Below are 144,179 nucleotides of genomic sequence, written 5' to 3'. Positions count from 1 at the left end.
TCGTCCAGTGGTTTAATTTTTTTTATTTGCCCTGGCAAACTTTTCAGAGGACTTGCCACAATCAATCAATCAATAAATAAGACTTATTGTTTTCATTGTTGACTGTAACATTGTATTGTAATAAATAATAACCATTTTGCACAAATAGGTACAATAGTTCAAAGATAAAACTGAAATAACCCATGCTTTTTCAGGTCTTTCAGGTAGGCCTAACTATTCCAGTTAAGGATGCACTGATCAGGATATTATTTATTTTACAATCAAATGAGCCAATTCCCATTCTCGTTGCCAATTTATTTAGTTCTTTTATTTAGTTTTTTTTCTTTTTTACATTTATTAAATGTTTATTTTGCTTTGTTACTGGCCAAACTAACCTTGAGCAAACAAACAAAAAATATATGCAACATGAAGCAAGGGCACAAAACAAAAACATCAGATTGGCTGAATGAATATTTTATTATTACTATTTATTATTATTAGTTTTATTTCCTTAATTATATCTGTGTCTGCACTATGTTTGTACTTTCTGTACTGGAAGCTCCTGACGAAATTTCTTCTGTGCGTAAACACTTGGCAATAAAGCTCTTTCTGATTCTGATGAAAATGCTAATTTAATCTCTGACAGCAGGTGGCGCTTATAGAACACTAATCTAGCACTGAGTTATTGCTGCACGCAGAGCTGCGATTGAAAAATAAGTAAATGAAAATCTAAAAATAAATAAACCGCAATGAGTCTTGAGTTATTTAAATAATATGAAGATATCGCTGTCCCTAACTTGCAACCTCCCACTTAAAGGTGCCATGTGCAAAAATTGAGGTAAAAATATCCAAAAAATGACCTACACGCATCAAAAGAATGAGAAGAAATAAGGGCGATGATGTCATTAAAAAAATGTCAAGTTATAGTGCTGCAGAGATATCAACCTTAATTAGCATTAGCATTTCTAGCCCCGGCCCGACAGGTGTCGTAATACCAGTTTCGGCCATGGGAGGCGGTATGCGGGCAACATAACCACCAGCCAACCTGCAATACACGAATAACTCGCACGGCTTGTGGGCGTACCTGAACCTGATGTCAATCGTGTGGAAAATACAGCCCAGTACTTCATTTCAGTTCAGGGAAGAGAGCGGAAGGATGACTGAAGCCCTTGGCAAGAGACCACCACCCGCTACAGGGAAACAACCGCGCTCCGAATCACAAATCAAATCCGATAAGAAAAGGAGCCGAACCAGAGTAAACATCGGCACTGCTTTCAATCGCTGGAGACAACTGATGGACCTGAAAGAAATGAGGTTCGACACCGAACTTGCAACATTTCTTTTGGATTGGTAAGTTAGATGCTGTTAGTATTTCGCTAGAAGTTTGTTTTATATGTTTGTGTATTTTTTTTCGGGAAGTTATAACATAGAAATGTATCGAAGGCTGTTCGATAAACGTGCGAATGTTAGCAATGGCTAACCGTAGCTGCGTTTGATAATTAGCTAGCTATAACTTACCCATTTTTTTATATCATAATTAACCTGCTCTGACTAGTCTGTTGGTCTCTGTGTCCTCTTTGCTTCGTGGTTTTTCTGTACGTGAGAAAATTGATGTGTGGCGTGAAAGCGTGTGAAAAGAGTCAATTGCGTGTGTCTCACGGTGAATGCTTGAGAGTTGGCAGCTCTGGTTACGTTGGTTGGCGCTAGCTTGGTCAACATCAGCTGTCTGATGTTGACCAATGATGTTGACAGAATGGTGTGTGTCAAATTAATTTAATTCAAATAATGTGTATATACAACTCAAAATGTAATATGAACAAAACGAATATGAACATATTCACTGGTAAAGGTGAAGGGGAGTAGCTTGAAGATGTCATGTTTCAAAATCACTTGACATCACCCAACGTTCCTCTGGAGGCAAAACGTCCTCTTAGGCTTCGGCTATGGCTGTAGGGTTGTTGTGAAGGTAGGGGCAGAGCATAGAGACTATGTCGTTTCTCGTTTGTTACTCTAGAGTAGACCAATTCACTTTATTGAGGCAAACTGCCCCCATCTGGTATGGAATGTGGAGTATGACTTGATTTTTTGCCCGACATGACAGATGAAATTAAATGAAAAAAAAAAAACCTTGGACGCTTATAATACATCTACCTGGTAACACGACTGAGGCTGAACGTTCCCGGATACTTAACTGTAACCTTGTTCCCTGAGAAAGCGGCTCAGCGCATTGGGAAACTTCTTATTCGTGACCAGCTGTGAATAATGTGTGTAACACGTCAATAGAATTGACCCGGTGGTAATATAGCCTCGGTTGATGACGTCATCGGGGCGCGCGCCCGCAACACGGGGCTATAAATAGATACGCCGCAGGTGCATCCACAGGACATTTTGTCTGAAGAGCAGTCCTGGGACATATTCAGTACGGCAATGCAGCGCAGCATCTCGTTCCGCTTTCTCAGGGAACAAGGTTACAGTTAAGTAACCGGGAACGTTCCCTTTCGAAAGCTTCAGTCGATGCTGCGCTGCTCAGCGCATTGGGAACAAGAATACCCACACCGCCGTGCTTGAAAATGTCTGGACCCCTAAGGTTGTGCAGTTGTGCTATCCAACCACAAGAAGGCCTCAGACATTAGCTTGTGATGTTGACTCAAGGACATGAGAGCCCGGAGTAGCATGGACATCCAAACTCAAAATCTTATGAATGTGTGCGGAGATGACCAACCTGCCACATCACAAACCTGTTGTAAGGGGCATCCCTTGCTAAAGCACTTAAGGAAGCGACCCCCCTTATTGAGTGAGCTCTAAGACCTATAGGCGAAGCTTGACCATGCGCTTCATAAGCCAAAGCAATAGCCTCCCTGACCCAGTGAGAAATGGTCTGCCTGGTGGCAGCTGCTCCTCTGTTACCACCACCATAACAGACGAACAGCTGCTCCGACTTACGTCACTGGCTAGTGCGGTGGACGTAAGCCTGAAGAGCATGGACTGGACACAGTCTATAAGATTTCTCCTGCTATGACGTTGTGAACGGCGGAGGGCAGAAGGCCTCTAGAATGACCGGGTGTACAGCCGAAGACGGAACCTTAGGCAGGTAATCAGGATGAGGATGCAAAATCCCTTTTACCCTCCCTGGGGAAAAGTCTTAGCATGATGGTGAGATAGACAGAGCCTGCACATCCCCAATTCTCTTCAAAGAAGTTATTGCCATGAGAAAAAAAAAACATTTTTAAAGTCAGAAGTCTATCAGACGCTGACTCTAAAGGTTCAAAGGGGGGTTTTAACCAGACCCTCGAGAACTATAGCTAAGTCACAAGAAGGCATCTCGGTTTTCACTGCAGGAAAGCCGAAATAGCGGCCACATAAACCTTAAGAGTAGCAGGGCATGTGCCTGTTGACCATTTCTCTTGGATGAAGTCCAGAACTGAAGCAATGCGGCAGTTGACTGGATCAACATTGTGTACCACACACCACCTGTCAAATACACCAAATTTACTGGCATAACTCTGTCTGGTGGAGGAAGCCCTAGCACTAAGAATGGTATCAATAACCTCTGGCGAAAGCCCTGTGTTCCTCAGTTAGTACCCTTCAGGGGCCAAACATGAAGATTCCACAGGTCGGGCCTGGGATGGAATATCGTGCCCCCTGCCTGAGGCAGAAGGTCCCTCCTCTCTGAAATCGCCCATGGCGAGCCGTCGAGGAGAGATATAATCTCCCTTGAGCGCTTTGACCGTACAGTTTAAGCCTCAAAGATCCAAGATTGGGCACACTCCCCCACCCTTCTTGAGAACCAGGAAGTATCTGCTGTAATAGCCCGACTCTTTCCTTGGACAAGGAACATGTTCTATGGCCTCTTTGCCCAGAAGAGTCTGTAGCTCTCGAGACAGTACCTGCATCAGCTCCGGTTTCACGGAAGTGGTGACCATGCCATTGAAACGTGGAGGATGACGAATAAATTGGATCCTGTATCCTATCCGTACTGTGCTCAATATCCACGCAGAAAAGCCCGGCAGAAGTTCCACGCTGCCAGACTCTCTGAGAGTGGTACCAATTTTAACACTTTCTTTTAAGAGGATGTTAGATGTTCCCTGTCCTGAACGATGGCTGGAAACACTGGAACATCTAACATCTTGCTGGAAACCACCGCCCTCCGAAGCACAAGAAGTGGCGGGGATGGAGGGGTTTTGTGAGGGTAATTGGAAGGGGCGAACGCTCATAGAGCCACTAGCTCGGTGCCCTGAATTGGCAGACCGGCCGGGGACGACCATACTAGTTGCTCTAGAGACCTCCATAGAGGTAGCGAGCCTCTTAGCACCGCTAGTTTCCAGGCGGTAACCGAGAGAAGCGCTCGCTGGAGATTCCTGCGCCCTGAAACACCGGCAGGGTTGGCAGAACGGTCTCCTGAGGGCACTGAGGAGAGACGGGCACCATGTAATACGGTGCCAATGGCCCCTCCCCTTGAGACAAATCCATGTCTCGACGCAGCTCAGTGACCGCTTCCTCGTGTGCCCATAGCCACTAGCTCAGTGCCCTGAAGCAGCGGACCGGCAGGGGACAACTGTACTAGCTGCTCTAGAGACCTCTGTAGAGGTAGCGAGCCTCTCAGCACCACTAGTTTCCAAGCGGTAACTGAGAGAATCACTCGCCGGAGATTGGTGCGCCCTGAAACATTGACAGGGTTGGCAGAACAATCTCCTGAAGGCACTGAAAGAGACTGGCACTGTGCAATGCGGTGCCGATGGTCCCTCCCCTTGACTGCGGCAAGGGAGTAACTGATGAATGCCTCTTCAATGCCTGTCAAATTAAGCCTGTAACCAGGGCTGGCGCAAGCTCAAATGCTGCTCTAGGCTAAAATAAAAACGTGCAAGCATGTTTTCAGAGGTTTTTTTTTTATTCTGCAAAAAGGTGAAAAAGGTACACAATGCAACAGCTAATAGATAGTGTACAGAATAAAACTAAACATATGCTCACAACTTTTTACCTCACAAAACTGGAGGTTTCGATTTTTTCTTGATTGATACACACATTTACACACCTACATTTCAGAAGCGTGCGCATCGGGCTTTCGCAGCGATAAACGCTTTGATTGCGTCCTCGAGTTTAACTTGTACTTCGGAGATCATTTTTATCAGTTTAAGCTTTCTCTCGCACATACATACATTCTTCTCTTACATTCTATATATGTATGTGTGTATATGTATGTGAAAGGAGAGTGTATGTGATTGAGAGTAGAAATATATGTATGTGTAAGGAGAATGTATGAGTGTGAAAGCAAAAATATATGCATATGAAAGGAGAATGTATGTGTGTGTAAGAGTAGAAATGTATGCATGTGTAAGAAGAATGAAAGTGTGTGAAAGCAAGAATTTATGTATGTGAAAGGAGAATGCAAGTGTGTGAAAGCAAGAATATACGTATCTGAAAGAAGAATGCAAGTGAAAGCAAGAATATATGTATGTGAAAGGAGAATGTAAGTGTGTGAGAGTGCCAGAATGAATTAAGTCTTGCAAGGCCCCTCATACCCAGGTGATGATCTTAATTAACCAAAAAAAGCAAACTGTTGAATATTGTACACTTCATGCACTCAACTTTCACATCTTTAATTACATAACGAAGGGGGAGGGGCTATCAGACTCCGCTTATGAATGACAAACTAACCTTAAGTAATTCATACACTACATGGTGAGTGTATAGTGCATAAGTACATAGAGTGTCATGTGGGACACAGTTAGTAATGGTTAAGTACTGTGATAACAAAATGTGATATAATGTTATAACAAGTAATTATTATTATCATTTTTTTTATCTGATTACGTAATCCAGATTACATGTAATCAGTTATAACCCAGTGAATAAAACAAAGATTATTATACATAATATTTTTTTCTATTTGAATATACTTCAAAATGTAATTTATTCCTGTGATGCAAAGGGAGGTTTTTTTAAGTATTATTAGATAAACAGAAAGTTCAGAAGCACAACATTTATTTGAAATACTTTTTTCTTTTTGCAACAATGTAAAAGTCTTTATTTTCATTTTTAATTAATACACAGATTTAATGCATCACTGATAAAGGCATTCAGGTCTTTCTTACATACATAATTACTTAGAACTAACCAGCTGACATTTAATTGTCTCTCCAATTAATATAAACATTGTAATACTTTCAACACAAACATACTAGGCTAATTATTGTATATTAAGCTATTAACATATGTTAAAACACTGTTAATGATTAATGACCTGGCTAAAACCAAATGATTATTTTGGTCTAAATGAGTCTACTCCACCAAACTACTGTTATAAGCATGAGCCCCGTCAGACTGGTCGTGGCGGAGGTTTTGCAACAATATATAGTGATATTCTCAATGTTACCCAGAAAACAGGATACAGGTTTAACTCTTTTGAAATACTTCTGCTAAATGTTACACTGTCAGACATGCAAAAGAAATCTAATGTATCTCTTGCTCTGGCTACTGTGTATAGACCACCAGGGCCGTATACAGAATTCCTAAAAGAATTTGCAGATTTCCTCTCAGACCTTCTAGTTACAGTTGATAAGGCGCTAATCATGGGAGATTTTAACATTCACGTTGATAATGCAAATGATACATTAGGACTTGCGTTTACTGACCTAATAAACTTCTTTTGGAGTCAAGCAAAATGTCACCGGGCCCACTCATCGTTTTAATCATACACTAGATCTAATTATATCGCATGGAATCGATCTTACTGCTATAGATATTGTACCCCAAAGTAATGATATTACAGACCATTTCCTTGTATCGTGCATGCTGCGTATAACTGATATTAACTATATGTCTCAGTGTTACCGTCTGGGCAGAACTATTGTTCCAGCCACCAAAGACAGATTCGCAAATAACCTGCCTGATCTATCTCAACTGCTATTTGTACCCAAAAATACACATGAATTAGACGAAATTACTGACAGCATGGGCACTATTTTCTCTAATACATTAGAAGCTGTTGCCCCCATCAAATTGAAAAAGGTTAGAGAAAAACGTACTGTGCCATGGTATAACAGTAATACTCACTCTCTCAAGAAAGTAACTCGTAGTCTTGAACGCAAATGGAGAAAAACTAACTTGGAAGTTTTTAAAATTGCATGGAAAAACAGTATGTCCAGCTATAGACAGGCTCTAAAAACTGCTAAGGCAGAGCATATCCACAAACTCATTGAAAATAACCAAAACAATCCAAGGTTTTTATTTAGCACAGTGGCTAAATTAACAAATTACCAGACGCCACCTGATTCAAATATTCCACCAACGTTAAATAGTAATGACTTTATGAATTTCTTCACTGATAAAATAGATAACATTAGAAATACAATAGCGAATGTAGATTCTACAGCGTCTAACACTTCAGTTTCATCCATCGCACCCAAAGATAAACTGCAGTGCTTTACAAATATAGGACAGGAAGAGCTAAATAAACTTATCACTGTATCTAAACCAACAACATGTTTATTAGATCCTGTACCCACTAAATTACTAAAAGAGCTGTTACCTGTAGCCGAAGAACCGCTTCTCAATATCATTAACTCGTCGTTATCTTTAGGTCATGTCCCAAAACCATTCAAGCTGGCGGTTATCAAGCCTCTTATTAAGAAACCAAAACTAGATCCTAGTGTACTGGCAAATTATATGCCTATTTCAAATCTTCCATTTATGTCTAAAATTTTAGAAAAAGTTGTGTCTGCTCAATTGAGCACCTTCCTGCATAAAAATGATCTGTATGAAGAATTTCTGTCAGGTTTTAGACCCCACCATAGCACAGAAACTGCACTTGTTAAAATTACAAATGACCTGCTTCTTGCGTCAGATCAAGGCTGCATCTCATTTCTAGTCTTACTTGATCTTAGTGCTGCGTTCGACACCATAGATCATGACATACTCATAGATCGATTACAAAACTATACAGGTATTCAAGGGCAGGCTCTAAGATGGTTTAGATCCTACCTGTCTGATCGCTACCATTTTGTTTACTTAAATGGGGTGTCATCTCATTTATCATCAGTAAAATATGGAGTGCCACAAGGATCCGTCCTAGGTCCCCTTCTATTTTCAATATACATGTTGCCCCTTGGTAATATTATTAGAAAATACGGAATTAGCTTCCACTGTTATGCTGATGATACTCAGCTATATATCTCAACGAGACCAGATGAAACTTCCCAATTATCTAAGCTAACAGAGTGTGTTAAAAATGTAAAAGATTGGATGACAAATAATTTTCTCCAATTAAATTCGGATAAGACAGAGATATTAATTATTGGACCAAAAAACACCACACAGAATCTTGTAGATTACAATCTGCAACTAGACGGATGTACTGTTACTTCCTCTACAGTCAGAAATCTGGGTGTTATATTGGACAGCAATTTGTCTTTTGAAAATCATATTTCCAATGTTACAAAAACTGCATTCTTCCATCTTAGAAACATTGCCAAGCTACGAAACATGTTATCTGTTTCTGATGCAGAAAAGCTAGTTCATGCTTTCATGACCTCTAGACTGGACTATTGTAATGCACTTCTAGGTGGTTGTCCTGCTTCGTCAATAAACAAGCTACAGGTAGTCCAAAATGCAGCAGCTAGAGTCCTTACCAGGTCAAGAAAATATGTTCATATTACCCCAATTTTACAGTCTCTGCACTGGCTACCTATTAAGTTCCGTATCAGTTACAAATTATCATTACTTACCTATAAGGCCCTAAATGGTTTAGCTCCTGCGTACCTAACTAGCCTTCTACCACGCTACAATCCATCACGCTCCCTAAGGTCACAAAATGCTGGACTTTTGGTAGTTCCTAGGATAGCAAAGTCCACTAAAGGAGGTAGAGCTTTTTCACATTTGGCTCCCAAACTCTGGAATAGCCTTCCTGATAATGTTCGGGGTTCAGACACACTCTCTCTGTTTAAATCTAGTTTAAAAACGCATCTCATTCGCTAAGCATTCGAATAATGTATCTCTTAAATTGTGAGTGTAGTTGCATCTGCATTTTTATTCTTTAGCTTGGGTTAAACTAATTTTACTTTGTTGGATCAGCAGCTATGCTAATGATGTCTCTATTTTGTTTCTATGTTTTGCCACGGGATTTACATCCCGTGGTAACTAGGATTTACACAAGCTCCAGTCTGGATCCAGAACACCGGAGAAGAGATGATGCTGACCCTCAGAGGACCCCAGATGATCCTAACCTTGAATCAACAAACAGAACTAACAATTATTACTACATGTGTGACTGCATCATATAATTACTATTAATTAATAATATTGATAGTTCATCATCTAGCTGACTACGTCTTGTATTATTATTTTTATTTTTCTAAAATCCTGTCAAACGTGCACAAACTACTAGCTACTACTAAATATTGTAGAAACATAATTTTCTGTAAAGTTGCTTTGTAACGATTTGTATTGTAAAAAGCGCTATACAAATAAACTTGAATTGAATTGAATTGAATTGTTAAGGTTTGTGTGTTCACATTACTAGTGATTAGATTAAACACACTCGGGCAGCTACAAATACTAAGATGTAGAGATGTATTAGTACCGAGAGCAGCTAATCCTTTTGTAGTTGTCTGTTTGAAATTCTATTTCTGGGGTTGACTGCAAGAAGACGCTTGACAGCTGTAAGAACATACCAGCAGGATACATTTTCAACCTTTGATACGCATGTCAGAGCTCCCCGAGTGACTCACCGTCAGTAATAACTCAATTCAGGCCTAAATACAGCTAAAATCAAAACTGAATTGTTCATGCATTGATCAAAAACACAGTGTAGTGAGTATGGCTGTTACAATTGAATACTTAAAAGTTTACTTCAAGTTTTTTAAATATGCTTAAAGACAAACCATGAGCTAATTAATTTACTCCTTAAAACTAACTGCAGTGTACAAAGACAGTCTCAATAAATTATTATCATATGCATATATCTGCGTATACTAAATAAGGTACTGTAACATTCAAGCCATTTCAAAACACAATGAAGTTATTTTTATGGGGGGAAAACATTTAAATATATGTAATTTCGATCATTAAAGATTAGTTTTAAGTAATAAATAATAGCAAAGAAATTAATTCTTAAAATGATGTAGAATATTGTATTATATTTGCTGTCAGTGTTGGGGAAAGTCACTTTTACCAGTGATGCATTACATTATTCCGTTAATCCATAAAAAATAAAAAGTAATTAATTGCATTACTTAGTTACTTTTTATAGAATGCATAAGGCTACCTTACTTTTGCATTACTTTTTCTGATTAGGTCCGGGCTTGCTTGTATTTGTATATAAATTAAAAATATATATATATTTGGCAAATGTAAAAGCCCTTTCACATCAAAAGTAAAAATTAATAGATGGGATTATGATTGGGACTAAATACATGATGTGTATTTGTTTATTTTGCATTATATCCTGAGTTTGCATTTCACTGTTTTTATTCATTTAGAGAAATACTGAATCAGTTTTTGTGCAGTGAGATACAGTAGCATCATTTTCATTTACATGTGCACTTACGCCTGTTTTCTCCCAACATGCAGTCAGTCAATAAATGGGAAAATAAAATAACTGCTTTTACTTATTTGAAAAAGTAACTCAAATATTACTTCACTAGTTACTTGAAAAAGTAATCTGATTACATAACTAGCGTTACTTGTAATTCATTACCCCCAACACTGCTTACTCTTTACTCTTTTCCAGAACTAGCGATGGATTTGGGAAGGAAAGTTAGCGCACCGAAGGAGATCATGTTGGAGGAGCTTTCCTTGGCATCAAAAAGGGGCTCTCGTCTGTTCAAGATGCGTCAGAAGCGCTCAGAGAAATACACCTTTGAAGGTATTCAGAATGAAGCCAACACACAGCACAATGTGAGTGTCATTTATTACACAGAAGGCCTGCGTGTTTATATACAATCTAAATAACCACTAATTGTCAATAGAGTCACGTTTCCATTTTTCTTTTCTCAGACTGACGCAGTTGCTCCAGGTCCAAGTGCTGAAACGACACACATTTTAAGCAATGAAAACTGTCTTGGAGTTGACCAGATAGCCAATACACTCAACCCTGAGACTATTGCCCCAGGTTAGTCCACAGCATTTTATCTGCTCAATGCAATGTCCAAACTTAAAAAAGTGATGCGATAGGACATTTTGAAGATCCACAGCAAATTGAGTCAAGATCTGCACATAGGTCACTACAACTGAAAAACTGTCATAATTCTATGTTAACAGTTTGCTCAAGGAATTCTTTTGCACTTGACCTAAAAAAGGTCTTTTATTATTTTATTTTATTTTATTTTGCTGTAGTTAATTTAAATTATTATTTTTAAAAAGTATTATTATTATTATTATTTAAAGGCAAATTTAAAATAAAATATTTACTAACAATAAAGGGTTTTTAATAAACCATAAATATTAATATTCAATAGTAATAATGTTTTACTAAAATGTTAAACATATTATGTCAACTGACATTTTATTTTATTTTATTTTATTTTATTTTTATTTATTTATTTATTTTTATTTATTTTATTATTATTTTTATTTTTTTTACAATTAAATTTTTAGTTTTTAGGAGATACATTTTTTTGTTAAGCACTAAAAACCAAAACCAGCAAAATGATACACTGATTTTGCCTCTTTACAATCGAGATCGACCAAGTCTCAAAACGTTTTTTAGTTAATTAGACAAAGCTTTGTACTAATGTGGTGTTACTGATGATGTTTGATGGTCCAATATGAGATATTTTTTTGCACCTCAAACAGAAGACATGATATAGTTTCTCATGGACTTCAATTTAAAACATCTCTAAATCACAATCTTTATTTTTAACCAAGAAATAAAACTATATGACTGAGGTAGATCAGTGACATGAATCCAGATTTTGAAATACTGTTTGTTTTTATTTTTATTTCAGTCAAGTTATATATTAATATACACTACAGAATTTAGAAGTGTTGGTTTGTGGTACATGCTGATGTACATCTTGAGCATGTCATTCCTGTGAGAACGGTGGCCATAGTGCCCCAACAGGAAGCTAGCTAAGTGTTTCCTGTGTCGTTTAAGTGGTGGCACAGAGCATCAGGATCTTAAACAGATCCTATCCTTATAACTGCCATGGCCTCATCTTGCCTTGGGGCTCAGCCACCCTTCCTAGATCAGTGGATGAGCACATATTTACAGTGCGTCCTGCTATTTTAACTTATTAACTTTTGATGATAAATAAACAAGATTAAAATCAGATTAAGTCTAACATTGTGAGAGACAAAAGCCACTGGTATCACGCTATGCTGTTTTATTTTATTTTATTTTATTAGTGTCTATTTACACTAAGAGGTTTTTTTTACACTAACTCTGCCCACCAATGATGACTGGGATAGTCAACTCTACAAAAGATGACCATCAAACATCAGCTCCACTGTCATAGATGGTAAAGTGCATGCTTTTTGCGATCTGAGTTTGAACCTGCCTTTTGCCAAACTTTTTTCTCACTTTTCAAATCTCATTTCACATCAGAAAGGCATTTATTTTCAAAAATGAAGAAAATAATCAAAAAGTTGAAATTAAAGTATGAAATTAAAGAAATATAAGAATATAAGAGAGATTCCACCTGTCTCCTCAAATATCAATCAATCCATATCTACATCTACCGCCAAGCTAAGTGGACCAATGCAAGTGGAACCAATGCAAGTGGATTTTTCCAAACTTTCTGCCCAAATCCCCGCACTGGTAAATATGGAGCACTTCCCTCTACCAAATAACCAGTCTTTCAAACTCCCTCTTACCCTAAGAACTGAAGACATGTCCGTTTCAATAACAACAATGAACCTCATTCACAAGGATCTCGTCAAGAAATATCATATACCTATTCAACCATGCAACCCACCCATCAAGATTAAAGCCATCAACGATACTTCCATTGGGGATGGAATATTTCACCAGACCAAGTCATTAACCCTTCAAGTTGGTTTATTTAACCAGGAATCCATATGACATCGACTCTCCCAAGCACGAACTAATCCTAGGATTTCCATGGCTGTCTGGTCACGACCCTGTCATTTCCTGGCATCAGGGCATCAGGGCACCAAGTGGTCTGTCTGCTTTCTGTTAGAGTCATTGTTTTTGCCCAGTTCCTCAACCATGTTACACCACCAGCATTGAAAGTCCCATAAATAACAAGGCAGTTAATATTCCCCACTGTTATGACGATCTGGCATAAGTATTTAGTAAAACCAAAGCTATGCAATTACCACCTCACCGCCACTGGGACTGTACTATCGATTTACTCCCCAATGCCATGCCACCCAAGAGTAAAATTTACCCTTTATCCAGAACTGAGACCCAAGACATGGAGGAATATATTGAGGAGGCCCTAAGTTCAGGATTTATTCATCCCTCTACGTCACCAGCTGCAGCAGGGTTCTTCTTTGTAGAGAAAAAAGATGGAGGACTGAGGCCATGTATTGATTATTGAGGACTAAATAATGTCACCGTAAAATTCCGATAACCCCTGCCACTGGTTCCTTCAGCGCTAGAACAGCTCCTTGAAGCTACAATATACACCAAACTCGACCTACTGAGTGCATATAACCTGATTCGAATTAAAGAGGGCGATGAATGGAAAACTGCCTTCCTCACCAGCAGAGGGCACTATGAATATCAGGTCATGCCATATGGATCTGCCAACGCTCCGGCTGTCTTCCAATCATTCATCAATGAGATTTTCCGAGACCTCCTAAACCAGTACGCAATAGCCTACATTGATGACATCTTGATCTACTAGAATTCAGAAGAGGAACATATCAACCATGTCAGGACAATTAGACTCCTAAAGAATCAACTCTATGTCAAGGACGAGAAGTGTGAGTTTCATGTTAGAGAGACATCATTTCAAGGAAGTTCTCAAGGAAGTTATCTGAAGATGAAAGAAACTATGATGTTGGAAATAAGGAACTATTGTCCATGAAAGCAGCCATTGAACGATGGAGACACTGGTTAGAGGGAGCAGTCCATCCTTTCCAGGTGATTACTTAACACAACGTGGAATACATCAAAGGTGCTGAGACTCAATCCACGCCAAGCTTGCTGGTCCCTCTTCTTCAACCGATTCCAGTTCACTGTGACCTATTGTCCTGGCAGCAAGAACAGGAAGGCAGATGCTCTCTTCAGACAGTATGATCTTCCTCTCAACAGCCATACCCCAGAATGCATACTTCCCCTGTCTGTAGTCATCGCCCCAATTACCTGGGATATCATGGAATAAACGTGAACAGCTCCAAGAAGCAGCCCCTGCCAACTACCGACCTAATAACCACTATGTTCCACAAAGTCTACATCACCGGGTGATGCAATGGGTCCACACCTCTGTCAGCTCTGGCCACCCTGGAATATCTTGCACACTGCATCTACTTTGCAACTCATTCTGGTGCCCCTCAATGTCCAACAATGTCACTGCTTATGTTAAAGCCTGCCAAGTCTGTGCACAATCCAAGACCCCCAAGGAGTTACCATCAGGACTCCTTCAACCACTGCCCATTCCACAACGTCCCTGGTCTCATCTCTCCATTGACTTTGTCACTGACCTACCTTTGTCCAATGGTTTCACTGCCACCCAAGTTATCAAAGACCGATTCTCTAAGTCATGTCATTTGGTCCCCTTAAAAGGAATCCCCACAGCCATGGAAACCGCACAGGCAATGTTTCATCATGTGTTCTGGAATTATGGCATCGCAGAAGATATCGTCAGTGACAGAGGTACTCAGTTCACATACCAAGTTTGGAGGGTGTTCTGCAAGCACCTTGACATTAACGTAAGTCTAACGTCAAATCATCCACAATCAAATGGACAGGTTGTACGGCTAAACCAAGAACTGGGCCGATAGCTCCGATACTGCAGCCGAGAACAGTATCGATGGTCGAATTCCTTCCATGGGCAGAATTTCCTTCCATGGGCAGAATTGCGCAAAATTTACTGACTCACTCTTCAACAGGCCTGACTCCTTTCCAGTGTGTCCTTGGCTATCAACCCCCTATGTTCCCGTGGTCTAAGTGAGTGAGTGAAGTGACATACAGCCAAGCCACACAGCAGTGAACACACACAAACCGTGAACACACACCTAGAGCAGTGGGCAGCCATTTATGCTACAGTGCCCGGGGAGCAGTTGGGGGTTCTGTGCCTTGCTCAAGGGCACCTACATCGTGTTATTGCCGGCCCGAGACTTGAACCCACAACCCTAGGGTTAGGAGTCATACTCTCTAACCACTAGGCCATGACTTCCCCTGGTGAACCCTCATCGGTCCCTGCCGTGGATGACTGGATTAGGCGTAGTGAGGGGTGGTGGGTACCTTCAACAAGCTGTGCGAGTACAGGAACTCCAGGCCAGCAAGCGACAACAGCCACACCCTCCCTACCAACCAGGGCAGTGGGTCTGGCTCTCCACGAGGGACCTCAATTTGCGGCTACCAAGCAGGAAGCTCAGCCAAAGGTATGTTGGTCCTTTCAAGATTCTCAGAAGAATTAATGAGGTCATATACCAATTAGAGCTTCCTGCTAATTATCGTATCTCTCCATCCTTTCATGTTTCGCAACTTAAACTGGTCCACCCGGATGCTGACCCTAAATGTGAGACTCTGGAACCGCCACCACCACTGGAAGTTGATGGATCTCCAGCTTAAAATGTCAATGAGTTACTGGACTCTAGAAGGAGAGGGGGTCAGCTGCAATACTTGGTGGACTGGGAGGGCTATGGACCTGAGGAGAGGTCATGGGTAGCTGCCAGCGACATTCCGGATCCCTCTCTCACAGAGGAATTTCATAGAGCCAGACCCTATTGACCAGCTCCAGGACCACGGGGACGTCCGCGACGATTGCCAGGAGGCACTCATAGGGGAGGGGATTGTTTAACGCCGCACCAGCAGAGGGAGCCCTCGCCTGAGTACTGACTGTTTACTGCTCCCTCTGCTTCTACAGTTATTTCCTGTTTGTCTGTATTAAACAAGAGTCAGCGTGTTTGCTGATTGCGAAGCCTTACCGAGCGTTTTCCATAGTAATTCTGCCTAGCTGTTTGTGTATGATTTTGCCTGTCTGCTCGTTCTCAATTGTAGCCTGATTGGACTGATGTTTGTGTTTGACCCATTCGCCTGCCTGCTCGTCTCTGCCTTGTGGATTCCTCTTGGGCTGCCATTACGGTCATGATGTCTCTACTGACTCTCTGCCTGGTTTAACGATTCTATCTTCAAGATCTTTCCTTAATAAACTTCTGCAAATGGATTCTAATACCGCCTCAGCCTCCTTATTATAGTATTATTTTTTATAATTTATTTCATTTTATTTGTAAAAATTTCATAAAATAAAATAAATGTTAAATTTAATTTAATTTAATTTAATTTAATTTAATTTAATTTAATTTAATTTAATTTAATTTAATTTAATTTAATTTAATTTAATTTAATTTAATTTAATTTAATTTAATTTTTGACATGTCATATGTGTACAGCTAAATGCATTAAGAAAAACAACCTAACATCATCTTTAGACATTTTTTAACCTCCTTCTTAAGGCCAATTACTTTTTCTGTGTCACTAGTCAGCAAGCCTAAGCTGCCTTCTTATGAGAATTATTTTATAGCTCATCAGCGTCTTGATGTGTCAGCTCACTGCCCCATGAAAAAAGTATGTAAAAACAAATTCCGCCTGCTGTTATTAAAGTTTCTCTGAGGTTCGTTGAACTGCCCAGACCCTCAGCGCTGAAACTCATGTGTTTTGTGCTACTCCCTTGAGGCCGATAAACTCGAGAAGGAGACTGTCCTCAGCATGAGGCTGATGTGTGACAGAACACCCTCATTATGTAACTCTTGTTCTGGGTTGCTGGCCCTGCCAGTGAACTGAGGTTTGAGGGATACTAATTTTGAAGGGTCACCCTGTATTCCTCCACAGCATGTTTTAGGACATTGTGAAGACTTTCACTTCTTTTACTTGGTTTCTAGTTTCTTTTATGCTTCACTGGCAATGCAAGAAAAAAAGGGATCAATGCAAAGCTGCACTGGAACAGTAATGCTGCTCTCTGTCTAACATTATGAAGGAATACATGTGGTCAAGTCATTTTTATTTAAGCGATAGCTGAGCTCACAAAACAATGAAAATAATCCATTAACAGAATAATAGTGAGAACTGGTACCTAAACTAAAGTATTACCAAAAAATTAAAATAATAATAATAACAACAAATTGTACAAGTTTAATCTAATTTAAAGCTTTACCTTATAGTACCTTATAGTTTAAATCATGCGTTAAAGAAGTACACTTATTTTTATAATACACTAAAGAACATGTAAAGCACTGGATTGTATGTTGTTGTTTTAGTCTATTTTACGTATTTTATTATTTCTTTTTAATTCTATTGATGTTACATCAGTAGAAATTACATTGAAGTGTGTTTTAGTTTTAGTAATTCCATTTAATAGACATTCAAACTATAATACATGTTCATTTATCAAGCGTATGAAAACATTGCATTTTGTATATTCTTTTAAAATATACTTATTTTCACAAGGGGTTTGAGTTCATGTACCACATCATATAATCAAGCTTTTTTCATGTGTTCAATAGGTTACGGTGGTCCCTTGAAGGATGTTCCAGCAGAGAAGTTCAACTGTACAGCAATGCCCAGATCCTACCAGTCGCCCTGGGAACAGGCCCTCATTAGTGACCCCTCTCTGGCCGAAACGCTGGTCACCTGCATGCCTGAGCCCCAAACCAGACAAGGGATTCCTCAATACAAGAGCTTCAACAGGTCAGAAAAAAAAAAAATATATATATATATATATATATATCTGCTTCTTTTACTAACTGTGTTTGAATCATCTAATGAATTTTTTTCTTTAAAAATCCAGTACACAACTGGTGTTGTTTTAGTATTATTTATAGTGTATTTATTCATATTTTTTAATTATTTTCATTATAATTTTAGTTTCTGTTTTAATATTTTTTTATATATATTTTAAAATATCTTTACATTAGCCAAAGTGTATTTATATTTCAATTTTAGGCATACTCAATAGTCAACTTTTTGTATTTTTTCTTTCTTTCTTTTTTTTGGTTAGTTGAAAATGTCACTTTTTTTAAAAGTTCTGTAAGTTTCATTATTTCATCTAATATTTATATTTTAAACCATTTTTAATAGTTTTAGTTAACAATAATGACACTGGCGGTGATGTTTACAGTACATTTATTATTTTACTGGACCATTCTGTTATTTAAATATTTTCAGTTTTCATTTGGTTTTATTATTTTTGTTATTTTGTCTTTTTATTCATTTTTAAAAATAATTTTAAATAAGACAAAAATTTATTTCTATTTCAACTTTAGTTTTTTTTTCTTAATTTTAAGTAGTTTTAGTTAACAATAATAACACTGGTGCTGATTATGTTTACAGTAGATTATTACACTGGACCATTCTGTTTTGTAAAGCCCACTTTTCATTCATTTCTCATTTCCAATATAAAATAATAATAGGCCTTTTTTTCTCTTCGATTATCCTGTTGCATATGCAAATATGTTTACAAATGCATGTTGACTTTTTAAGAATATTTGCCAAATGTTGGAAAACTTCCTCGTTTTCTAGCAATATTTGATTTAGAGTCAATCAATAAGATACCTTTACCTAAAATGTTGCTGGGTTTGTATTATATTCCACACCTTTTGCTGTAAGATTGTCTTTGTTGCATCATCTGGCAAACCCATAAGCGTTCATATACTCCTCTCCTCTAATTGAAGGGTGGCTATTCCATTCGGTGGTTTCGGGAAGGCACCCAAAGCCCCTGTTAAATCTTTTGATGTGAACCCCAGCCTCCCCAGTCCAAGCCCCAAGCCTTCAGCACCTGCTCCGGTCAACCGGCCCACCTTCAACAGAACGGCCTCGGGCTGGGTGACTGACAGCGCCCCTCTCATGCTTCCCAGCATCCCCCTTGAGCCCATTTTATCCATGTCTTCCACATTTATCCCCGAGTCAGATGAACTCTGAGTGTTATCCTTGTTGTTGTGAGCTTCACTGTCACTGACAAATACACTGGTCAAATGGAATTGGTTTGGAATAATTAAGAAAGAAAGAAATCTCTGGCTGCGTTTTTTTTTTACAGTAAAAAGAGTAATATTTTGAAATAGTATTACAATTTAAAAGAACCGTTTTCTACTTGAATATCTGTTAAACTGTCATTTATTCCTGTAATGTTAAGCTGAATTTTTAGCATCATTACTCCAGTCTTCAGTGTCACATGATCCTTCAGAAATCATTCTGATATTGCTTGCAAAAGAAAGATTTCTTATTATTTTCTATGTTGAAAACAGCTATGTTTGTGAACTGTGATACACTACCCTTAAAATATTGAGCAAGGTGAAATTGAAAGAAATGTATAATTTAGTATTTTTTATCAAATAAATACAGCCCTTCTGAGCATAAGAAACATCTTTAAAAAATCTGGAATATATTTTGACTAATACAAAAGGGGTACAAAAGCTGTCACTAGGGTGGTATCCTTTCAAAAGGTGCACCTGTGTACCTTATTTACCCCTAAAAATGCATATTAGTACCACAAAGGTGCGTATTATTACTTTTTAAAAAGGCACTGCCACAGAGACATCTTTTATTTCTGAGAGTAGCACACTGAAAACATAAGACGCTCAAGTGTGGCTATTGGTATAGTGGATTTCTGTTCTTTGTATTATTGAGCTGATGCCACCCAAAGCCTAGAAGTGCTTGACATTATGCTCATATAAACCTGTAAATATGTATTTATAAAGGGCTGACATTTTTTGGCATTAACACAATTTATTAAAAAAATGCACTAGTAAATATAAATCCAGCAGTGCATGGCATGCCTATTGCATGCTTGTGTCAGTTTTTTTACACTATCAAGGTTAGAGTCTCCAGGGCCGACAAATTGAATCTGTTTTCCTGACGCAGCTGAGATGAGTGATGAGTCTTGTGCGTTTGATCAGACAGTCGCTGATGGGCACAGCTCATGTCCGTCAACGCTCAACTTCAGCCTCAGCTATGTCTGTACTCAACATAAAACACATGCAATGCCAGAAAAGTGAAAATGAGCTGATAAAGAAGCAGCTTGCTCTCTGGGATATTAGACCACGATTTCTGAGATCAATCATTTTTGAATAATTGAAACCTATTTCTTATGTGTGATGCTAGTTTAATCTAACATCACTGTTTGTTCTCTATCATCTCACATAATAAAATCATTCAAATTTAAATCAACATTTTGTGGCATTATTGTTTTTGTATTTGTTAGCTGTGTAATAAGCGAGATGATGTAAATACAGTACTCAGCCTGTTATTATGACAAAATAACCCCCTTTGAGTGATACCTCTTTGGACATCAAGGTATTAAAGAAACAGTTCACCCAAAAAATTTAAGAAATTTGGTATTGCATCATTTGATCACCAATGGATCCGCTGCAGTTGATGGGTGCCGTCAGAATGAGAGTCAATCAGTGGACAAAAACATCACAATAATCCACAATTACCCCACTCTCAAATCTCCAATGCATAATAAAATCTTGGGAAGTGAAAAGCTGCATGTTTGTAAGAATTAAAACCATCACAATGTTTTTTAACTAGTCAAAATACCATAACCCATAATAATGCTTCCTACCATGAAAACGAGAAAACCTTTTGTTATTTTTTTTTATATATATATTTAATGAGACAATAAATAACTAGGTCATGGGAATTTCAAATCCAATTTAATTGCTTGAATAATGGCATTTGTTTCAATGACAATTATGAATTGCTCAAATTTTTATTCCATTTATTTTTTTAAATAACAAAAAATCGTAATAATATATATATATATATAAAAATGAATTATTAAAAAAATAATAATAATAATTCTCAAAGGTCCTGCCTTTTTTCGTTCATTTTTATTATTATTATTATTATTTTTAAAAAGTGCTAATTTTTAACCCACAGCAAGCTTCAGCATTCATGTAGGCTGTGTAAAGGTGTGTCAACCATACAGTGCATCATTTATTATCCAGTTAGATCATCTGAATCTGCAGCAGCAAACACACAAAGGCAAGCAACTGAACATCAGCAGGTTTTTTTCAGACTCAGGCTGAGGTTGATTGGTTGGCTTTTCTCCAGCAGCTTCTGTTTGCCTACACACTCTTAGCCATAAGGACTAAACTCAGTGTTATACTGCAGTCAAGAATTTCAACTGCTCAGATCTCAGATTTTAATGGAAAGAAATAATTTAATTAAGCAGATATGTCAAGGCATAGATCTGTGCATCATGCATGCTTTATACAATAAAGACTATTTTTAAAATGTATTGTAAAATAATGCATTATTTTCACTTTTCCAGGGTTCATAGAAGTAAAAAGTCATCATAGTGGTGAATGGAAACTACATCAAACATTGTTTTGCATTCCCATATATATATATATATATATATATATATATATATATATATATATATATAAAGAATAAAAAGAAAAACATTGCTAGATTAACAATGGACATGCATCTTTTGTTTGGTTTGTAGAAAAGGACCATTGGTTAATGTATTAAAAATCTTGTGAAAAAAAACCTTCACTTGAGATAGTAGACAGCAGATAACCTGTTACGTTTGAGCTATTAAATGAATAAATCACCCATAAATGTACAGTAAATTGGATGAAAATTGTCTTTTGTTTTAACTAAAATGAGGGAACAAATTGATCAATTTGAGGGAACAAATTCTTACTTTTGTCCACGTCTCGTGCAGGGCTCAATGAGAAATTGTAATTATCCTAAAAGTAAGCTCGCTCTCTCTCTCTCTCTCTCTCTCTCTCTATATATATATATATATATAAGGGGTGTCTATGTTGTTATATTTTAATATAATATTTCTGTTTTTTTTTTAAGAGTGGGCTTCAAAAAAAAAGTTGTCTTTAAATTATGCAGCAGACTCTTGCCAAAATAAATGCTGAAATAGGAAATGCCCAGTGTCTCGCTGGCAGAGGACATGGCTGTATTCCTGAACACGGTCTGTTTGATTGCTGTCGGAAAGCCTTGAGTCGAGTCCCTCAAACTTCTCTAAATTCCTGCACTGGCCCTCAAGAAGCTCGCTGTAACCCTGAGTTACCTTTGAAACCGTTTATCAAAGGTTGGCCCGGACTCTCTTGTATCTTTGTAGCATATGTTAGTGCATTAGAAACGCACCTGTTTGCCCCATGGGTGTGTTTTTTGGCAAACAGCTAGCTTTAATAATCAGTGAACTCAGTATGGTTTAAGTATGACTGACTTCTAACTTCTTCACTTCTTCCTCTTCTCTCCCCTGTTGTGATGTCACTTTTGATCTCATAGTGACTTTAAAGCAGTACAGTTTATTGTGTGGAATAAGGAGTATACTGAGCATATCTGAGCACAAATAACACCTGAGGGAAGAACTACACTCCATAACTATAGCAAATATTTGACCATGTTCTCTTCAAAATCTCTTTAACTTTAATATACTTTAATTAATTGAATATATTTAATAAAATGTATGATAAATATTATTATAAATATTTAGCTTTAATTTATTTTTTATTTTATGAATTTCTTTAATTTAGTCCTTCATATTTCATATTTTTACAGAGCTTATTGCAATGCATTCTGTGATTGTCTAATTCACAAAGGATATGTCTGATGTGACATTAAAAACTTATATTACATGTTTTACTTAATATATTTAACATGTATTAATATAGTATTCAATATAATTTAGGATAACATTTATTATAAATATTAAGCTTTAATTTATTTGTATTTTATTGACAACTTTTTTAATGCTTATAGAGAATGACACTTCTCCGTGCCACTCTGCACAGAGGACTGAACATCCTCTTTAGTGGTTGATATTTAATTCACATTAACAAACGAACAGCACATGCTGCCAGTTCTGCTGCTGATAACAGACAGTTAACCTCGTGAACTAATGCTGCTAATAACAGGCCTGCAGTCTGGACATCAGGTGGTCAAATAACATACGAAGGTGGCATGATCTGCAGTGCATTGTTTATCTAAAATTAGATTGGGGGTAACAAAATAATACCTAAAGGTCAAGAGCAGGTTGTTTAGGACGTGGTAGAAAGGTGTGAAGGTCTCTGCTGAGCATTAATGGAAACGATGCATGCAAGTCATCGAAGTCAGCATTGATCTCTGGCACGCTGCCTTTAAACTTAAACTGACAGAATGTGATTATGACCAACATGCAGCAGCCATTCAAGATTGAGTGTAACGTAATTAGCGGTGCTCGCTAAGGCAAGCATTATAAAATAAATATTCAACTTTGTGTGTAACTCCACAAGTTTGATGCACGTACTGTTCACTTGAAGTGTCCTTAAAATATAAAAAGTATATTTTATATAAAATTATAGTTTAAAAATCTGTGACTGAATCCATTTCGTAGAGACCTATTTATGTGGCAAATTATAAATGTCATGAGTGAGACCAAACAAACAAACAAAATAGCGATGTAATTGATTAAGACTTGTGCCTATTGAGACTTAGAAGTGGGCTCTTTTGACTTGGGCCGCCCACCTAGCACCCAAAATACCTTAGCAACACTTTACCAATTGTATTACAACACCCTAATATTGCTGCAAAGGAAACACAGCTCATATTTCTTTGTGTATGTTTGTGGGTTAATAAGGAATTTTAATATTATTCCTATTTCAGTGAGGCATAAGTGTGAAAACGGTTTTGTCTTATGTATATAGGGAACGTACGGGATGCAGATGCAGAATAAGGTTCTTCATTGTGTTGTGTCTATGTGTAACTGACATGCTCAAGAGTCCAATTAAATCACGTGTAACCATACGTTACTAGAGTGTGACAGATACACCTGGGGTTGGTGTGGTCGATGTAAGTGGAAAGGAGTTGCAATAAAGCTCTGCATGTTGCAGTCGTGCAAAAAAAGAAGCAAATGTTCCATACATTTCCCCAAAATATCATGAGAAATACTACCAAATGTTTTGGGGAAAGAAGGCTTTAGCTGAAGGTTTCAACAAACACTGAAAACATGGCCTCAGTGTTGTGTAAATGGCAAATATATTCTCTTATCCTAATTGTCAGAGCCAGTTTGTCTGCTCTAACTGCCAATAGCAAGACAGCCAGAGATATCTACAGCATGTGCTAGAGCAACCATGACTACAGTAAACACACAAGCAAATACATCACAGTCAGCTCCTGGTAAACAGTCAGGGTGGATTTACTAAATAGTTGCAGGCTAAACAGGCACTAAAAACCTGCATCTTATTCACCTGCAGTCCAGTTTTACCAGGTGCTAAATGCACTGAAACAGCAATGCACCATGGAAGCTTGTTTCCGCCAATTGATTAAAAAAAAAAAGAAAAAAAAGGTAATTGTGACTTTTTTCTCACAGTTTTCTCAGAATTGCAAGGAAAAAAATATCAAATTCTTGAGTTTATCTCACAATTTGATTATATATCTCGCACTTCGGTCATTTTTCTCTGAATTGTTATATTAAACGTCACAATTACCTTTTTGGTTATTTTTTATCATTATTATTATTATTCTTTATTATTATTAAAAGAGCACTAAAACCAGGGATATATTATATCAAGACATGCAGTGAAGATTATTAAAATCAAAATATTTTTTGAGAATTTACATATTTTAATATAAACTAATTATCAAATATATAAATATAAATTATATAAATATATAATATAGTAAATGTAAGAAAAATATAAAATAAAAAAATGTAAAAATATATTATTATTTTAAAAAAATATATTCATATTTGTTTTTTGTGATTTTTCATTCAAATATAAAAACATGCCCCAGCTTTCCTTTTTCACAATCACAGATGGATAAAATCATGTGCACCTTTTCCGTTTCTTAAAATGTCCAACACATTTTCATTCCCAATTTGTCATATATGGTCCCCTTGGCATCACTTTACCTACCATCACGACCCCTACCCCTAAACCTAAGCATTTCTCAATATAAAGCAATATAAAACACAGGATATAACAGGCAGATACAACTAAAGTCACAGATTATTAAAACATTACAAAAATCCCAAGTATTCTAGAGACCAAACGCAGATTTATGAGAGGAACAGACCCAAAAGCAATCACCATCTCCAGCTGTAACGCATAAATCACAAACATATTCAAAAATTACCGCCTGAAGATGCATCATGTATCTTCAGGACTTTTTTGGGGGCACTTTTTTTTATCAGCCAGCATACAGACATTAGACACTACTACCAAAGGCACTACCAAACCAAGGTCATAAACAAATCAAAGCTTTCTGTTTGAACTAGTATGAACTGATTTTGCCTCAGCACACATCGATAGCAGCAGGGTAAGAGATGGCACACATCCACCAGCCCAATTATTTAATGACCTGCTGCCTTTAGGATCTCACCCAGTTTTAAAGCAACGGCCCAAATGAACTACACAGTTAACGCAAACGTGAAATATAATCAAGCCATAATTCTAACATGAGAACTGAGTAATGAAACTAACATAATTAATGCTCCTATATGGCTTAAACTCCTGCTGTAAAACTGCAAATGTACAGTACGCTCCATTTACCAACTAATGATCTTCTGTAATCTTCTCTATGCCCTTATTACCATTCTACACTTGGTCCTGCAAACTGGGGGAACTGCAAGTCTCTGAATCCAGGCGTTTTAAGTCATTTTTATCCCCCTCACCCTCACATTTACCCTAATAAAGGACATTGCACCACATTGACTGCAAGTCATTTCAAGACCTTGAATATCAGAGAAGGAAACATTATATGTTCCTATGGGAAAAGACTTATAGAAGGAAAATGCATTGTCTCTTAAATGGCCTTTCCAAGTACTTCCTTGGGAAAGGAGTGTCCCGTTCGGATACACCATGACCTCTCTAAGAGCACTCAAATAATGTGCTTGATTTCCTTTTGCATTCTATTCCATTGGCCCATTCAAGCACAGCACAATGGTCACTGATCACTGAATACATGCGCACTGTACCTCCTGAAAATGAGATATTGGGACAGTGGTGATTACATATGACTCAGACAAGTAGTAGCATTGCACACTGCTTTGGACTAAATGGTTCAAAGACAGTTAAATATTTTCCCTCATGGTTTTATGTAACAGGATTGGACAGATGGTGTCCAGATAACAGCAGTCTTACATCACACCGCACCAGACTACTGCTTTCATCACCAGATACAACAGTGTAAATAAATAATACAAAGCTATTAAAGGTCCAATGCTGACAATCCATGAGCACAAATCAAACTGTATGAGGGAAACCCTTTGGGTATGTTTACAATAGAAATTATTATAGGCTACTGCATACTGCCCAGTGTATATGCAATAGTCCAGTTAGTCTAAATCAAAAGGGCAAGTTTTCAAAAGTTTTACAAAATATGAGTCAAAATGTCCTATTTATCTTGTGAATTCTCTTCGCCAAATGAAAATCTCGATGTCATTATATTTTTTTTATCTTAATTGAAAGGTTGAACTGTATTCTGGGAGCACAGTTTTTACTTTTTTTAAATGTCAGTTCAGAGTTATGTTTCACATGTGTCTGAAATATTGTCTTTTTTTTTTTTTTTACTGGTTATTGAGTATCTGGTCTACGGTTTAATTGATTGAATACATTTGTGTTGTGAGGATTTGTATATAAAAATGAAATGGATCACTGAGGAAGGTCCTGTACAACTAAAATGTTTGTGGTGGATTTGAAATACATTAAGCACTTCAATTGAATACATTTATATATATATATATATATATATATATATATATATATATATATATATTGTAATGCACAATAAACTAGCTATATAAGTTACATTTATAAAATATTATATTATTGTAGGTTATAATTACCATAGAATAGTTCAATATGAAGAGTTCAGATGCAAAAGCTGTCTGATTTTTTTTTTTTTTTAAATGAGCATCTTTATCAGGCGCCTATATTTATGTTCGGCTATATTATATTTAAGGGTCAAAATGACAGATTATTCTTTTTTTATGCCAAACATCATTAGGATATTAAGTAAAGATCATGTTCCATTAAGATATTTTGCGAACTTCCTACCATAAATATATCAAAAGTTAATTTTTGATCAGTAATATTGCTAAGAATTTCATTTGAACAACTTTAAAGGCGATTTTCTCAGTATTTAGATTTTTTTGCACCCTCAGATTCCAGATTTTTTAAATAGTTGTATCTCAGCCAATTGTTGTTCTATACATCAATGGAAGGCATATTCATTTCATCCTTCAGATGATGTAATAAAATAAAAAAGACACTAATGATGGTTTCGTGGTCTAGGGTGAAATAGGCTAATGATTCAGTTTGCATCACCTTCAAAAAACCGAAAGAAAAAAAGCAAAAACACAACGATGCACATTCTTTAGTCATTATTTTGTAGATGCATAAAGAACATTTAAATCGCTCCAACCAGAATGACTCGAGGTCACAATTACGACTTGTCATGTTGACAATTTCAGCTGAAGACGCGGAGATATGCCCTAAAATCCTACAGTCAATATCTGAAACACAGCCACCGAGACGAGTGAACACAGCAGAGGAAAGTGTGAGAGAGCAGGAGAAACTCCTCCCTCCCTCCCTCGGCCGTGCTGCACTGGGACAGATCCACTGCAGTTTGACTTCGGAAATTCAGGTGTCTGCAGTCACTCACTCAGTACTGCACTCCGGACCACTGTGAGGACCGTTCACTTCACATCACAGGACTGGAACTAACTGAAGAAACAGTGAAAACCACATTGAGTCATAAGAGCGAAGGTGCTTATGGTGTTGTGTTTGAAGTGCACATCTTTACACCGGTGTGTTTTCGTGAGTCGTCTGTCGCTTCCGCTTTTCCGTCCAGCAGTTTGACGCCAGATTCACCAGGAGTCAGTAGTGATTTACCAAAAAAGCCTACTTTGTTTGACTGGACACTGAAAGGAACAAGGGGATATCAATTGTTTATTGTTAACGTGGTGAGTAGACGTGTCTCTTGTCATGTCTGTACATTTTGTTTTGGTCAAACTTTACTTCGCCATGTTTCACTCGTCAGTGCGCGTGCGTCGGAAACGCACCTGATCCAGGTGAACGCGCCTCAGCCTTTCAACACTAAACTAGCATAGCAGCTCACTGTTTACGTGTAGACTAGAGCATTCAAGCGAATAAAAAAAAACATTGCGGTGTGTTTTGTTTTTTAAGTGTTACTTTTGAAAGCTAGTCTAGAGAGTACGTGTAATGTTGTGACGTATGTGTATGTATGTTAGTTAATAATTACATTGTCAATATTAAAGTTCAGTATATGCAGCACTCGATGTCACTACTCGGGTCGGAATCCGCGTTTATGCGTAATTAATGCTTTAAAATATTATATAAAATAATAAAAAGGTAAATTTATTAAACTTCATTTGCTGTATTCTCATGATATTTAACATATTTACACCAATGAGAAACTATATATATATATATATATATATATATATATATATATATGATAAACCTACACTGGCTTAAGCTGCAAAAATATTGTTAATCAGTTTGTTTGAATTTCTTTTTTCACTGAGAATATCCAAACATTATTAAAACAAGAAAAAAAACAAGATATTGCACTTGTAGAGAATTTATCTAGATTTTTTTTTACCCGTTTACAGTTGTTCTTTTAAAATATAGCCTAGTGAGTTTCTTCCTGAAAATCAAGACAAAAAAACTAAAATCTTACTTTAAAAATATTTTTTAAAAGCTTTCTAGGGTATTTATTGCAAATAAATAGACACATACTGTTTAAAAACCAGTTCTCGCAGTGTACATTAAAATTAAAGATTAGTTCAACGTCATGTCTTTGTATTAAATAAGTTGTTTTGTATTATTGCTATGTCTTTGGGGAGTAAAATAGCTTAATGAAAAGGGATAAATTATCATCACACTTTGTGTTTTGTTTTGTTTTTCTTTTGTAGCTTACAGAAGAGTTTTTTTTTTTAGTGGTGGAGTAGCTGTAGCAGAGGTATTGCATCTGGGGATGCAAATGTTATACGTTTCTTTGCAACAAACATTACAGCTGATTAAATTGGCTCCACGCACCTGCCAAAGCACTCTTCTCATTAAAGTTTGCTGCCCATGCATTTCATTTAAACACCATGCGATTGCAGAAGTTTGGCACTTATGCACGAGGCTACTTATTTCAGCTTTTCTTTGACTCATTTAGTTATACAAGAAAATTGACACACACAGTTGCTTTCCCTCTGATTCCTATGTGCCATTAATATCTATACTTGAAAAATCTTCATTGGTGTTAGTGTGGTGACTCCTTATGCCAAGTAAACAGATTATAGATAATTGTATAGTGACCAAAGAATGTGAGACTTATATATTTCTGAGATTGGGCAACAGTCATTTAGTTCTCAGCATGCTTGTATTTGCTCTGCTGGTGCCTACGTTTCTCCCCACACCTGTGAAATCGAGATGGCATGCGGCAGAACCGGCTGCGTCTTCCACTGTGGCCCTTCTCTCATCTGGGATCAGTTCAGTATCCTAACCGCCCGCAGATCTGTAGAAAACACTGACTTCAGATCAGTTAACAGCTGTTCTCTGCCGAGGTGTTTCCTGGTGGAAATGAATGGAATTGTTCAGGGAGGAGTTTCGTGGAAAGGCCAGTTTTGCAGATCGAGTTTGTGGAAACTAGGATGAATATGTCCTGTAACACGTACATGTTTGTGCGTGATCGTGCATGTGTCTGCGCCTGCGGGCGTGTTTCAGACAGAAAGATAGGCCTGTTTGTGTGAGCTTAATGATGTTAGGACAACATTGCCAAAGGAAGATAACACTTGTCTTTTTTGACACATGCAAGTCTTATGGTGCGTTCAAGTCATCTCGTATAGATCGTATTTCCGAGTTGAATGCACATGAACGCCACCACAACTTGTAACAATAAAGTTGGCAACGGCTTCATAAAATAATTTAAAACATGAAAAAACAAAGCATACCTAATGCACATTTCTTTGTTCTTCCTTTTTTTGAACAAGAGTTTAAGTACATTGCTGTATTTTTTTTGAGTTATTAATTAAGAGAAAGTTACTTGAACACACATGCCGTCATAAGCACGACTTCCCAGCTCGTGCGCAACAACTTCTCCGGAGGACTTGAATGCAGCATCCATACCTTAAAGGAATAGTTTACCACAAAATTGAAATTTGCTGAAAATTTAATCACCTTTAGGCCATCCAAGCTGTAGTTTTTAGATGATGTTTTTTTGGATCCTCTGCAGTGAATGGGTGCCGTCAGAATGAGAGTCCAAACAGCTGATAAAATGTCTCAATGTCTCAAGAAAGAAATCCATCAAGGCATTTTTAACTTTATCAGATTGTTGCTTTGAGCTAAAACACATTATTATAATCCATAATAACACTTCCTCCAGTGAGAAAGTCCATCTGCTGTTGTCCTCTCACATTAAAATCCACCCACATGTTTGTTTAGATCTGTTTTGGCTTGTAAACAGTGCTTTATTTGTGCATATTTCTCTCCTGATTCAGACCAGATGATTTTTTCGGTAGAAAAAGCAATATTACGAATAGAGGACTCATATTTTAGTTTGAATTCACTGTAACTGATGGACTGGAGTGGTGTGGATTATTGTGATGTTTTTATCAGCTGTTTTGGACTCTCATTCTGACGGCACCCATTCACTGCAGAGGATCCATTTGCAAGCAGGCCATTCTTTCATTATTATGAGAGTTTCTCTTCTCTCCATCCTTTTTTTTAATGCTTTTCACGATGCTACTCCTAAAGGAACTGACAGGTGCTTATGGGTAAATCGTCCCAAAGCAGAAGAGGTTTTTGCTGATCTCTCCAAATCCAAATAGTCTTCTTCTCAGCACAGCAGCCATCTGCTTCATTTGTTATTGTTTACAAGGAGTCCTCCTCTGAGTATCTGGAAGTGTCTGACTAAGCACCGCATTAATAATGCATGAAGCCACTGACGCTGAAATAAATGGTTTAAACCCTGACGACTCTGAGGAAACCAATTTTTTTTTTCAGTTAGAAAATGAAAGGAAAGCGAGATGGTGGGCGCATTGTGAATTTGACATTTATTTTCAAGCCGTAAAGGAAGCGAGGAAACGTTTAGGAAGTCGAGTACGTTTCAGAGAGGATATTGTACTTCAGTCATTGATAAATGTTGATGTCTCGATAAATCTGTTTCTGTTTGTTCAGGAGTTGTTTTGTCACCTGAGAATTAATGTATTGTGTGTTTAATGGCCGTGACCTGCCTGGTGTCTCTGAACTCAAAGTGCTGACCGCGTGCTGGAACGCAATGCATGACCAACAGGAAGCCCACACAGGAAACGGCCAAAGCATTGTTGCTTGAAGCCAAAACCGCCTTCTCTGATCCTTCGGGAATTCTGCCGCTCCCTCGGTGTTGTTTCAGGAGCGTGTCGGGTTTCGCCGACCGTGCGGCCCACCAGGGCAAAACTCTCCTTTTTGTGTAGCAATAATTGTGGGTTTGCTGTCAGAGAAGAGTCATTTGGTAATTTCCAGTATGACATGTTCACAGTCTGGCATCTGGTTGCTTTATAAGACTCCTGGCTTTTTTTAGGCATGCATTATCATTTATAGATGTAAAAAAAATCATTGTTCGTCTCATTGCATAACTACCCATCTGTCATCTTCTGCAGCTGCTTCTCATATTCTCATTATTTTCAGACTCCTACCTTGTTTAGATATTTTTCACCGTGCATTGCAACATTATGATACATTTGAATCAAATGCATCATTGCATTGCTGTTTTTGGAGTCTGCTGACCAGATTTCTGTTGTTGTAAGTTTGCGCAAAGTATCAGTGAACTGTGACTCAGACATTTTGTGGTGGTTTAAACACAAGAATGTAACATCTGTTTTGCAGCTTCTACTTTAATTTGTCATACATATCCTCTTTTCTTAAGGAGAAGAGATCATCCATAAATAGTGTTGTTGTTGTGTTGCCTCAGATAAGTAACCAGAATGTGATGCAATTTGGCCACATTTCTTTTTCCAGGCAAATCACCATGAGTTATGTTGCGTGGAAAATTTGAGTAGGAGTTGAAGAATGAGTCGATAAATAAAAAAAAGCAGAAGAGCTCAATAAACTTTTGAACTTGGTAGACGGCGATGTGGCAAAAATCAGTTTTCTTATTTGAATTGAGCTTTAAGAATTTATCAGTGTAAATATTCAGTTGCACATTACAAATCGAAATGATCTTTTGTGTGATTTATTTCCTCTCTGTCGATCTGCAGAGGGATCTTTAGATCAGCTTAGAGGAGATATTAAACCATTTGCGATCAGACAGTTGATCGTAGCTTTAAATTTTGAACATTACAGCATCTCGAGCTCCATATTCAGAGAAATGTTCATCTTAGAGCAGCAGTAGGTAATTAATAGGCAGATAATATAAAACTTATATATAAGGATAAGCAGCTATTTATTATTTTTATTTCAAGTCTTGAATATTCAGTTACCAGTAAATCAGTTTAATGCAAGTATGAGGATGTTGTGTGGGAGATTTATAAATAAAGAAAAGTCTTGATCAAGCCATTTGGTCTTGTAACACACTTAAATAGTTCACCCAAAAATATAAATTGTCATCATTTACGTGTTATTTTAAAACTTCTGTGGAACATGAAATAAGATATTTTGAGAAGTGTGTTTTTTCCCCCTCCAAATTAGAAGTCAAACCAAACTAAATCTAGAAATAAACTCATGCAGGTTTGGAACGGCGTGAGGGCGAGTGAATGACAGAATTACATTGTTGGGTGAACTGTCCCTTTAATTCCATTGCATGTTTTGTTTTCAGGATTTTGAACAAAAAAATGTCACTGTTTCAGTGAGTCATTGTAAATTAGGAAGCTGGTCAAAGGGCGTAATGAGAGCACAGGAAATGATGTTATGTGCAGTTAGTTTCAGCTCTTTATAGAAAGGGTGGGGGATATCCTCACTTACATTACACGACAGTCAGATGGCATGACTGAAACCTGACTGTCATCATTACATTGTAGCTATGTTGTTCCGGTGCCTAGATATGGCTAGATATGCCTTCTAGTGCTCGGATTCCACCCTTGTGAAAAAGTTCACTTAAAAAAAAAAATGAAAAAAAAAATGATATAAAATATGCTTTAAAAATGTTTCAAACTGAATGCACTGTTTTCAATTGCTTAAAGTCAAGTAAATGGCAAATAAATAGAAATGTATTACATTTTAAATGTATATTAAATGCAGTTAGCTGAACTTACCTGGACTTAAGTACCTCTTCCATATTTAATGATCTAGTTGCAATTTAATACATTTATAATGTACTGTAAGCTAAAATAACACAGTTTAAATTATAAAAAAAAGTTTTTCAATTTTTCATTTTCAAAACTTTGTATTTCCAGGCCCCCAAAACCTCTTTGTCAAAGAAAGGAACTAGGGCTGGGATAAACGATTATTTTTTAAACGATTAATCTAGCGATTATTTTTTTCGATGCATCGATTAATCTAACGATTAATTTTTCAGACCGATTCGATTTCGATTATCTCCCCATTAATTGACTACTAACAATTTATACATGTTGATTTACATATCTGAATGAAAAAAACATCAATTCCTTAACATTGCAATATATGTTTATTGCTCTTAAAATTACAAAATAAAAGACTGACTAAGAATGCATTACTTTGCACTTGTATAGAGATAGCATTCAATAAAACCTTGAAACCTTGAAAACACATAGCTTACTGAAACAAGCTTACTGAACACATAGGGCCTAGCTTACTGAAAAAAGTTCTTCTTTCAGATGAAAATAACAACAACTTGATGTCTAGTATTCAATAAAAAAGGTCACCCAAAATACTTGTTTAGAGCAATTGAAAGAATACAGTATGTAAATGTAAACTTGAGGGCTTTAAGCTAATACAGAGAGTGCTTTTACAAAAAAAAAAAATTAACAGTGGGAGCCAGCAGCCTGTCATGGAGAAAAAAAATCTCCGAATGCTCCACGTGAAACTTTGGCGTTCCGCCCTTTTTCTATCGTGTTTAATGATTTTGATTAATATGCACAAGGGAGGGAGAGAGCAAGAAGCGCTCGTGTTGTTTGAAGACTGTGAGTGCGCGCGCAGCCGGGGCTCTCTCTCGTACGCGCCCTGTCACTGTCACTCACCGATCAAATAAGGCTTTGACAGCCGCCAAAAAAAAAGATCAATGCAGAAAAACCCCTGGATTGGTTATATAACGTTGGACAGAATGTTGATACGGCAATCGCGTATATTCAGCGCACATAAGGTAAACGTTTTGCAAACGTTTTTTTAGAGAAATAAAAACAGGTCGACGAATCGATGCGCATATTCATCGATGACATCGACGCGTTGTCCCAGCCCTAAAAGGAACAGATAAAAAAAGGAGAAAAGTTATCCTTTTTAAAGAGTTTTGTAAACACCCAGTTAGTTTATTTATTTACAGCACAAAACCATTATAATTTTTTTTAAATACTTTATAGTGAAACTGTTAATTCAGCTGTAGAACATAGTTGTGAAAGTATACTTTAAGTACACTTCAAGTACAGTTTTTTTTAATATATATATACTTTTATCATTTGAAGTAGACTAGTTAAATGCACTTATTTTTTTGCAAAGACACATTTGTTAAATGATAGGCCTGATCATTTTGCACAACTCTCCTTAATAAACCATGCATTTGGAGGTTATGCTTAGGTTTGCACAAACGGAGCAGGATGAGGTTTGTATCAAAGTGTAATTCTTTGGGTTCAGATAGTGAGGCTTAACATATAGCACTGATCAAGTGATCATCAGCTAGATCTGATCTTGCACAGGTGTAGCTCACTCTTTATAATGCAGTGGCCATGTACAGTAGGCTGTGTGGATGCGGTACTGTATTTTTGTCATTCGCCTCTTTTTTTTTGTGCTACCTCACACTCGCTCTTGCTGGCCAAGTTTGTGTCATGCAGAGATGAATGACCATGACCGGTGGCTCATGAGCTCAGGATAAAAGCATCACCCATAACGTAAGCTTTTTCCACTCTCCAGCTACATCATCACCTGATTGTGAGAGCTATGATTCGCGCTGGGACAAACTGCTTTCTGTTATCAAGAAATCAAGAGTTAAAAACAGAACTCTAACAAAGAAATGGGATGTTGGAGAGTGGGTGACATCTTTCAGATACCCCCAGTAACACTATCCAGTGGCTTTTTTTTAATAATACTTCCTCTAAATAATGCTTAAATAGCAGTTAGATCTTGGGCTAAAAAAAATATCTGTTTTTCTGTTATGTGTAATGTATGCATAATTCAAAGAAGAATGAGTGATGGAAGTAGGGAGGTTTTTAGTTCCCATGCAATAGAAAAAAAGGAATTTTCCATATTGATTTTTCACAGGATTTTTGCCTATATTTTTAATTACACATTGTGTTGTATTGTGTAGTTTTATTACAATTTATAATCTAATTTATTATTAACTTTATCATGGATGCATCTCATGGAAAAAGAGCACACTTTACTCACTTATTTGTCAGTTTAGTATTTGATATATTGTCATGACAGGCATCACATTTTCTTACAAAATTACCATTGCTATAATGTGAAAAGCATCTTTCTTACCGAAGTACGTTATTAAAAATCAACCTGCCTGACTTTAATTCAAATCTGCATCAGTATTACATTTACAGTCTTAAATTTACAATAAAAACTATAGGCTACCAAAAAAATAATAATCATCCTTATCCAGTAGCCATTATGAAAATTAGGGCTTCAACTAACGATTATTTTGATAATCGATTAATCTGTCGATTATTTTTACGATTAATCGATTAATCGGTTTATGTACTTATATTTTAGTTTTTTCCATTTTTTCCCCAAGTAAATTATTAATAAATGGTCTTTATCATTCAGCATAGATTTAAGAGATTTTAACCATTTTGCACTGTCATATCCTCATCAAAAATATACCTGGAGTTGTTTTATTGTGTTAGTAATCCTTTGTCGAACTCTTCTGCAATCAGAACACTGACCCATACTCTAGCAAATTTCACAAGGAGATTTCAAATAATGTTTTCACCATGGCAGTCCTTAGAGCTCCTAAAGTAGTTTAACATCCTGAACAAAGCTTAAGGAATCTTTCAGAACATATTTTCACGAAGAATAAGGATAAAACAGAATAAAATTGCAGTGCATTGTATTTTATTATATACTGGGGAAAAGCTTTATAGCTTTTGCTGTGAAATTGTAAACAATCCTTCAAAAAAAGTGCCAATGGCATGAAACCTGAATGGAACTCACAATTTAAAGTAAAATCCATCAGAAGGTTGTCCAGAAAAAAAAATAGGACACACACAAAAAACCTGCTGTGTGAAAAAGAGCAGTGAATAATACTTAGAAAAAAAAGTGCATTTCAAATATCTACATTTACCTCTCTCATTCAGTCATAATTAGGCTGCACGACTGAATTTTGAACTGGTAAACGACAAACTGATCACAGAACATGCTTTTACGACTAAACATTTGCAAACAACATTGTACTGGAGAATCTGCACAAATGAAAGTCTTAGGGGCCGTTCACAAATCGCGCCTAAAAACGCGTGGAAAACGCTAGGCGCACCGCTTTCTCCTTCTTTCCAAAGCGCTCGCGCAGAAGCGCCCCTGAGGCGTTTGCCTTTGCTAAGCAACCATGACGTGCTCTCTCCTTGAAGACGCGGAAATTTCAGCAAAGGATAAATGGATTTGCAGCTCAAAAAATCGCTTGCAGTAGCTCTGCTACTAAATTTATTTCAAAATGGAAATCCATATACAACTATGATCAGCTGTTCCTTTCATCTTGACTGAGCTTTTAACGTTGTTACGGGAAAGGATGAAGCTGATTGGTTAGTTCTTGTCACATGACCCGCGGTGCGGTTGCTGCATTCTGAAAAGTTGAAATGTTTTTAACTCGATGCGGTGCGGTGTTGGAAATAACGAACTTGAGCGCGCAAAAGACGCGATATGTGAACGTCCCCTTAAACAGTTCAGTAGTGCAGAGTTTACAGGTTACTCTTCTTTTTTTAAAGGCTCAATGTAAAGTACTCCCACATCACGCTGAATGCTGCAGACATAGACATCAGAGACGCTGTTCAGGAAGCACGTGACATAAAACGAGGCCAGCTATTGGCTATTCGCTACTTCTCCTGCTGTACTGGCTGAGTAAAACCTCCGGTGGCTCATTACTGCCACACTTTGGTCACCGCAGATTTGAAATATGCACGAAATGAGCCGCTTACGGCAAATAAAAGTTATTTAGCAACGAATCGATGACTAAATTAGTTGACAACTATTTTAATAATCGATTTTAATCGATTAAATCGATTCGTTGTTTCAGCTCTAATGAAAATGCATTCATTCATTGAAAATGAGTCTTTTTTTTCACATTATATGGTTAATTATCATGAAAATAATGCTACAATGCAAAAAAAAAATGTGGTCATAAAGTAGTCTTCGTTGTGAAATATGACCAAGACCCATTGAGAAGCTTAAGAGTTTGAAGTGTCTTCAAATCAGAAGTAATCAGACTGATTACTAGACTTTTCAAAAAAGAAAAAAAAAACACCTGAACATCATGTTCTACCAAACTAGTTGTGGTTGGTCAAAACTGGAATATGTGTGAGATGTGTTTGTGGAGGTGTGTCTTCGGGGCCAAACACGGAGCCTAATCCTAAAAACGAGCTCTTTAGCAACACTGTGGCTTTAGTGATCACACTGGAATGCTGTTGCTATGGCAGACTGTGAGCACACTGCAAATGAGAAAGGCACCCCATAGACTCAAAGTAGCTGTTTTTGTTTTGTTAAATATAACCAGAAATACTGTTAATAGATCAGTGGTCAAACTATGCTCTATTGGTCACCTCAACTACTGAATTGTTTGAATACCCGTGTGGATGAAATGTTGTTTAACAGGTTTCCATTGCTGTCAGTGCACTGATAGACTCAGTCAGTACAAAAATTAACTTACATCATTCTGACATAATGCTTTCTCAAGTTTGAACACTTCTTTTTCATCTGATGATGCTTATCTAATGTTAGGAAACCTCAGTGAGTGGCACGAGCTGGAGACAAATACGTAGTTTCTATTCCTTCTTAACCCTTTGGTGCTCTTTGGTAGTTTTTGACCGAAACATTTTTTTTTTCCCGTTTTTTTACTTCATCGGAATGGTGCAGAACTTGTTTTTGGCACTTTCTATGTAAACACACACACCAATTTCATCTAGTGGAAATCTTTGGTACTGCACACAAACAAAATCTTACTGAAAGCTTTTTTTTAAAATATGTATTTTTTGGCATTTTGCCTTATCAGGATAGGACAGATCAGAACAAACAGGAAGTGAAGTAGGAGATGGATAAGGAGCGGGATCGGGAAATGTCCTTTGTTACATTTGAGTACATTCGTAACCCATAGCCCACAATGCTATTTTTTGGGGGGGTTATTTTTTTAGATAACTTCAAATTTGAAACACAACTTGTTTAGATTTATGGCTTTTATTTTGTCACAGTTGTAGAGTAAAACATATATATTTCTTATAAAGTTTCAAATAATATTTTTGTGCATTTTTGATAATAATAAACTTAAGATTTTACAACTTTTTTCAAACTTCCAGCAATAATCTTCCTGTTGAAGTGTCTCCTTGAAAAATGGACTAAACTGAAGTCTGTGGTTTAAAAAAAAAAAAAAAAGGAGTTAACTATTGCATAAATAGAATTCAGTATCATACAATCCACCAAAACATACCAGTTTTTTTTTTTTTTTGGTTCCATGAAGGATTTTAAAATCCAATGAACCTTTCAGTCGCACAAAAGAAAATGAAAAGGGGTTCTTTTAAGAGCTGTTTTCTGAATTTCTTTGGCGAATAAAAAATGGTTCTTTGGCATCAGTGTGGAAAACACTTTTTTTGAATCTTTATTTTTAAAGAGTCTTGAGAAAACCGGATGATCAGAAACTGAAATTCGAACCAAAAGTAACAAACAATCGCCCACATGTGCTTATTTTTGGCTCTATTTTCACCAGATCATACAGTTCCACCCTTGATCTTCTCCAGACCTCCACACCACAATCTCCAAGCCAAGAACCAAACTGTGTGTGGAACATTTTTGGAAACTTAATATCCTGTTCCCTTTTTATCATTGGAATCAGAGGAATGCATTATTCCAGCGTGATCTCATAGAAAACCTTGCAAATAAACAAATTTAATTGACAAGGTGAGCACTGCTGGAAGTGATACAGTCCTACTAGAAATGGTAGAGTTGTGAGATTAAAGTAATGCAACTGTAAATATTAGGCTATATGATGAAGAATAGACTTTGCATTCAGTCGCTAAGCAGTAGTCATCAACCAAAAATGTGAAATTACTGAGATTTAATGTATTTTTTTTGTGAGTAGTTCTGAGTAAAACTCCTCTAATGCGTCAGTTAGGGTGTATAGCATGCTTTCAGATCCATTGGTGTGTTTCAGAATGCTCCCTAGTTTAGTTATAAGTACACTGCCCAAGGGAGTCAGCCATTTCTAATGCTGACGCATTGTCAGAATCATTCCTGGGCACTGAAAAAATATGCTACCTGGGACTTTCCAGAATCCTTGTGGATTTTGCTCTGTCTGTTAAGATGAATTGGATTGCTAACAGGTAGCTTTATCCAGCTGTTTATCCAGCAATTTTATTGATTTGACTGCACTGACATTATCGGAGGACAACTGAATTGAGCTGCTACTGTCTTATATCCAGTTCATATGAAACAACTTAAATTAACTTCAATTAACATTAAGCTAAACAATGACTATGTTGTCTTCTGTGGAGATATTCTTATAGCTAAATCCTATTTTGTTTTATAATTGATGAACTTTGCAACATTGACTGTAATTGAACTCAACTGAATCAACAACAACTAAACTGAACTGAATTATAGCTTTCGTATTGTCTTCTATGAAGCTGCTTTATATCTGAATCCATTTTTTTTTTTAATTGATTAGCTTTGGAACATTGACAGTTATTGAGTTGAACAAGAAAATTTTTGTCTTCTGTGGAACTACCTTGCAGCGGAAATTGTAGTTTCAGAGTTGGTTGTTCTTGGTATATTTACATTGATATTTCCTGTTTATTACTGTAAAGCTGCTCTGAAACAAGTGCAATTTACGGAGCTATTTATTTGAAAATGACTTAGTGCAGCATTATTGGGTCGAGACTGACTAAACAGACGTATTAGTCTGTTAGCTAGTGGCTCAATTTTTATTATAGTACACATCATACTGATTTTCAAGTGTAAGCAACAAAGTAGCTGCATTTGCATATTTGCATTTGCCAAGACATTGACATGATGTCAGTTTGTTCCTCATGGATAACATCAGCTTGCTTGTTTGCTTGCATAGAAACAGGTTGGTGCAAAGTTGTAAAAAAAGTTAAACAATAACATTATTCAGTGCAGCATTACCAGTTGGATGAGCTGACCTTCTGACTTATGTTTAGCCACTCCTCTCGTCCGTGATTTGTAAGGAAGTGTTCAACAAAGGCATGTAGTTCTGTGTAGTTCTCAGTGTCTCAATTCGCAGAAATGTTACTATTTTAAGGCGGGTATGTTAAAATGCTGTTCAAGAATTCATGCATTGCTTTGCTTCTCTCTACAGAGTGAATCCTACTCATCCTAAGGCTGATGTCCTCCAAGAGCAGCGTCTGAAACATGGACGACCCTTTAAAGGTTGACTGATTCCAGCTGACACCTTCATAACTATGCTGCGAGTCACTCGAGGCCTGATGGCCACAGTAGCCACCAACAACCCACCGAAATCCCCAACCCAATTCAGGGAATGATCAAACCATCCTGTCTAGGACATACGCATCAAGAGACCTCTTACATACAGGTCAGCAGCAGAAGTAAAGGCTTTTACTCAATCATTGGTACAGTAGGAGACAGAGATTCAGATCGTCAAGTCAATCTGTCATAACCCTTTTCAATCTTTGATTAGTAAAATTACTTGAAATGAACTCAAACCTCAACAAATACTTATTAATCCACAGAACAGCAGATACCCCAAATCCAATGGCATGGGCCAAGTTCTTCAGGAGACCAGGAGGCAATCTTGGCAGGTCTTACCAGCCAGGATCTATGCTGTCCTTGGCCCCAACCAAGGGACTACTAAATGAGCCGGGACAGAACAGCTGCTTCCTCAACAGTGCAGTGCAGGTACGTGTTTAACCCAAAGCTAAGAAAACCAGTGCATCAGCAGGTTTGTGCCTATATATATATGCCTATATTTTTAACAGTTTGCACAGAATAAATAGGAATGCAAGTTTAAAATAATTTGTATATACTTATATATTTTCCTATTTAAATAAATTACATTTTGATTTCTTTAATGTTTTTGTTAAAATGTATCAAATTGTTGATATACGTATACAAACATGCACAACCGTTCAAAACGTTGGTGTCTGTATGACATTTTAATGTATTTGAAAGATTTATCTTATGCTCAAAAAGGAGTGCATTTATCTGGTTAAAATACAGTAAAAATATTAATATTGTGATTTATTATTACTATTAATTTTTTTTATCATTCTAATATGTTGATTTGAAGCTTAAGAAACATTTCATATTACTATCAGTGTTGAAAACTGCAGTGCTAATTCATATTTTTGTAGAAACCCTGATATTATTTTTCAGAATTATTTAATGAATAAAAAGTTACAAGTAGCTGCGTTTATTTGAAATGGATATCTTGTATAACATTGTAAAACGTCTTTATTGTAACTTATAATCAATTTAATGCATCCTTGCTCAATACAGGTTTTAATTGTATAATGTATCTTTTATATCTAGTAGCCTACTCTTTTTCACTTAGTAATATGTTAAATGTTTTTACAAGTTGTACTTTGAGCAACTTGAATATGGTAATCAGTTTACCACAATTTATTAATTTAAGGGCAGATGTGAGCATAATGACTTTTAAAATGGCTTTATTAACCTTTAAAGGCTAAAGTCTAAATATGGTTGCCATCACACCTACATATAAAAATGTCAGACAGATTGGACTTGCCACAATAACATAAAAATATCACACCACCCACCCCCTTAAACATATTTAACTTTCTTATGACTCACATTTGAAGTCTGACCTTCACAGCAAACAGTCATCTCCTCCTCACTGCCTACTGAGAGAGTATTTACGGCATACCAGCTCCACCCGTCAGCCCCCAAATTTGTGACTTGCCCTCAGGCCGCTTGTTACTGGAAGTCAGTTTTCCCTCTTGGATGGGATTGTGGACTCTATGATTGAATGGACCTCTGCCTGTCTCTCTGTTATCTGGTTCCTGTACTCATCACCACGGAGTGAGGTCATGCTCAGACTAAGTTGTCTGGGGCCTAAGGGAAAGACACTGAGTGAAGAGTAACCTTACACTGGCCGTCCAAACTCCAAACACACACACTGATGAACAGCTCATACCCCCCATCATGTCACAGTCAAATCTCCCTTGAGCTCTTCCACCAAGCATGGACAATGAGTCATATTTCTCGGCCAATAAGAAGAGGCTAAGACATAATGCATGGCCTTTGGAGATTGTGTTGACTTTAAGATTGGCACGTTGAAGTCGTCATGCAAAACCAGAATAAAGTTGCAGGAGTTTAAAAAGATGCATTAGAGGAGAAGCACACTATCGCCAAATTTACATTGCAGAGGTGGCGCAGAGCTGCTTCTGAAGTGGCATTTAAGTGTCTTTACGTAAATTATACTAGAGGCTGAGGAGGCTCAAAGCAGGTTTAATTTAGTCTGGCTTTTGTGCAGTGTTGCATATTTACACAGAATTTACATAGCCCCTAGTATCAAAGTACTGTATAAGCTGCAATTACTGTGTAAATGCATTTATGCCATCTCTGAACTGTGTGAGACACATATGCTAGATTTACTACACAAAGGTAGCACAGAATTGCTTCTGAAGAGGCATTTATGTGTCTTTACACAGACTGTTTAATGCAGCTCAGAGGTGGCATAAATGCATTTGCCCAGCGATTACAACTGTATGTTTTGAGAGTAAGGTGCTGAGGTGGATCTAAGAAGTCAAAATTTAGTCTAGATTTAATGTGGCATTATATCTTTACACTGCATTTTAAGCAGGCACACAGCTGCCTCAAATCAGTTGTGTAAAGACGCCTAAATGTATAAAGGTGCAATTGCTGTGTAAATGGATTTATGGCTTCTCTGAGCAGCATTATAAAGACTGTGCAAAGACTAAAGCGCTTTTGTACCTCCTTTGCTTTGTAAATTTGGTGAGAGCCTTATTTTAGTAAAATTTACGACAACACTGGTGTTTTTATTCTTAACTTAAAATCTAAATTTTAAAATTCGTGCCGAATAAAAAAATTTGTGCTTGTAGTAATTTAATGTGTGTATATTTTGAAAGCATTGAATCGCTATAGAAATCGTGATTCATTCGATTCTTAGCGTTTTGAATGACTACTGTCCGAGATCGGCGATTCGCGATTCATAAATCATGTTTCAAGATCGATGCATATGAATCGTCAGGGTTTGTAATCGATACATCGAGAAAACGAGTGAATCGTTACACCCCTAGTTAGTTGCCATGGACATATTTATAATTTACATTTAAAGTACTAATTCACTTAAACTGGAATAAAATAATTTAAAACCATAAAAACATTCTAAAACCTTATCAAATATTTACGCGAAAGCAGAAAATATAAAAATACAATTCTAAATATAAAAAAATACTGCAAAAGTTTATAAGGGCAGTGCCCTGCAGGTCCTTTAAACGTCTTAAAATGTATCATTTTATTTATTTAGAAATTATTATTATATTCAAATTTAAGGTAATAAAAGTGTATATAAAATAAATGTAATAAAGCATAACGAATTCTTAATTATCGTTGTAAGTTGTCGTACATTTTGGGATCGGACAGGAATTGTGACCTAATGTGATTGTTAAACCTCCAAAGCTTGGTATTTAATTAAATAAATGTGATCGCTGCACATTTCAAAGTAAAACAACCAATATTGGTCCACCTCTCATTAATATTTATATATTGCTACAAAAACAATTTCAAAACATGTATTTACTGAATAAAACACTAACTTTCAGCCTGTTTTACCGATTAGCAGTAATAAGTCATTGAATGTGTGCTGCAACCTGCTTAATTAAGTGAAACAATCTACACGATTTATTTACAGATTGTTTCGAGTTTACTGAGGTGAGTTAATTATAAGCATGAGTTTCCTTTAACTCCATGCAGGTTCTTTGGCATCTCGATATCTTCAGACGGAGTCTTCGTCAGCTTCCAAACCACTACTGCTTGGGAGACTCCTGCATCTTTTGCGCTTTGAAGGTATTCTCACGGCCAGACATATCATGACGCAGTATTTTAATGCTTCCTTTAAAAAGGTGTTTTGAAGTCAAAAGTTTGAAAGCACTTACTTTGTTTTGCAGGGAATATTCTGTCAGTTCCAGCACAGCCGAGAGCGAGCGTTACCCTCAGATAACCTGCGTAATGCCCTCGCCGAAACCTTTAAGGATGAGCAGCGCTTTCAGTTAGGCTTCATGGATGATGCTGCTGAGTGCTTCGTAAGTGTCTTTATGTATTTTAGTGCATTTTAGATTGTAACCATGTGTGTGTCCATGTGTATGTATGTACACTATCGATCAAAAGTTTGGGATCAAAAGAATTTAATGTTTTTGTTTTATTGTGAAATATTATTATGATGTAAAATAATGTATTTATATTTTAATATGCATTAAAATATAATTTATTCCTGTGATCAAAGCTGAATTTTCAGCATCATTACTCCGATGTCACATGATCCTTCAGAAATCACTCTAATATGCTGAGTGTTGGAAACTCTTGTGCTGCTTAATATTTGTTTGGAACCTGTGATATTTTTTTTCAGGATTATTTGATGAATAAAAATGTATTATCAAATTAAAAATATAAATCTTTTTCTAACAATATACACTACAGTTCAAAGGTTTAGGGTCAGTACATTTTTATTCTTTTTTTTATAGAAATTAAAACTTTTATTCAGCAAGGATGTGTTAAACTGTTAAGTGATAGCAAAGATTTATATTTTGAATAAATGCTGTTCTTTTTAACTTTTTATTCATCAGAGAATCCTGTTTACCCAAAAAATATTTAGCAGTACAACTTTTGCCAACATTGATAATTTGAATAATAAATCATCATAATTAGAATGATTTCTGAAGGATCGTGTGACACTTCATACTGGAGTAATGGTTGATGGAAATTCAGACTTTTCATCACAGAAATAAATTATATTTTAAAGGATATTAAAATAGAAACCATTATTTTATATTGTAATAACATTTTGTAAGATTACTATTTTTTTCTGTATTTTTGATCAAATAAATGCAACCTTGACAAGCATAAGAGACTTCTTTAAAAAAAAAAAAAAAAAAAAAAACATTATAAGTCTTATTAATCCCAAACTTTTGTGTGTGTATAAAATAAATTACAAGATGAAATATTATTTATTATAAATTTATTGGGGTGGGTAAAATAGCTACAAAATATTTAATGCTTATATATATAGTGCATTACAACCAATGCAAGCACAGTAATACGTAATACTTGCAATATAATGTAAATAGAAAAATTAAACCATTTAAACATCTTATTCACATTTAAAGTCTTTTTTCATTTTGCAGTCTGCTGGTTGTCTCTAAATTTTAAACGATTAGTTACTGAAGCATACATGAATAATATCGAATCTTAATTTAAATTGGCAATATTTTATTGTTGTCTTTTATAGAGAAATAAAATGGAAAACTGATTTCCAAATTAAGCTCACTTGCTATTATGTGCATTATGCACAGCACAGATCACACACCCTTGCCCTGGAAGCTGAAGTAAACATGTTCACCCCTTCGCTATGTGCAGGATTTCTCTTTGGGCTGCTTAATTGCAGTAAACCTGCTTAGCACTGGGACCTGTAATCATTTTCTGTTTAGCACAGCAGGACTGTGGAGAGTCTGTCATTACCTCAGGAAAAGTCCATTTACAGTGATCCCTTAAACAACCCAATCAATGAAGGATCTCTATCAATGCAATCCTGGAGTGCACACATGTGTTCACACTGCTCTCACAGTCAATGCTGGCTCTCTATCAGCACTGGGGTAGATGCTGTCTATGCTTTCGTCTGTTTGTACCTGAGCTAGGACTCTTTAAAATAAGATAATCTGTACTGTAGAAACATACAATTAATCTTGCCTCTTTTCAAAACGGCTAATTGTCTCAGCGCTGTTGGTGTTGCTGAATATAGCTCACGGTTCTCAGGTTTGAAAGGGTTCATTTAAGCAGATAATAGGCTTAGGGAAAATGACTAAAGCTTCGAGTGCATTCACTTAATGCCAAGGTATCTTTGTACCAGCCCAAACTAAACCAATGTGTTTAGATCATGTAAAACAAGAAGTGGCTGTTTTTTATGTCTATGAATCTCTATCATAATTATTTATATAGTTAATAAAGCTTTGTTTATTTATATTTATTTATATACTGTGTGTGTATAATTTCTGCAATTAATGCTTTAAGAAATTAATACAGCGTCCTTTTTTCCCCCCATTTCAAATTTATTTTGCCTGACTGTCAAATGTTAAAAATGATTGCTCAAATTGTACTGTTTTGTTACACAGTACTTTATTCATAGTTCTTACTAAATAGATGCTGTTAAAGAAAAAAAAAAAACTTATTTATTTTTTTATTTTTTACTGTAAAACGAGCACTAATTTATATGTTTATGTTATTATTAATCTTGTCTTTTGGAGTACGTCATGAAATAATTGTAGAAAATGCCTTATGACACATACAAATGGCAGGCTTTTGTATTTTTCATAGGAGAACATTTTAGAAAGGATTCACCTGCACATCGCGCCCGATGCTGAGACTGACGCCTGTGCATCCAAGTCCTGTATCACTCATCAGAAGTTTGCAATGGCAATCTATGAGCAGGTATTGCTGGTTTTTAATAGCACACGTGCACTCATGTGAGTAATTGAGCGCTGTCCTGTGAGAGATGTTTTCAATCAGTCGGGTACAGCGGGCAGAAAACTCACAGGGAATACTAATACAGAGACATTTACATTCCTTCTCGCTGCTTCCTCTGAGAGATGAGAGCAAAGCCCTGATAAAAAATGGTATTAGATGGTAATAACATGATATACACTATATAGTGGAAATACATTATATACACTAACCTTGAAAAGTTTGGGTCTGTAATTATTTTTTTTCTTTGTGAAATAAATTAATACTTAATGACGCAAGGATGAATTGAATTTGATCAAAAATGACAGTAAAGACATAATATTTAAAGATAAGTTCACTTCCAGAATAAGATATTTTGTGATAATTTACTCACCCCCATGTCATCCAAGATGTTCATTTCTTTTTTTCTTCAGTCACAAAGAAGTTAAGTTTTTTGAGGAAAAACAGTCCTGGTTTGTTCTCCATATAGTGGACTTAGATGGTGGAAAAGTCCAAAATGCAGTTTCAATGTCGCTTCAAAGGGCTCTACACGATCCCAGATGAGCAATAGGGGTCTTTTCTAATGAAACGATCCGTCATTTTCTAAAAAAAAAAAAGGAATTTTTGTATTGGTTACACCCTTAGGTTGTACCAATACATGCATGTTTGTTGAGACATCTCTTACATCAGTAGTGTAATTAAGGCTTTACATAATATAGCAGTCATGACTCCATCGCTCATGTCACGTGTGTGTGTGTGTGTGTGTGTGTGTGTGTGTGTGTGTGTGTGTGTGTGTGTGTGTGTGTGTGTGTGTGTGTGTGTGTGTGTGTGTGTGTGTGTGTGTGTGTGTGTGTGTGTGTGTGTGTGTGTGTGTGTGTGTGTGTGTGTGTGTGTGTGTGTGTGTGTGTGTGTGTGTGTGTGTGTGTGTGTGTGTGTGTGTGTGTGTGTGTGTGTGTGTGTGTGTGTGTGTGTGTGTGTGTGTGTGTGTGTGTGTGTGTGTGTGTGTGTGTGTGTGTGTGTGTGTGTGTGTGTGTGTGTGTGTGTGTGTGTGTGTGTGTGTGTGTGTGTGTGTGTGTGTGTGTGTGTGTGTGTGTGTGTGTGTGTGTGTGTGTGTGTGTGTGTGTGTGTGTGTGTGTGTGTGTGTGTGTGTGTGTGTGTGTGTGTGTGTGTGTGTGTGTGTGTGTGTGTGTGTGTGTGTGTGTGTGTGTGTGTGTGTGTGTGTGTGTGTGTGTGTGTGTGTGTGTGTGTGTGTGTGTGTGTGTGTGTGTGTGTGTGTGTGTGTGTGTGTGTGTGTGTGTGTGTGTGTGTGTGTGTGTGTGTGTGTGTGTGTGTGTGTGTGTGTGTGTGTGTGTGTGTGTGTGTGTGTGTGTGTGTGTGTGTGTGTGTGTGTGTGTGTGTGTGTGTGTGTGTGTGTGTGTGTGTGTGTGTGTGTGTGTGTGTGTGTGTGTGTGTGTGTGTGTGTGTGTGTGTGTGTGTGTGTGTGTGTGTGTGTGTGTGTGTGTGTGTGTGTGTGTGTGTGTGTGTGTGTGTGTGTGTGTGTGTGTGTGTGTGTGTGTGTGTGTGTGTGTGTGTGTGTGTGTGTGTGTGTGTGTGTGTGTGTGTGTGTGTGTGTGTGTGTGTGTGTGTGTGTGTGTGTGTGTGTGTGTGTGTGTGTGTGTGTGTGTGTGTGTGTGTGTGTGTGTGTGTGTGTGTGTGTGTGTGTGTGTGTGTGTGTGTGTGTGTGTGTGTGTGTGTGTGTGTGTGTGTGTGTGTGTGTGTGTGTGTGTGTGTGTGTGTGTGTGTGTGTGTGTGTGTGTGTGTGTGTGTGTGTGTGTGTGTGTGTGTGTGTGTGTGTGTGTGTGTGTGTGTGTGTGTGTGTGTGTGTGTGTGTGTGTGTGTGTGTGTGTGTGTGTGTGTGTGTGTGTGTGTGTGTGTGTGTGTGTGTGTGTGTGTGTGTGTGTGTGTGTGTGTGTGTGTGTGTGTGTGTGTGTGTGTGTGTGTGTGTGTGTGTGTGTGTGTGTGTGTGTGTGTGTGTGTGTGTGTGTGTGTGTGTGTGTGTGTGTGTGTGTGTGTGTGTGTGTGTGTGTGTGTGTGTGTGTGTGTGTGTGTGTGTGTGTGTGTGTGTGTGTGTGTGTGTGTGTGTGTGTGTGTGTGTGTGTGTGTGTGTGTGTGTGTGTGTGTGTGTGTGTGTGTGTGTGTGTGTGTGTGTGTGTGTGTGTGTGTGTGTGTGTGTGTGTGTGTGTGTGTGTGTGTGTGTGTGTGTGTGTGTGTGTGTGTGTGTGTGTGTGTGTGTGTGTGTGTGTGTGTGTGTGTGTGTGTGTGTGTGTGTGTGTGTGTGTGTGTGTGTGTGTGTGTGTGTGTGTGTGTGTGTGTGTGTGTGTGTGTGTGTGTGTGTGTGTGTGTGTGTGTGTGTGTGTGTGTGTGTGTGTGTGTGTGTGTGTGTGTGTGTGTGTGTGTGTGTGTGTGTGTGTGTGTGTGTGTGTGTGTGTGTGTGTGTGTGTGTGTGTGTGTGTGTGTGTGTGTGTGTGTGTGTGTGTGTGTGTGTGTGTGTGTGTGTGTGTGTGTGTGTGTGTGTGTGTGTGTGTGTGTGTGTGTGTGTGTGTGTGTGTGTGTGTGTGTGTGTGTGTGTGTGTGTGTGTGTGTGTGTGTGTGTGTGTGTGTGTGTGTGTGTGTGTTCCTCTGCAGTCTGTGTGCAGGAGCTGTGGCGCGTCGTCCGACCCGCTACCCTTCACTGAGCTTGTGCACTATGTGTCCACCACAGCCCTCTGGTAAGCCAGCACCATCATGTCCGACACTCAAGATGTGTTTATATATTGCAGGGAATTATGGGCAAAAATATTTTCACAGTATTTTTTTTTTCCATATACATTATAGATATTTATCACAATATTCATTTACCATTAATGGCATGTTTGTTAGACCTTGAAAATGAATGTAAAGACATTATTTGCCCCTAAATTCAGTTTCTATTTAATTTTTTCCTGGATTCTGTTTTATGATTCTGTTCAAATTTACCATTAATAATGATGTCTAATTAACTGAATTAATAAAACTTAATGAAACGTAAAATTAACAGGTAATGAAAAAAAAGTTGTCAAATAAGTTGCTGCATGACAGTATTATCTAACTCTGAAATTAATTAAAAATGACTACTTTTATTAGTTTTAGTATTCGTATCACTTGGGAATTATATTTCAGTATACAAAAGTAACATATTTCTGTCATAATTTCTTCAAGTTGAACCTGACTTTTATTTTGAAAGGTCTTTTCGTTTTACCTTCAGTTGTTTTGACAGCAGTTTTTCTCAAATGAAACCATGTGATGCTTCTGAAGTGACTCTCAGAGCAGCTCTGGAGATGAAGTTCCTGTCCTCATATATTGAGACATAGATGCTTGAAACACAGCAAGCATAATTAGTGTTTGAGTTTGTGTATCAGATGAAACCGCGCCAGTTGTTCACAGACTTTGCATATTAGCAACAAGCACTGACTGGCTGTAGTCACGCTTATTTCTACTTTTAGATTCATCCATTTCATAGTAAAAAAGTCGAACTTAGTATGACATTCTTTCATCACCCAGCCCTAAATGTTTATGTTGCTATATTGACCTGAAGAGATCAAAATACCTGTGCTTTGCTTATTAAAAACTGCTTTTTATCTGTTACTCTTTCTCTGGCTCCAGCCAGCAAGTCTTGGAGAGGAGAGATGAAAGGTTTGGGGAGTTGCTTCAAGCCGCCAGCACAGTTGGAGATCTGCGTAACTGTCCGGTAGGTGGCTGCTCATGTTGATTAATAAAGTGAAATTTACAGGCACTTTCAGCCCTTGAGAGGACACCGTCATGCATATAGTATGATGGCTGTTTCTGCCATGTGATGTCATCAGGCACACTCAAGGACAAATGCACACACACACCCACACACACACTCTTCTTATCTGATATTCTGCTAGTGTAACACCTTCATGTGACGAGATGAGCGAGATGAAACCTGAGACAGGAACGTTCCTTTCACATATCAACACATTCTGCATTTTTAAACGGGCACATTAGGAAGTTACATCCTACTACAGTCACTGCCAGAAGCAGCACAACATTCATGTGTGTCACTGGAGTAATAAAATGTTTGGTCACAATGGGGTTATTATAGTTTACTGAAACTAAAACCATAAAAGCATGATTTTCCGTGAAATAAAATGCACAGATTGTATAAGGTCGGTGCAGGGCACCATTTCTAATTTAACTTCATTTCAATTAGTTTAACTTCATATACTAACATAACTAGAGCAAAAAGGGAAAATAATAATGAATGAAAATGATGTAGACATAAAATTATAAGTGGGTCATAGATGAGGCGTCCAGTTTTGGGGTCTGCATCAAATGGAATTTAAAAAAAGTGATTTTATATGCATAAAAAAAGCATATTAAATGAAAGTTAAGTGTCTGCTTTTAAAGTTTCAAATCATTTTTGAAAACAAAATGGGTGAAATAATGTCCCTTCATTTTTCAACATAACAGATATATTTACGTTAAGATGAAACAATATTCTGACCTGTACTTATTAAAATATATAAAAGAAAAAGCTAATTCTAAATAAATGTTATTATATTTTAAATGATTAATAACTTCTTGTAATTAAAATGTATGTGACCCTGGACCAAAAAAAACTGCCTTAAGTGTCGATTTTTCGAAATTGAGGTCTATACATCATCTGAAAGCTGAATAAATACACAGCTGGGTAAAACCTAGCAGTTTTAAGGATAGTAACAAAGATGTCTTTTTAATTGCTTCTGAATAGTTCTATATATGCTTGGCAATTTTTTTTTTGTTATATGAGCTATTGTTACATTGATATTTTACTGGGTGTCTTCTGTAAATCATGGTTACAATGTATGATAACACCCAAAATAATAAAATATACACATACACAAACACAGATTTAAAAAAAAAATTCTAAACTTGAACTGCATTTGGAAAGTAAATGGAAAAATATAGACTAATTCAAAATATGAATTAAAACTATAGTAGTTTCTCAGTGATAATCAGAATGATGCAAAATGATTTCAACTGCCGATGTGAAGTATTTTTAGAAGAAAAATTCTTCTAAAATCTGTTTGTTTGTTATTTAATGTAGGAATTTGTCTGTTTAACACATTTTCTATTTCAAAATGTAATAACTCTGATATGGTTTTCAACATGGAAATAGAAAAAAGCTGACATGGTGTTAAAGAACATAATAACAAACCATTATGCATTATCTCCATCTCCTGGACAGAGTAACTGTGGGCAGAGAATCAAGATCCGGCGAGTGCTGATGAACTCTCCAGAAATCGTGACCATCGGATTCGTGTGGGACTCAGAACAGTCAGACCTCATTGAAGACGTCATCCGATCTCTCGGACCACACCTCAACCTCTCAGGGGTAAGATTGTCATCTAGTAAATACAGGTGCAGCTCAATAAATTAGAATGTCGTGGGAAAAGTTCATTTATTTCAGTAATTACACTCAAATTGAGGAACTTGTGTATTAAATAAATTCATTGCACACAGACTGAAGTAGTTGTGAAGTCTTTGGTTCTTTTAATTGTGGTGAATTTGGCTCACATTTAACAAAAAACCAACAATCTCAACAAATTAGATTACTTCTAATGTATTTAAAAAAAAAAAAAAAGCATTTTAAAAAAGCATTGTTGGCCTTCTGGAAAATATGTTCATTCACTGTACGTGTACTCAATGCTTAGTAGGGTCTCCTTTTGCTTTAATTACTGCCTCAATTCAGCGTGGCATGGAGGTGATCAGTTTGTGGCTCTGTTGAGGTGGTCTGGAAGCTCAGGTTTCTTTGACAGTGGCTTTCAGCTCATCTGCATTGTTTGGTCTCTTGTTTCTCATTTTCCTCTTGACAATAGCCCATAGATTCTCTCTGGGGTTCAGGTCTGGTGAGTTTGCCGGCCAGTCAACCACATCCACACTATGGTCGTTTTACCAACTTTTGGTGCTTTTTGGTGTCAATCGAGTCAATCTTTCATTCGTTATCTGGCTCGGCTCGGTGTTCGTCTTCAGTTCTCTATTCACAGCAGTTCAGTCAGTGTACTTGTTTGAGTAAATGAATTACTCTGGGATATTGGTTTGTTTAAACTCAGAGGGAGTGTCAGCCACATTAAAAAAGTTAACAGCTTAAGTCATTTGTGGATTAATGCGGATTGGAGACGCAAACCATTTCAAACAATTCAGTTCGATTTGGTGAACTGGTTCAAGAAGATCCGGTTACATTGAATGATTCGTTCGCGAACTGGATATCACAAACTGCTTTGTTTTGAACTCTCTCACAACAGACACGGAAGAGAAGACAATGCTGAATAAAGTCATAGTTTTTTACTATTTTTGGACCAAAATGTATGCTTCGATGCTTCAGAAAATTCTAACTGACCCTCTGATGTCACATGGACTACTTTTTGATGATGTTTTTCTTACCTTTCTGGACATGGACAGTATACCATTGTATAGCATTGTATTTACATAGTAGTTCATTTAAGTTTAATCCAAAATACAATTTTCTACATTTATTCAACCTTTCTTCTGTGTAATATTGAAGATGATATTTTATAATACAAAAAAAGATACAAATGTACAAAGGAAGTCAGTAGTAACTAAAATCATTGACAGTTTATGTCATGCAAGTTTGGAAAGACATTGAGTCGACTATCCCTTTCAGAGTGCATTAAAGTATCCAATCGAATCCCACAAAACTACCATGGTACATGTCTAAAAGCACCACATTACCATGGTTTCTTTTTTCTTATTAGAGAAAAATATGATAGCTGGTGAAAAGATTACTGACAATATTTAAGGCTTTGGAATTAGATGATTGACAAGCATCTGCTAATCAAACTGTGTAGGTTACTCAGATGTTTAAATGTCAGTTAGGATTTAATCTTTGTGGGGAATTCCAATAAAGAACATCTTATTCCTGGCTATTATATAACTTCTAGAATTCATAGGAAGCCTCCATCCAGATTAAATGGCTATAAAAAGCTCCTGACGTCACCACGGCCGCTCTTTTACAGTTATTTATTTATTTTTGTAGCACATCTGTTGCTGCTGTCATTGAGGCCAGTTTATGGTTGTGCCATGGACCATATGTGTGAAATAAAGCAGACGTTTATCCTCTTCATAAGACTGAGGTTGTGTTACTGCATCAGTGCCTGAATAGCCCACGTCTGATGGCCAGAGAGCCACTGCAGTGGAAGGTCATCTGGCATCCGAGTGTGTCGATGGCCTTTATTACCAGCCTCATGTGTAGGAGTAGAAAGCCATGCTTAAGAGCTGTTTACCACCAGACAGGCCTTCTGTTTGTGCAGCTGCATGCATTTCAGATGGCTTAAATGCATCTATACATTTTAAAATAAATATTCCAAAGGTTTTCTCAGTGGTGCCATAGAAGAACCATATTGGCTTCCCAAATGAGCCTTTCAGAGAACAGTTTTTAAAAGAACCTCTTTTTTTCTTAGTGCGAAGAACATTTTAAAAGTGTATAGAACCTTTTTCCAATATAAAGAACATTTGGAATGGAATGGAATGTTCAGTGGAATTTTAAAGTTTTTCTTGGAATGCCAGCAAATAACTTTTATTTTTAACAGTATAGTTGACCTTGCAAGAATCTAGATTGGAAGAATCAGTTCTTTTACTCAAAGCGAATCGTCGCAGATGGTAAATAGCATTCATTCTTTACTCCTACTTCCACGTTACCACCCTCCAGTATTGGATTCGTCTCGGCCGAAACCCCTTGGACAAGTACAAAGGCCTTAATTCATTCCCCCGTTCTCGCTGTGATGGTGGAGACTTCAGAGGAAAATTGCTCCTCCTGCCTGGAATCCATTGTTTCACGGAGCTCCGAAGAAAACCAGCTATTCAGGAACCAAGGGTGGAGGAGCAAGTCTTGTTATGCAATAGCTGCTTTATTTAAACTTGTTAAACACATGCATACTTCTGCGTCCCGTCACCTAATTCTGCCTTCTAAATCTGAAGTACTCTTTGACGCAATTATTTTATCTCAGAAGACTGTAGCTTAAGAAGTGCGATATAAATCATATGAAGAGTTCATTTGCAATAAAAGGATAGCTCAGTTTTTAACAATTTTCACAAAAACATGTTTTTTCATCGTGCATTTCAGTTAATCTCAATTGAACTGCAGTTGGGTTATTTTGATTGTTAAAATAAAAACATGCAAATTAAAAAACATTTTAATCTATATTTACTACTTTTGTTTTTATTTATTTATTTAACATTTTAATTATTTAATTAAAAAAAAAATTTAAATTGCACTTTCGGCCAAATATTTTGGTTGCCAACATTTTGGTGAATCACTACCTTGAACTTTCAATATTAGTAGAAAGCTGTGCTGTACGATATTTATTATAATTGTCTAAAAATCAGCATTTGGTTGTGTCTTTGCAGCTGTTTTATCGCGTCACAGACGAGCGTGCGAAGAAGAGCGAGCTGCTGTTGGTGGGGATGATCTGTTACTCCAGCAGACATTACTGTGCCTTCACCTACCACACCAAATCATCCAAATGGGTTTTCTTTGATGATGCCAATGTCAAGGAGGTGAGACTAGACTTTCACGTTATCTAGTCCTTCTGTCTATATATTTACACAATTCATAATGCCTACCCAGAAGTCCTGGCTTTCATGCTCTGTTATTAAGCAAACATTTCCTACATCTGCACATTTGGATAGCTAAACATTTTTACCATTTTACCATATCACTTGTTATTTCCTGTAACTTCCTGTATATCTTCATCCATCAGTAGTGTGTGGCTTCTGTTTGCATATGCACTTCAATGCTGGTGCTGCCCGTCTCCACCGCCAAGATAAATCATCCTCACACACACACAATATGTGCAATACAGTAGTGTGTGTGTGTGTGTGTGTGTGTGCAAAGCTACAGTATAGAGAGCCAATCCAGTGTGCAATGCAAGAGAACAGCTGTTTTGTTGATTAAGCACATCTTAATTCATCTCCTTTACAATCTTGCCTCTTGTCTCTTTTCGACTGATCTGATGCTCTTTCTTTCTCTTGTGTCTAGTAATTAAAAAGCAAGGTTACATCTGTTTGCCTGAAGAGACTTTTGTAGTACAGCCTGTGTACTCTTACCTCTGAAGCGTGCAAGCCTACACGTCTAATAATTATCTATCACTTCAGATAACTGCTCTCTGTATGCTAAAGAGCTCATTCTTGGTTACTCTTTACTTTTTTACAGGTGGGATCCAGATGGAAAGATGTGGTCACTAAATGCATCAAAGGTCACTTCCAGCCCTTGCTCTTGTTTTACTCTAACCCTGATGGCAGTGCTGTGGTAACAGACGAGGTCCCGCAGACCAACAGCAGTAGCACCCAAAATAAGAGCTCAGTCAATGGAGAAGCACCAGGTTAAAAAAATAAACCTTTCATTGCAGTTATATTGGATTCCGGTCAATTCAGCACATTTTAACTGTTTGAATAAAGACAACTGAGGTTGATTCTGCCATGAGTTTGTTTGAAACTTTTTGTTGCTGGTAGCAAAAATAAATAGTTATATTAGCGCTGTCATTTTTTTTTTTTACACATTTTATAATAACTTATCCTTTTTAACAGTTTTATTCTGCTTTAAAAATTTGATTAATCACTGATAATTATTCACGCACCAGAAATTTCTGATTCTGGCTTCCTGGAAGAAAAAAGTTCAAAATAAAGTATAAATAAAAAAAATAAAAATATCAATTTCAATGTGAATCTGTCAATTGTTAGTATCTATTAGCACTAATTGACCATTGTTTGTTGTTTTTAGACTGATGCATATGCGATGTAATGTTTGCATTGCACTAAAAATCAAAGACAAGAAATGATGGAAATGTTGTCAAAGTTGTATTTAGGTATTAGTGCCTTTAAATTATTTATTTATTTATTTATTTATTTATTTATTTTTAAGTGAAAATGTAAATTTTACAGTACAAAGTTAAATCAGAATGTCTTTTCAGACAAGTCACAGTCTTTGAAACTAGGGGGTTTTCTTCCTTCCCTCCCTTCTTCCTCTCTGACTCTTTCAAGCTTTAGTTTTGGTGACATACCGAAAAGTGTACATTTATACAGAATAAAGGAATTCAGCAATCTGTGCAATAAAGTAAAATAACAGTAGTGCATATGAACAGACGCAGTGAAATAGTAGTGCATAAGAAATGAAATGATTTGTGTGTCTTTCAGGAACTCCTATACTGGGTGGAAGGAAGCTGGAGCTGACGCGAGAAAACTTGACTGCTTTCTTCTCAAATCATGGTACTCTGAAGCATGGTACTAAGCCTCAGCCTCCTTCTGTGTTCAGTCGAGGCAGTAACCAAACCAGCGTCGGCAGAGGACCAGGTGAAAACACACACAAACATAACTTTAAATTACTGCACCTAACAATGCCTTGCTGGTTATCAGCTGGAACTATTATTTATTTTCTTTCACTACATTCATTAATTTCTACAAATTGCTAGAATTAAATATATAAAAGCGCTTAAATCAATATATTGAACGATGTGAATTGCATAATTGCTATTACTGAAACTCACAATGACTTTCTGTTTATGACTAGGACTATTATTCACATGCATTAATTTGTACAAATTGCAAGGTAATGTCATGAGTTTTAATCTGAATGATTGTGCAAAGTAACAACATTATGACATTTTTTTTTTCTTATTTGAATGTCAAGAATGAATATCACCGCTCAAGATTGAAAAAAAAAAAAAAGACCAAACCAGTGTTATTTTAGTATCATTGAGATACTAGTACAGTTTTTATGAATGGTTTGCATTAGAAAAAAAATATTTTAATTAAAATTTTGGTTGTAAAATTTAAGAAATTCTGTTGTATGTATTTATTAATTTATTTGTGTGTGTGCATATACATTTTTTCAATTATTTTTGTGCATAAAGATGCACTAAAAGGAAAAAAAAAGGTTTTATTTTATTTCAAGTGCAAACTTTTATTTTATTTTAGAAATTTGTACTATTTTAAAGTTAAGGTTGATTTGATTTTAAGTAAAATATTTTATCTATTTATTATTATTATTTTTATTATTATTATTTTTCTTCAGTAAACTATAATAAACCTGGACCCAAAATACCCAATAATTTCCATTATCTTGATTTACTTTCATGAACGGTGCAGTGGTCAAAATATTCTCTCTAGGAGGCAACACTGTTCTCCCACTAAGTATTTTAATACCCAGAGGATCAGAGAGAGAGAGCAGCGCAGGATGTTTGGACAAAGACAGACAAGAAAGACCTGAAGCGAGACGAATGTCCTCGTACTCCAGTAGCCCACATTCCTCTGTTATTACAAACCATAATGGCTTGATGCATCTCTCTTTTTATTGTTGAAGTTTCCTCTCCACTAAAAGCTCTTAGATCATCTTTGTAATGGCTTTCTGTCCTTAGCCAGTGAAAATATTCCCTTTTGCTCGGTGATATAGCTTATAAAGCTGTGCAAAATGAGTCCTCTGTGATGCAAGTGCACAGCTGCAATTTGAACAAAGTTGTAATAAGTTTATTTCATGTACGTTTACATTGTTTTGACTGCTTTTAAGCAGTCTGAATATAATATATAGTGACCTTAGAAATGACATGATACTTAAGCCACACTTAATTGTTAGCACTAGTTGATTTGGTGTTTTGTTTTTTAGTTTTTTGTGTATTTTTGTTTGTTTGCTCTGCTTTTGTTTTTGTAGTTGGTTGTGTTGGTTCAGTTTTTGTTGTTGTAAGTTTTGTTTTATTTTGTTTTTGATTTTGATTTGTTATTTTGATTTTTTGCCTTTTTATTTTAATTAGTTGTTTAGATTTTTTTTTTTTTTTTGCTTTTTTGTTGTTTTATTTTGTTATTTTGGTTTTCTTTTATTTTTTGTTTGCTTTTGTTTTTGTTTTGTTTTTTGTGTTTATTTTATTCTTTTCCTTTTGTTTTTATTTATTTTTATTTTTTGCTTTTTCTTGTTTGCTTAGTTCTTCTTTGCTTTTTAAGTGTTGGTTTTGGGGATTTCTTTTTTTTTTTTCTTTCTTTTTTTTTTTACATCTTAAATTTTAAGGATTTTTTCCCCATTTTATTTTATTTTATTTGTTCTGTTTGTTTGTTTTTTAATGTGGCTTAGATGTCCACATATCTCTTCGGCCCACTGTAAGAGTAAGCTTCACCCAGTTCAGAAGGAGATCAGTATCTTTTAAGTATGTTTGGGAATCGCTGATTGGGTGATGTTTTCTCAGCTGTGTCTAGTAACCCCTCACTAAGAGACCGTTATGTTACTGCAGTGAGTTTGAGGGTAAGAAATGTCCTTTCTCTTTCTGTTATCTGTCTCTCTCTCACTCTTTTACTCTCTTGTAACACTTCACTGCTTTTCTGCTTCAGCACAGCAAAAAACACTGAAACATACACACACACACACACACACACACACACACATCGGTTGCCGTTAAGGCTCTTGGGCTCTACTGTCCTTCCCAGAAGCCTCAGGGGTGTATTTAAAGAGTGCAGAGGCCACACTTTCTTCCACCATCCCAATGATCCTTAACTTCAATTGTACTCTAATGCTTTATTTCAAGGGTGCTGCTTATAGATTTTACAGCAGACCCATAAAACATACTTGACCGTTTATTTTATTTCTTTAATGGCTACGTTTACATTTCAGAATTCCTGTATTGAGAAAAGCTCTAGATTGAGACCCTGATATATGATCATTTATAATAAAGCCAATTAATTTAAGCTATATAGTTTTTAATACCTCTGTGGGACCTGCATATGGATTTTGCTGAAACGGTGCCTTGTGTGTTTAAATATGTGGAATCTCTGGTCAAAAATGGCACGTTTATCCATATCTGTGTGTCTTTTTGTGTTACAGTGAAGATGAGCTTTGAACCGATTCAGAGTCGATTCAGGGAGATTTTGCGGGAGCTGCCGAAAGAAGGCCGTCCCATCAACCTTATTAAGAAGGACTCGGATCGGTCGCAGACGAGACAAGAAACACCGAGGCACCGGGGTAAGAATTTAACATCTTGACTGTTTTGGGAAAAGATATTTAAATAAAATGGCATTAGTGAAGTCTATGAAGGCAAGCTTGTCTTATACTATTGTTTATACACTACCAGTCAAAAGGTTGAAATAATTTTTTTTTTTATTATAAATTCCAGTTTTTAGTGTCACATTATTCTTCAGAAATCATTCTAATATGCTGATTAGCTGCTCGAGAAACTTTCGTTGTTGTAAAAAAATAAAAAATTCTGCATATGTTTTTGTGGAAACTGTGAAGTAATATAAAAAAAAGAAGAGGAAATTAATACTTTATAAAGCAAGGATTCATTAAATTGATCATAATCGACATTTTCATAGTTCATTTTAAGCATTAGTCGACTAATCGCACGTTTATTAATAAACCATTTAAATCATTATAATGAGCCTTTAATTGCCTGCATAGCCTAATAAGTGCTCATGCGCGCACACAAAGCTTGCCACAGCACACCGGCAGAAGTAATGATTATGAATGTGTCATGGAAAAGCAGTAAGGCGACTATATAAACATTTTAATAATTCAGTGATAAACAAGTGCTTGCTTTATTTCGGTTTAAGCGATGAAGTCTGAGACACTGACTCGTCATCTCCGCAGTAGTGGACGCACTCGTTTCATACGGATTACGTAATCTGAGAATATTTGTTTTCCATTGTAATTGGTTCAGTTTAAAGTAGACATTTCACTCTCAACAGATGTTTTTCATACAAAGTTCGCGGAGACCGAGACGGCAGAAAGTGCATCTAAAAGCAAAAACTTGTGGTACTGATACGCAAAAATTAAATTTTTACAAAATTATTTGCCGTGCATTAGGGCTGCACAATTATCTGAATTTCTAATCGCCATTACAATTATGGATGCCACAATTACGAAAAAAAAGCGGCAATTAATCGTTCAAAGTCTGTTTATCTTATTCTGCGTGCTTAAGATGCGTTTTTTTTTTTTTTTTACATTATCTTTAGGGTTTTTCCCATTATTTTAATTTTAGTTTTAGTATAACATAAAACCATTCATATTTTTACTTTTTTATAATTTAAAGAAGAAACCAATCCGATCTATAGTTGACATTTGAGGCTTAATAGTATAGAAAAGCACTAACGCTTTTTCATTTAGAGTGTTTTCAGCTTGTTTATTTTCATATAAAATACGGCATGCAGTTGCATCAAACAATGGTATAAACATCATGCAATGTAAATTGTGATAATCGTAATTAATAATCGCAATTACAATTTTAAGGGAATAATTGACAATTATGATTCTTGTCATTATCGTGCAGCCCTTGCGTGCGTATGATATGCAGTTTTCTACCCATTGCATAACATATACACGCCAAAGTCAATTTTTGCGTATCAATGCCACAAGTTTTTGTTTTTATTAGGCATACTATTTATACGCTCTTTCATGAGATCAGCTTGGTTCAGCTTCACACTTGAATAGCACACATTTATCGGATAACATTAGTTTGAGCGGCCATGAATTTTTGATCAAATAAATACAGCCTTGTTGAGCTGTATTTGTCTACCCAGTCCTCTATAGAGAAGCTTTTAGCAGAGCTTTGGAGTGGAATAGATTCGTGGAATAGGAGTGTTAAAAGCACAGATTACATCTAACATGTGCTCCATCCTCACACTAGGCTCTGTAATGTTTCTTCGGTTTCGCTTGTGCTTTATAATAATGGGTCATGGATGGCGGACATCTCCTGTATGCGCACCTATCAGAGTTTGATGCCAAGTCAGGCCACATATCAAAATGTAATGTAATTCCACCTCCTTTTCCAAGTTTCCAGATGGTTTTAATTGTAACGGAGTTTAATTCCAAATGAAAAATGACTACATTAACACAATTTGCTGAAGAGATTAGATCAAGTACACTGCATTGGATCACTTGCACAGAAGCTCCACTTGCATAACCACACTAATGCTGGATGAGGTCAGTGATACTCACTCAAAGGACCCTAAAGGCTTTGCTGGAGCCTTTCTAATGAAGCGATAAGGGACACATGTCCATCAGATCAAGCCGTCTGTTTTAGAAAAGAAGAGCACTGTATGATTGCTGAGAAGTGTGTGTGTCAAAGCATATGCGTGCCTCAAAGACGAGTATGAGCTCACTTTCTCATCAGGAAAAGGAACGAAGCTGTCACTGGCGCAGGACTCGAAGATGAATTTACTCAGCCTCATGTCGTTCCAGTTTCGTGTGTCTTGCTTTTGATATGAAATAGAAAAGGAGAGATTTTGCAGAATCTGTTGGCTGCTCTTTTCCATATAACGAAAGCGGATGAGCTTCTTAATTCAGAGTTTCCCTTTACTTTCGTTATATGGGCAAAATGGCTAGTACAATCTTTGATATTTCTCACTTTGTGTCCTACAGAAGTTTTTTTTTTTTTTTTAGGTTAACTATTGCTTTAAAAGTAATTCCTTGTGGAAAAATAAAGACAGTACAACTTATGGGAAAATATGCTTACATTTTCAGTCACTTAATTGCATGTTATATTAAATGCAATTAGTAAATAAATAAAATGTACTTAATGTATTGATGTAAATGTAAAAACATAATGTAAAAAATATTTGAAATCTGTAATTAAGTTGGTTTAGTTCATTCAAAATTCTATTTTTATTCAGTTTATTAATTTTTAAATGTAATGTTTAATAACACCACGTGTGCTTTAATATGTTAGTCAACGCATCAAAATAAGTTTAAAGTTTAAAGCACAACATTAAAACATAATGATTTAAGGCAAAACTTAATTTGACATCATAACAAATTGGTTTAGAAACACAATCACTTAAGTGTACTCTCTTTAAGTGGCTTTTTATTTCATTAATATTCTATTTTCTGCAAGTACAGTTTTCTAAAAGAAATATACTTTTAAGGTTTGAAGTACATTTAAAACAATAAAGTGCACTTCTTCTCTAGCATGGTAATAATAACTGGGCCATGTAGATGTATGTTTATGGGTGTCACAATGACATTTTCTCATGTGCAGTGAGACCGGTTCATCATATTGTGCAGGCGTCATGTGACTAACTTGACCATATCCTTTTATTGCTCATTAGCTGTAAAACTGTGGTTTGCGAGCCAAGCCGCTCGACTTTGCTTTACCCTTTTTTAAGTCGGTGTGTGGCTTACTAATGGCTTTTTGGCCTTCCGCGTGTAGATCTCTGACCAGAATGCCTTCATCTTGTAGACATTTAACTGTGAAGGCTGTTTGAGAATTCATTAGGTCAGATAATTCGCTTTTTTTAGTGTGTGCAACAGCCACAAGTCAAAGTTGCATTAATATCGTGATGACAATATAGGGAACTTGGCAGTGGAGCAGTAAGGATGTGCTCATTTAACAGTGCCAACATCAGCACTGTTCTGCCCAAAGAGAGTCACTCTGCCACCTTCACCAGAAAAAAGCTCATCCAGACGATTAGTGCAAATCTGCAAATGTCGGAAATGGATGATTCTGGCCTGTAGACTGGAAGCGGGTTCAGCATCGATTAATTGTGTTTGTGTAATTTAAATGAATGATTTGAAACTCAACGAGGGCTGTGTTTTCACACAGTGGCACAAAAAACTAAACGCAGTTCTGTTCATACATAGTTTGATTATAAATTCTTAAGCTTAGAATTGAATCCTTACAACTGAAGTGTGTTTTTTCTTCTTCTTTTTTTTCAGTCTTAAAAATGTTTACATCATGAAGTATTAATTCATAAATATCATTGTGCTTTAAGGAGTCAAACCACACTTTATCAACCTAAACAAACCTTTCCTTGTCAGAAAAAGGTCAGATTTTTAGATATTTAAGAGACTTTTGACCTTGACCTTCTCAAAGCATTAAATACAATCACACAAAGCTATGAAATATAAGTATATGTGATAAATACAATAAAAAATATCTAAATAAAATGTTTTCTTAATTCTTTTACATATTATATAAGTAAAACTTCTTGAAATTTTTTATATTTTTATTCTATGTAACAGAATAAAACGTAATATAATGCACTAACATTACTTTGTACTATCTCTCTCTCTCTTTCTCTCTCTCTATACACACAGATACAGTCAATATTTTTACAAATATTTATGTGTACATACATTTATATTATTATATATAAATATATTTTATAATATACACAGTACTTTGTTTTATATATATAATGTGTGTGTTTGTATATATTTATATGTGTATGTGTAATTATTATTATCGTATACATAGAGAACATTATTATTTATGTTTTGTTTTTTTAAAGAAATAATATAAAAAATGCATATAAAATATAAAAAGCAAAACTAAGATTATTGTTTTAATGCTTTTCCCTTTGTAAGGATATCATGACAGACATTTTTTTTTTACTCTATACTCCCCGAAAAACCGATCAATCATTCATTTTAATTTAATTAAAACACAAATTTAAATTCATGCGTATCATATTTAATTGAATTTAATTTGTTTTTTAACCATACTAATAGTACCAGCCAAAAAAAAAAAAAAAGTGATAACCCATATGATGTCTCTATTAAACAACGAGTCACACATTTAATTAAACATGAAATTTTGAAGTAAAAAATGAATTTTTTTTCTTGTAAAACTCCCAAAAACTTTATTTTAAAACTTTAATATATATAAACTATACAATGTATCACTTTTTCCTTTTTTTATTTATTTTTTTACTTTGCATCTGAACAGCCGGTTGTAACTGTATGTTTCTCGTCCCCAGACTCCCCAGACAAGCCTCATTCCCGCTCGCTGTCACCTCCGGAGAACGGCTTCAAGCACCTGGAGTCACGGCTCTACAGCAGCCAGGGCAGGGGTCCGACGAAAACCGAGCACTGGCCTGTTACTAACACACACTACAACCATGAGCCCCGCTCTCAGTCCCAGCCTCGCGTCCCGCTTCATCCCCCCGTAGAGAGCCGCTCTCGGAGGCTGGATGTGGCCAACGGCTACGATACGGACAGCAGCCAGGACTCCCGGACGCATGGAAACCCTCGCAGCCGGCCCAATCGAGCGTGGAGGCCGACGCGAGAGGTGCTTAACGTCGACAGTGTCCTAAACAGCGATAATAATCAAAACTACCCCAACGCTCGCAGACAGGCCTTTAATCAGGACGTCGAAGAGTCGGCGCGGGGCCGAAGAGAAGAACACAAACCCAAGAGCTTAATGACGATTTACGAGGACGAGCAGCGGCAGGACATGGGCAGCAGGAGCTCGCTGGATTCAGAGGACAGGGTTAAATCAAGCGTCACTAACCTCACCATTCGGACGGATAACTGGAAAATCCAGCGCACTGAATCTGGATACGAGAGCAGTGACCGTCTCAGCAACAGCTCGGCAAACCTGGACTCTCCTGTGGTGGAGAACCTGAGCAACAAAGACATGCAATCCATACCAGAGACAGACCTCTCCAGGTAAGACCTGAAGTATTCCTGTTAGGAACAACGTCAAGACATTTGCATTGTTTAGAAAGTGCCACTACAATGATGATATAAATGTGATTGCAAGAGATGAATTCAGTAAAGACATGAGCTTAGTTGCACATTCCTGTTAAGTCTTCACAAATTCATCATTATTGCACGTTCACCATAAATGACGTGGTGAAATATGACAAAATCCCATGCATATTGTGTTCTCCCACATTCATGCAAGTGAAGGGAGCACAGAGTCCACTGTGTCCACCAATGAAGTCAAGCACAGCACTGCTGAAGAACACTGTTGAGTTCAATGCATCGTGTATTTTTAGGGAGCCTAACTACCAAAGGAGGTACGAGGATCCAAAGGCCGAGATCTCACCTTCGTCCATTAGCTACAGTAAGTGCTGTCTAATCCTTTTGAGTTATGATTTTTTTTGTTTTTAATGGATAATGCATATCAGACATTACCAAAACATTATTTGCATAACTTGTTGCGTTTTTCGCTGTATCCTATATAGGCAGCATATTAACTTCCATAGAACCGTCCCATGGAGCGCTGTTATTTTAGCATGAATTATGTACTATTATAGTGTTTATTAATATTTTGAAAGCTTTTAGTTTTATATTTTCAGTTTTCGTTTGAATTTTAGTTTTAAGTTTTAGTAATTTTATGTGCTTTGGTCTTATAAATGTAATAAACTGAAAATATTATAAGTATAAAATTGTTCAGAATATCAAAAGATACTGTAGTGTCATATAAATCAGTGATGTGGCAGTGTGGCTGTTATCAGATGAACCGCTGGAGTGAAGGGAGTGGTGTTTGTGGACCAATCGTTTGTCCTGCTCGTGTGTGTGTGTGTGTGTGTGTGTTGTGATGGTCGTGGCGGGGCGGGGGGCTGTTTACCCCAGCTCTAGGTGCTTTATGGGCTGAAGAAGTGAAGCAGAAAGGACAGTTCTGAGTCTGTTTTCACTGCGGCGCAAGCTCTGAAGTGTTCGGTGCTGTGGGAAATAATGGCTCTGCCATCCTTTGACATTAAATGAGTGTGGAGGAGTTAGACAGGGAGGGATGCTGGATGTTTACTGTATATCCAAATTAATGTGTGTGAAGATATATATATATATATAGAGAGAGAGAGAGAGAGAGAGAGAGAGAACATTGGATATAAACATGCTATATATAATGGTGCCATTGTTTTGTTTTATTTTTAATCATTTTGTTTTGTTGTTTTATGTTATGTTATGTTATGTTATGTTATGTTATGTTATGTTATGTTATGTTATGTTTTGTTTTGTTTTATATTGTTATTTTTGTTTTATGTTGTTATGTTTTGTTTTGTCGTATGTTTTGTTTTATTTTGTTATGTTTTGTTTTATGTTGTTATGTTATGTTTTGTTTTGTTTTATGTTGTTATGTTTTGTTTTATGTTATGTTTTGTTTTATGTTGTTATGTTATGTTTTGTTTTATGTTGTTGTTTTGTTTTATGTTGTTATGTTTTGTTTTATGTTGTTATGTTATGTTTTGTTTTGCCGCAATAGTCACATTTGAGTTGCAGTTTAACATTATATTGACAGTTCTTTCCAAATGTCATTTTGGAATTGGTTCAAAAGTGCTGAGTGTTGCCTTTCAAACTGGACTGAATCCAGAAGCCAATAGAGCAGAAATCATTCTGGAAAGCAAAGAGGAAAAGAAGAAAGAAATTTTAAAAAATTATAATAAATTAAGAATATTTAAAATTGTATAATTTTAATTATTTAATCATTTAAAATGATTCATTATTTATTTGTGTGTGTGTGTGTGTGTTTATTTACATATATATATATTTATTTATTTATTCATTTATTTATTCATTTATATATATATATATAGTATAATATAACTTAATAAAACCCACTCTTTTAGCCCCACTGTTTATAATAATAATGTGTGATGTGTAAATATGCATTATTGCATTAAATGGCAGTGGATTAAAAATGTAACACCTAAGTTAGTTTTTAATTATACATCAATAGATATATTGGTCAAAAATTTGAACACTTTCTAGTTGTCAAACATACATAGATAATGTGATCACATTTTTTGCAAGAAATACCATTTCTTTTTTCTTGAAAATGTTATATTTAACTGACTTGCATCCACTAAAAATCTTTTATCCAGCTGGTGTAAAGATGATTTTTTTTAAATTATACAATTTTAAATATTCTTAATTTATTATATTTTTTTAAAATTTCTTTCTTCTTTTCCTCTCAAAAGGAAACAAATCAAATGTAAGTATTAGGTTAAAAACTAATGAAAACTAGAAATGGTGTCTTGGCTGAAACTGAAATAATTTTGTTGCAATACTAAACTGACAAAAAAAAAGTAATTAAAATATACGGTTGCATATACAATGCAATATACAATGCATTTACAGTTACAAAAATGACAAAAGCAAATAAATACTAAAAATACTAAAACTTAAACTAAAATAGTTATGTACCAATAAGACACTCTCTCTCTCTCTCTCTCTCTCTCTCTCTCTCTCTCTCTCTCTCTATATATATATATATATATATATATATATATATATATATATATATATATATATATATATATATATATATATATATATATATATATACATACAGTCGTGGCCAAAAGTTTTGAGAATTACATAAATATTGGAAATTGGAAAAGTTGCTGCTTATGTTTTTATAATAGCAATTTGCAGATACTCCAGAATGTTATGAAGAGTGATCAGATGAATTGCATAGTCCTTCTTTGCCATGAAAATTAACTTAATCCCAAAAAAACCTTTCCACCGCATTTCATTGCTGAACTTCAAGGAAAGAGGTTCAATTCTTGTAAAGAAGGCTTCAGGGCGTCCAAGAAAGTCCAGCAAGCGCCAGGATCGTCTCCTAAAGAGGATTCAGCTGCGGGATCGGAGTGCCACCAGTGCAGAGCTTGCTCAGGAATGGCAGCAGGCAGGTGTGAGCGCATCTGCACGCACAGTGAGACGAAGACTTTTGGAAGATGGCCTGGTGTCAAGAAGGGCAGCAAAAAAGCCACTTCTCTCCAAAAAAAACATCAGGGACAGATTGATCTTCTGCAGAAAGTATAGTGAATGGGCTGCTGAGGACTGGGGCAAAGTCATATTCTCCGATGAAGCCCCTTTCCGATTGTTTGGGGCATCTGGAAAAAGGCTTGTCCGGAGGAGAAAAGGTGAGCGCTACCATCAGTCCTGTGTCATGCCAACAGTAAAGCATCCTGACACCATTCATGTGTGGGGTTGCTTCTCATCCAAGGGAGTGGGCTCACTCACAATTCTGCTCAAAAACACAGCCATGAATAAAGAATGGTACCAAAACACTCCAACAGCAACTTCTTCCAACAATCCAACAACAGTTTGGTGAAGAACAATGCATTTTCCAGCACGATGGAGCACATTGCCATAAGGCAAAAGTGATAACTAAGTGGCTCGGGGACCAGAATGTTGAAATTTGGGTCCATGGCCTGGAAACTCCCCAGATCTTAATCCCATTGAGAACTTGTGGTCAATCCTCAAGAGGCGGGTGGACAAACAAAAACCCACTAATTCTGACAAACTCCAAGAAGTGATTATGAAAGAATGGGTTGCTATCAGTCAGGATTTGGTCCAGAAGTTGATTGAGAGCATGCCCAGTCGAATTGCTGAGGTCCTGAAAAAGAAGGGCTAACACTGCAAATACTGACTCTTTGCATAAATGTCATGTAATTGTCGATAAAAGCCTTTGAAACGTATGAAGTGCTTGTAATTATATTTCAGTACATCACAGAAACAACTGAAACAAAGATCTAAAAGCAGTTTAGCAGCAAACATAATATTTATGTAATTCTCAAAACTTTTGGCCACGACTGTATATATATATATATATATTAGTGCTGTCAACGTTAACGCGTTAACGCATGCGATTAATTTTTGTCTGGTTTAACGTGTCAAAATATTTAACGCAATTAACGCAGCATCGGTATTTTCTGCCATCCGTTGGCTAGCTTTACATTATATGATCACGCTCTTATTCATTTAAATGCTTTTAAACATTTCAAGCGTGGCAAGACAAAAGAGAATGCGCTGTCTGTGAATGCCCTTATGTGACACATACACACCTACACACACACACACAATGCATAGACAGGGCGCCAGAATCCAGTTCTCTTAAGCGCTTGAACTAACAATAAACATCCCAAAGTGCCAGTTTTGTTGATTATCCTCATAAGAGCAATCTTAAATGATTTATATAAAGTCTAAAATGAACAAAAAGAGTTGTGAGAGAATGAGGCGAGATCCATAGACAGTATATAAACGGTGAGATCCGCGTGTCTGTCTGCTCTTAAAGGGACAGCAGCCAATAAAGCTTCCTGTCAGTAAAGTTAAAGAACAAAGGGAACAGAGAAAATGACTCGCTGCTCTTGACTAAATAACTTTTGTAGCTTTAATAAGGATTAACTATTTAATTTATAGTTTATGCAGTGCAGACTGCATATAACTTTGATAACTTTATTAAATTTCTGTATATTTCCTAACTGTTAAGACAGGAAGGGCAGGAGTAAACATGATATTTATTATGTTAGCATTGTTTTAAGTTTACTTAAATTAAAAACTGTTATATTTTTGAAGCCTAATAATAAATGTAAAAAATAAAAAAAAATCAGTAGCTGTATTAATATCAGTAATACTGGCCTTCATTCATAAAAAGATGCCATTTAAACAAGTATTTAAAATATACTGTCTTTATGTTGTTTCTACATTAATTTGATTAACTGATTAACTGTGAAATTATTACATTAAAAAATATATTAAAAACGTACAAAAACATTTCTTTTTTTAATGCGATTAATTGCGATTAATCACAGAATAAATGTGTGATTAATCTAGTTAAAGTTTTTAATCGATTGACAGCACTAATATATATATATATATATATATATATATATATATATATATATAATATTAAAAAAATTTTTTTTTACATATGTCTGTATAGTTTTTATACATTTTTATTTAAAAGTTAGTTAAAATCTGAAATATTTTATTCTGTAATTTATTTATTTATTTAAAAAACTTTTTTTAATAATTTTAGTTTTGGGTTCAGTTCTAAAAATAATTTTTCTGATAATGATATAAAAATAAATACTATACATAAATATACATAAATACTATGATATATAATATAAAAACTGCTCAAATAAAACCAATTTTATGGCACCAGCTGATTCTAAACTGTATTTCTTCAACCAGAGTATTAGACTGTGTTTGTGTGCATGAATGATGTCTCAAACCACGCAGCTTCTTGAAAACAGATGATGTATCTGATTGTAATGATGTTGTGAATTTACAATGTGTGCTTTAATAGAGTAAAAAAATTAAACCTCCTAAACTTGCGTCAGTGGAAGGACTCACCGTGTGGTGGTTTCTTCTGGCGTCGCCTGTATTTTAATAAAAAAGATTATCAATATTGCAACAACGTTATCTAATATTGCAAGTCATGGCGATCAAATGGAGGTTCTTCTCATGAGGCTTAGCAGCTTAAACACGACAGGCTTGAAAATGGGGTCTAAAGTCCAATCCTCTCATAATTGCATGCTAGCCAAAGGGATTTAGCCGCTAATGCGCTGGGGAATAAAATAACAGAAGGAGGGAGAGGCAGTGTGTGTGGAGACATCTCACACACACACACACACACACACACACACACACACAGGCCGCTGGCTGAGTCTCAGGGGGCTCGACATCGAGGCACTGACTGTACTCAGATGTAAAGACGAACTGACAAAGCTAAGAAGTGTAGTACTAATTAAGAAGTTGAGTGTCCTTTTCTGTTGTATTCTGTTTATTATGATGTTTGGTTTACATGTGAACTGATATGTATTGGTACAGGTTTTTTGGATGGTGGGGGGTCTTAAAGTTGCATTCAAAGTATGGCTCACTGAACTTTTACAGCAAAACAAATCTTCAGTCCTCATGATGACAGACTTGTCTACCAGTAAAGACAAGTGTTCATCTGTAGCGCCCTCTAGAGTTTCACTTGATATTACAGACCATCCATGAAATGACTTTAAGTACTTTTTTAACATATTACCCATTTAAATAGGAATTCAGAGTGGGAAATATTAAGATATGCTTTGTTTATTGTGTGTGTGTGTGTGTGTGTGTGTGTGTGTGTGTGTGTGTGTGTGTGTGTGTGTGTGTGTGTGTGTGTGTGTGTGTGTGTGTGTGTGTGTGTATAGAGAGCGAGAAAGAGAATCTTATATTCAAATGTATATCTTAAAAGCTTTTTAGTAAGAGAGACATTCTAGTTTTTTCTCTGTATACGCTTGAATTTAGAAATGTTTTAGTAATACTGAGTCACATTCATTTTGATGAAGAGAGGGCGTATTAAACATTTATGTACTTCTGTGAGCAGTAAATGTCATCATAGTTTTTTTTTTTTAGAAGAAGAAACGTTTTGAAACCTTTTGTCAACCTTTAAAAGTACAATACCATCATAGTGTATTTTATAGATTTATAAACTAAAATCCATAAATGACATTTTTGATTTCCTTTAATAAGCAGCTGATCTGAAGCAGATTGTTGTTGTGAGGTTTTTGTCTTCCCTGACAGTCTTAACTGTTATTTTGTGCACTGCTGCGTCTGAATGTGTTCCCAGCATGCATCTGTGTAGTCATGTGTCCCACAGTCCACCTGACGGCTCCTCAGATTGAAAGTTTTGGTCTCTACAGTAACACATCGAAAGTGTTGCTGTTTTCTCCTTCGACTCACTGCCCACTTGGCTTTAATGATCGCAGTTACCCCTCGAGCTCATTGTTAACAAGCCATCGTGAGCACAGAGAAGCTGGTTTGAGCCGGATGGCTCAGTTTGGCCCCTTTTCTCTGGACTAGTGTGCTTTAGACAGGCCAAGAGCCGGAGCCAGAGACCCCACTGAGACCCCGACAATACCCCAGCCCCGAGCCCTTACATAACACTTCTGCACTGTCTTTCACACTTATTTGGGATGTGCGTTTTATTAATAATACATATACATTAAAGAATGCATGCAACAGTACATTAAAGTTGATTATTTGTATTAATTTATTTTGTAGGTGACCACCAAAAGAAAACACAAAATCATTCCATGAGTCCTGCTATTGTAAGGTATGTTGTTTGGAGAGAAAAAAAATTAATGCATGAGGCTTTGGATGTTTAACTTGCAGTTTTAGTGTGCTTTCCGTTTGCAGAAATAGATTTACATGCATACAACCTGAAAATGTATGTGTATAGAAAAGAATAGAGGAAGGGAGAAAAAGTTTTTTTTTTGTCACATTAATCTGTTTTTATTTGCATAAGATGGCCTCATGTGTTTTGGGCTCTATGGGAAAACATAATGATACACACTTTTCAAAGCATGTTTTAATACAAAAAAATAAAAAGTACTTTTAAAGATAATACTTATTAAAGAACTTATAGTAATTAAAATTGTAGTAATAGCTTACAGTAAGTTTGAATTGAATGTTTTGAGACACAACTGCATGTCGATTGCAATAAATGAATAAAATGAATTATTGTTTTAATTAGCTGAACTTCAGAGTTCTTTTTAACCCTCTTAATATGTAATTTCACAATTGCTTCTATTGTCTTTTGGATTATGGTTAAAATACTGCTGAATGCAGCACTGACAAGCATTTACAGAGAACTAAAATACACTTAAATGTCGTTTCTATTGAAACTTCTATCGTGTGGTGCGTTTGAATATTTAACTACACATTTGTTGCAATTTAGTACATTCAAAATAAATAAAAATATATTATATAAAATATATACATTTTAAATGTAATATCAAATGACACTACAGTTCAAGTTGTTTCTTTAGTATGTTAGTAAAACAAAAAATGAACTATTTTAGAACATGACCAAAATTAGTAAAATTGCAATGATTTATAATGTGTTTGTAAAATAATAATTTTAATTACAAAAGGCATTTTATAAAATGGACTTAAGTGTGTTAAACATTAAAAGTGTTTCTCTTTAAATAAACATTCTATTATCTGCAAATACCTTTTTAATCATGTAAGATTTACACTAAACTACACAGTCAGTACTCTTAAGTGCACTTCTTTTTAAAGTTAGAAAGAAGGTGTTCTTGTTGCATGTCACATATACTTAGTATTGTATCATCAGTACATTATGCATTATTACATACAAGTAACACTTAGCCAAACCCTAACTATATAGTAATTACATGCAATTAATTAATATTACTCTGTACATGCATGTATAATTACACTGTAACAAAGACACCAGTGTAACCAGTTCGTTGTAAAGGTAATATGGGCAAGTATGAGGTAGATATAAGACAAGATAAGCCTTCTGTTTTCTCCTACAGGAGTCAAGCTTTTCGATACAACCCTGCTAATGTGAGGATGGAGAAGACTGAGGTACAACGAGCACACGCGGTTAACGGGAACCCCATCTCTCCTAATTTCACCAAGACCAGCAGTTCAGAGTGGAACAGCTCTGACGATCAAACCTTTGAGGATTCCTCATCACGAGCTGACGTTCCTCCGGTTCCCTCTCGGACTCACTCCGTGGCTCCACCACTGCCTCCCAAACCTTTCATCCTGAGCTCAGAGAACCGGCGACGAGATCAACCCCCACCCACCCCTCGACGTCCTCCTCGAAACGGCTCGGCTCTGTCCCAAACCTCCCTGCAGAAGTGGCAGGAGAACTCGGACGCGAGCTCCAAGTCTGGCTCCTCGGATCCGGAGAGGTACGATCTGTCCGCGAGTGAAGGTGAGGAGAAGTTCTCCAGCTTCCCCAAACCTGCGGCCGGCTCTCCTGTCATCCCCAGCACATACTTCTCCGTGGACAGCTGCATGACGGACACGTACCGTGCCAAGTACCATAAAAAGAGACCTGCTCTGCACGTGATGGCTGACTCTAGAGCCGGAGATCACACCTCGTCTGGTGAAAGTGATTACGGGGAAAGACCATCACCAGCTCCTTCAGAAACACACAGCAGAGCTCCAGCGCTGTCAGGTAACGTCAGACTCTAGCACATGGACAGCTGTCTTCATGTAGCAGTGAATACCATAAATTGGCATCGTTTTATAGTTGATGCAGTCACTTACAGTAAGTAAATAAATACACACTGTGTTGCCAAAAGTGTTGGGTCACCCCCTTCTTATGTACAGGTTTGACTACTTCATTAATTTCCATGAGTATAAATCTTAATGTGGATGTGTCACGTTTGAATGGGTCGTACTATGCTGTCTGACAAACTATATTTTTTACCGATTTTATTTTGTTTTGGCAATTATTTTGCCCAGAGAAAATCGTTATGCGACTATGCAACAGACATGCAGCTCGTTATCTCCATGGAGTTAATTAATCATTTTTCAGTATCGGCCCTCATCATGCTATAACAGATATGCCGATGGCTTTAAAATCATCAAAAATCATCCGATAATATCGGCGGCCGATACATCGGTGCATCCCTAGTTACAACACTATTTTTTTTTTTTTGTTAGTTAGTTTTTTCTTTTATTTTCAAAGATTAAACTATACAACTTTGTTTATATATAATTTTATTTGTGTGTGTATTGTTTTAGGGTATATACTCTTTTTATATTCTTAATAAATAGATAATTATCTAGAAGCATCTGTCATAATCTAATCCAATCATCTAATGATAACGATATTTGTTATTTTATATATTAACAGTAGCTACTATGATATAATTTATGGGGTTTTTTTCTTTGCTTTAAAACATTAAACTATAAAGCTTTCATTTATATATACATTTATGTGTGTGTGTGTGTTTGTGTGTGTTTTAGGGTATATACTTTTTAAAATAGCTTAATAGTTATATATAAACCTTTATCAAATCCAATAATCCAATCATAAATTAATATGAAATGTATATCCATAATATCCAAATGCATCCACATCCGCAAATACAACCCGAATTCCGGAAAAGTTGGGACGTTTTTTAAATTTGAATAAAATGAAACCTAAAAGACTTTCAAATCACATGAGCCAATATTTTATTCACAATAGAACATAGATAACATAGCAAATGTTTAAACTGAGAAAGTTTACAATTTTATGCACAAAATGAGCTCATTTCAATTGTGATTTCTGCTACAGGTCTCAAAATAGTTGGGACGGGGCATGTTTACCATGGTGTAGCATCTCCTTTTCTTTTCAAAACAGTTTGAAGACGTCTGGGCATTGAGGCTATGAGTTGCTGGAGTTTTGCTGTTGGAATTTGGTCCCATTCTTGCCTTATATAGATTTCCAGCTGCTGAAGAGTTCGTGGTCGTCTTTGACGTATTTTTCGTTTAATGATGCGCCAAATGTTCTCTATAGGTGAAAGATCTGGACTGCAGGCAGGCCAGGTTAGCACCCGGACTCTTCTACGACGAAGCCATGCTGTTGTTATAGCTGCAGTATGTGGTTTTGCATTGTCCTGCTGAAATAAACAAGGCCTTCCCTGAAATAGACGTTGTTTGGAGGGAAGCATATGTTGCTCTAAAACCTTTATATACCTTTCAGCATTCACAGAGCCTTCCAAAACATGCAAGCTGCCCATACCGTATGCACTTATGCACCCCCATACCATCAGAGATGCTGGCTTTTGAACTGAACGCTGATAACATGCTGGAAGTTCTCCCTCCTCTTTAGCCCGGAGGACACGGCGTCCGTGATTTCCAACAAGAATGTCAAATTTGGACTCGTCTGACCATAAAACACTATTCCACTTTGAAATAGTCCATTTTAAATGAGCCTTGGCCCACAGGACACGACGGCTCTTCTGGACCATGTTCACATATGGCTTCCTTTTTGCATGATAGAGCTTTAGTTGGCATCTGCTGATGGCACGGCGGATTGTGTTTACCGACAGTGGTTTCTGAAAGTATTCCTGGGCCCATTTAGTAATGTCATTGACACAATCATGCCGATGAGTGATGCAGTGTCGTCTGAGAGCCCGAAGACCACGGCATCCAATAAAGGTCTCCGGCCTTGTCCCTTACGCACAGAGATTTCTCCAGTTTCTCTGAATCTTTTGATGATGTTATGCACTGTAGATGATGAGATTTGCAAAGCCTTTGCAATTTGACGTTGAGGAACATTGTTTTTAAAGTTTTCCACAATTTTTTTACGCAGTCTTTCACAGATTGGAGAGCCTCTGTTCATCTTTACTTCTGAGAGACTCTGCTTCTCTAAGACAAAGCTTTTATAGCTAATCATGTTACAGACCTGATATCAATTAACTTAATTAATCACTAGATGTTCTCCCAGCTGAATCTTTTCAAAACTGCTTGCTTTTTTAGCCATTTGTTGCCCCCGTGCCAACTTTTTTGAGACCTGTAGCAGGCATTAAATTTTAAATGAGCTAATTAAGTGGATAAAAGTGTAAAATTTCTCAGTTTAAACATTTGCTACGTTATCTATGTTCTATTGTGAATAAAATATTGGCTCATGTGATTTGAAATTCCTTTAGTTTTCATTTTATTAAAATTAAAAAAACGTCCCAACTTTTCCGGAATTCGGGTTGTATACACATACATGTGTGTGTGTGTGTGTGTGTGCTTTTAATTTTAGTAGTAGTAGCGTTATTACATAGATTTCCAAAAATCTGTCATGTTACATAATTGTGAAAAATTGGGAATAATTGAATGTAATTTTTTCAATTCTGTTGCTATTTATCTTAATTTATGGACACATTCTTGTATTATTGGTGACTCATTTCTAGCATTACTATTTAGTACGAGTCTCTTTCCTGATAATACTGTTCAAATGATGACTCACTGTTGATTTTCATGTTTGTTTTTCAGTTCTTGCTTCCAGTAATAAACCCACTGCTAAATGGAAGCCAGTTGCAGTGAAAGGCCTGGATGAACACGGCTTCCTCTGACAGCAGATCTCACGCAGATATCACATCCTTCCCCTGAAGATGTGTGTTTGTGTAGTATGCATTCAGACACAGTGCGTTGCAGTGTCCAACTTTACATTTGCACATTTTTAAGCCAAAAGAGAACAATATTAAGTAACTTAAAAGACAAAAATTCCAAAACACTCCATAGGCTTAAGGATATTTGATGTATCTTAAGACTAACAAAACTAACAAGAAATCTGTCAGTTTGCCCTAAAATACACCTTATATATATGATTAAGTGCTTTAGTTGGTTTGGAGGGATGTGTTTCTGTTCACTGCTTCTGATTTTTCTCTGTTTTTTTGGATTGTTACGGAGGGAGTAGCTGCTAAAAGATTTGATTATATTTTCAGAAGATGAAGCTGCTAAAAGTGAAACCATTCCAGCTTTTTAGTAAGAACTGCTTTTGAACAGCAGAATCAAGCTTAATGTTTGATGGCCTTTTTTGTTGGTTTAGGTGTGTGATGATATCTCTCTTTTTTTATTATTTAGTCCCTCGTCAGTAATTAAAAAGGGCCGCTTTAAATGTTTTTACCCTTTTATAATGTTAAGATCAGTTTTTCGACCAATGTGCACAGAAATGGACATTTATAAGTAAAAAAAAATTTGACATTATTTGGGCACATCGTAATTTTTCTGTACATTGAAGAATTGTTGTACATTGTCATTATTTGTATGATTTTTTGTATATTGCTAGGCAGAAAGCTGAATAGTGCCTTATTTTGTATGTAAAGATGGGATAAAGGTGTTTTTATTTGTAAAATGTTACTTCTAAACTAAATTCTTTCATAATATTGAAGATCATTTTGGTTAAGAACTTTTAATAAACTGATTTATTTAAGCATAAGACGGCTGCCCAATTTGTGAATGTTTCGACCACCATTCAGTGAGATTTTAATGCTTTTATAAGAAGTCTCTTCCGCTTAGGTTGCATTTACGGTTTTCTACAGTTTTAAACAGTAATATTATAAAATATTGTTACAATTTGAAATAACCGTTTTCTATTTTAAAGGGATAGTTCATCCAAAAATGAATATTTGATGTTCATCTGCTTATCCAAGATGTATTTGACTTTGTTTCTTCAGTAGAACACATACAGAGATTTTTTAACTCAAACCGTTGCAGTCTGTCAGTCATATAATGAAGGTGAATAGGAATCATGGCTAAAACATACAATAAAAATTAAATAAAATGATACACTGATGTGTAAAGACACAAAACGATCGTTCTGTGCAAGAAACAGAGCTCTATTCATGCATACACTATTTTATTTATTTTAAGATTTACTTTTTTCCACCACAACTGTGAGCCTAGAATATTTTTTGGGTGTATATTCAATCTCTGACAATAATTATAAAAAATGTTCACACAAATCATAATGACAGATCCTCAATTTCAGTTTCAGATGTTGTGTATTGTTTTTTTAATTAGAAAAAGCTTATCATGCTTACTCAAATTATACATATAAACATCATAGCTACAAAATCAAAAAGACCCCATATTCCCATAGCATACAGTAATAAATACATATATAATACAAATAACATTGCGTAGCATACATTTAGATCATCACACATGACAGTCGTCTGAGTTCCAGAAGATGTTTTGTGATTCGAAACAGTGAGCTGTCATTGCAGACAGTTGTTAATGTGGCTGTTCTGTTGTTTCTGACGTGCACGAGCGATCACATGATCAGTAAGTGCATGGAGGAGTAGATGTCGTGTCCTCAGGTTATGTGCAGCTGTGACTGAACTCACATTTTAATGTGACATACGTAGCGGTGGCCCTTTCCTTTCTTACAGTCTCGTATCTGCCACTTGGTCTTCCTCCAGACCAGGACACACCTCCTCGTTCCCTTCTTCCTGTTTTTGGGAGGGGTCTGCCTCCAGTTGGTGTAAGTGACAGGCTCTCCACCCACCCATTCCCAGCGGCCTTTACTGTCACGATCATTCAGACCTGTTATTCCACAGAGAGAGCGACCAGTTCATGTTTAACCCTTTAGAGCCTATTGACTCACACTTTTAGGGTCCAGTTCTTACTATTAAATATTACTTTAGCCTCAATAAACTCCTTACTTGCTGCTTATTAATAGTAAGGTGGTTTAGGTTTAGGTATTGGGTAGCATTAAGGGATCCAAAATAAAAAATAAAGCATTAAGATGCAATATATGCTTTACAAGTACTAATAAACAGCCAATATGCTAGTAATATGTATACAAATAAGCAACTAGTTAAATGTGAGTGAATCGCTTGCTAAAGTGTTACAGTTTCATAATTGATACTCAAAGGCCTCTAAATGATCATAACTTTGCTACAACATGCCTTCAGCATATATATATATATATATCTTTTTTTTTTTTTTTTTTTTTTTCCAAGATAAAAACTTACTGGACTGAAGCGACTTAGGTTTAGTTGATTATCTGCACATCATTAAAAAAAATAATAATTTAAATGCATCAAACATATATTTAGGAATGTTTCTTTGCTCATCTGCATTATATTGAATTATGTTTTGCCCACACAATAAAACCTCATAAAACTAAATATATAAATCATCTGACATATCATTGGCAGATACAGTCTGATATACTGTTAAAAAGATCTGATTGCAAGCATCAGAATTGTATTTTGTTGTGGGTCATATAAATATCAGCATCTACACTAAATCGCATATTTTTGCTCAGTTTGGTCCTCCGATTAAAACTGAGGTGTTACTCCAATATCTTACTATATGAGCCTTGAAAGCACATATGCAAACTTTCATTTTTTATTTTAAAAATATTTTGTCTTCTGTTTCAAAACACTGTAATTAAACTGAAAGCATAAAATTAAAAAGAAGACAAAAAGGTTACCGATCCAAAAGGGTTTTCTGTCACTGAAGTCCCACAGCCAGCCCATGACTCCTTTCGACAAAACACTGACCAGGTGTCCATCGTAGCTTGAGGGACAAGTATTCAGTCAGTCACAGTTACTCATAAACAGTGCTATTACTGCAAGACTGTAACCGTGTCTTGAACTCTGGGGACTTATTATTCACATTTTTATAAATTCTAGTTGGAAATTAATCCTTTTGAAATATTGGCAAAATAATCGTTTTAATTATGTACACATTCACTATTATTTATCTAGCGTTTGCTCTGTCTGACCTCTCTCTGCAGGCCCGCGCCGCGGCGCTCCACGTGGCTTTGCGTTCGGCGCTCAGGATGTAACAGTAGTCGTTGTGATACGTCCATCCTGGAGGACACTTCTGTGCTTTCACAGTCTAGATGAGCGCAGAAAAGACCAGAAAACATTCAAATCATCTCGTGAAATCCTGAAACCGAAGGGCATCATGTCATCCTGACTTCTAAATATAAAATACTGCGGTGTTAACAACCTCGTTATTCGGGGTCCAGGGCCTCCAGGAGTCCCCGTTACAGTGGAGCAGCTGAGCCGAGCTGTCATTATAATGCAGAAAGCCAGTGAGCTCTGGGGTGCAGGGTTTGGAGGATGGCTGGGGAGAGGTGCAAGCAAATATGCAGGTTTGTTTGCAACATATAACTGTAAGTGAATCGGACCTTTTCTAACTCTCACCTGAGTCACAACACGCTGTGCAGCAGCTCTGGTGTTCGTGTGCGGGACGGTCCTGTCGTGAGGAGGGCGCTGCTGCCCCCAGCTGGTGACCTGTGTCTTTCTGTCAGACCCTGAGTCTGCGCGGTCCTCCTCGACCGCCATCGATACCATACCGTGATACTTAAGTGATTAGTAATATTAATGTCAATAAACTGAATTTTTTGAGATTTTATATAACAAATGGTAACAAAAAATTAAGATTAAAAATGTTTTCGGTCCTAGCTGCTCAATTGCCATTATGTTTTTGTTCTGCTTACTCTGTAAATGATGTCAGATCCGTGACGAACGATTTCAGAGGGCTGAACCTGCGGATGAAAGTTCACCGCGTTATCATGAAAAACTACTGGGAAAAAATGTTTTGTTAAATTAAAATAACTAAAATAAACAAATACAAAATAATTCTAAATATTTAAATATTTGCAATGACATTTTGATTAAATATTTAGTTGCCTAGGCAACTGAAACTACATAAGCTTAAGTGTTAAAATAACTAAAATTAAAACAGAAATAAAATTTATTATAGTTTTTAGTCTTAAATCTTAAAACACTAAAATGTGGAATTTAAAACAAAAATTAAAAGGAAAACTAATAGAAGCTATATATATATATACACATATATATATATATATACTACAACAACAACAACTATTCAAAACTTTTTGTTAACTGATTGTTAACTGGATTAAGCTGTAATTAATATATATATATATATATATATATATATATATATATATATATATATACACTAGAGACCAAAAGTTTGGACACACCTTCTCATTCAAAGAGTTTTCTTTATTTTCATGACTATGAAAATTGTAGAGTCACACTGAAGGCATCAAGGGCTATTTGACCAAGAAGGAGAGTGATGGGGTGCTGCGCCAGATGACCTGGCCTCCACAGTCACCGGACCTGAACCCAATCGAGATGGTTTAGGGGTGAGCTGGACCGCAGACAGAAGGCAAAAGGGCCAACAAGTGCTAAGCATCTCTCGGGGAACTCCTTCAAGACTGTTGGAAGACCATTTCAGGTGACTACCTCTTGAAGCTCATCAAGAGAATGCCAAGAGTGTGCAAAGCAGTAATCAAAGCAAAAGAAGAACCTAGAATATGACATATTTTCAGTTGTTTCGCACTTTTTTGTTATGTATATAATTCCATATATAATTCCACATGTGTTAATTCATAGTTTTGATGCCTTCAGTGTGAATCTACAAATTTCATAGTCATGAAGATAAAGAAAACTCTTTGAATGAGAAGGTGTGTCCAAACTTTTGGTCTGTACTGTATGTGTATATTACATTGAAATAAACCAACAAATAACTTAAGTACTAAAATGACTAAAACAGAAATTACTATGAAATATTAAAAGGGAATAAAAATGCCAAAAGCACATGACTTAATTCTAAAACTTAAAATGAAAACTGAAAAATATACAAATAACATCGAATCCATCCAGCATCATCATAATAAATGCTGTAATAGTATCAAAATAATACTAGTTTGTGTTGACTTACCACTTTCCCGCTCCCAGTGACTCTGAGTTTTTTCTTTGTAGCAGAGGGAGCTTGAGCTATTATATCCCCGTCTCCTCTGATGTTGCTCTGAGAGAAAGGTAGAGTCTCCACCTGGATGGAGCCGTGTGGAGGGTACGGTCCCGAATCCACCTCTCGGCCCTGAAGACCAGTGTCCGCTCTAAACCGGCTCTCTCTGCATTGCCCTTTACAAACAGCCAACAAATCATCTTACTACACACACATAGCCTGTGACGTTTCACTCTGTGAAAATAGTATGATTTTTTCTCTTTTGGTTAAAGGGGTAGTTCACCAAAATGTTGGTCTTCTGGACGACATTCACTAACCATTTGTGTCCTTTATGAAGATGGTGGCTTGCAAGTTGTCTTTTAGCACTGCACCCACAGGAGAGACCAAATTAACCTCAAATTTCTCATCAGCTTCCTCTAGAGAGTCCTGAACGATCTCCACTTTCCATACTCGACTGGCCACCCCTACAAACAGACACCGTCGAAGTTCTGTTAGCACTGATTTAGGTTTTGAATCACCCTCTGTATTAGTCTGTATCTCAGTTCGTTCTTTATTTGTATACAAAGGTTATATTCCCACAATAAATCCCCATGTTGGTGGATTACAAATGACCTGGGTCAAACTGAATCAGAGATGAAGCCGCTATAAAGTCTTTTCCAGCAGATGCTGTTAGTTCTTTCACCTGTGGAAAATTAAAAATGCATTATGAAACCTTTTATTCTTCTTCACAAAAGAATCAAAAGCAACCAAATACACCATAACAAATAAAGCTATACCTGTACAGTCACGTAAGACGAGTCTTGCACATTTCCCTTCCTCTGGATGGTCAGTGAGACTGACCCTTGACTCTCACATATCACATACTCAGTCCTGGTCAGCTGCACACTGGCCCAGCTGAACTCCAGTCTGACAGAGAGAATAACATCACACATCCTAACATACACAAACAACATGTCATGCAAGTGTGTGGGTGGTGGTGTAACGCGTCATTAAAACATTAAGAAAACGTATTGCTACTAGAAATGGTGCTTTATGGATTAAATAAAAAACACTTTCACTAATCCTGCAAGTAAACCGAATCAGAGCAGTTAAAGTGGAGGGTTTACTTGTGAGAGGCTCCGGTGTTTCCCAGCGCATCAGCAACAGTGAACTCCAGACTGTCAGTTAAAGCGTCCAGAGCAGAGTTTATGATGTAGACAATATTCCTTCTGTTCAGATCCTTCTGAGAGAAACGCTGCCTCACAAACTCACCTTCAGACAAAGAGGTTACATCATGTGAGTACATTAACACAGACAGACAGACTGACAGACACTTGGCTGTATGTCACTTTCAGATAGTTAACTACATAGACAGACAGATCTCTCACCACTGGTATAATTTTCCAGGTACCCAAAGTACGGCACTCTAAAGATGTGATAGATCAGATCGGCATCCGCCGAGTTCAGATCCTGAGCCTTGAGCTCTCTGGAGGAAAGGAAGATCCCATTACGACCATCTTTGAGGAGCTCCACTTTCCACAGTGTTTCCAGCACTGCTAGCTGCGGAGCGGCGCAGTCCAGAGCTTCAATCTGCGGAAGACACACAATCACTGCCGTATCAAAAGATGATTACAGGGCAAGAGCTCTGGAGGATAACCTTTATCATCATTATACTGCATATCATCATATCATCACTTCCTCTGCGTTTAATCACTAAAGCACAGACAAAACAGTAAAAACTTCCTGTAAAGCTGTATTGTGAAAAGTGCTATACAAATACATTTTACTTGACTTGATATCTGTTGAATTCACATTTTTTATTAAATGATAAAATACCCTAAAAACAGGTACAACAATAAAAAAAATATTTAACTAACTTGCAGTGTGAAGAAGATGGGCTCTGTATGCACTTTTCCGTCCAGCAGGAAGCCTCTCTCGGTGCTATCGGAGGCTGTGAATCTGAAGCGATCGATCTGAGAAGCTCCTCCAGAGTGTTTGTATGTGACATCCAGATCCTGAATATTCTGCTGGGTGAAGTTACTGCCAGCGAGCAGCGGCCGTCCCTTCAGGAGCAGCAGACCGTACTGAGGAGGCTGCAGCACGCTGAAGCTCAAGGCAGTGTGTGGGCTGTCAGGGTCAGACAGGAGCAAGGCATCGGGGGTCAAAGTCATGCTGGAGCCCTGAGGAACCCGCAGACCGCTGTTAAGCACTAGTGTGGGCAGAACCTTATCAGTCATCTCCACTACGATCTCCAGGGTCCCGTTGCGGGTTGATATGCCATTGCTGACCACAAACCTATGGATAATGTAGACATATGGACATCATGAGTAAAGACAAAACAAGTCAATAAGCCTTATTCACAGGCATTCAATGCATTGGTACCAAAAAAAATAAAAAACTATATATATATGTATATGTATATATATACACACACACACACACACACACACAGAGAAATCAGAAAACTATAAAAATAGGTGAGTAAAGACTTGTTAAAATGTATCTCACATATTGGTCATATTTTACTCCTAAATAAATAAACAAATATAAAAAATTAAAAAGTAAGAAATTGTACTTTGCAAATAGAAACAATTAGCATATTATATCATATTACAAGTCTCATATTACATTAATGTAATTTTTATATTTAATATTTAATGAAAGTTAGTGTACTGACGATTTGTGTGTAAAATTTGCTAATTAATTAATGCTCACAAACAGAGTAATATATTAGAAATATTACTAAATATTTATATATTATAATATATTATAAAAATTTGACTGCAAAAAGAAAGGGAAATAACACTTAGGGAAAAAAATTATTGTGTAAAAAGTTCATTATTTTTATTTTCTTTTTTATTTATAAAATAATACATAAAGTAAAACACAAATTGTGTGATATAATGTAAATATTACATTACTATTGAATATTGAATATAACGTGAAATTCCTAAACAGGCTTCATTTTATTTTTTATATGTTAGAAATATTATGTAATAAAATTGAATTTGCAAAAAGAAAGCAAAGCAACACTTAGGAAAAAAGGGTGCAAAAAGTGTACATATTTATATACTTTTGAATATATATCATATAAACTACATTGATATTATATTAACATTTAATAATTAATTATCATGAATATAATGTAATAGGCTTTACTTTCTTTAAATATTATAAATATTGTTTTTTATTACTTAAGTTTGATTTTAGAGTGAAATCTTCATTAATATCCAACACCATGTGCTTGCATGAGGTCCTTACCGCAGGGTCTCTTTAGGTGAAGTGGCTCTGTTGTCATGTACGTAACACACCAGGTTTGCTGCTACGTCCAGCTGACTGAACGACTGGATCTGCACTCCGCTGTGTTTGATGTACTCCACGTGTCCATGTGCTGGAGGTACGCTGATGACATACAGCAGCTCCTCCGGCTTGTCAGTGCCGTCTACAGCCAGCAAGACATCTGTGGTGAGGATCACGCGCTCCCCACGACTCGTCTTCACGGGCTTCACGAACAATGCTATTTCTCCTGGAGAGAAAAAATGATTAATAATTTTCTGCTAACTCTTGGAATATAGTATGCATATCATCAGGAAAATACGTTCATATCAATTACTTTGAATGTAGGATTTACTCATACATTAATCGTAAATTTCACAAACGATTACAAAGAAGCAGAAGCCCACCTTTCTCCAGCTCTTTGACCCTGATGTGGAAGTGCTGCGCAGGAGAGCGGTTCTTGCCATCGAACAGGTGGAAGACAAAGAAGTCAGCAGCGCCGGCTCCGGGATGACCGGTGTGAAGGTAACGCAACAGGTTCATCTCCAAAACCTGCTGAGAGCAGTTCATCCCTGCTGATACAGACACCCAGTCTGTGCCCACCTGAGGAACAGCAGACCACCAGCGAGTCAGTGGCTTAAAGGAACAGTTCAACCCAGAAATTTAAATATTCTCAGACCTTTCAAGATGTAGATGAGTTGGTTACTTCATACGAACAGATTTGGAGAAACTTATCATTAAATCTCTTGCTCACCAATGCATGCTCTGCAGTGAATGGGTGCCGTCAGAATGAGAGTCCAAACAGCTGATAAAAACATCACAGACAATCCACACCACTCCAGTCCATCAGTTAACATCTTATGAAGTGGAAAGCTTCATTATTAACATTGCTTCAGGTCAAAATATGAGTCCATCATGTTTTTATCAGCTGTTTGGACTCTCATTCCGATGGCACCCATTCATTTTGGAATCTGGGATCTCTTCCAACGAAGAAAGAAACTCATCTACATTTTGGACGGCCTGCGAATGAGTAAATTTTCAGATTTTTGGGTGAACTATTCCTTTAAGGTGCATTCACGCCAACGACAATATCTATAATAAAGATAAAGTTTTAATATTTATTCTACACCACGCCACAATTATGATGATAATGACACAACTGAAATCACTTAAAAATCTACTCGAATCAGTGAGCTTAAGCATTTAAAGCAGAAGTTGACATAATTGCAATGTGTGTTCATAATAAAACACAACCATATTTTCTTAGTGTAAAGAACATTTCTCCGCTGTTAAGAACCTTTTGTGCACTGGAAAGGTTCCATGGATGTTAAAGGTCCTTCATGGAACCACAGAAGCCAATAAAGAACCTTTATTTTTTAGAGAGCCATTATGATACACATTGTTCCTTTTAAGGTGTAAACAAAGTAAATCTGATATTTTTTCAGTAGACTGACCTTCATCTGAATGACACCATGACTCGGGACGCTCTCGAACACATAGATGATGTCAGAGGACGGAGTGTCTTTGTCGTGAGCGCTGAGCACAGCACTGGAGAGCAGCCTGGACTCCCCAGCCTCCATCTCAATCCCACTGTTCCTGTGTTTTTCCAAAGAGATTCACCACTTAAACGAATGTATTAATGGCTAACATTAGAAGACGATTTACTGCAATGGCATTAATGCGCAGTTACCATATAATCTGCGGCTCCTCATCATTGACAGGCAGTACTTTGACTCGCACGTGTTTCTGGAGCTGGTGTTTCCCATCAGAGAGCTGAACAATAAATCCATCCTGCTCACTCTCAGAGTCATCGTGCACGTACATCAGAGTCATGCCTGAGGACAGAGTAACACACACAGACCTTATTATTAATATATGCTACTAACTGAACAATAAAAAACGCATTAACTGATCAAACTACTGTTTTTACTGTAGACCACACAGTTTGGACTTGGAGGGGGGATTGGCATAAAAGTCTTTTTTGTACCGTTCCTGAGGTCGTCTATGGTGAAGTGCTCCACAGGGGTCTCAGATCCACGCTTGTGAAGTGTGACATCATTGCCGTGTGGCACGCTCATGATGGAGCCGTGCTGAGGCTGCTGGACTATGCTGAACATTAAACATTCTCTGGGAACGTCAAGGTCCACCGCACTGATTACAGATGAGTCCAGCTCTTTCATGTCTCCCTCCCGAACCTTAAAGACAAAACCCTGGTCATCTGTTATAAACCCAGCTAATAAAATATGATCTAAGAACGATTTGCTAACGTTCCCATTAAGTTAAAAATAAAACATTTCTGAATGTTGTCTGAACATTTTTTTAAATGCTTTAAAACTTTTTTCTTGATTATGCAAATGTTAACGGAACATTCAATTCGATTATTTTGTGAAACATTATGAGAACATTACTTTTGAATATCCTCTGAACTTTCGGAAACCAGTAGAACTCTTAAAAAACATCAGACGGACATCGAAGTAAATCGTTACAGAAAAAAAAAGTTTCATGAACAAAAAGTATAAATAATTTTTAGCACATGTATATTTGTAGCAATAACCAAATGATCAATTTTTCTTTTATGACAAAAATTCTTAGGATATTAAGTAAAGATCTTGTTCCATGAAGATATTTTGTAAATTTCCTACTGTATATATATAAAAAGTTTTTTGATTAGTAATATGCATTGCTTAGAACTTCATTTGGACAGATTTAGAGGTGATTTTCTCAATATTTAGATTTTTTTGCACCCTCAGATCCAAGATTTTCAAATAGTTGTATCTCAGCCAAATATTGTCCGATCCTAACAACCATACATCAACGGAAAGCTTATTAAATATATATACATATACATATACATATACATATACATCTCAATTAAAAAAACTGACCCTTATGACTGGTTTTGTGGTCCAGGGTCACATTTTTTTTAAAAACATTAAAACATTATACACAAACATCCAACTAAAACCTTTAAAAAAAAAAGGTTTAATGAACAATGTATACATAATGTTTGTTTTAGCTCATGTTTGGAGAACATTATTACAGACCAGACAAGCTTTGAATGAACATTCCATTAATGTGTCTTCAAAAAGAGAACAGAACGTTAAACCAGTGTTCTAAGAACATTCCCTGTCAGCCGGTTACGAGATTACTTTCTGACTGACCGTGACGTTTCTGGCCAGGAATTCGGGAATCTCGTCATTGGTTGGATGGATGATGATGTAAAACGGGACTGAAGAGGACTGCTGTTTCCCGTCGGACACATGCAGCATGAGCTGGTCGGTGGTGGGCTCCATCCTCTGGTGTCTAGACTGGACATAGTTAATGTGTCCATTCAACACGTCCCTGTAAGTGAAAGAGGCTGAACAAGAAAACACAACGCTATCAGTGCTGGACAGATTACTTTACTACTCTTAGATCACTTTAGGGTACTTTTATCTATCTAACTTGTTTGGAGCAGCTTTTAGATTCAGTGAAATGTGACTCACCGATACTGATGCCCATGTTGCTCTTCTCAAATCCTGGACTGGGCAAGACGTTTTCTATGTATCCAAACTGTGGTGGAGCGACCAGAATGAGGTTAAGGTCCTCTGGAGCAGAGTCCTGGTCTTCAACTCTCAGATGGGTGACCGTGATAGAGGCTGACCCACCCTCATCCACCATAAACACCTCTCCTGATGTGAGAAAACATGCTTGATGGACTCTAGCATGTAAACAATGAGTAGCAAACGCTAAAATTTATCTTTTGAAAAAAGGTGCAAAACAAAATTACTTAATTAAAATAAAAGGCCACTTAAGTTAATTAGAAGAGAGATACTTTTATGACTGTTTCAGTCATAAACATAACATACAACATGATATTCTAACATCAGAAAGAAAAATGTTCCTATTACCGACAGCTATAGCTGGTGGTTGGTTGTTCACGGGATAAACGGTGATATTAAGATCGTAGACAGGCAGGGCGTTCTGTACTCCAGGTGGTTGTGTGTTGAATACAGGGGCTCTGTTACTGCAACAGGAAGGAACTGGCCCTGATTCTCCATCAGAGATCACAAACGTAACGACGTCATGACGTGGCTGCAGCCCAATCTCTTGTCCTTGAGTGCATGATCAATATCAATTTGTTATTTAATAAGTATATTTGAAAAAAAAAAACTGCACATAATGTAATGTTAATGAAATAAAACGCTGCTTAAGTGTCTTAAAGAGAATAGACTTTCATGAATACACTTAAGAACACTTTTTATGATAAAATAAAAAATTTAATAAAAGTGACTTTAAAGTACATTTCAAATCATTATTTTAGGCTTAACGGTTTTATACCGTAAAAAATACGGTAACACTGTTTTAGGCTTAACGATTTTATACCGTAAAAAATACGGTAACATTGTTTTAGGCTTAGCGGTTTTATACCGTAAAAAATATAGTAACACTGTTTTAGTTTTAACGGTTTTACCTTAAATTTACAGTTTAATACCGTAATTTAACTGATATAATATTAATATACCAACTTATTGAAGTACTGAAATCTGTTTTGTTCCTTTGTAATACACTGGTAACCACCAAAAGCAGGTGGTGATGAGAAAGTCATGTGATGAAACAAAGCCCATCACAAGTATCTTTTAAATAATAAGATACATAGAAGGTGCACAGTCTCGTTCACACAAGCACTAAACACCATCATGGTGAGACTCATTACACTGAAATATGCAATAAACATTAATTCAACAACATTATATGTAACATACAACCCTAATAAACATAACTGATAAGAAAAAATAAGAAGAAACATAGGTATTTCAAAGAAAAAACATCAAATTCAAACAAAATTTGAAATGCAATGCAGAGAATTCTGGGAACGTCCGTTTATTTACCGGTTAACCATTTAACAGGTTTGTACTGTAGCATTTTCACAGTTTTTTACTGTTAAAATCACAGTCATTTTTTACAGTGTACAGTAATAAAGCACTTGTAAAGGCATTCTATATTTAATTTAGAGAATTAATACTTGTTTTGAAAGTATGCTTAAGTGTACTTTATTTTCAAAAGCGTAGGTCAAAATATGATTGGATATTAAATGATACAGAAACAATCCAGTGCCATTATTCTCATATCACCTGTGTGTCTGTAGGAAATGAAGCCTGCCGTTACATCCGCTTGAATGAAGCGGTCCACGATGATGCCGTTTCTTTGAACCACCCCGTGATATGGTTGTCGGGCGATCATATACATCAGTGTGCTGTCATCACTGTCAGGATCAGTGGCACAGATGTACTCTATGGTGATCAGCACTTCCTGTCCCTCGGCACAGACTAAAACGGGCTTCAATCCTGGCACGAGGACTGGCACTTCATCGTTGACTAGTGTCACCTGTCCAACAGGGGTTTGTTAGATGTCTTCATGTGTTGATAAAAAAATAAATGCTAAATAAATCTTCATTACCTTGACATGTAGTACAAAGTCAGCAGCATTCATCCCATCCGTGGCAATGAACTTAATATCATCATGTTCTGTCTCAGAACTGTCGTGGCGATATCTGTTGAGACAAAAGAGTCACATAGAGGAAAAGAACCAGCAAAGTGGAGTTTAACTTAAGGGGACAGTTAACCCAAAAATGAAAATTCTGTCATACTTTACTGACCTGCATGTTATTCCAATCCAAACCTGTATAAGTTGGGACGTTGGTAACCAAACAGTTGATGGTAGCCAATGACTGCCATAGCGCCCCCCCCCCCCCCCCCCCCATTCTATTAAAGTCAATGGCTGCTATCAGCTGTTCGGTTACCAACATTCTTCAATATATTTATTTATATATATATTTTTTATTTTTTATTGGTGAACTATCCCTTTAAAGCAAGACACCCCCAGGTGAATTGGGTACAAAAAAAATAACCAATAGAAATCACTAGAAAATAATCCAAGTGGATTGATTATAACAATTGTATAATTTCTTTTTGTTAGTTTTCTTTAATGATGTTTAAATATAAAAACTCGTTATCTAATTAAGTATGCTGTAATTTACATAATTTTTTTGAAATTAAATCTGAACATTGGAAAAGGTCAGTTTTCAAAATTCTTTTTGTTAACATATGTGACCCTGGAGCACAAAACCAGTCATAAGTAGCACAGGTGTATTTGTAGCAATAGCCATTAAATACATTGCATGGGTCAAAAAAACTGAATTTTTTATATGCCAAAAATCATTAGGATATTAATTAAAGATCATGTTCCATGAAGATATTTTGTAAATTTCGTACCATAAATATATCAAAAGTAAATTTTTGATCAGTAATATGCATTGCTAAGAACTTCATTTGGACAACTTTAAAGGCAATTTTCTCAGATTCCAGATTTTCAAATAGTTGTATCTCAGCCAAATATTGTCCGATCATAACAAACCATCCAGCAATGAAAGCTTTCCATAATCTCAATTTCGACTGTTTTTGTGGTCCAGGGTGACATATTAGAGCAGATAGTATCACTTATAAATCTTAAAATACTGTCAACAGCCTGAAAACAAAAATCACCATGTTTTCTGGAATATAGAAAATATATAAAACCAAGCAAATTATATATGAACAAACCGCTCTGTTACATCCTTCAGAAAAATATCTATGGGAATAAAACTATAAGATTTTATGCATAAAAAAATGGCCTTATGTTTTATGATTGAAATATACAAATATATAAAGTGTATATCAATAATCAATATATCAAATTGCATTTTGGATGTTTTCTATATAATAGTCTGAAACAAAACCATGTTTTTGCCTGCAGTATATTGCCTACAAGATAGTTTACAGTAAACCCAAACAAACTGTGAGGAACCACATCTGACCTAACTTTTAGGCTTTTCAGATCCCTGACTGTGAAAGTCTGGCCTGGACTCATGGCTGTGCTGTCCAGATAAATGCTGCCATGCTGGGGTCCGGTCTTCAGCTCCACGAGCAGAGAGTCCTGTAGAGAGTCCTGGTCTGACAGACGCATGTGGTCTTCACTCACCCAGCTCTCTCCACCCTCATCCACCGTCAGCGGCTCCACACGCACCTACAGATGACAACAAACACATCCAGCACTCCACCAGCACTTGTGTTTGTATCTAAGGATAATAAAGTGCTAAGGTTTAGAAAATAGGTGAGTAGCAAAACATGTATCATCAGCATCATGCTTATAGTAAAACCACTTTTACTGTCTATGAGTAAAACCATCCATAATAACGTTGATTAATAACGTTGATTAAATATATGAAAACTAACCTAATATATAAAATTATATTAAAACGCTGACAACATAAGGTGTGCTAAAAACTCATTTTAGTTCAGCTAGTTGCAACATTTCCCATTTTCATTTATTTCATTTATTTTTCATTGATAGTTGTAATACTAAAATAACTCATTAAATTAAAATGTATGAAAAAGAAAAAAAAAGAATATAAATGGCAAAAACATAAAACATAGCTAAGATGATTCATATTAATATAATAATTAATATATTTGTTCTGGAAAAATCAAATTAATATCATTTTCTCATTACTGTATGCTCTTAAATATTTTATTGGGTAAAAATTGCTCTCTGTGAGTAAATACAATTTTATTAAAATCTCCACAATTGTGGAATTTTGTTTTATCCTGCATTCCAATTAATCAAACTGCAGTTGGGTTGTTTTGATTAAACAATAATAACTAAAAAATATATAGCTAACTAACACAATACAAAAATCAGTTTTTGCAAATAAACTCTTCGTTTATTTTTATATCAAAATGTCAATATCAATATATTGACATTCATAGTTTCATAGTTCTCTTACGAGAGCTCTCTCGTACTGCGTCTTAGCTAAGACGCTATGGGAAAAGTCTCTTTTCACGAAATACTGAAGCAAAAAATTATCCTTAATTTTGTATTTTTGTAAAGCGCATTTGCAGCAGTACACAGCCATAGGCGAGACGGCTCGTTCGCTCATTGGCTTGTTCTGCGGCAACTGCACAGCCTATCGAGCGCGGGCTGATGCAACATCAGACCAATAAGGGCGCTTCGCGCCCTTCTTGCCACTTCCCGCCGAAACGGGTGTGGCCCAACCTATAAAAGGAGCTCGAAAAGGCTCACTCACCAGATTTTTCATCTCTTCAGCGAAGCTCACGCATCGCTGGATCACGGAGGAAGCAAGCGCCGTCTGAAAAAGCATATCAGCAGTACGAGCCATTCTGAAGCTGCTGGCATCGCCGCCTTCCACTGCCGTTCCTGCTGCGCTATCCGGCGCCTATATCCTTTCAATTCTGTTATATCCAAGCTGTTCTTATGTGTGTGTGTTCGCCCTGCGACACACACTCGTAAAAGAGCTTGCGTCTTTTTTAAGATGCCTTCCTGCGGCTCATCAGAGCCCCACTCAGCGAGGGAGACCGGTAAGTCATCTGTGTCTCCTGCCTGGGTGAAGATCATGCAGCGCTCGCGCTCGCTGACGGCGGATGCCCCCACTGCGAGCTGTTGCCATGGTGACTCTGAGGACTCGCCTGGCCTTTTTCTCTGAGCCTGCATTCTCCGCTGCGCTGAGGCGCCGTAAAAGCATCGCTTCCAGCGGATTCCGGAACCGTCTTCAGCTCAACCGAGCTCGCCGGTTCGCCCTGCTTCACCCCCCCCCCCCCCCCGCATCGCTTCCGGGTGGGCAGCGCCCGCTGTTTGCCGGCGCGTCGTCCGAGGAAGTCGATCTCAGGGCCGCGTCGGAGGAAGAGGACGCGCGCTCTCTGCTAGCTTCGGGCAGTGAGGGCTGGGCGAGCTCCGAGGATCTCGTGCCTTCTGCTCAGAAGCCCAGCAGACGAGCTGACATCGAGAAGGAGCCGGGGCGAATGCTCGTGTTGGCCGCGATGAGTCTCGGCCGCGAGTGGTTTGCACCAGCGCCCCGCCTCTCATTCCCGGCTAGATGGTATTTCCCTTTCGGATGAGCGTACTTCTCAAAGCCCGCCTCATTTCTTCCTGAGCTTCACAAAGAGGTGGCGAAGGCTTGGAACGCTCCATATTCAGCGCGAACTCGTTCATCTGTCTCACTAGCATTCTCCACACTGATGATGCTAAAAACAGGAACTACCACTCACTTCCGCCGGTGGAACAGGCGATAGCGACGCACCTTTGTCCGCCCTCTGCTGGATGGCGGCAAAAGCGGTGTTGCCATCTAAAGCCTGCTGTGTGACGCTGCGTCGGCACTACTAACGATGGCTGCTTCATCGAAGCGCAGGTGTACGAGTTCCGCTGTGGCCGAGCTCTCATCCAAGCGCGCCGCTGTTTCAGTTCCAGGAATTGTGACTGTCTCAGCGTTTTCTGCAATACGCAAGCCTGCACAGTTGCCCGCTTGCATGCACACAAAAGCCGTTATCACAACAGCTTCAGCAACGCAGCTCGAGACCCCAGTTCTCGCTCTACCGGCCGTCGCCCCGCGCCGCGGGGACCGCGGCAGAGGATTACGTTGAGGCCGGGAGCCCCGAAGCCATCCTAGGAAAGCCATCTACGCATGCTGCATGACGCTGCGTCGGCACTACACACGATGGCTGCTTCATCGAAGCACCGGTGTACGAGTTCCGCTGTGGCTGGGCTCTCACCTAAGTGCGCCGCTGTTTCAGTTCCAGAGATTGTGACTGTTTCAGCGTTTTTTGCAATGCGCAAGCCTGCACGGTTGCCCGCTTGCCTGCACACGAAAACCGTTATCACGGCTACCCAGATATTTCCCGAAAAAGGTGTAATTTCTGGTGTCCCGGCCACGGCCGATGGTGCTATAAATGTAGTGACGATGCCCACTGCTCAGTGCCCATCTCCACATATAAGCACAGCCCTTCACACAGGGCTCGCACCCATAAAAGCGACTCAAGTCGATCACGCGCACTACGTAGTAGACGTGCCCACTCCTCAGTGCCCACAATCACTATGTCACACACGTCATGTGGTTTCTGTAAAAACGAAACCCGTGCACGTTCGTCCGGCCACGGCCGATGGTGCTATAAATGTAGTGACGATGCCCACTCCTCAGTGCCCATCTCCACATGTAAGCACAGCCCTGCACACAGGACCTGCGCCCATAAAAGCGACTCAAGTCGATCGTGCACACTGCATAGTAAGCGTGCCCACCCCTCAGTGCCCACAATTACTATGTTACACGCGTCATGTGGTTTCTGTAAAAAACAAAACCCGTGCACGCTCGTCCGGCCACGGCCAATGGTGCTATAAATGCAGTGACAATGCCCACTCCTCAGTGCCCATCTCCACATGTAAGCACAGCCCTGCACACAGGGCTCGCGCACATAAGATCGACACAGATCGGTCGAGCGTGCCGCATAGTAAACGTGCTCACTCCCCAGTGCCCACATACACTATGTCACATACGGCGCGTGGCTTCTGTAAAAACGAGGCCCGTGCACGTACGCTCTGCACAGGCAGACAGCGAGTTGAAAGTGGCATATGCAGCCCACAGTCACTCGCAGACATATCGAGTCCCACGGGACCTGCTCAGCCTTCCCCCAGTCGGTTAATGAACCAGTCTGGTTCATGTCAATAGATCTGAGGGACGCGTATTTTCAAATACAGATAGCGTCAAACCACAGGCGATATTTGAGATTCGCCTTCGAGGGCCAGGCATACCAGTTTACAGTCCTCCGTGGCTCCTCGTACGTTTATGAGGTGCATGGATGCAGCGCTCGCTCCTCTCAGATTCAGAGGCATACGAGTGCTGAATTATTTGGACGACTGGCTGGTTCTGGCCCGATCACGAGCGGAGCTCGTGGACCACAGGGCCGTTTTACTCGATAACCTCGAGAAGCTCGGCCTCAGTGTCAATTTGGCGAAGAGTTCGCTGAACCCCAGTCAGACGATCCTGTTTCTGGGTATAGTTCTGAACTCGTGTTCCATGACGGCGCGGCTGTCACCACAGCGCGCGATGGGCATTCAGCGCGCAGCGAGTTCTTTCCGCTGCGGCGCGACCGTGTCGCTCAAACACTGTCAAAAGATGCTGGGTCTCATGGCCTCAGCATCTCCGGTTCTGCGGCTGGGCCTGCTCCGCATGCGCCCCCTGCAGTTCTGGCTGAAGGCTCGGGTGCCGCGCAGAGCGTGGGCGTCTGGCCGGCTGCATTTCAAGGTCGATCAGAGCTGTGTTGCGGCTCTCGCACCTTGGACAGCGAACGGCTGGTACCGATCAGGTGTAAGCCTGGGGACTTCCCCGAGTGTGAAAATAGTGTCGACGGACGCCTCCACTTCGGGATGGGGAGCGCTGCTCGAAGGCAGACCGTCCTTTGGCCTATGGTCAGAACGGGAAAAGCTCCATCATATCAACTGCCTGGAAATGCTGGCAGTGGAGAACGCGCTGACGCGCTTTTGTCCCCATATCAAGGATCACCACGTCGTAGTCCGTGCGGACAACATGTCCGTGGTGTCCTACATAAATCGCCAGGGCAGTCTCGGGTCCCGAAACCTGTGCAGGCTGACGGAACGCCTCCTGGTTTGGGCTCAGCGCAACGTGCGCTCGCTGAGAGCAGTGCATGTGCCTGGACTGCAGAATCTGGGTCCAGACAGGCTGTCCAGAGGCAATGTTCCTACGGGCGAATGGTCTCTACACCCGCAAACAGTCCGGCTGTTGTGGGAGAGATTTGGCATGGCGGAGGTGGACCTCTTTGCGTCCCACGAAAACGCTCACTGCCCCGCGTTCTTTTCCAAGAACGAAAGCGCGCTGTCACGGAGATGGCCGTGCTGCCCGCTTTATGCGTTCCCTCCCGTCTCCCTCCTTCCGCAGGTGATAGAACGGGTGAGAGAAACGAGATGTTCAATACTGCTTGTAGCACCTCTTTGGAAGAACCAACCATGGTTCCCAGATTTGATGCAGTTAGCAGATGTCGCCCCGTGGCCGGTACCGTTGAGGAGGGACCTCCTCTCGCAGGCCAGGGGCTCGATTTGGCACCCTCAACCGGAGTTGTGGTCCCTCCATGTGTGGGCGCTCAACGGTTACCCGCTGATCTTGCAGTGGGAGTGCTAAATACCATCACTCAGGCTAGAGCTCCGTCGACACGACGTCTGTATGCCTCGAAGTGGTCGGTGTTCTCCAGCTGGTGCACAGCTCGAGGTTATTCACCCCTTAGTTGTGAGGTGACGGAGGTCCTCTCCTTCCTACAGGAGCTGTTGGATAAGGGCAGAGCCCCATCCACGTTCAAAGTTTATGTGGCGGCCATCGCGGCGTTTTCTGAAACGGCGTCCGGTCTGTCAATAGGAAGGAACGATTTAGTCATCCGGTTCCTCAGAGGAGCTAGGAGGCTGAATCCTCCCAGACCTCCGTCAGTCCCTATGTGGGACCTCGCGGCGGTTTTGGAGGCCTTGAAGGGTCCCCCTTTTGAGCCTATCCAATCGGTTAGCCTTCAGCATCTGTCGTTCAAGACAGTATTCTTGTTGCCTCTCGCTTCTGTGAAGCGTGTGGGTGATTTGCACGCGCTCTCGGTGAGCCAGTCGTGCTTGGAGTTTGGGCCCAATGACTCAAGGGTCATACTCAAACCTAGGCACCGTTATGTGCCGAAATCCCTCAACACACCGTTTCGGGCTCAGGTTATTGTCTTGTCTGCCCTGCCGGTGTCAGGGGAGGATGGAGACTCGAGTCTTCTTTGCCCTGTCAGGGTTTTAAGAGCTTATGTGTCTCGCTCTGCTGCCTTTCGGTAGACGGAGCAGCTGTTTGTCTCGTTCGGTGGACGTTCCAAGGGAATGGCTGTTTCGAGACAGACTCTATCCAGATGGATAGTTGACGCCATAGCGTTAGCTTACGCTTCCAGGGGCCTTCAGTGCCCGTTGGGCGTCAGAGCACACTCCACAAGAGGCGTCGCCTCGTCGTGGGTGTGGTCTACTGGGATCTCCTTGCAGGATATATGTATGGCGGCAGGTTGGGCCTCGCCGTCTACATTTATCAGGTTCTATAACCTGGAGGTACCCGCCTTGCAAGCAAGGCTGTTGTCGGTATAGTCGAATCAGGGCCCTGAGGGGAATTCTGAGTTCACGGGCGCTATGCGCTGCCGACTGTTATATGGGCAGTATTGCGTAAGACCCGCATTGCCACATTGGTCAGGCCTTGCCTCGGCTGTGTGATGTCATATTGCCGCATCTACGGATGCTGCTAGATATAGGACGGAGGGCTTTTCCCCTTTTCTGTCCTGGACTCTCTGTGAGTCCCTCAGGTGACTGTGCACTGTAATTCCTGACCGTTGCTTCAGGTTTATTGGTGTGTGATCCCTGCGCGCACTGCGTTTTACATTGGGTTCCCGTAGCGTCTTAGCTAAGACGCAGTACGAGAGAGCTCTCGTAAGAGAACGTACTCGGTTACTAAACGTAACCTCGGTTCTCTCTAGAAGAGCGAACGAGTACTGCGTTCTCTGCTGTGCGCACGATTCACTCTGGTTCACTTCGGCGATGAAATAAATCAGGTGAGTCAGCCTTTTCGAGCTCCTTTTATAGGTTGGGCCACACCCGTTTCGGCGGGAAGTGGCAAGAAGGGCGCGAAGCGCCCTTATTGGTCTGATGTTGCATCAGCCCGCGCTCGATAGGCTGTGCAGTTGCCGCAGAACAAGCCAATGAGCGAACGAGCCGTCTCGCCTATGGCTGTGTACTGCTGCAAATGCGCTTTAGAAAAATACAAAATTAAGGATAATTTTTTGCTTCAGTATTTCGTGAAAAGAGACTTTTCCCGTAGCGTCTTAGCTAAGACGCAGTACTCGTTCGCTCTTCTAGAGAGAACCGAGGTTACGTTTAGTAACCGAGTACGTTTTTTCATTTCAGCAGAAGATGGCTTTGAATATTTAATAATAGGTGCCTTGCAGTCAAAAAGGTCGAGAACCGCTACGGTGATATTCTAGTCCATTACTAATGTCCATCACATGAGTATCAGATATTCACAGATATTCACAAGTCTCCTCGATTAGCACCACAAGCAAGCCCTATAATGATTATCTGTTCTGGTTTGGGTCGATGAGGGCTGCTGTACCTCTGGTGCCAGGTTATCCTCCGGCAGAACCGTGATGTTGAAGCAGATTCCAGCGGTCGTGCTTCCTTGCTGATTGGTCACTGACAGGACAAACTGGATGTGCTGAGGGAACGGTCCGATGTCCAGGATGGGGGGCATGTAAGCAACCTTCATGAAGTTGACCGCATGCTACAAAGAGAGGATCGTGTACAGCTTCAGACACTTCAGAAAATAAAACGTCTAACCCTAGTTCAGACTGAGTATTTACCTGAGTGAAAAGTCTCAGCATTGGAGCATTTGGGTCCTTGGTAAATTTTGGGATGCTGTCAACCAGAAATAACCTTCCTGCATCAGGGCCACTGTAAAAATGAAAACATATAACCAGTGTTGGGGAAAGTTACTTTTAAAAGTAATGCCTTACAATATTGCGTTACTCCCTAAAAAAGTAACTAAATACGTTACTTAGTTACTTTTTATGGAAAGTAATGTGTTACATTACTTTTGCGTTACTTTCACGTTACTTTTTAAATATGAGCAGGGCTTTATTGTTTTTAATATAAGAAGTTCTATTTATAGCAAATGTAAAAGCCCTTTCACACCAAAAAGTGTAATGAATAAACCTCAGGCTGAAGGAAAAGTAAATTCACGTCTGTACAGTAGAACACAGGAGAAGAAGGTTCAACACTCTTCAGCAATAAAAAAAAAAACAATGAAGCACAATTGTTAGTTTATCTAAAGTCATTTTTTAATTATTAGTATGGTTGAACTGGATCATTAAAGGTCAGCAGCAAAGAAACTGTTAATAAAATGGGAATAGATACATTTGTGTTATTAAATATATTTAGTTATAACAGGTTTGCGTCATATTCTGAGTTTGCATTTCACTGTTTTGATTAATTTTGATGAATACTAAATCTGTTTTGTTTTTTGTTTTTTTGTGAGTGGGATGAATTAATGCACATTAACATTTAGTCTACACTAAATGTTCACACAGTGCACACAACGCCTCCATACTTCCGATTTCTCCCAATATGGGAACAGGAGGCTTGTCAGTCAAAAAATGGGAATACAAAGTAACTGGCGTTATTTATTTTTTTTAAAGTAACTCAGATATTTTCTTGTAAATTAAAAAGTAATGCGTTACTTTACTAGTTACTTGAAAAAAGTAATCTGATTACGTAACTCGCGTTACTTGTAATGCATTACCCCCAATACTGCATATAACTCATACAAGTCACACTGTAAGATGCAGGTAACAGGTAACAAAGGGATTCTTACAGTATGCAGAGTAGTTTCATTTTGTACCTATAGGTGGTGCTGTAGAAAGGTGGGGTGGTGACGGTGTACGTGAGCTCACTATCTGGAGACTCCAGATCCACAAAGTGCAGCTGTTGCTTGGTCAAGTAGATGACATCTGTCTCATTGACCACCAAGTGCCTGGTCACACCTGGGGCTTCCTGTGGAGGCTGATCAGGGACTGGCTGGATCTCAATCACAATCACCTGCAAAGATCACCTCCTTAGTGAAGAACCAGACGTGTCCAGTTTTCTTGAGATGATTACAATACTATTTAGGTTACAAAATGTTAAAAAAACATTTCTTACAACTCTTCTCACCTAAAATATAACATTATTAAACCGTTTATTGCTTACTATCCTAAGAACGTTAAAATGTATAGTTTTCTTCTAGTGATTATAAGGTTATTTAAAGGTTATAAACATGTTTCTGACAACATTCTTCCCAACTTATTTTCACCTAAAATATAACATTATTTAACCATGTATTGCTTATTATTTTAAGTACATTAAAATGTATGGTGTTCTTGTTGTGATTATAACATTATTTATTAAGGGTTACAAACATGTTTCTGACAACGTTCTACAAACTTTATTTTCACCTAAAATACAACGTTATTTGACTGTTTATTATTAATAGTCTAATAACGTTAAAATATCAGCTTTTTGCCATGATAATAAAACATTTTTACGATTCCAAAAATGTTCCCTACAATGTTGTACTAACTTTATTTCCACCTAAACATAACGTTATTTAAAGATTACAAACATGTTTCTGACAACATTCTACCAGCTTTATTTTCACCTCAAATATAACATTGACTGTTTATTTTTATTATTTTAAGAATGTTAAAATGTCTGGGTTTCTTGTTATAATTATAACACTATTTAAAGGTTACAAAACTGTTTCTTAAAACACCTGGTCTAATAACTTTAAAATATTAGCTTTTTTGCCATGATAATAAAGTTATTTGAAGATTGCAAAAATGTTTCTTGCAATGTTGTACTTACTTTATTTTAAATATATATATATATATATATATATATATATATATATATATATATATATTATGTTTATCTTTACTATTCTAAGAACTTTGAAATGTAGTCTTCATGTTGGGATTATAATATTATTTATTAAAGCTTGACAACATTCTACTAACTTTATTTTCACCTTTAATACAACGTTATTTGACTGTTTATTATTAATAGTCTAATAGCGTTAAAATAACAGCTTTTTTGCTTTGATAATAAAACATTTTAAAGATTCCAAAAATGTTTCTTAGAATGTTGCACTTATACTTTATTTTCACCTAAAACATAACATTATTTAACAGTTTATTTCTTCTAAGAACGTTGAAATGTATAGTTTTCATGTTGTGATTATAACGTTATTTAAAGGTTACACAATGTTTCTTAAAACATTGTACTAACTTTATTTTCACCTAAACATAATATTATTTAAAGCATACAAACATGTTTCTGACAACATTCTTCCCATTTTATTTTCAGCTCAAATATAACATTATTTAGCCGTTTATTGATTAATATTCTAAAAACGTTGAAATGTAGTCTTCCTGTTGGGATTATAAAGTTATTTAGTAAAGGTTACAAACATGTGTCCGACAACGTTCTACAAACTTTATTTTCACCTTAAATACATTATTTGACTCTATTTTTAATAGCCCAAGAACGTTAAAATGTTACCTATTTTTGCCGCAAAAAAAGTTTCATACAATGTTCTACAAACTTTATTCTCACTTAAAATTTTATGTTTATGCTTATTTTTAATATTCTAAGAACGTTAAAATATCATGATCATGTTATTTAGAGGTTACAAAAAACATTTCTCAGAACGTTCTTCAAGTACAAATAGTATCACAAGGATGTTCCGAAAATGCTGTTCTAAGAATGTTTTCTCTCAACGTTATGACAACGTATATCAAATATTAATAAGGTTGTAAGAGCGTTCCATAAACATTAGTTTAGGTATGTTTTGTGCTAAAATTTATATAACTTTTTTAAAAAACGTTAAGTGAAAGTTGTAAGTTGTTCGCTGGGAAGAATGTTAGAGATATTGCATCAATCGATGGATGATATCCAGAAATTACCTGAGGCTCTGAGAGATTGGGAGGGTCATGAAAGTCAGACAGCACCACCTCAAAAGAGTCATCAAACACCTCACCGCCTGAGTGTTGATAGTAGATGATGGAGTGGAAGAGGTCCTTCTGAAGAAAACGGGTCACTGGATATCCTGCACAAATATAAAGGAGTATTTAAAGGACGCCTGAGGAAACTGAATTACACTATTAAAAATAAAGGTGCCTCATGATGCCAACTTTTTATTTGTCAAAATGGTTCTATAAAGAACCTTTAACATCTTTGTGGCAAAATAAGTTTTTTTCAGATTATAAAAAGGCTCTTTAAAGAAGCTTTGACTTAAAGCTTTCCCTTCAACGATTTCCTTACCTGTGATGCCAGGACCAGGCATCTTCATGATCTCTCCCGCTTCTGGAGATCTGGTGATGTTGAACATGATGTAGTCATCACTAGAGTCCAAATCACAGGCTTGCAAGATAGATCCTCTCAGAAGAGCCGTCTGGCCCTCAGACAGCTCCAGCACCATATTGGTAATGAGGAAGGGCGGACTGTCATCTTTGGGCAGGATGCTGATGGGAAACTTGTGTCTGGTTTGATGCAAGCCATCAGTAATGCGGAAGACGATGTAATCTTTAGTCGTGTCGCTGTCATCGTGGTGGTAGCGAACCGCGCCGTCCTTTATATCCTTCACAGTGAACATGAAACCTTTTCCACCTTGCATACAGATAAACATACAGTTTAGTGATATGACTGATAGATTAATTTCTCAGGAACAGTCATCTGCATGTGTACCTCTAACCGTTAGTCTCCCGTGCTGCAGGCCGTCTACAGTGATGATCTTCACTGCCTTCAGGTTGTCATTATCCACAATCTGAAACTGATCCCATGTGATTGGACGAGACTGACCTTCCAGCAGACTGAGGCCTATTTAATACGACCGACATAAGGAGAAAATATAGTTTCATATTAAATGCAATTGGCTGAAGTTAAGAATATTTTATGAATGAATGAAGCATTTATATAGCGCTTTATTGTGTATTGCTGTATGTACACCCAAAGCGCTTTACAATCATATGTGGGGCCTACTATAGTAGGGGTTAAGTGCATATTTATTTAAATGTTATATTTATTTATATTATATTCATATGTAGTCTCATAATTCTGTTGTCTTCGAAATATGGATGAAGTGTACTGCTAAATGTACTGACAAGCATTTATGGTGGTTTGTCTAAAAATAAGTGCAATTCTTTAAAGGGTGACAAAACAATGATTTAAAATGTACTTTTAAATTTACTTTAAAAACACACACTGTGATAAAAGCAGTCGTGAAAGTGTCTTTCTTTAAATGCACATCCCATAAATGGCCAGTTGTTTCCTTAAAAATTTTATTAAGCACAGTTAAGTTTTTTTCAATATATGTATTTTTAAGAATTTAAGTACACTACAAGCAAACATTCTACATAGTGAAGCACACTACAGAGGCATGCTTTTCAGGGTAACTTAATAGTGGCACAAAGTAATCAGAGATGACACAAGTGGAAGTTTTTTCTTTTCCAAACCTTAAAAAAAACGTTGTGTTTATTGTATATTGTATATGAAAAGGATGCACAATACAGACCCATGTTCCATGATACTCGTGGCGCATTGGTATCAGCTGTCCTGATTGACACGTGCACAATCACAGGCTGGCTTTTCTCAAAGTAGAAATCATGCACTTCAAACTCCACCTAGTAGAAATTAAACTTCTGTTTAATGTTCATGCTAGTACAGTTCCCTTGTGAAAAAGAAGTGTGCTTAATTGTATTGAATATGCATTTGTGTCCTTGTGTATTTGTGTAAAGATTAACAAGTATATTTTTGAAAACCTGTACTTATAATATAATATTATAATGAAATAATGAAAAAGAAATGTCAACTTAAGAGGAGTACACTTTCATTAATATGTTTCTTAACACTCTTAATAAACTTTTAAAAAGCACTTTATAACTATGTCAAACTAAAACATAAAATACACTTTAATTCAATAACATAATATTCTTTTGTTGTATTTTAAAGAAGTGCAGTATGTGTTGACTAACATACTAAAGCACATGCAAAGTATAATTGTAACTGTAGTGTGTTATTCAATATTACATTTCAAGTTAAAATACTGTATTTAATATACTGTAAATAAACGTCATCACTACAAATGTATAATTACAATTATATGGTATACAGGTCTTAATAGAAATTAAAATATATTTTAGTTTACCATAAATGGTGGTGAGCATATTCAGTAGAACACTTTAATTAACCATATTTCAAAGACAATAGAAGAAATTATGAAATTGCATATAAAGATCCTATAAAGTCCTACTTAAAATAGGTCATAAAAGCACTCTTAATTTCCAACTGCATTTAAAACAAGTTTCAACTATGACAACATTTTCATTTAATTGTAAATAACATGCAATTAAATGTGGAAAATATTTCATTCAGTTCACACTTAAGTATATTCCTTTAAAGTAAATTACTGTATTTCCATGTTTTTTAATAGTATGCTGAAGTGTGCTTCAGGACCTCATAGTTCCTGCGCTGTGTGTGGCTGGAGTTCGGAGGCTGGTAGCTGATCAGCATGTCGTTGAGATCCGTCCAGGTGAAGGAGGTGACGGGTTTGGTGTGGTCAGACAGGTGAGTGATGAAGCCCTCGCTAGGGGCTTTAGTGATGTTGAACACCAGCCGCTGTTTGGGCGTCTCATCATCCTCTGCGTCCAGCGCTGCCGTTGAGATAGGAGTCAGGATGAACTGATCCACCTCTAAGATGAACATGGACATAAAAGCAGGCTTGGGCGGCTGATTGGGCATTGCGTCCTTAATGGTTACTGGGATCCAGACCTGCTCGGACTGAATGGGAGACGGACAAAACTGGTGTCAAAATCATAGTGAAAACACCCATTAATAAGAAGATGCTTTAATCTGATAATGAGCACCTGGATGATGCTCCTGCTGCGGGTGTCTGTGAGGTCCAGTCTAATAGCGATGTAGTCTATGTCTGGAGACGGAGGGTCGATGTGGTGGTAACGGATGCCCATCGTTAGGAAATCATTGCATGCTACTTTGGTGATCTTCAGCAGTTTAAGACCTTTTAGACACTCGTCACTCTTACAATGAGCTCTGGCTTTATTATCTGCAGGGAGGCAGAGACAATAATGCCCCGATATTAAATATGAAACTAGGTTGTGAAATTAATGAAAATTCTCTCGTTATATTATAATGTTCATAGTATACAGAGTATATATCAAGTGTGTAAAGTATTTTCATCTATTCTGAAAATCTAAAACGATAACTTAACATAACAAATAAAATATATAAAATAAACAGATGAACAAACAAATAAATGTGATGCTACTGTATCAGCAAAACTGCAACAAGTTGTCTCCAGAATTCTATTATCATCCCTCTAATCCAAAAACTGTCTGCAAATAAATATATTTAATTGCATCATTAATATCATTTCTCATTTATTTATTTATTTAAATAAAAATTAGAAAAGTTGGAAATTAAAAAGCTGAAATAAAATTGTAATATTAGATGAAAAACAATAATAATTATAAGATAAATATATAAATTTTAAAATAAATAAAATTATATATTAAAGATCTGTTTTAAAATCAACAGATTTTGATCTAAAAATCAAATTAAAATTAAAATCAGAAATGTTGCCTTGGCAAACAAATGAAATGAAATTGATATGTAGTTTAACTAAATGTACTAAAATTACTAAAATTAAAACTGAAATAAAAATGTATTAAAGTTAAATATAAATATTTAAAAAAATAATAAAAATGACAAATCAAATGAAAAAAAAACAACATTTCAATTTAAACTAAAAAGCTAGTTGAAAATATTAACAAAAAAATACTATTGTGTATATATATATATATATATATACAACCCGAATTCCGGAAAAGTTGGAATTAAATTAAAACGTTTTTTAAATTTTAATAAAATGAAAACTAAAGGAATTTCAAATCACATGAGCCAATATTTTATTCACAATAGAACATGGATAACGTAGCAAATGTTTAAACTGAGAAATTTTACACTTTTATCTACTTAATTAGCTCATTTAAAATTTAATGCCTGCTACAGGTCTCAAAAAAGTTGGTACGGGGGCAACAAATGGCTAAAAAAGCAAGCAGTTTTGAAAAGATTCAGCTGGGAGAACATCTAGTGATTAATTAAGTTAATTGATATCAGGTCTGTAACATGATTAGCTATAAAAGCTTTGTCTTAGAGAAGCAGAGTCTCTCAGAAGTAAAGATGGGCAGAGGCTCTCCAATCTGTGAAAGACTGCGTAAAAAAATTGTGGAAAACTTTAAAAACAATGTTCCTCAACGTCAAATTGCAAAGGCTTTGCAAATCTCATCATCTACAGTGCATAACATCATCAAAAGATTCAGAGAAACTGGAGAAATCTCTGTGCGTAAGGGACAAGGCCGGAGACCTTTATTGGATGCCCGTGGTCTTCGGGCTCTCAGACGACACTGCATCACTCATCGGCATGATTGTGTCAATGACATTACTAAATGGGCCCAGGAATACTTTCAGAAACCACTGTCGGTAAACACAATCCGCCGTGCCATCAGCAGATGCCAACTAAAGCTCTATCATGCAAAAAGGAAGCCATATGTGAACATGGTCCAGAAGCGCCGTCGTGTCCTGTGGGCCAAGGCTCATTTAAAATGGACCATTTCAAAGTGGAATAGTGTTTTATGGTCAGACGAGTCCAAATTTGACATTCTTGTTGGAAATCACGGACGCCGTGTCCTCCGTGCTAAAGAGGAGGGAGACCTTCCAGCATGTTATCAGCGTTCAGTTCAAAAGCCAGCATCTCTGATGGTATGGGGGTGCATAAGTGCATACGGTATGGGCAGCTTGCATGTTTTGGAAGGCTCTGTGAATGCTGAAAGGTATATAAAGGTTTTAGAGCAACATATGCTTCCCTCCAAACAACGTCTATTTCAGGGAAGGCCTTGTTTATTTCAGCAGGACAATGCAAAACCACATACTGCAGCTATAACAACAGCATGGCTTCGTCGTAGAAGAGTCCGGGTGCTAACCTGGCCTGCCTGCAGTCCAGATCTTTCACCTATAGAGAACATTTGGCGCATCATTAAACGAAAAATACGTCAAAGACGACCACGAACTCTTCAGCAGCTGGAAATCTATATAAGGCAAGAATGGGACCAAATTTCAACAGCAAAACTCCAGCAACTCGTAGCCTCAATGCCCAGACGTCTTCAAACTGTTTTGAAAAGAAAAGGAGATGCTACACTATGGTAAACATGCCCCGTCCCAACTATTTTGAGACCTGTAGCAGAAATCAAAATTGAAATGAGCTCATTTTGTGCATAAAATTGTAAACTTTCTCAGTTTAAACATTTGCTATGTTATCTATGTTCTATTGTGAATAAAATATTGGCTCATGTGATTTGAAAGTCTTTTAGTTTTCATTTTATTCAAATTTAAAAAACGTCCCAACTTTTCCGGAATTCGGGTTGTATATATATATATATATATATATGTGTGTGTGTGTGTGTGTGTGTGTGTGTGTGTGTGTGTGTGTGTGTGTTATAAAATTATAGTATATAATTTTAGCACACAGTAAACTGTAAATAACAATAAAATAAAAAATTTAAACAGGGGGAAAACTGGTAAATTGTTTGTAATGATGTTACCCAGCTGTCTTCGTAGAGAAACAAAGCTATCAGGTTCATCTCCTCTCGGCCCCTCTGGTTCCTCCGGTTCCCCAGTGACTAGCTGACCGTGAACAGGTAGATGCGTCTCCAGAGTTGTCACCCGAACTGTGCACTCAATATTATGTCTGTGTTCATAGTGGAAGGACACAACATTGCCGTCCAGAACACTGGAGAGGCCATAAAACTCTGGCACCTCGAGATTCTGTGATCCGAACTTAATCACATTACAGTCCGGCTCCATGATTTCAACACGGAGGGAGAACAGCTCACTGTATGTCTCGGTCTCTGTAAATCTAAACCACAAATCTACATGAAATATACATATTTAGACAGCACAACAAAAATAGATCAAGTCAAAGTATGATATTTACATTTTATCTGACTTCGAACTGGATGTCTTAATAATATCAAAGTTTACGACAACATGCAAAACAGACCTGTAGAGACGAAGTTTAACAGTATCTTCTTTTAAAATCGGACATCCATTATGAGTGTATTTCACTTCATCAGCCAAGAAGTGACAGTCGAAAACCTGGCGAATGTGAAATAGTAGTAGAAAGAACAGAAAATTACTTGACAGCCTGCATTAACAAACAGAAACTAAAATAAACTGAACTAAAAAATGCAATTAATGCAATTTCTGTTGAAACTGGTATGCCATGTATTTAAATACATTTGTAACTACATATTTGCAATAATGAAGATGCAATTGAATAAACTTAAAATATATTAAACTTTAGAAGTGGCCTGTTCTTTCATTAATATCAATACTATCTGCAAGTCTTTTTTAAAAAATATAAGATTTGAAGTACACTACAAGTGCACATTCAAAACAATTAAGCACACTTCATATTCACAAGGATAGTTCTTCAAATGTCAGATGCTCTCAGATGGAAACTGTATTTGCATGTTCATCACTGAATGTCTAGTGGATAATTCAATGCATGCAGAAAGGGGCTTCACCTGAGGGGTCAGTGTGCCGACCCTCTGTGTCATGGGCTCATTCAGCACAACTTCCAGCTTGCAGGCGTCCTTGGCTCTACGGATGTGAAACTGCAGATCCTCCTCCTGCAGGAAGACCGACTGGCCTCGCTTCACCTTTAGACCAAGATTGGTTTTTACCAGAGAGCCCTGAATCTGCTGGAAGAGACCCATCAAGAGGAAAGACAAATATATCCTGTGTTTTGCAGTCATTGTGTTGGGTCTGAGTGGATCAGGACCTCTGCAGTGAGGAAATGAACAAATCTACTGGAGGAACCTCTGTTGTTTGATCTCGCTCTGTCCAGTCAATATTTTCATAAGTCATCTCCACTTCGTCTTGATACTAAGGTAAGACAGTCATAAGGATCAGGATCTTGTTCTCTTGCTAATCATTATATGAGATGTGATATCTGAAAAGAAAACAAAAATAGTATTACACTTTATTTTGTCGCCTAAACAAAAAGGTCCTATACGGTCCGTCACTGCATAAAGGAAATAAAGCCTATTGATAAAATGAGCCTAGTGGTATTAATGAGATAATACGAAGGAAATTAATTATTTATTATATAATTTAAAAATATGTTGATAATATTAATTAAATATATTAATAGTTAATATATTCAGAATTATTATTATTAAAACATTTTAAAATAAAAATAAAAAACAATGAAAAAATATCAAAGATTAAAAAGTATTTAAAAAACATTGTAATAGTAATAAAAAATAATATTAATAATAGGGGGCACAGGTCCAAAAAAGGTTGAGAATCCATTAATTTACTAATTTACTGTATGTAATAATCTATACATACAAGCAATTTAAAGGATCACTTCATCCATTTGCATTTAGCTTTGTATTGTTAGAAACCCAGTCATATATTATAATGATCATGGATTTTTCCTTTGTTTTTCCCTGAGATGGGAGAAATAAGGATTTAATTGTTTTACTTCCTGCTTATTATGACGTAAAAATCGTCATTTTGCGTCATAATAAGCAGGAAGTCAAAATTCATTGAAAAGTGTAGAGACTACAGACACTAGCTTATTATTCCAGGGGGTGGGACCCACTCACCCTACAGGCCTATTACAGATCAGTGGGTGGGACTAAACTTAAAGAAACGAAAATGAAAATCCGCCATCTTGTTTGGAAGCTATGTAGCTAAGCTAACAAGCGCTTATGGAGTCAGATTTACGAGAATGGCTGGAGAAACAAATCATGATATGGAAGAAGAGGATTTTCAAAGTCTGTTGCTCGAAACAGATGTTCGTGGCTATCTATACGAGCCACAATATAGCGCAGAGCAGCTGAGGCTGATGGAGGAACAGGAGGCGGCGGCTGCAGCCGAGGCCGGAGACCTGCCTGTCGCGTCCGAGGAGCCCGGGCGTGCTCGAGCTGGTGCGGACTGGTGGTGCCTGTGCTCTCGTTGTGCGCCTACGGACACAGAGCTCGAGTCCGTCTGCTGAAAGAATTTGAAAGATGCCAATTTCTCCTCCAAGAAATGTCTGAGGCAGACAAGGACACGGATGTTTGCGTTGTGAACCATCCTAGTTTCGCCCCGCATATGGACAGAGGCGTCCTGGAGACATACTTCAGAATTCCGAAGGTAAACTGGAAACGCCAGCCGAAGCCTGCAGGGACAAATGGACGTCTAACTTTAAAATAAGTGTTTCAATTTAATTTATTATTCATTTCGTGAAATGTATACAATTTCTTCAAGCATTATTATCACGAAATGATTCCCGGTTAATAAGTTACGTAACGTCAACTGTAACTGTTTGTGCAGTACCTTTTTTAATGCACAAAAAGCTTACTGTGGCATTGTTTACTACTGTGGCACGTAAATACCATACATCGCTAACTGTGTCCTCAATGTCTTGTAGACAATATCGCCTAACAGCCTAACAGCGGTGTTCTGGATTAGTGGGAGTGGCTTGTGGAGCTGTGCAAATGTGTTGCATTGTGGGAGTTGTGGCTTTCCATACAAATGAGCCCTAAAGTTACTTTCTGTAATAACTCGGTCAAAAAGGCACCAAATTCGAAAGTTTTAATAGATTTCGACTACATATATGACCCACTTTCAATGAAGATCAATGTTCCCACGGGTGAAATGCTCCTTTAAATAATATACTAGTATTGTCACAGTGTCTGGGTTGTGTTATCTGGGGTTCCACTAGATGTCCTCCTTTCTCACGGTGTCTGTCACCTTATCACTTCCTGTTCCCTTATTTGGTCACCTTCCTCCTTGTTGAGTAATTGATTGTTCCCCACCTGTCTCCTGTTCCCTCATTATCCTTCTGTGTATTTATACCCGGTCTGTCTGAGTCTGTGTGACGGAGTCCTTGTTTAATGTTTGAAACTCATGTCCGTCAGCCCTTGTGTTCGTGTCTTGTTTGGATTTGGATATTCTGGTTTTGACCCTGCCTGGACTGTTTACCCCTTTTGGATTACCCTTTAATAAATGACTTACCTGCGATTGGTTCCCTCTCCTGTGTTTTCTGTAACACCGATCGTGACAGAAGGACTCCGTCTTTCTAGGAACCAACGGCATGTCATTTTTCCGTTCCCCAGCCAAGATGGCGGAGCGGCTAGCCAAGTATCTTAGGTTGACCGCCCTCCGCCTAGAGGGAAATGAAGAGGTCATGGGCTACAACGATGTGGCCCTCAAAGACTATTTCAATGGCGGGCTGGATGATCCAGTGTCTCAGGAGGAGATGGCGCAGTTAGAGACACTGGAATTCTGGGAATTCGTGCGCTACCTGCAGCATCGGCTTCGGTGGGATGCCCCAGCCACTCCTGTCTCTTCCGGCGGGGTGGTCGTCAGCCCAGCACCACTGCCCAGGATGGCAACCAGCCAAGCGCCACAACCCAGGATGGCAACCAGCCAAGCGCCACAACCCAAGATGGCCGTCGGTTCAGCGCCACAGCCCAGGATGGCCGTCAGCCTAGCGCCACAGCACAAGATGGCCGTCAGTACAGCGCCACAGCACAAGATGGCCGCTAACCCAGCGCCAATGCCCAAATTGGCCACCGGTCCAGCGGCCTGGACTGTTTACCCCTTTTGGATTACCCTTTAATAAATGACTTACCTGCGATTGGTTCCCTCTCCTGTGTTTTCTGTAACACCGATCGTGACAAGTATAGTTTACATTACATATATTAGTCAATTATTATATATAATGTATGTATAACATTTACTTCCAGTAATTTACTATTTTAAATGAAAATGTAAAAATGTAAATACATATTATTATTATTTGTTTGTGTAATATTGAGATGAAATATGATGATGATGATGTTTATTTTTTATGATATTCACAAGTTAATAATGGCATAAATAGAAAAATGAGATGCAACTTTTTCCATTAATCCATAACAAATAACCTGCAAAAGAAGGAATTCGGAAATCAGATTCTCCTCAGGTTGAGACTAAAACACCATATTTGTTGAGTGATAGGGGAAATACTCCTGAGCCCAGTCCCACTGAGGTGAGACGTCAACTTCAAAGATGACCTTTGACCCCAAGTGATCTCTAGGAGTCTGGAGACTGAGGCTGTCTCATCAGTCAGCACTGAACTCACTGCTAGAGAGGGTCAGTTCTTGCACCTGTGGTTTAATGAGCCATTAAAACAGAGACTCAAGACCATGAGAAGTGCTTTCCAGCTTCATTCAGACACTATTACTCACTCAAAATGATCAACTCCAATTGAAAAAACATTCTTCCAGACCGTAAACATACTTTATTTTATTAATCAAATTTGTTTCATCAAACAAAATACATTAACCTTATTTTTGGCTCAAATCATCTTGAAGCAGAACAATGAAACACGCAATGGATTTGTGCAGTACATTTCTGTGAATCTGAGCTCACTGGGTCACAGTGGGTCTGTTCCTAGCATCAAAACATCTGGATTTAGTCCGTCTTTGTTTACTCACTAACATCTTTTCTTTAAAAGGCCTCTCCTCTTTTCTTCCTGCTGTCTTTCTCCATTGGAAACCCCAGTTTTCTAAGATTGTTCCACAGCCTTAGGCTGAACAAAGTCAAAGCCAGGCCACAGAAACTTTCATAGCTTAAAAAGCAAGATGTAATCAATTTTATTTTGTTGGGATGGCGTGAAATTTCAAAGAGGTACAAACAGAGTTGACTCAACATAAAGACAGTCAGAACCAAAGAGAAAAGCAGCTCTAAAAAATTACAGAACACAGAGTACTAATTAAAATACAAATTGTAAGCTGAGAACGTTTTTTCCCCTCTAAGAAGTGTAAAGTTCAGGACAACCATGAGCACAATGAAGCGAAACAAGTAACTGCATGCGCTCTGTTAACCATTAGTCTGTCTCTGCTTCTTTAATGTATAAGAGGGTTGATTGCTTTGTGTGTAATTGCATTGAATATGCACTTGTAGTGCACTTAAAATCTTAGAAATATCATCTAGCTATTAATGAAATAAGAGGAACACACTTATCTTAACACACAAGTACAATTTTAAGTGCATTTTGCAATAATGTCAGGTTTTACTTTTAGTACTTTTAAATAATTGCTTATTATTGTAACAAATTTAAAGCACAAGTAAATTACTTGATTATGACTTCACCTGTAGTGTTATTTGATGTTACATTTAAAGTTAATATATTTTTAATGTGGTAAATTGCAACTTCATCATTACAAACGTGTAATTACACTGTAAAAAGTGATAACCTGCAAATGTTAACTTAAAAATCTTATTTCTACCTGATTAACCAATAAATGCTAAAAGAAAATTAGGTATAAATTAATGTATTTAAGTTAATTTCGTATGCTTAATATTTTTGACTTCAGGCTACCATTTTTTCATCGGTCAAATATATTCAAATTCATGTCCTACAAATTGCAATAGAAATTATATTGAAGTTAGCTTACCATAAATGCTTTCATCAGTACACTTTAACAATATTTCAAAGACAATAAAAGTAAGTACTTAAGTCCCACTTAAGTGGGTCAAAAAGGGCACTTTAAAGTTCAATGCCCGGTTGCATAAAACTCCTTAAGTGAGGGTTTCCCTGAGGGAGAAAAAATTCCTGAGAAAAGGGATTTAATTAAGAGCGTTGCAAGAAACCTCTTAACTGTCACCCTTACCTAAGTGTTTCACAGCAGTTTCTGACAACATATGGCAAAGATCGCCGCGGTTGCTATAGTTACTACCTCTAACAGTAAACAGAACTTAACGAACCCGAGCGCCAACCTCCCGCTCTCTCTCGTGAGGCCAGTAAGGAAGTGACTAAAACTGCAATTCATCGACTGGCCGCTTGAGGCTGGCTGCAAAAGGGAGTCAGTCCCATAGACTCCCAGTGTTAAAATGCCCAACTTTACAGCAGGAAAAAACATGTTTACAGCCTGGTTCAAAAAATGATTTTGGTCTAAATAGCTAATTTTGCCCTTCATGACAACTGTGAGGGGGGTGAATTTTTTTTATAACTCATCCGATTAAATTATATTAAGAGTTAAAGTTCTGCATAATTAAGGGCGTAGCCACTTGAGTGACAGGGAGATTGCCGCTGCTGACACTGCCGTCCCGCTAGGTGGGCGTGGCTACAGCAACTAGCTCCCGCCTTTTTGCCCATTTTTGATTGTCTGGGAGAGTCGTGCTGTGACGCGCTGCCAAGATGGCGACAGCGCGCTCTACACACTTTAGGCTTCAAAAACTCTCTTCAGGAGTCTACGGGTGACGTCACGGACACTACCTCCATGTTTTTATACAGTCTATGAACGAACCACAAAGCCAAACCCTTGCTAAAATCACACTTGTATTAATATATTTGTGCTATGGAGAGTACAAACATCACAGAAAACAAAAAAAAACGTAAACCAAACACGACAGAGGACAAAAAGGCAATTCTTTTAGAAGAATTCACAAAAAGAAAAAACATTCTCCAAAGCCGCTATAACCCATCAGTCACTCATTCGCACAAATCGAAAGCCTTGCAGGAGATAACAGAAAAGATAAATGCAAGAAATCTTGCTGTCAAGCGAACAGTAGAAGAAGTTATGAAAAAGTATAAAAACATAGTGGTGAGTTCAAGAAAAGAAATAGCAAACAATAAAAAAGAATCCGGAAAGACCGGTGAGTAACGTTCATGCTCGTGCCTGATAAATTGTATCAAAAAGGTATCGCGCTTGGTATGGAACAATGTTATTGTAAAAATATTCAGTTTTACTTTTACTAATTGTATGCTTATTTATTTATCCATAAACAACTTAACTGAAGTAAATAAATTTTGCCTGTGCATCTCCTACTGGATTCCTGAAAGGTGTCATCAGCCATGAACGACAGGGATAACCACTGTCCCCCAAAAGTAAGCCCCTGTGTGATTTATTCTCAAAACTGCGATAAATTTTACTCTGATAACACGCGTGCGTCATGGGTACTCCCAGGTCACTCAGCGGTAACATTTGTTATTTTGCAGTCTGGATCACATATTAGCTGGACATTTATGGAATGGATGTTTTTGCGGTTAACAAATTGATCTTCATATTGGTGAGGCTTGAATTCGGACGTATGTTCCATCTAATACTCCGCAAATGCGTGGGAATCCAGCGACTGCAAAAAAACGCTCCGCTATTGGATCCTCTTCGTCTTTGGAAGGAAATTGTACGTATTTGTCAATTTGGTGACACAGAGCTAAGGCCACTCGATGTACAGTTCTGCAGACAGTAGATTTGTGTACTTTAAAGACGTCGGCGATGACAGAATGAAAAGTACCGCAAGCAAAAAACTGCAAGGCAATTAAAACTTGAAGCAGTGCTGGAATTGCGTAACTTCGCCGGGTTTGGTGCTCAATGTCATGTTCAAGTGTCGCGGTGAGACGAAGGATTGACTGGCGGTCAAACCAATACTCTCTCAATAACTGCATAGCATTCATCGTCTCCAAGGGATTATTACGATCATTAAACACAGGCCTTGGTATTTTCTCTTCTTCAATTAACACTAAATCAGCCATCATATTTTGAGTTTAAGTTGACTTAAGGGGGCTGTTTTGGTCCCTTAAATTTATTAAGGTGAAATGGTCACTAAGGACTTCGTAGCAACGCTTAAGGGAACACTTAGATAATTAAGGGGAAAAACTTAATAACAGCCTTAAGTTCCTTAAGGATACCCTTAGGGTTTTTTCTTGCAACCCAAGTTTCACTAAGGGTACCCTTAACCTTATATCTAAGGGATTTCTTAGCTTAAGGTGTTTCATGCAACCGGGCACAGCTAATTATATTCAAAATGAATTCTAGTTTTCCATTTAATTTTAAATGAAATTTCAAGCACTTGCTATAGGATTAACAATGTGTTCATTACTTTTAATAAAATGCATTTAGCAAATGCTGTAGTTCGGAAAGAACAAAAGATCTACAAGCCTTACATTTTTAGGTTCACGTTGTTCCAGCACTAGAAATCTTCCAGAATATGATGTCATGTTTTAAAAACATTTTATTAAATTGCATTACAAAATGTGAAAATAAAAGTGTTTACCTGGTTACTTATCGTGTTTTTATCATGTGATGTCAGGCAATGTAGATGAAAAGTAAAAGATCTTCTCATCTTTTCACCTTGGAAACAGATGTGGTGAAACAACTCCTTATTGAGATTCTAAACCCTTGTTTAACTCTCTTTAAATCCAGATCCCTTAAGTTTAGCATCACATCATGCTTTTCATTGTGGGCACATGGATTTACTGTCCTCATGCATGGTGCATGTGTTCAATACCTCACAGTAAAGGCCTCTCTTTAAATGCAATATCTTTGTGTTTTTGCTTCGCTAATGACAATCATCATAAACAAAGTCAAAGTAGAATCATCTGTTGCATCTCTGAGTAACACACAGTAGTGTGATTTGATACAGCATTTTAAACAAATCAGCTGAGTGAATGATTCAATGACTCATTAATTTAATTCCTGAAAGAAAAAAAGAATCATTTGAACGAATGATTCAATGAGACAGTCACTTGCCCCAGTTCTGTTGGACTGATATCAGAGAATACTGCTCAGCCAATCAGATTCGAGAACCAAAATGTCTCCAGGAAGAAAAGCACATTTGTAAATTTATTTTAGCTACTTCACTCTCATAAGGATGTTCATCAACTCTACTGCCGTGATGTCATTGAAAGAGGATTGTGTGTTTTGAAGCTTTCACACTGCAGGCCCAGGAAGTCTATAACAGGGAGGATTATGGGTTCTCTTCACAGGTTATTCTCCAAAAAAAGGGCCAAATCCCTTGTTGTGCTTTGTAGAGATTAGCACTGGGACTTTTTCACATCACTGCAGCCCATCTTTACCACATGCCTCCCATATCCAGTGAGTATAAGCCAATGTCTTAAGCATTTTCTTACATTACAAAAAGGAAAATTAAAATATTAATTAACAGTAAAAAAGTTCTGCTAAATGTACTACCATGCATTTAGGATCAACTAAAGTATATTTGAATGTGATTTCTATGAAAGATATTTTGTTATTCATTTAAATATATTTTAAATTGTAATGATGAAGTTTTGATTTTACAGTAAAATTATAATCAAGTACTTTACATATGCGTTTGTATGTTAGTCAACACATCAAAATATGTCTGCTTATTTAAAACACACCAACAGATTATTAAAACAATGATGTACTTTTTGTTTTGACATTAATGTTTTTTTTATTTGACATTATTTGAAAGTGCACTTTTAAAAAGTGTACTTAAGTGTGTTCAGAAACAATCAAGAGTCTCTCTTTAAGTACACTTAAGTGACTTTTGATTTCACTAATCTATTATCTGCTATTATCTATTAACTATAAGCATAGTTATTTAAAAATACACTTATAAGATTTGAAGTAAACTACAAGTACACATTCAATGCAAGGGTTTGCAACAGATTACCTACTTTTCCAACAGCAGAAAAAAAGAGGCTTTTTTGGCTTAAAATCCCTGGAGTGCCTTTAAGGCATTTCAAACGCTTTTGTGCATAAACCACATCAGACTTCCAGAGCATTTTCAACTCTGCTTGTGTGATCTCAGAGTTTAGAAACGGTCAACATTGTTTTCAGGGCATGATTCTACACGCTGTACAGTCTGTGATTAGACACTTCACCCCTGTTTGGGATGTTCTCTGAAGGTTTGCAGCAAGTTCAACATACAAGTGTTGAAGGGATCCTTCAAGGGTTGAGGTAAACAAAATCGTAAGGAGGCTTGACTAGGAAAGGTTACAGCAAAAATGCACTGAAGAGAATTGTTTTGAACTCTTATCTTGCTCTCATGTAGGTAAGAACATCTCTCAAACACGGTTTAACCAAAACCACAAGCTAAATTTATTGTAAATAATATATATAACGTACTTTCATTGGGAATATATGGGGGAAAATACTTATTCTGAGACAGAAATGTAATTTTCTCACCAAAAAAAATAAATAAATAATTCATAGCCATTAATGTGGAACACTTTTACACTTAGCATTATTTCATAATACTTTAATGTAAAAATAATTTAAACAATCGTAACATACATTATGCTCATTAATGTTCATACTCAATATTGTTTTCATAAACAGATAGAGATTTCTTTGTCTCGTAAAAACATTTATATCATTTCAAACAAGAAAGCCATTATTGACCACTCTCCTTCATATTTACTATGTAATTTAGCAAAAAACAGGAGTAAAAAAGGGTGACATTTAAAACCACAAAAGTCACATGTCATTACACACAACAATCCTACCAATCACAAGCAATCAGACTCAATTAAAGCCAGCTGATTGAAGCATGAGGATGTTATGAGAGCGTTTCACATACTGTAGGTCTATTTGTAGTAACTGGATATTATTGTAGTAACATTGTTTGTTCATTAAGGTTATTTGCTGAAGAGATAGGGAGATACGTTTCAAGTTTAGCCAAGATTCACGTCCTTATGTTTCAGTATAGATATCGTGGTGATTAAGAGGCTCCAGTCAGGAAAGCCCAAGGCAGGCCGGGTGGGTGGCCCTGCACCCCTCCACACTCGGTCTAAACTTCACTCTGCTTCCGTTCAAACATGTGGAGGGCAGCTTTCCTGTCACCAAAACAAGCCAAGCAATGACAAAATGTGCCGCTCAAAATGTTTAATTAAACTGAAATGGCCATGGAGGTAACTACTGCAACTGCAACAACTTCTAAAAGTTATTAACCAATTTAATACAAAATTAAATAAAGGTTAAATTGCTTTACTTCCTCACCCCTGCAGCCTATATACAGTACAATATTTACTGACATCGCTTGAACTTTAAAATTTACTTGGAGTACTACTTAATATTAAGCCTAAACTGTGTTTTAATGTCACTATTGATGAGGATTCTTTGTATGTTATGGGTCTTTAAATGCAATATATTTAAAGTGTAGCTGAAGAATACTTGCAATAGTTCCACTTTAGCACAATCAAATATACTTCAGTGTATCTTTAGTTGAAGTGCGTTAAGTACAAGAGTAGTTGTTCCAATTCAGCAGACTTTCAGTTTATTCAATTTTTTGAAATACAGGGTATGTAACTGTCCTTCTTACAAGGTGAGGCCATGCAAACAGTAATTTCCTTCCACTGCACAGCTCAAATTTCTGGGTCACACGGGAAAAAAAGTGTGCGTCCCTCTCTGAAGAAGTGGCCTGTACAGCTGGGACTGACTGGAGACACCGGCTGGAGCCAGCAGAAAATGGGCTGCCTTTCCTCACAGCGCCGTGCACTGCTTCTCATCTCGCTAATGACAGGGTAATGAGCAGCCAACTATTTCCAAAGCAAAGATGAGCAGAGGGAAAGGGGAGGCTGGAGCAGCGTCTTTGCTCTCTAAACAGCTTTGGCCCCTATTTGGCAGCATACCAACCGTCCTCAGTGTTTGCAAGTGCTGAAGACTCCCAGATGAAAAAAAAAAAAAAAGACGAGTATGGAGTATTGTTATTCTAAGCTTAAAGAAAGCTCAATAAAAATGCTGATTCCATTCATAAGGTGGACAGAGATTTATTTTAAACGCATGGATAAATGAATGACTATATTCTAAGAGTCATTTTTCTTACAGTATGACCAACCGAGTATTCATTCAGTCAAAATCATTGGGAAATCATTCAAACTTTTGGCCTCATATGAAAAAAATACAAACGGGTTTGGCAAAGGTAAAGATTTTGAAGTTTAGAAATAGTTTCACAGATTTCACAAAGAGAGCATTAGTTGAGGTAGAAATTTCTAAATAATGTGTACATTTATTGGCATTTTATGGTTTCATGAAGAACCTTTAAAGTCCATGGAACTTTTCCAAAAGGTTCTTTTAAGAATCAGTCTTAAAATTCCAAAAAGGGGGTTTTGCAGCGATGCCACAGAATAACTTTGCTTCCCCAAAGAACCTTTCAGTGAACAGTTCTTAAAAGAACCATTTTTTCTTAGTGTGAAGACCATTTTAATAATCTGAAGAACCAGATTCCGCTACAGAGAACATTTTTGAATCCAAAAGGTTCTATAGATTTTTGCTATTCTTCATGGAACCATCAATGCCAATAAATGATTCTTTTAAGAACTGTTGACTAAAAAGGTTCTTTGTGGAACCCAAACGCCTCTATGACATCATGCCGAAACCTTTATTTTTAAGAGTGCAAGGTAAATTCTCCCATTTGCCATTCTTATTAAAGACACTATGTCTTATTTGGTAGAAATGCATACATAATAGATGTGACTAATAAGCACATTTACTGGTCATCAGTTGATCTAAATGTTAACATTGCTAAACTTCTTTATAGTATTTCACCCTTCATCTTTCATGACTGAAAACAACAGATCTAGAAAGTGGCACTGCTACACACTCACAAACAAACACACACATACACAGAGCACACATACAGTTAATCAGACACGTTCTTACCTGAAATCACAGCACTTGTCACTCCACAACTGTTTGTTTCTTCTCTCTTTCACTCCACCGTTTTCCACAGCGACTGTCTAATTGACCAGCGTCCCGGTGGCAATCCGCACCCCTCCGGAGTGAGATTGGAGAAGTGGAGGAGGCGGGTGTTGTGTGGAAACTCAGAGCAGGGAGGTGGGATTGTCCTGCTCCGGAGGCATCTGGGGAGGAGGAGGAGGAGAGAGCAAAAAATGCAGAGGCAATCAGAAAAGAGAGGCAAACACAAACAGACAGAGATCAAAGAAAAGACAGCACCACACCATTAGATAATGACAGATTGAGATCTTCCATCAAAGGGGGTCTAGATGACGCCACTGAGAAGAAGAAAAAACACGTTTGTTCAAAGATCTTTCAAATCATTTTCTTAAGTGTCTTAAGTGAACAGCTGGAAAATAATATGGGCTAAACTTTTCTTCTTTTTTTTCACAATAGCCCAAAGAAAAAATATATTTTAGATATTGTAACACCATTTTTCATATGTTTCAAGTTTTTATTTGTCCTATACTGTACACAAAAGTAGTATTTATGGTTGTGCATTAAATAGTAAAATATATGTTCACGTTATCTAATATAACAAAATAAATATATGTAAATGATCTAGAAATAAATGAATGCATGCATTTGAAAAGAAAAACTTTATCACCTTTTAGCTTGCTGCTGTTTACTGCATAGTCCTATAATGTGATAAATGCACTTAAAAATACAAACTTACATGAACTCATAAAATATGACTTTAAAAAATTTCTTTTTTTCTTCAAAATACCAGTAAGAAAAACTATATTTTAGGTGTTGTGATACCATTTTTCAAGTGTCAAGTTTTTTTTGTTTTTTCCTATACGTTACCTACGTACATGACAATATTTTACCTAAAAGAAAGGAAATTATGAATGTACAAAGAATGAAACATTAAATGCAAACTATTTTTTTTCTGTATTACAGACCTTTTAGTTTTTTGCTATTCAATGCATAGTTATGCAATGTGATAAACACATTTAAAATCACTAATTAATAATCAAAATGAAGTCATATAAATGCATTAATGTAATAACTAGAAAATGTTGTTTCAACTGGTTTTATTCCTCACAAATCCTTATAAAAGTAGCTGGCAAAGAGGGCCGATGTGGGACAAACTCTTTTTAAGATAACACGAAAAAACTATATATATATATATATTTTTTTTTTTTTTTTTTCATGTGACAAGTTTATATTTGTTGCATATTTAAAGGTAGCTGAATGTTATTGACTCACATGGTTGTGCATTAAATACAAAATGCATCTGTCATCTAAAATACCTGTACATAAAAGAAAATGTATAAATGACCAATGTACAGAGAAGTAAAAAAAATAAATGTATTCTTCTTTTTAGCTTTTGCTGTTCACGGCAAAGTCTGCAGTGTGATAAATGCATGCAAAAATACGAATGCAAATGAATAATCAAACTTGAAACTATTAAAATGCACATATAAATAGAAAGTGCAGTTAAAAATAGTTTTATATTGGATTTTCTTGGTAATTTTGGATCCCACTGCATTTAGTTACTCATTAACACCAAGGTATAGCCATTTTAATTCTAGTGGCACATTGTCCACATGACATTCTGTCACACAATAACCATCAGTGTCTTCTGCCCTGTAACCTTTGACCTTACAATAACTGTTAATCTGTAGTCTGAGATCCTTTACTAAACCATTGCTGTAGCTCTCAATAGCATAATAGCTCTGAAGAAGAATTAAACCAAATAGCGATCATTTGTTTAACCCTTTTCACAGACTTCACATGCACAGTCCATTATCTACACTTTTCTTATCCTGAGGCTTTTGAAATAGTTTCAAGTACAGTAAGAGAGCTTGCTTATATACTGATAAGAAGGAGACAATCTGCTTTGTTTTAAACTACATCAATAACATTCGGATGTTAGCAACAGTCTATGACAAATATGGAAGCAAGGGTCAGAATGAAATGTAAACATTTAAAAGTAATTCTCAAGTTTTTAAAGTTTCCCAACATCATCAATCAGTGGTTATTGCCATAGTGAGAGTGCAAAGATGAGAACAAGTCAACAAACACTTTCCCTGCTCTTCCTTTCAGTTAAGTTACCATGACCGCACAGTTTTGAACACAGAAGAACTAAACTAATCCCTCCTAAATCTCATCTCATAAAACACATTCATTGAAGTTTGTGGGAAAAGTCAACCATTTCATGTGGCTGACTTCAGTAGCATGCAAGAAATGCAAGAATGTGCAGCATTCAAACAACACCATGAGTGAAGACAGTCACTTTAGCGGTTTATCTTCGCTTCAGAACTTATTATTATTATGGAGCCTGAAAATGTCCAGATTTAAATAATAAATTAACTACTTAAGAATTAACATCTAACTAGTTAATGTTATTCTTTTTTTATATTTTGCATGTTTTTATCATTTAAACTGAAAAAAATAACACTGAACATTTAAGAAAGCATGTCAATGTGTGTGTGTGTGTGTGTGTGTGTGTGTGTGTGTGTGTGTGTGTGTGTGTGTGTGTGTGTGTGTGTGTGTGTGTGTGTGTGTGTGGCAAAAATGGCCAAGCAAAAAAAAAAAAATATATATATATATTCTTCACTCTTCACTGCAAATTTTACCATAAAAAAAGCAAATATTAAGTTTGATTAGGCCATTTGTGATTTCAAATTTGCCATAAAGTACAAAAAAACGTTTTCATCCATACAGTATACTTTTGAAAATATAATTCATGAAATTAAACAACAGTGACATCTATTGCTCAACTATGCACCCAAGAAAGTTGCAAGATTCATCTCAAAGTTATAACAAACAGCTTGCACTTGATACTTTGTTTGTGCCAAGAATGTGTGCATTTAATGAGAGCAGGCGAGAAGCACACTATATCCTCTTACACTGAGAAAGAGCTACAGGTTGAAAAGAGCCCTTGATTCAAGAGAAAGGTACTCAAGCCCCAAACCAAAACAAGCCTGTTCACTTTGCGCCAGGAAAACTGAGAGCACAATGCCTGTCAAATGGAGTGTGACATTCCAGGCTTTTCTGAGGGAGAGCAGTAATTGCTTTTTTCAGTGTTTGGCTGATGGTTGCATGGGCTGTGAATCCTGCCCACCCACTAATGAGTGAACGAGGTTCTGCTGTGCTCTCTGCTTCCTGACCGAGCTGTGCTGGAGAACCAGGGCTCGGCTTTCTTCACCGAATCTGTCCGTTCTTACATTTTTGCAGAATGAGGTTTTCAGCATCATTTTTATGCTTCCTGATTGGTCTTCTAGGACTAGGAGGGACTCGCGGTTTGCTGTTAGTGGAAGATCACGGGGAGGATCTGGAGGATAGAGACCTGAGCAAAGCTATTTTAGAGATGTTGCATATAAACAAACTGTCAGCGCCTCAGCAGGCGAAGCCACACCCCTACATGAAGCACGTTTACCAGTCACTAGACGCACAGGCGAGAGACCTGAGGGGTGCTGATGGGACTCTGGTGCAGAGCTTCAGGAGCATCGAAGGTAAAGACATGGGGTTTTAATTATTTTGAATAAACTAATTTAAATCTTACATTAAAATAAAATAAATATTATTTTTCATTGCCAATCAATGTTTTTCTTCATTTGAGATTTACTTTTATGAATATGAATAATGTAGCTATACATTGGGGTCAATATTGTTATATTTGTCAGTATTGTCATAATTTGTTAAAAAAGTTTCTCTCAGTCTTTTGTGTGTGTGTGTGTGTGTGTGTGTGTGTGTGTGTGTGTGTGTGTGTGTGTGTGTGTGTGTGTGTGTGTGTGTGTATGTGTGTGTGTTTAAAGATTTTTTTATATATTTTGAATTTAAAAATTTTGTGTTTTAAAAATGTCTTACTATTTAATTTGTCCAGTGTTATTTTAGTGTTATTGAGATACTATTATAGTTTTTATTAATACATTTTTAGTATTTGTTTTTATATTTTCTACTACTTTATATTTATATTTAGCTAGTTTTACTAATTTTCTTGTGTGCTTTTGTCGTTTTTATTAACTTATTATTATTATTATTATTATTTTAAATATGTATTATTTATTAAATAGACATAAATAAAAATAAAACAATTATATTTCAAGCATACTATTTAATTATTTGGATAATAATTTAATTACTACTGTACTTTTGTTATTTGTTATTATAACTTTTAATGTCTATTTAAATGTATTATATAGACAAATAAAAAAAATAATAAGAAATGTATATAAAAGTGTGCATGCATTTGATTGAATGATTAATTTCTTTTGCTTCAATGGATGCATTATTTGGTTACTTAAATATTTCTCCTTAATTGTATGCTGTGAAGTAAATATTTTTTAAATCAATTACTTTTTGAAATTAATTATTTCTATTATCTGGATTATTTATTTGATGTATTGTGTATCCATGTTTAAATAAAAATACAAATAAAAATCTCAGATTTTCAGTATATTCTTGTGTGTATATATATAAATATATATATATATATATATATATATATATATATATATATATATATATATATATATATATATATATATATATTGAGTATATAGACAGAAAAGAGTTTTAATATTACAATTCTCTGAATAGATGTTGATGCATAAAACATTTTTGACAGCCTACAAAGTTATATAAATACAATCTATAAAATGTTTATAAACGCTGCTTAACATTTTCAACTGAAAGACTCTTAAAAGATGTTCTTTTCTAAATAAGATTCTAAGTATGGCACGCCGGGTTGGATCTGGTTCAACACGTCCCAGCTGAGTCCCTTCATGAGGGTTGCAGAGCTGGTCCTGCTGAGGAAGACTCTTCATCACAAGCCTCTTAGTGTGACGGTCACAGTACACAGTCTTTCACCGGGACCAGAGAACCTGAGCATTAGCGGCCCTCTAGCAGAGCACATATTGAGTCTGGACCGACTGCCTCCATCAGGATATGATGTCTTCAATGTGACAGCTGCAATAACCCAGCCACCGCACAACTCAGACAACTTGGGCTTCCAGCTGCGCTTTGGGGATGAGAGCGGCAGCTTGGTTCTCCATGAAGCCCTGACGCAGAGCCTCTACTGCTTGAACAGCAGCTCTCCCAGCCAGCCGCTCTTAGTGGTCTACAGGAGCACATCGATGGAGCACCAGCAGAGGGCATCAGGAGCGAGCTCAGAGCACAGACACAGACCCAGCTGCATGGCCAGCTCTGAAGATGACAGACAGAGAATACAGCTGAGGCACGGGAGACATGTAGCTGCATGCAAACTGTACGTACATCATGTCAACCTTCATACCAGCAAGCTGAGTCAATGGATACTGCAGCCATCCAGTTTCAACATAAGTGTTTGTAGGTAAGACCTACAAATAATGTCTGTGTGAAATATATCACAATGATGAGTCAGGGGTCTTGACAATATGTATAAGTTTAACCTCTTAACTGTCACCTGTCCCCTCAGAAAGATGCCTAGGTTTACATCACTATACTACAAATTAATGCTGTCAAATCGCATTATTCAAAATACATATGTGTATACTGTGCATATGTATATATAAATACAAACACATACATTTATACTTAAGAAAAATAAATTGTTTATGTATTAAATATATTTATATATAATATAAAATATAAGAATAGGATATCAAAATATATACTGTATGTGTGTGTATTTATATACATATTCAGTACACATATATAATATAAACAAAAACTTTTATTTTGGATGCGATTTATCGCGATTAATCGCTTGACATCACTATACAAATAAATCTAATCGTGTCAAACTATAAATCATTAAATAAATCTAGGTGTGATCCTATCTGTGCGCTGTATAAAAGTTTTAGTCGATACTGCATTAAGTTAATATATATTCAATTGCATCTTCATCATTTTCATCAAATGTGTAATTAGAAATATATTTAAATACATGACAACAAGTTTCAATGGAAATGACTTTAATGGCTGTATATATACCACTTTAATGGAAGTGATGTATATATATATTATTATTATTATTATTATTATTATTATTAATACTTGTCAGCACATTCACTAACTTACAACTAACAATATTTCAAAATACAACAGAAGTAACCTAATAAATAGCTAAAGATTGACTGGTAGTGGTTATCGCTGTGTAGTAACTAATCACGTTCAATATAAATTGACACTTTAATACAGTTTTATTTTATTTTTAAATAGCAGAATGTAAGTGATTGTGCAATTAAATGTCTATGGCAGTGAACGAAAATCAGCGCTATCTTCAGCAGCTTGATAGAATTTAAAGCTTTGACGAGCTACTTTTTACAACAAGTAGCAGTTTGGTCAAAAGCAACATATTTTAATGTGATAGTAGTTAGTAGGTGAGGGAATAGTTTAAACTCACCTAAATAATCCCATGGGAAAGTCCAATTCTTTCTGGTGAATCACATGATTCTAAACGCTCCTCACGTGTAGAATGGAAAGTCCAAATCTTTCCAGGGAGTCGACTCGTCACAAATGGGGCTTTCCTTGGCAAGTCTGATTCATTCTAATGAATCATGCTGCCGGTTCATCTAAAAATGATTAATCGAATCTAGAAGTCCCTTTAGGCCTATTATTATGTGCTGTAAGGGTGTCTTTGTTGCTTTTGGCCAACACTTTCAAAGTAGCTTCACTTCCTCAACACTCATCAATGGTTAACATGCTTAACAATGGCCCTGATATTGCAAAAAAAAAAAAAAAAAAAAAGAGAAGAAAAATTGCATTATGTATTCATTGTATGTAATAGAAACAAAATAATTATGTCCTTCCATTTTTTGATTTTTTTTAGAGGTATCTGTTTGAAAGAAATATCTGCTTCATCCATGACTGTTCAGAGACATCGAAAACACCATGGAGAAAATGATTTACAAAGGTGCATTAAGTCTTCTCTGCAGCTTTTTTTTGATAGCCTACTTATGAATTACAATTGTGAGTCTTAGTTTTGAATATGCAGTTGTGACAGATGTTGACCTTGAAACTGTTTTCATATATTTTCCAGATCAAAGTGCACTCCACAAGGCCTGTCCTCTCTCATCGTGATGTACAGCAGCGACACAGCGGACATTATTATAAAAGAGCTGAAGGATATCAGAGCAGAGAGATGTGTGTGCCAGCCGACTGCTCAATGAAAAGGACTGCAAAAATCAATCAAAACGTTTGTGAAGGATTACAGGAAATGACAGATGCAGGGAAATGTATGTGAACCCTGAATTTCTGCATTGCTTAGAATATTATTGATTTGAACACAGAAAGCTGCTTAGAGGAATAGTTTGCTGACAGTTTGCTCACGTTTAGCTCATAAAAACGATGAGTTTGTTTCTTCATCAGATTGGGAGAAATGTATCATTACATCACTCACTCACCAAAGGTGAAAGGATGTGAATGGGTGCCGTCAGAATGAGAGTCCAAACAGCTAATGAAAACATCCCAGTAATCCACACCACTTCAGTCCATTAATGCATTGTGAAGCAAAAAGCTGTGTGTTTATAATAAACTAATACATCAAGACGTTTTCAATTTCAAAAGTCCTATATTCATAGTATTGCTTTCTTCTGTGTAAATAGATTGGTGGATTTTGATGTGAGGACAACAGAGATTGACTTGTTATATTTATGGATTATTGTGATGTTTTTTATAAAATATATATAAAAATTTCTCCAAGTCTATTCTGATGAGGCAAAATTAACTCTTTCTTTAAACAAATAGCACACAAACTATTCATAGCTTCCATTTTCATAGCTTTATTTTTATTTTAATGCTAAAAACATTTATAATGCGACTGCAGCTGTTATGTGTAGTCAGGAGGTAAATGCACAACAATCAGAAAGTAATCTGCAACATTTCGTCACACAAAATGTTCAGTTCACCAATATTTTAAGAATGCCTGTGCGAATCATGCTGAAACGGTCGGGTTCACATTCTTTGTCCTGGTATTTTTTTTTGTTTTTGGACAACTACTTGGATAACCCCACTATTTAAAAAACCCACCCTCAACCCAGCTCTTTTAGAGAACTACAGGCCAGTTTCCCTTCTTCCTTTCAATGCAAAAACACTTGAACGAGCTGTGTTCAACCAAGTCTCTGCCTTTCTCACACAGAACAACCTCCTTGACAGCAACCAATCTGGCTTCAGAAGTGGACATTCAACTGAGACTGCCTTGTTCTCAGTTGTTGAAGGCCTAAGACTGGCAAGAGCTGAATCCAAATCTTCAGTATTTATCCTGTTTGATCTGTCCTCTGCTTTTGGCATGGTTAACCAGATCCTCCTATCAACCCTATTTGCAAAGGGCATCTCAGGATCCACACTTCAGTGGTTTGAGTCTTACCTATCAGATAGGTCCTTTAAAGTATCTTGGAGAGGTGAGGAGTCCAAGTCGCAACATTTAACTACTGGGGTGCCTCAGGGCTCAGTTCTTGGACCACTTCTCTTCTCTGTCTACATGGCATCATTAGGTTCTGTCATTCAGAAACATGGCTTTTCATACCACTGCTATGCTGATGACACTCAACACTACCTCTCATTCCATCCTGATGATTAGATTAACCTTTTTTGTCATTATGCAGAGTACAAGTACATAACTAATGAAATGTAGTTAGCATATAACCAGAAGTGCAAGAATATAGTGTTTTATATATATGGGGTTAGAATTGTTGCTTTATTCCAAATAAATAGATTATGATCCACAAATAAATGTAACAAGATTCACAAAAATATATCAAATTCACAAATAAATGTACAGAGTTTCACAAAAAAATATAAAACTCACAAATAAATAAAATGAGATTTGCAAATAAAAAAAAAATATATTTACAAATGTGTTTAATGTCACAAACACAACTCTACCTGGTATTTATTTGTGAACCGCTGTCTGTGCATTTGTAAATCACTGCACGCATTTGTGGATCGGTTCCTGTGCATTTGTGGATTTGAAACACTTCTAGCGTCGACGTGCAGATAAATCCACAAATAAGTGGACTCCACCCACCGTTTACTCAAGCCAATCAAATAACGGCCACATTGAGCTGACCAATCGTAGCACGTTATCGCTTCAACCAATCACGTTTTGGCTTAAATCCGGGGGGGCGTCTTGCCTGATCGGCCATGTTGTGCGTACTTGTCTGTAACGTTACTTGTGGACTTGTGAAATGTCATCAGTCGCTGCCCAAGTACTGTTTCCCTTTTCAAAGTTCACATCTAGCCAAGTCCAGTTCAAATCCCCGGATGTGTTCTTGCTCCGCTCCTTTTACCGAGGATGCATGGAGAGGTGACTTGTGCGGACTTGATACGGGCCATAACCCAGAATTCAGCTCGAACCAGGTTAGCATCAATGGCGGAGGAGAAAACTCACAACTGTAAGTTATACATTTCGAAATACTATTGTTGTTTTATCACAAAATGTAACGTAGTTCTAAGAGCTTTGATGCCAGAATGTTGTTTAAACTTCAAAGCTACCGTCGAATTTTAAGGAACTATTTGAAAATTTGCTCAGACGATTTCTTTACGAGTTGAAAAGTAGCCTAACCCTCGGCAAGTCCTCCTAAAAAGTAGCTAGGCCCTGTAACATTTTGTAAAATATGGGGCTGCCTGTGTTGATTCTGTAGTGGATAAACATTTGATATATTTTGCTTTGGGTATATCTAATGGGCAATTGTTTTGCCTGAGGGAAAAGTTTCCTAACTAACGTTTGCCTAACGATACTTATATCAAATGCAAACCTTATTTTAGAGTGCTCTTGTCATTTTAACCAAATAGTTTGCTTGTCTTTATTTACATTTTTTTTTACAAATTCTTTTATAATTGTATTATTTTTCATCAACTTAAATTAAGCATTATTTTTTATCAAGGGACTGCTGAGGAAACTCGGGCCTTGATAGAGTGGCGGGCGGCCAACGAAAGGCTTTTCACCGGGAGGCGCAATTCCTCCAAAAGTTGATGGGAGTGAGTATTCATTTTGAGTGCTTGTATAATTCCCTGCATGTCTGAAGGTTTGGAGCTAGATTTGGACAGTCTTCATCCATAAGAATGAATACGTTATTGAAGTGGAATCATGTAAATCTTTATGGGTTTGTTTTGCCTATAGGCATTTTGTTCCACTTCTGGTTTGGCCATAACTGCCAAACAGGCAAAGAAAAAATTGAATAACCTAAAAGATAAATACAAGGTAATCTGCCTGTTTCTCTACTTTCTGTTACTGAAAGAGGCTTACCAAGATGTGTGTAAAGACTTTCCGGTCATATTTGAAACCTAACATAGATGCATTGGCCCTTACATTTTATTTTGTAAAATGTAGTTTACTCCGTTTACATTGTTTACTCTGAGACTGTAAAAAGAATAGTTCACCCCAAAATGAACATTCTGCCATTCACCTACAATTTTAAGTTGTTTCACACCTGTATACACTATTTATTTATTCTTTTTTTTTTTTTTTTTGCTTTACACAAAGGAAGAATATTTGTAACCTAAGAGTTCTGGGGCACCACTGACATGTGTAATTTTTTGGTGCCTCAAACTGTTAGGTTACAAAAATTCTTAAGAATATCTTCCTCTGTGTAGAGCAAAAATAAAAAATGTCTAAAAGTGTGGAACAACGTGAGGTGAGAACATGACAGCATTTTGCTTTATTTCAGGAGCTTAGGGACCCACCCACAGGAAAAGGAGTAGAGGCCGGTAGTGTGACTGCTGCCACCTGGCAGTGGTACACTGCAATGGATGCTGCACTCCAGGGGCAGCACTCGAGTTGTTGCATCAAACCCACTGCCACTACAGGTGGCTCAGTCAGCACACCAGGTTCAGCCCCTTCTGTGGAAGCCAGGAGTAGCCAGCAGTCAAGAAAGAGGCGACGGGACAGCCAGGCTCTTCTTTAGTTTCTAAAAGAACAGGCAGAGAGGGAAGAGGAGAGGGAGAGAGAAGCATTGGCGAGAGAAGAGGAGAGAGAGAGGGCAGCAACAGCCAGAGCAGAGACATATTTCTCTTTTAGAAAAACTTAATAAATTCTAAATTAATGTTGTATTTAATGATAAATGATTTTATATAGATTATTTGAATAAAAAAAAATAAAAATGAATGTTTCAATTTCAACCCTGGCAAATCATTGTTATAGCAACAGTGTATTCTTTATATTTACAACAAAAACACAAATAATATAAAATAATGTAATATCCAATGTCTATAGTGGTATACAATTATTTACAATCATGCAGTTAAATCTCAAGAAGAACATACCAACATTAAGAAAACGTATAAATGTATCTATACCCATCTACTTGCACATTTATTCATACCTATCTTTCTAATTAATGTCATAGCTATTTCAACTGTTTATGTTGCTCTTTTAATGAACATGACAACATCTGGAAAGGTTTACTGTCTAGATGTAGTACTGTTCAGTTAGACACCCAGGCAGTTCCACGGGAGAAGAAAGCTGAGCAGCCAGACGTCCTCGGAGATGGTTCCCTGATAGGTCCCTCTCACCCACTGCTGCATTCTCACCATCCTCGCTGTCTTCTTGTCCTTGGCTTTCCTCCTCCTCCTCCAAGAGATCACCTCCCATCACACAGATGTTGTGGAGGATACAACAGGCACCAATCACCTTTGGGGCGAACAGTGGCCTGATCTCTAGGGCCCGCAAGAAAATTGCACGCCAGTGAGTTTTTAACATCCCAAAAGTGCGCTCGATGATGTTCCGTGCTTGTGCATAATGCCTGTTGTATCGGGCTTCAACTTGGCCTGTTAATCAAAAATCGTGTAGAAAATGTGTAGTGTATTGCAAATTCATAACAGTAAAAATTTGGTTTATCGTGTGTGTGTGTCTGTCTGTCTGACATAAAAAAGTGTTCTTACTTGCGACAGGCTGGCGGTATGGGGTCATGATTGCAATAGGATGCTGCAAGCAAGGGTATCCCCCATCTCCCAAAAGATAGTATCCAGCTGGTGAATACAAAGCCTGCTGGTACATTGGTGATCTGTGCAGCACAAGGGCATCCTGTACAGAGCCTGGATTGCCAATATACACATCTATAAATATGCCTTTAGCATCACAGGTGCCCTGTAGAATGATGGAAGGGAAGATCTTTCTATTTATGTAGCATCTTTTTTGTGGCATTGCAGGAGGAACAATCCTGATGTGGCACCAGCAGCACAGCGGAATGCCTCATGGCCAGCAAGGCCCCCCACCTCATCCATTTCCTCTGCTTTTGGAAAATGAATAATTTTGTGGAGGATGGTCATCATCTCCACAACATTGTGAACAGTCCTACAAACTGTTGAAAGTGGCATGCTGAAGTCATCTGATGTGACCCTGTAGGATGCTCAACAGGCAAGCCAATAAACCGTAACAAGTACTTCAATTTCACGGCTCCATCCATGGGCTTTTTGACGGGGCAGCATCTGTACCAGCATGTTGATGCTGTTCCTGGAGAGCCTGAAAGCTGGCTTTAAATCCTCTCCAGAAAAAAACTTGACCAGGATTGGTACCTGGTCATTGATCTGTGAATACCTGCGAGTGGGACTTTGTTCCTGTTAAAATATATAGATAATATATTAAGAATGTTTTTACTTTTGTTGTATTATGTATTTGTTATATGTATTGCTTTTAAAAAGTTGTTACTATATGTACTGTCGTTGCATTGTATTTATTATATTTTTGGATTTAATATAAGCTATATACTCAGTTGTTTTAAGGATTTTGTCTAAAATTTACTAAAATCTGCCATAATTAAATCTCCCTCTAACATTTGCTCTTTTCGTGAAGTATTTCTTTATACTCTATTTCGGTTTCATTCATTTATTGATAAGCTCTAGCACAACATTCATCCCAGAGTCTAAAAGTTGTAGCCTATATGATTATTATAGATATTAAATTGTCCTGTTTGTGTTAATGCAGTAATATGATGTGCACCTAGCTATATAAAGATGATAAACTATAAACTTATTTGAGCACCACAAAGACAAATAAAAGGTGTGTGAAGTGTAAGCTAGTTAATTTAAATGTTATCAACTGTCAAACCTATTGTTCTTGTCAGTTTATTTGGTATACTGAAAAATCTAATGTTGTCTCATTACATCCCTGCAATAGTTTACATAACTTTTTGTGAGATAGTACTTTGTAGTCTGTTGATAGGGTGCCTATATGATACATTATAATAAATTTTTATTATGACTTTTCATTTGGATATACCTAACTAAGTCCACATAAGTATATGGGCAGTTTATGAAGAAAGAATCATTAGAAAAACGTACAATGCTAGAGAGACATGCTAATATGGCACGTCTCTTCGCCATCCTCCGCTGCATCCTGGCTTTTCTTTGAAGGATTCGTCTCCTCCGTTCGGCAGCCTCCTCTTCAGCATCTTGATAAATAGCAATTGCAATGGCAATCCTAAGCTGTTCCATTTTGATTTACACTTATTTACAATTGATTTACACTTTTCAACCGTATTATTTAAATTGTAGCTGAGTGGGTTTATTGCTAGATTGTTCTTAATGAAAAGAGGCAGTTGTTTCCATATATTTTATTTATTTTGAACGACGTAAATATAATCACAGTATTAATGTTACCTGAACCACATATTAATGTTTAATAGTTTTTAAAATAAAAAAGAGACAGTCGTTTAATATTATATTCAATTTCATTATAAATATAAAGTGAAAATAATCAGAGTAGGTAAATATTAGTTTTTTAATACTAATATATTTAATATATTGAAAATAAAAAAGAAGTTAATTCAAGTAAAACATGCATGCTGAGTGAAGCTATCAAGTACGCTGCCGTTCCATTTGTAGAATGACTGGACTCGCGTCCTCCCGTCCTCGAGAGTTCGTTCTTCTGAGTCCAACTTGGCATGTCCAAACTCGGAAGGACGGAAGTCCAGACTCTGCGAACTTGGTATTGAGAAATGCCCTGACTGTCTGTTGTTGGTCTCAAGTTCGGTGTCTATTCCCGCAGTTCCCCTGGCTGTAAGCCAAAACGTGATTGGTTGAAGCGATAACGTGCTACGATTGGTCAGCTCAATGTGGCCGTTATTTGATTGGCTTGAGTAAACGGTGGGTGGAGTCCACTTATTTGTGGATTTATCTGCACGTCGACGCTAGAAGTGTTTCAAATCCACAAATGCACAGGAACCGATCCACAAATGCGTGCAGTGATTTACAAATGCACAGACAGCGGTTCACAAATAAATACCAGGTAGAGTTGTGTTTGTGACATTAAACACATTTGTAAATATATTTTTTTTTATTTGCAAATCTCATTTTATTTATTTGTGAGTTTTAATTTTTTTTGTGAAACTCTTTATATTCATTTGTGAATTTGATATATTTTTGTGAATCTCGTTACATTTATTTGTGGATCATAATCTATTTATTTGGAATAATGCAACAATTCTAACCCCATATATATACATATAAGTGCAGAGTAAGTAAAGCTATGTTTTACAGAATGTACAGTGGAGTTGCTATATACAGGAGTATGTACAGAATATAAATAGGAATGCAATGTAGGGATTGTATGTACATTATGAACAGAGCAATGTAGGATTATATATACATTATGAACAGCAGCAACATAAGAACAGTAGTAATAAATACAGTTGGAGGAGTGTGCAAAAGTATTGTTAAACAACAGGGCCGTGCAGAGACCTTTGTAGGGGCAGGTGCTCAAAGTATAAAAGGGGCACATGGAACAAGGCTTTAAATGGCACTGTTCAAAATATCAATACAGCAATATATTGTGATGCATTCCTTGCTGATTCACGTATCGATATGGATGATTATGTATTGATACGGCAGTAAATGCTCTGATGCAGTTTTGAAAAAGAAAAAATAGAAAAGACAATTTTAAGTTTACAAGTTAAACAAATATTTTATTTCCACCTAATAATAGCTCTGGGATCAGAAACTGAAATGTCTTAAGTTGTCCCAACCTGATGGCTTTTTCTTCTCTGTTCTACAGAATAATTAAGAACAGCTGTTATAGTAAAAACTATAGAAAACGCTTGTGCCTCTACATTTTCCTCTTTCTCACCAGCCTCTGTCTCCTGGATTGCTGTTCCCTGCTCCCTTTCTGTCACTTGTGCCTCTACATTTCCCTCTTTTTCTTCCTCTGTCTCCATCTCCTCATCTGGGGCCCGTTTCACAAAGGAGGTTAAGTGAAAACTCTGAGTATGTTTACCCTGAAACGAGGGAAACTCTAGGTTTTCTGTTTCAGAATGGGAGGTTTGTCAAACTTGAGAAAGCAGGGTAAATCAAGCCCGTTTCTGAAAGAGAGGTAACTTACACTCAGAGTCAGTTACCATGGTAACTTACACTATGAACCTAACCTGGTTGGGAGCAGGTTTTCTTCGATAAACCCAGAGTTTATTTCGGTCTCCTCCCCCTTTTTAAACACTTCATTAATGCACGCTGGAAAAATTATCTTCTTACTAAGTGTTTTTTTTTTCATCTTTTTTTGCCCAAGTACAAAAATAAAAAAGAATTATAAAATAAAGATTGATTTTCTATATAAGAAAATGATATAAGAAATTTTGTCTTGTTTCCTGGGGGGGGGGGGTCTAAATTAAGTGCATTTTACTTAAGCAAAATTATATGCCAGTGTGGTAATAAAAATCTTTAATGCAAATGGTAAACCTTATTCTGAGTGTCTATTACTAAGTGCAAATCTACTGTAGCTCCGCCCTCCATCGACACATAAGGTTAAATATGACATGTGAATAACGGCTTCAGTGGTATAGGCACTAGGCAGTAATGTTTTTGGCACGGAAACTAGCTTGTAACATGATTGATTGGGTTATAGTCCGGCTTTTGCCGAGCTCATTCTTCTCACTTTTCCCATCACATGTCACATTAGAATTTATTTCAATACAAATGAACAACATGTTCTAAAAGTTGAAGTAAAGTGCCTAACGAGTGTTTAATAATGATACAACTATTTATAATTGTAATACATATAATCATTTACAATGTTATTATTGCATCCTGTTAATGTATAACAATACTGTGGTGCAAATGTATCTGCCAGTATAAAGTATAACTAGCATCTAATTATTATTTACACTTAGCCTGTTGCAAAGAACTGCTACTTTTACATAGTAAATAGAATATATCACGATTTTCACTTTACATTTTTTTCTGTAAATAGCATCTAAAGCTACTTGCACTTAGCCTACTGTAAATAGGATCTATCGCTAAGAAAGTATGTTAATTCCACTTATAGCCACTGCCGTATTTTTCTTACTCTATTGGCAGATCATTTGTAAAATTAGAAAAATACACTTAAAATATTATTATTAATATGATTATCTTATATATATTTTTTGCCCATGAGATACATAAAATGATTAGCTATTAATTCATTAATCTAATGTTCTGCCAGTTTTCACCTGTGATATTATAACACTGATAAGAATTACATTTGTATCGAGTCTGAAGTATGCAGATGGATTTTTGGCGGGAGCTGTAATATCGGCGCTCCATTGATACTGGCTTTTTATAGTAGTGGTGCAGGCGCTTAACTCAGTCAGTCAATTTAGAGTTGATTAAACCAACTCATTTCAGCTGTTCTGTAACCGAAAAGTCAAGAGTTTCCCATCTCAGGGTAAGTCAACTCAGAGTTCAAGTTTAAACTCAGAGTTGGTTGAACCTCCTTAGTGAAACGGGCCCCAGCTCTATTACTTTCAACTCTCTGTCCATTTAGAAACGAGGCATAATTTACTATTTCAGCATTAATCTATTATTTTAACCATCACTACTGTCTACTCTTGCACCTAATCAATAAGTCCACCTTAAATATTGATACAAAACATTAAACAACTGATACACTGGAATATAGTGATTAATATTATTATTACTGTTGCAGTTGTTGTCTAAAATTGAACACCTTTGCAATGTAAACAAATGACAGGCTACAAGTGTTATTCATCTCCTTCACACTACACTTTGATGTCAGGTGTCAGATGTCAAAAAAAAAAAAAATCTCCCTCGATGCCTGTGAGTGAAACCTTTCTCCCTCAAACAGCACGCTAACGTTACTCTACACTACAGGCTACACACAGCAATATAAACAACATATCTGCATGTTCTCACATCACATCATTCTTGTAAAATAATAATAAGTAAATAAACCTCAAAATCACTTCGCTGAGAATGAAACACCACTTACCAGCTTCCGCGGTGTTAATAATATCCTCTAGCAATTAAAAAATGCGCGTGCAGCTTGAGAGGAATCATCCCGCTAGGAGGAGGTCGTCGTCGTCAGGTGAAAGGTCATCATGTGGGTCATTTTATTCACGGCTAAATTATTATTAATAAATTTAACTAATATTTGGATTGGGCATGGGCAGGCATTCACAAAAGGGCATGTTATTACAAAAAATTTGAGGAAAATTTGCTTTGACATAAGGGCACTTTGGGCTCCAAGGGGCAAAGGGGCAGGTGCCTGTTAAACAATGCATTCTATGCAAAATAACAGAGTGCAATGATCTTTTTACAGAAATAGTTTGATGTGCTGTGTAACCGGTGGCTCGCGACACGAGTTATAAAGTCACTTTTCTCTGCGTTGTGAAAACAGACACGGGACAACAGGCGACGTTTTCACTGGGTTTTACTCCGAGATCTGATGTAAAACAAATAAAAACAGCCTCTGAGTACAATCACCCTTAGCTTGCTCTATAAAACAAATGTGACGTAGATTTAATTACCATGTGCTTTTCATCTCCACATATTAGGCCAAAGACACAAATATAACTTAAATTGGGCAAAATGACAAAAATAACCACACAGGTAAGTAAAATAACAACACACATAATTTGCAATGAAGATATAGAAATAAAAGCAACAATTAAAATAAAGATTAATAAGGATTAGCAGGAGCCAAAAATAACCCACCTCTTCCATGCAATTACAATGCCAAGAGGAAGAGGAGGGGACATAACAGGAAATTATGAAGGCTCATGATGACATCACAGCAATTAAAGGGGAAACGTACTCGACACACTTAGGCATCATATCAGGTGCATGTGGAAAAACAATTTTGTGAGAATTATAACAATCAATACATATGTTTTAACAAAACACTTTCTGTACCGGTTACACTCACCCCCCAGAATTCACACAAAATTCTTAAGAGTATAACAAATAAAACACTGGTCACTTGGGTTACATGGTCTACACTTTAAAAACAGTGAAGACTCCACCTAGAGAGTTACCCAAACAAGGGATACAAATATGGAGAAAGTTGGCCAAACTTCTACACATTTTGCAGGCATACACAAAGTGCCCATTACACTTTGAAAAACTCATACCAAGTACATAAACAGGATTAGTATACACAATAAAATAGAGAAGATTATACTTTTGTTGAGATGTATTACCAGAGATAGTATAATACTATACACAACCCTATACATGAATAACAGGAGATACAGACTCCACACCAAGTAAGGTTTAGAGTTGAATCATTGACTCAATCAGCCTATGAACAGGTCTAAGTACTCTACCAAACCTGGTAGTGTAACGATCGTCAGAGTTATGGTCAACCAAAGGATTACGTGAACTGTCAGGAACAGTAGAAAAGGCACTAGATACAGTGTCAAGGTCAACAGAAAACTCATTTTGTGCTTCAGAAACAGTTTGAGAAGAATGGGATGAGACCCAAGAAGCAGTACGATCATCGTCACAAACAGCAATGTGAGAAAATGACAGACATGGACTCAGCATGTGACAAATCATCAGCGACAGGTAAGGTTGACTCAACCAAATCACATACAGATTGAGAAGGTGTGGAACAAGGACCACCACTAGCACTTTCACCAACAGAAAACTCAGTTGAAGGCAAAGGAAGAAAGTTAACTGGCAACAATAGATTCCGATGTACCACTTTCTCATGACCAGATTTGTCACGGATCTTGTAAATGTGCAGTGAAGGTTTGGAGTCAACAACGGAATACATGGTGGGCTCCCATTTATCGGCAAGCTTCCGTTTACCTCTACAGCCTCTGTTGGCAATGAGAACATGATCACCAACTGACAGGGGCAATCCTTTGACTCTCTTATTGTACTGATCAGACTGATGTTTTTGTTCAGCAGTAGAGTTCTTTTGAGCCAGCGCCATAGCAGACTGTAGATCACTGACAAGAGATTGAACATAGTCATTGTAATCACAGATTGACTCATCACGAAGCACGCTTCGAAACATAAGGTCAACAGGCAATCTCGGCACCCTCCCGAACATCAGGTAAAAAGGGGCAAACCCAGTAGTTTCATGGGCAGTGCAGTTATACATGAATGTCATTGTTTGTACCAACTGTGGCCACTTTTGCTTGGATCTGGGTGGAAGCGATCTCAGCATGTTACCTAATGTTCTGTTGAACCTTTCAGTCCCACCATTCCCCATTGGGTGGTACGGTGAAGTCCGTGACTGGTCAACGCCGGCAATATCAAGAAGCTCTGCTATCAGCCCACTCTCAAAATTTGCTCTCTGGTCCGAATGGATACGCTGGGGAAATCCATAGATACAAAAGAAGCCATCCCAGAGTATCTTAGCAACACTTTTAGCACACTGGTTTCGGCAAGGAAAAGTGTGAGCTAACTTGGTGAAATGATCTGTAATTACCAAGACATCCACAGATTTATTGCGCCTATCTTCAGCAGACCAGAAATCAATACAGACAAGCTCCAATGGGGCAGTGGTCTTGATGCTCTCCAAGGGCGCTCTTGCTGCTGGCTCCGGAGTTTTACTCAGGACACAACGGGCACAAGTCTTGACATAATCACGCACATCACGTTCCATCCCAGGCCAATAGAACCTCTGACGGGCTAAAGACCGGGTACGTGGCTGACCTTGGTGACCGGCCAGATCATGAACACCAGAGAGTGCTTGCTGTTTCATAGAGGCAGGCAGGACGAATTGAAACTTTTTATGCTTGGAGAGTGGATCTTTGACAGCTCTATACAGGATGCCATGAAGCAAACAGAGTTTTTCCCACTGCCTCAAAATCCTCAAAACTAGCAAATCCTCATTCGCACGCTCACGCCTGGTAGGTCTGCGCTTCCTGCTGACATAGAAAGCCACCCTCGAAATAACTGCATCTTTGTGCTGCTGACACTGCAGTTCAGACAATGAAAAAGGCATGGATTACGTCTTGACAGTCGGGAATCAAAGAAGTCAAATGACCACCCACGGATGTTGCTCTGGATGCAGCTCCTGAATCCCAATCATCACAGAGAGACAAGATAGATGAAACATCCTCAGAAGTCATGGAAAAGTTTCTCAGAACTTAGATTGAGTTCAGTTTCAAGTGTCTGTGGCTGGCACGTGAGATGGAATGTCCTCTGCACAGAATCATCTCCCACACTGTGAACATACTTCAGTAGTTCAGAGTAAGGCTCGGACAGAAGTCGCTGACTCACTGGGTTGACGAATGGGTCTCTACTGAGCGCATCCGCCACAACATTCAATCGTCCAGGAACGTACTTTATTTTAAAGTTGTACGGGGCAAGTTTTGAAACCCAGCGCTGCTCACAAGCATCTAATTTAGGTTTTGTCAAGATGTACGTGAGCGGATTATTGTCTGTCCACACGGTAAACTCATGACCTCTTAGCCAGTGACTGAACTTGTCGCACACTGCCCACTTGAGGGCCAAGAATTCTAGTCTGTGTGCAGGGTAATTGGCTTGGCTGCGGCTCAAAGACTTGCTGGCGAAAGCTATGGGACGTGCTTTGTCCTCACCACAGGGAACTTGAGAAAGTACTGCCCCTAAACCGTCCAACGATGCATCAGTGCAAAGAATAAATGGACGCTCAAAGTCAGGGTGTGCCAGGACCACACTTTCGACAAGGGCTCTCTTTAACTCTTCGAAGGCAACATCACAATCAGGAGTCCAGTCCTGGGGAGACAACTCCCGATAAGTGCCAGATCGATTACGGCTACTTGTGCCTTTCGTCAAACGTTTTTGACCGGCCGTCAAATTGAACAATGGCTTTGCGACACATGTACAGCCAGGGATGAAGCTCTGGTAGTATAGAACCATGCCCAGAAATGATCGTAGTTTCTTAGGCGAAGGTGCGACATTATCTTCCTTCATCAGGTCATTCTTTTGAAAGGCTGAAATGACTGCTACCTTGTCTTCATCCACGGAAACTCCAGATCCGCTGATCACATGGCCCAGAAATTTGATGGAGCGCCTGAGAAAGTGACACTTTTTCGGAGCCAACTTCAAATTACTAGCTCTCAACCGTGAAAACACTACTTCTAAGCGTTTCAAAGCCTCCTCTTCAGAGCGGGCGAAAACCAACAAATCATCTAGATGGCAAAGGAGGCTGTAAAAATTTAGATCTCCAAACACACTGAGCATCATGCGCATAAATGATGCTGGGCTGTTACACAGGCCTTGGGGAAGACGGTTGTATTTGTACAAGCCCATTGGTGTTGTAAATGCGGTGTAATGACGATCAGAAACAATGGAGCGGGACGTTGTAAAATCCTGACGTCAAATCAACAGAGCTGAAGAAAAGATTGCCTCCTAGAGCAGCCAGGCAGTCTGCCTGATGAGGCAAAGGATGAGCATCCTTAATGGTCTTTGCATTAAGCCAGCGAAAGTCCGTACAGACTCTGAGAGATCCATCCTTCTTCCATACCATTACCAAAGGAGATGCATACTCGCTGACGGATTTGCTAATGATGCCTTTCTCTTCCATTTCAGAAAGTACCTCTCTCAACTTCTGGTAGTGGGCAGGAGGGGTTTGGCGATATGGCAGACGAAATGGACGCTCATCGCTCAGATGAATTCTGTGTACAAAGTCCTTCACCTCTCCACAATCGAGTCTGTCCCTGGAGAAAACATCACGATAGGACACGATAAGACTCGCCAACTTCTCCTTCCATGACTTGAAGACCTCACACCCTTCGATATCAATGCCCTCCAAACCATACTCATGCAGTAACTGCACAGGATCAACCGTTGGAATAGACTTGCGGAAAGCTGCATCAGGAACTTGAGGTCTGCACACATCTTGTGAAACTGTAACATCCTCCACTGCCAAACAAGGAGACACATCAGCCAGCTTAGCATTACGTCGAAGAGTTATTGGAGACTGGGTGGGATTTAAGATCTTCATCGGCACCCATCGATCACCCCACATAGGAGTCACCACACGTCCAACAAGAACATGACGTGGCGCTGAACGTGACGTAGTGGGCTCGACGATGACGGAGCTTCCTATGGAGACATTAGTGTTAGCAGGTAGTTTTCCCCAGACAAGGTGCTCACACTTGGGAAGCAAGGTAACGGCCTGACGAAGCCTAACTGTGCCAAGCTTAGCGGGCTGTTGGGGACCAGACCAACGAGAAACACCGCTCAAG

General features: G+C 37.4%; 4 protein-coding genes across 8 annotated transcripts in view; 3 read left to right on the top strand and 1 right to left on the bottom strand.

Moving 5' to 3' along the window:
• The window catches only part of LOC132127075 (myozenin-2-like), a 24,533-nt gene extending 4,304 nt beyond the window's left edge, over positions 1-20,229 (top strand). Inside the window, exons 3-6 of one of the 2 annotated variants that reach the window (XM_059538700.1) lie at positions 10,706-10,872; positions 10,972-11,086; positions 17,611-17,794; positions 18,778-20,229. In XM_059538700.1, the coding sequence (XP_059394683.1) occupies positions 10,706-10,872; positions 10,972-11,086; positions 17,611-17,794; positions 18,778-19,024 (713 nt within the window). In that variant the 3' untranslated portion in view covers positions 19,025-20,229. Of the gene's footprint in view, positions 1-10,705; positions 10,877-10,971; positions 11,087-17,610; positions 17,795-18,777 lie in introns of both variants that reach the window. The other variant, XM_059538708.1, reaches the window with a different exon arrangement.
• A 7,456-nt stretch (positions 20,230-27,685) lies between these two features.
• On the top strand, positions 27,686-77,548 carry LOC132127059 (inactive ubiquitin carboxyl-terminal hydrolase 53). 2 transcript variants are annotated; one of them, XM_059538688.1, is made up of 18 exons: positions 27,686-28,019; positions 40,694-40,927; positions 41,090-41,250; positions 44,311-44,403; positions 44,505-44,639; positions 46,924-47,037; positions 49,714-49,796; positions 50,710-50,794; positions 52,298-52,444; positions 55,477-55,626; positions 56,282-56,450; positions 57,262-57,417; positions 59,930-60,067; positions 64,798-65,488; positions 65,821-65,888; positions 72,590-72,641; positions 73,870-74,522; positions 77,324-77,548. In XM_059538688.1, the coding sequence occupies exons 3-18, from the start codon at positions 41,107-41,109 to the stop codon at positions 77,401-77,403; spliced, it is 2,958 nt and encodes a 985-aa protein (XP_059394671.1). In that variant the 5' UTR covers positions 27,686-28,019; positions 40,694-40,927; positions 41,090-41,106; the 3' UTR covers positions 77,404-77,548. The 2 variants fall into 2 exon arrangements, with proteins under 2 accessions (XP_059394671.1, XP_059394663.1); XM_059538680.1 differs by having other exon boundaries at positions 41,085-41,250.
• Positions 77,549-79,070: 1,522 nt separating this feature from the next.
• frem1a (Fras1 related extracellular matrix 1a) lies at positions 79,071-121,935 on the bottom strand. 2 transcript variants are annotated; one of them, XM_059538665.1, is made up of 37 exons: positions 121,777-121,935; positions 109,891-110,318; positions 109,365-109,459; positions 108,907-109,220; positions 106,156-106,352; positions 105,746-106,069; positions 104,805-104,913; positions 103,979-104,110; positions 103,556-103,900; positions 103,198-103,340; positions 101,097-101,293; positions 100,060-100,150; positions 99,813-99,980; positions 92,664-92,872; positions 91,268-91,361; positions 90,943-91,195; positions 89,719-89,922; positions 89,314-89,499; positions 88,990-89,186; positions 87,816-88,023; positions 87,519-87,663; positions 87,283-87,424; positions 86,236-86,431; positions 85,814-86,078; positions 84,430-84,847; positions 83,941-84,142; positions 83,680-83,824; positions 83,350-83,479; positions 83,186-83,255; positions 82,891-83,037; positions 82,547-82,749; positions 81,291-81,338; positions 80,995-81,153; positions 80,798-80,914; positions 80,568-80,683; positions 80,274-80,359; positions 79,071-79,378 (listed from the first exon to the last, which is right to left on the bottom strand). In XM_059538665.1, exons 2-37 carry the CDS (start codon positions 110,119-110,121, stop codon positions 79,176-79,178), a joined length of 6,489 nt encoding a protein of 2,162 aa, XP_059394648.1. In that variant the 5' UTR covers positions 110,122-110,318; positions 121,777-121,935; the 3' UTR covers positions 79,071-79,175. The 2 variants fall into 2 exon arrangements, 1 of the variants encoding a protein (XP_059394648.1); XR_009427482.1 differs by lacking the exons at positions 79,071-79,378; positions 80,274-80,359; positions 80,568-80,683; ... (16 more) ...; positions 89,314-89,499; positions 89,719-89,922 and having other exon boundaries at positions 91,058-91,195; positions 92,669-92,872.
• Positions 121,936-124,717: 2,782 nt separating this feature from the next.
• Positions 124,718-129,058, top strand: LOC132115302 (growth/differentiation factor 6-B). 2 transcript variants are annotated; one of them, XM_059523699.1, is made up of 5 exons: positions 124,718-124,867; positions 125,091-125,315; positions 126,529-127,153; positions 128,615-128,698; positions 128,825-129,058. In XM_059523699.1, the coding sequence occupies exons 1-5, from the start codon at positions 124,819-124,821 to the stop codon at positions 128,952-128,954; spliced, it is 1,113 nt and encodes a 370-aa protein (XP_059379682.1). In that variant the 5' UTR covers positions 124,718-124,818; the 3' UTR covers positions 128,955-129,058. The 2 variants fall into 2 exon arrangements, with proteins under 2 accessions (XP_059379682.1, XP_059379674.1); XM_059523691.1 differs by lacking the exon at positions 124,718-124,867 and having other exon boundaries at positions 124,874-125,315.
• The last annotated feature ends 15,121 nt before the right edge of the window (positions 129,059-144,179 follow it).

Source organism: Carassius carassius, chromosome 3, assembly GCF_963082965.1.
Source record: "Carassius carassius chromosome 3, fCarCar2.1, whole genome shotgun sequence".
NCBI lineage: Eukaryota > Metazoa > Chordata > Actinopteri > Cypriniformes > Cyprinidae > Carassius > Carassius carassius.
Note: the sequence above shows the minus strand (reverse complement) of the source record. Positions and strands in the feature narration are given on the sequence as shown.

Excerpts from the sequence above, each read along its gene's own strand:
- LOC132127059 (XM_059538688.1), top strand. The coding sequence starts at position 41,107 with ATGGCATGGGCCAAGTTCTTCAGGAGACCAGGAGGCAATCTTGGCAGG. Across the intron at positions 44,640-46,923 it reads ATGATGCTGCTGAGTGCTTC|GAGAACATTTTAGAAAGGAT; the intron begins GTAAGTGTCTTT and ends TATTTTTCATAG. Across the intron at positions 65,889-72,589 it reads ACCTTCGTCCATTAGCTACA|GTGACCACCAAAAGAAAACA; the intron begins GTAAGTGCTGTC and ends TTTATTTTGTAG.
- frem1a (XM_059538665.1), bottom strand. The coding sequence starts at position 110,121 with ATGACTGCAAAACACAGGATATATTTGTCTTTCCTCTTGATGGGTCTC. Across the intron at positions 82,750-82,890 it reads CTTCATAAAGGACACAAATG|GGCAATGCAGAGAGAGCCGG; the intron begins GTTAGTGAATGT and ends CTGTTTGTAAAG. Across the intron at positions 80,684-80,797 it reads CCTGGACCCCGAATAACGAG|ACTGTGAAAGCACAGAAGTG; the intron begins GTTGTTAACACC and ends GCGCTCATCTAG.
- LOC132115302 (XM_059523691.1), top strand. The coding sequence starts at position 125,039 with ATGAGGTTTTCAGCATCATTTTTATGCTTCCTGATTGGTCTTCTAGGA. Across the intron at positions 125,316-126,528 it reads GAGCTTCAGGAGCATCGAAG|ATTCTAAGTATGGCACGCCG; the intron begins GTAAAGACATGG and ends TTTCTAAATAAG. Across the intron at positions 128,699-128,824 it reads GGAGAAAATGATTTACAAAG|ATCAAAGTGCACTCCACAAG; the intron begins GTGCATTAAGTC and ends TATATTTTCCAG.